The sequence below is a fragment of the Vanessa cardui genome, chromosome 2 (assembly GCF_905220365.1).
Source record: "Vanessa cardui chromosome 2, ilVanCard2.1, whole genome shotgun sequence".
NCBI classification, from domain to species: domain Eukaryota; kingdom Metazoa; phylum Arthropoda; class Insecta; order Lepidoptera; family Nymphalidae; genus Vanessa; species Vanessa cardui.
In genome coordinates, this window is record NC_061124.1 from 11,623,325 (window position 1) to 11,732,319 (window position 108,995).

Sequence of the window (108,995 nt, forward strand, 5' to 3'; positions counted from 1 at the left end):
ATTGTAACTTGTATTTACGATTGGTAACGTAGTATTACGTAGACGTAAATTGATTACCCTAAGGTAAGTAAACGCTCATGTAGATTGTCAATGGAATAAATGAACACCTATTTTTCATATAGCACGGCCCCCTCCCCTTCCAACTTTATTATAACTGTCAAACAATTTTTCCTAAAACATCTCTATATTGAAATGATACTGTTGAAGAAGATTTATGTCCCGGCTTCACTCTAGTAAAATAAGTACCACAACAACAACCACAACAGCCTGTAAATTCCCACTGCTGGGCTAAAGGCCTCCTCTCCCTTTAAGGAGAAGGTTTTGGATCATATTCCACCACGCTGTTCGAACGCGGGTTGGTGGAATACACATGTGGCAGAATTTCTATGAAATTTTGTCACATGCAGGTTTCCTCACGATAATAAGTACTCTTTGATGAAATAATAAACATAAAAAGAAAATATCCGGTTTTATTTCATGCAAATTGAAGTCCTCTTTTGCTTTTCTCTACTACAATATTAGCGACCTTTCACTTGAATCATTCTGGTTATTGATGAAACCACATTAAAATCCGTTGCGTAGTTAAAAGATGTGTACGTACAGACAGCGGAAGTGGAATTAATATTAAGGGAAATAATTAAAACGTAAAACTTAATCTTACAAATGATCACATAGTTCTGAATTTGCTAAATTACGAAGAATAGATGTTCTGTTCTTCGGAATGTCTGATAAGGGTTAAAACTTATAAAAGAGGTGCCAGTCCTATGTGCATTCGCAGACCAGCTGTGTTTATTATTAGATAGAAGCTAAACGAGTGGATGACCCCTCATACTCATAATAATATTCACCGGACTGCGCTCTAGAAAAGGCAATTAGAATTATATTAATATTACAGTATTTTACATGTGCATGTTTTGTTAAATTACTTCAAGTGAGTTGTGATAACACGTATCTATATCTATACACATAATAAAATTGGAGTGTCTGTTTGTAACATTAAAATAGCTCGTTTTTACTCATTGCATATTTCTCGGTACATATACCAAAATATCATTATTGACAATTTTTGTCTGTCTGTCTGTCTGCTTGTTCCGTCTAATCTCTGGAATGGCTGGGCCGATTTTGACGGGACTTTCACTGGCAGATAACTGAAATAATAAGTAGTAACTTACACTACAATATATATATTATTTTTGTTAAATTCAAACGCGTACAATTTCTAGCTAGTTATCCAATAAATAAAGCCTACAATTAACTTATAAGAACACTTCACGGACTAAGCATTAGCAGATTAAGAATAATCTGAATGAATCAAATTGCATGTCTTGGACAAATTTAAGCGTTCTCATATTAACAATAAACAGCTTACGTTGAGAATTCCTTTTTATATCCCAATAAAAAATTCCTGCACATCCTCCCATTCACAACTCAGGTAAAGGCGGATACTCACGACAGTGGGTACGTGTCCCGTTTAGTCTCAGAATAAATAGTACGTCAGAAATGGCATATGCTCCAAAATATCAGCCATAGCAGGCTCAATGGAGATCTACTGGCAATTTGCCACCGTTGCCCATTGACATTGACATTGTATAACATATATTTCATGGTTTATAACCAATCGCTGTTACCCCGATATTACCCGATTACCCGATATTACATATTAGTATTGCTGATCAGCGGTAGATTGATGAGATTAAGTATTGCTGATCGGCGGAAGAATAATTATGTTAGGTGTAGGTGCCGGTTCCCACTATTAATGCATTGTGTAAATGCTACCAAAACGCTTCCTATGAAATAGTCCAATATTCCTAAAAACCATATTAAACTCTAGCTGTTACCCGCGGTTTGCTCCCGTAGAATATGAATATATTTACAAATTAACTTAAAATATTACGTTGATGAATAGAATACTAAAATGTCTTACCACTCTGTTTCCATAAAAGTAGTCCTTTATCGTAGTAGTCCTTTGTCCTTTCTCAGGCCCTAGACTATTTGTGTACTAAATTTAGTAGTAGTAGTAGTAGTTATTAAGTAGTTTTGGCGTGAAAGCGAGACAGACAGAGTTACTTTCGCATTCATAATACTATGTATGGAAGTATAGATTGACAAACAAATAAGTGAATAACATCGATTAGTAGCAAATAACGTCCCGGGTTTTTCGAAACAAGGCTTCCAAATATGAACAACAACATACGTGTATTTGTGAACAGTAAATATTGCTCACTCATCTGTCAGTGATAGTTCAAAGAATAATATAACTTATTTATATGCTAATAATATTTATATTGGTTTGTACGAATTCTCAAAACAGTAGATCAAATATTGCGACTGTAAATATATATTTACTTGTACGATTAATTTGCAGTGCCGTGACTAAAATTGTTATTTTACTTTAAATACCAAAAGAACAATCTTTGCCAGAGAGTTAACAGGATTTAATAAAAAAACATGTTACAATTATTATAAATACATAAATATTGGACAACATCCCATACGTTAATTACTCTGATCCCTATGTAAATAGTAACAGCACTTTTGCTATGGGAAATCAAAAGTAAAAAAAAGTAAATGCGGTACCACAAAACCCAGACCCAAGACAACAGAAAACGAATGAACTTTTCTACATCGACTCGGCCGGGAATCGAACCCGGTACCTCGGAGTGGCGTACCCATGAAAACCAGGTCGAAATATGAATGTCGATTATGAATCAGCATTTAACATGTTATTAATACTTTGGGTTTTTTTTTAAATTATTTTGATGCCATTTCTAATAAAAATGAAGATCTAAGTCTAAAAAAAAATATGCGAAGCTCTTTATTTAAAGATAATAAACCCCGTTGAACTCTCGTCAGTTTCCCTTGGAAATGTTTCTATCATTTGCATTTATGATTCCAGAGGCATTAGATAAGATGGTTTCATGCATTAATTTCTAATCAAATGTACATTACTTTGCTGATATTTCTTTTGACGAACGATTTTAAAACAAAATATTGATACAACATTAAATATTATTGCATGTTTTAATTATTATTATAACTATACTGTTACTGCAATTATAAAATAACACATGTTTATTTTATAGTAATAAACGAATCAAACATTTTAAAATTCATTGTAATAAGCTACATTAAGCCAATCCTTGTAATGGATTTCATGAATGCCTGATACTTAAAGTAAAACGAAGTTATAGCAGTGTTGCCAGTCAAAATATAATCCAAGCCAAAGGAAGTTCATCCGATAACATGTGCCGTCACAGTCCAGTGCTCGCCCCACTTGTAAGAGCCACTTCCCTTAACCTTTCCACTTGAATCCGTGACACTTTCTTATTTTACACCAACATGCTATTATATGTACATGATAATAATAATATACATGTTTATATAAATAGTAAGAAGCAAGCGTTTGTATGACTTAGTGCATAATATCATTCATTGATCGGTTTTGTTACGGTGACATTTAAAATCTCTGGTATAAAAGAAATGAGTTGACTTGACATAGTCGTCTGTCCAAGTACCTATTATGTACCTGTTCAGCGATTAAATGATTACCTGCCTTGAATTCTGGTATTAAAGTTGAGTTAGTAAAACATACGTATCATTCAATGAATACTCGAAAACAAAAATAAAAGGGTAGAGATGAAGTTACAACGAACAATTAAATTATCTTAGTAATTTTGTTACCTGAGGACATATAAACTATCGCTATTGACAATAGATTCCTTTTCTTTCTAAGTCGATGTTTTGGTAACCACAGAATTTGAAGTGACATGTTATATTCAAACTGAAACAGAAATATTACTTTTTGGCGGCAGAATATTCCGTAATTAGGCAATACTTAAACAATCGTACCTTAACAAGTACCACAGTAAATGAAACCTACTTTATTTACATAATTTATTTCAGAATTAACATAATATTCGGACAGTGCAATTTAAGTGTGACAAAATAAGTTTTTATATTGAATATCCTTGAACAGCTTACAGTATTACTTTAAAAATATACATATATTCTTGACCAAAATCTAGCGAAATCAATATTATTTCTATGTAACATAATTAATAATACCTTGACACTGAGTGATATATCAACATACATTTTGAAATAATTAGCTTCGTCAGTATTTTTTAATAAATAATCACTTTTCGCTGAATCATGCCATTGCTAAAATAATGTCAATAGTGCAAAATAGAAAAGTAGATCGTATACTTATCAAGAAATTCTTGTAACTAAAATAAAAGCAGATACGATTTCTTAACAAAAACTTGTGATAATAAACAATAATAACAAAATTTGTCAGAAAACCTGTTAAAACACTGACACTATAAAGGTTGATCAACGAATATCCAAATATGTGAATCCACTATGATGACGGTAGGATATCCCATTGATGGCTTAGATTAACAGAGCCCACTAAGTAATGTGTAATTGGAAATCAGATCAGAAAGAATTCAGGCGCAAGCAAATACTACTTACTTACATTTTCCAAACCAAACCCTAAAACAGAACTAATGACAATATATCAGGCGAACCCAATAACTTTTATTTGTCTACCCGCGGTTTGATCCTAGGATCTCAGAATCTGCAATCTGATAATATCTAAAGATATATATGTTAGGTGCTTCCGTGATCATGGAACGGAGTCGGAGCATTCCTCGATGTTTCAATATTAGTGAAAGATAAAATAATCTATCTATCTCTGCCATACACAAAAGATTCCGATATACTAAAGAAGAGACTGACCTTATAAGCATAAGTTAAGACTATTGAAAGCGCAAACGTGTAACTTGTTGACATTATGAGGAAACCGACATTTTTCCGCGAATCTATAAATTATTCAATACAATACCATTAAAGGAATTATTCATCTCTCACGAACGCATTATGCATTGATTAATTCCAACAAAAGGGCCTTTTGTTCAACTAGACATACGAATGAATATTTTTAAACATATCTGAAAAATTTCGTTCGTAAACAAAAAATAATAACACATCGTATATTATGTAATCGACCTTGTGTCGGTACAAGGAATTTGATAATATACTATATTCAACTATCTGTTACATATGCACCTCAGAATAGTGATAAGGTTTATACACATCATGTGTCATAAAAAACACTCCCATAAATTCTTCAAAAAGCATCAAAATAAGTATAAATATAAACCTTCAAAAATATTTCATTTTCAATGAATCTCTCACAGAAATGCCTGCATCACATATGTGTATTTGAAGTTCAAAAAAATATGATCTCTGATCGATTTGTGAGCGTATCGCTACTTATATGAAGGATAGCATAGACTTGGACACAATACGTAACACAACACCTTATTAATTTTCTTATAAGATATCAAGGTAAGTGAGGTATGAACGTCAATTGAGGACAAAGGCCTCAAGTCGCTTGAATCAGAGCGTAACCTATCATGCCCTACTGTGTTAACGGACGAGTGCTTTTTAGGATCTTCAGATATAGGTTTCTATGTGAAGACTCTTTTCCCTGATATCTCGTTATTAAAAACGCTTGTGAGACAACTCTTTTAATAAATAGATAGGCAGTACAGATGGTCTAAAATTTATAACGAAGATAGATGTATATATAAGTCGAGATGGCCCAGTGGTTAGAACGCGTGCATCCAGCGGCGGCCTTACCGATTGCGAGGCTCCGGGCGATAGGTCTTTGCGAGGCCCTTTGTCCTACGAAAAAGTACCTACCTATGTGATGCGAAAGTTGGTCTGGTTGTATGATAGGTATTCGTTATGTTTGGTAAGAAATTCTGATATTATAAAAATAAATAAATGATGATTTTTAAAATATTTTACTTACATAGAGAGATTTACAAAATTAACAAATACAAAGATGTTAGCCACTGATAAATATTAAAATTGATGTTTGCGGCTTTTACTAAAACTAAAATCTTTAATTAGAGCACAATAATCTAACGAATGAGCTACGTCATTTTCGATAGACAGAATAGCAAGTGCTGAAAGTCGATCTTGTGTCATCGAATTTCTTAAATATGTTTTAATAATTTTGAGCCTCGAAAAACTCCTTTCAGCAGATGCAACCGTAACAGGTGTAGTGGCAATGATTCTAAGAACTATTTCAATAGTGGGGTAAACTTCAGTTAATTTGTTTTCTATTATGTATTTCAGCACCGAGATAATGTCATCGTTTCCTTCATACACACGGATAAACATATTCAGTTCTTCGTACAATTCATGTCCATCAATGTCACATGATTGTCCTACTGTCAGAGATATTTGTAAGTCACTGCATTGCTGCAAAAGTTCACGATCACTTATTTCCTTTAATCTTCCTATATTATATAGAAATCCAAATATGGTCTCATGATTCTTAAGTGCCTCAAACCTAGGATGGCAGCTTGCGCGCACATTGTCGACAATAACATAAAAGTAATTTATTTTGAAAATCTCTTCCGCATTCAATTCATGATCTTCATTTTCCCCTTCATAATCAAAATGTCTTTTTTTACGTCTTTTTCGGACTTCTTTAAACTGTCTGTCAATATCATTTTCCTCGGCTATTTCTCTCGCTGTTACGAGGGATGACTGAAAACCATTTTCTCGATAATTATCGAGCCAATTTGTGAATGCGTCTAGGTGTTGTATAGCCACATCTAAGTGCATGTTTTCGCTTTGCCACATTTTACTAATAACATTTATCTTTGTAAGAATGTCATACCATATGACAAGTGAAACTACAAATTCATAGGTAGTTATTTCTTTTTCTATAGAATGACATTCACTGACCAACTGACAATCTGTGGTATTTTCTGCTAAATCCTTTAAAGCATCACAAATATCGCTAAGTTGGTATTTAACGGCCTTTACCGATGCTACCCTACACTCCCATCTAGTTTCTGAAAGTGGTTTTAGCGATAAGGATTTTACATGAGCATTTAAAATAGCCCACCTTTGACTTGAGCCAGCGAACAGAGTATACAACCTTTGTAGCAAACCAAAAAAAGATTTTGCTTGGACACAAGATGATGCTGCATCTCCTAGGATGAGATTCCAGCTATGACTCCCACAAGGTAAAAAATAAGCAAGTGGATTAATTTCAATAATACGTTTTTGAACACCACTTTTTTCACCACGCATGTTGGCACCATTATCATATCCTTGGCCTCTGCAGTTTTGCAATGATATACCTAACTGTTCTAATTCAGTGATTATACAATTAGTCAAACTTTCAGCTGTGGTTCTTTCGACGGCTATGAAACCAATAAAATGTTCTTCAATTTCAGCCGTTTTTATATTAAAAAATCTTATAATAATTGATAGTTGCTCTACACGAGAAACATCGCGAGTGCAATCAAGGATAATAGAGTAATATTTATTATGAATTATTTTGCCAACAATTTCAGACTTCACGTGACTTGCCATTAGTTGTATGAGCTCATTTTGAATAGTTTTTCCAATGTAGTGGTCTTTAATCGTTTTATCTTTTACTTGTTGTAAGTGAAGTCTCAGCACTGGATCAAATCGGGCTATTAGCTTCACTAAATCTATAAAGTTGCCGCTTGTCTCACTCGAACCTAAGTCAGATGTTAACTTCTCTCTATGACCCCTGAAAGCCAAATTGTGAGATGCTAAAAAATTTACAATTGCGAGCAATCGTTCTAAAATATCTCTCCAACGTTGCCTTTCTTGTTCAATTTGTGTTTGTGCCAAAGAGTCAATAGTGGAACAGTTTTTTAAACCATTCTCTAAATTAATCCATTTAAGCATACAATCTTTGTGATGTCGACTAGTTTCGTGTGACTTTAGGTAATCACTCAAATGTTTCCAATTACACACTCCTTCACTTGATCCAATCTTCGTATTTTCTACCCCGAATATTCGACATGGAAAGCAGTAAACGGCATCTTTTGCCTGTGAATAAATCATCCAGCGCCTGTCGAGCTTTTCACCGTTCGTTAATATCTTATTATAATGATATTCACTGAATCGTCGTCCATCACCATTTACGGGAAATAACTCGATTTTAATCCGGATTGGACCTCTTAACACGATCTCAGTTCGGTATATATCAGTAATTATTCTGGGCCACATACCGGGGTCATTTTGAGGGTTCAGATTTTCCATTACGGCTTTCACGGATGTAGACATAGACTCTGGTTCAGATCCGTCATCTCGACAGGATAGAGTTGACGGCGGCACCGGTGATCTAAGAGGCAATGATGTAGTTAAATCATCATCTTCCTCGCTGTTTTTACTTGATGACGGTGGCGGCACCCATGATGATGTGGAAGGAATGTTTCCAGGCGTATAAGTTTCTTGATCGTCACTTTTTATAAATTTATATAAAGATCCACGTAGATTTTCTTGTACCTGCTTTCTTTTGATAGCTCGTTTCCTTTTTGAACTACCTGACTCAAATTTTCTACCCGAATCACGATCACGGGAGCTCATTTCGTAAATCTTGTTGTGATTCGCGCATACAGTCAAAAATATTTTTTAAATAGGTGTCACACAAATTTTTAACCCTTTATCAGCTTACTCAATACTTAAAATACTATAATTTACACTTTTCTAACTCACTTAATACTTAAAATACTATAATTTACACTTTTCTAACTCACTTAATACTTAAAACACTATAATTTACACTTTTCTAACTCAATACTTAAAACACTATAATTTACACTTTTCTAACTCACTTAATACTTAAAACACTATAAGAACGTATAATTAAATATAATTAAACGATATTTATGGTACAGCAATAACTTTGTAACTCATGCTGCAAGTGAAATAATTCCGAAGTAACGAAAGTTGACGAACGAAATGAAATAAGGGAATTCCCCGAGCGATAGACGAGCAGAACATTATGTCTTAAGTGTAGTCTACACTAGTCCCGAGTACTATGCGTTTAACAAACCGAATTAAAAGTGTTTCATTCAATAAATCAACTATGATTTAAATGAATAACTTTATTATAATTTATATAATTATTACTACTTAATAATAATCATTACTTATATAATTAACCGTTATTTTAAAATCTTAATAATAAATTATACTAGCGGCAAGATACGATGGCCGTTTTGACACATTAAAAAAGTGATGTGAAATGTAAATTTATTATCGATATAATATATTCAAATCTTTGTTTTTTTTTGCAAGTAATTTAATTCAAGTTTTTGTTGCAAGTAGAATCGAATTAAAAAGGTTTAATAAAAAATATAAAATAAGTTTAAGTAATATATTCGAACGAAATCAATTTAAATCAAAAATTGGGATTAGAATGAATAACTTTATAAACACATTACATACACTCTCACTCTCACTGCTATATATCTATCTGCTCGTTTACGCAAAAAAAAAGTTATCTATGCGGTACCCTAATATTTATAGTTTAGAAATCACATTCGATAAATTGTATGACTAATTGCACGTTACTATTGACAATAAAGAACAACAATTTGCTCCTTTGATGTAATTATTTATTAAATACGAAACTTCATGAGCGGGCAAACGTCAAAACGGCCATCATAGCGTGCCGCTACTATAGGAACAAAATCAAAAGTCTTAAATAAATAAAAATATAGTAAAAAAAAATTTATAAATGCTCGACGCGAGGCGAAGCCCCTTCAGGCGCGAGGCCCCTTCAAGCGCGAGGCCCCGGGCGATTGCCCGGTTCGCCACCCCCTAAGGCCGCCACTGCGTGCATCTTAACCGAGCAAGCACCGCTGATTCATGTACTTAATTTGTCTTTATAATTCATCTTGTGCTCAGCGGTGAAGGAAAACATCGTGAGGAAACCTGCATGTGACAAATTTCATAGAAATTCTGCCACATGTGTATTCCACCAACCCGCATTGGAACAGCGTGGTGGAATATGTTCCAAACCTTCTCCTCAAAGGGAGAGGAGACCTTTAGCAGAGCAGTGGGAATTTACAGGCTGTTGTTGTTGTTGTTGTATAGATGTATATATGAGTTTATATTGTCAATTTAACTATCAAAAAAATTATTTCCTAATTGTTTTTAACAACGATATGTCAGATAAAAGTCTTCGAATAGAAAACAAAGTCGTCTAAATTCTACATAAATATATGTTTATAAACTTTTCTATGTTTTGTTATAGTGACTCCTCCAAACTACATCACTATAGAAGCCACAACTTATACTTCGAGGATTTTGGTTCTCGAACGATATATCTTTTCATGTAAGATCGATCGGGGTCTATCAAAACTATATCGTAATAATTAAAGTTAGTTTTTATATAAAATATAAATAAATTCCAGATAAGGCGGCAGTAAAGGACTCTGGAGGTCAAATGGTAATTCATCTAAGGAATTAATCTGTGAAATATTTTTAATGATAAAATAGATTTATATCTAATCGTAGAATGATTCTGAATGAATGAACGCGCCTTGTACTTGAAATGGAACCTCAAGAATAAAATACTCTATACCTCAGTTGGACTAGAAATCCAGATGAATATTTTCCAGAATCTCCTGGTACTTACAAATATCAATAAAGGTCTTCCTAATATTGTACCCAATGCACTTTAGAATAGTCATGAGAAAGGATGTGGACTTATATTTCCTATACTAGGGCAAGACCAAATGTATAGTTTTAAGAGAAAACCTCAATACAGAAGTGACCTTTTAATTTTAAAACGTTACATGTAAAAAACTTTGCACCCAATTATAACCTTAATTTTTTTGATATATAGATTCTAAAGTCGACCCAAAAACCATTACTAAGTTTAAACTACCTAAACAAAATACTTTTATCAACTTCTTTACTAAAATCAACTACATCATTACATTTTCTTTCCACATTCGTAAATGCATCAATAAATTATACATTTTATATACTTGCCGGTTTATTGGAAAATATCTTCTTAAATCGTTTTATTTGCGAATCTTTTTATTTTACGTAACCATAAAATATTTTATTAAAACATGGTTTCTATTTTTATTTGTCAGCCAACACTTCAAAACATGTGTACACATGGCAACACACGTTCGCATTTTCATACAATGAGCATAAAGAAAAAATCGAACTAAACTTAGTGCTTCAACGTACATCAAGGGATCATAATCAGACGCAATTCCGAGTATCCAGCGATAACTGAGCTTACCTGCGCTTTGCCCTCTCTCGATATAACCCCGCCGAGTTGAAAAGCATGCGCTTTTGCAAAAACATTCCACTGCTCAATAAAAACTGAAATGAAGATTTTTTCTTTACCATGTCTAAACAAGACCCTTGTTATAAGTAATTGCTTCATATCTAATCTCTGATATTGGATATTTTCAAGCTGACAAAATGAGATACATTTCACAATATATATCAATTGTTTTGTTCCACTTTTATCAATTAAAACTCTTATGCCTTTTTTAAATGTACAAAAAAATAATATTTCGAACAAACATTCAATGTATTTCTCATTCATTCACTCACAGGTCATTTAGTTGTTCATTCTTTTATAACAGTTTAAATTATAATCTTAATTGAAATATAATTAAATTTACATCCAGTTCCAGTGCAGTTTTTTTATACCTACAATGTATGGTTCATTTTGATTGTTTTTTTTTTCGTGTCCGCTTACTAATGCGCTTACTAATACAGCCATTAAATACCCCGGTTAAAATTCTAATTAAATTTTCTTTGTTTCATTCAGTTAAAAAAATATATAAAAAAAACTTTGAATATATATATTTGTTAATTATTTCCACATAACATAAATATATTTAAACAAAATTTATATATGAATTGCGGAAAATCTATTGTTAGAATAGTTATTACTAATGCTTTTTCCGGAAAATAGTCATTAAACACAATGAAACAGAACAATCAGTTTATCTGACCTTGCTTTTGAAATAGATTTTAAAACAGTTCTTATTACATGAAATCACGTTACTATCACTGTCCTAAAACAATTATACCCTAACAAAAAACTCTAAATCGTATAATTACAAAACAAAAAGTATGACTGTATACATAAATAGGTATGTAGGTATAATTTAATTTTGCACTTTCTGAATGCATTGTTAAAAAAAAACAATTGTATATTATTAAATTGATTTGGATTGAATAATAAAAACATATATGAATTTATTTGTGAAATTATTGGTATTAAGTTTATAAACAAAATTCTTATTTAAATTAAACAATAGCAATTATTATTTTAGAAATAGGTAATTGTAAAATAGCTTAGAACCGTAGAATCAATGAAAAATATAATTATTTACTAATAATTGTAAAAACCCTTATGATCAATCTTACAGACAAAATGATTCAAACCTTAACGGAACACGAGACGCGGAAAAAGGTTAGTATCTCAATGACGCAGCGTACCTTCCCAACTCTGGCGGGTTACGACGCCGGTGGGCGGGCGCACGCGACCGGGCGCCACTCGCGCGCGCACCGCGGACCAAGCCGCTTCGAATTTCGAACGTTATAAACGTCAACGTCATTGCCATTTTATTTTTTTTATTTTTTGTGCCAGTGTATGGAACTTTAAGGATTTTTGTGCCAGTATTTGTGTTCCTTACTCAAACAGGTTAGTTTTATGTTAATTATGTCACTATTTTGTAATGTAGTCGCGGTTTTGTGTACGATAGGACGGAATTTTGAATTATAAAGGATTTTAAACGGTTTCGTCAGGTGTATAGAATTTATGTAAGCTTCGACATTCCACGTAAATATTTTTAGATTTAAATTATTATAAGTTTACTTACATCATTAACAATTAAGATTATGTTATTACTAAAGCGAAATTACATGAAAGTACTAGTTTTTTTTAGATTTATAAATTATTTTTCCTGTATTTTGTATATTATACTTATTTATTATTTAAAATTTCCATATCCAATGATATTAATAACGCATTTTAGACGTTTCGGTTTGTTATAAGGACAATTGTCTTAAGGAAAGACATCAACGAGTTCTTACATTCGGATGTTACATCATACCAACCGAAACTTATTTCTATAGCTTTATTTGTTACTTGCCAGTTTGAAGTATTGTTTTATCAGACAACTAGAAACTTTTTTAACTTTATATTTAATTTATTCAACAAATTTAAAGTTCGACACCAATACATTTTTATTATAATTATTGATAAATATCTGTTAATATTTCGTTTTATTTTGATTGTTTTTGTAATTCTTTGAATGTTTTAAAATTGTTTATGACATTATGAAACGGACGGGTCATTAGAGAATCTATAATATATTCCATATGGTGAGTTCAACCGACGTTCTCTTCTCGTATTGGTTATTTACTTAAAGTGCTTTAGAAAACGAGTTGTACATATACATCATATACATATAATGTATAAAGTAATCAGCCTGTAAATGTCCCACTGGAGGGAAAAGGCTCTCTCCAGGAGGTTTATAGCTAATTCTACCTCTTTGCCCCAGTGTGGGTGCATACTCAAATGTCAGAAATTCATTGGAATTTGACATGCAGGTTTTCTCACAATATTTTCCTTTACCGCCGTGGATATATCTATATATCTAGGTTTGAACTAACAATCAAATATAATGCAACCACTAATCAATCGACAAAAAATTATTAATCTCGCTAAGTCGTTAATAACATAAAAATACACTTCAGAATTATATGGAAAACGTTATTACTCGTTTTCAAATATCAAGGATTGTATTATATTACCTGTTTATTCATTTTTAAGAATATTTATTATTTTATTTATGGCAACAAAAGTAGCGAATTGATAACGAATGAGTTTCGAAATTTCTTTACTATATACATTATAAGCAATATTTAGTATTAATACGTCGTCGTTAAAATGCTTCGTGTATTCATTGCGTTCGTAGATATGCAACTATTGCCAACGTTGAATTAAATATTACTTAAAATAACCTTAAGTAACGGTTACACTTATTTTTTTATCATAAACTTACTTAATCCTGTACTTTATAGAACGTGTTATTGTTACTACAAAATGTACGATTCCTCGTTATATTTCAAGTTTTAAATTTAATATTTATATCATTTGGTACCATCCTCTCATCACATATTCGACCGTCAATAAATAATACCAATCATTGCTATATTTCAGTTTGCAGGTTAAGTGGGCCAGCGTAACCATTGACACAAAGTACATTCTAACTCAATAGATTGTGATATTTCTTATTAGTATCTATATAGGTATACATTTGAGTGGTGTTGCCCACTTAACATCAAATGACCAATTTTGCCGTATATCTATCTATTTTAAACACAATACAAAATATAGTTTACTTAATAAAACTATTACACAGTGCTCACACAATGTAATCATATCAAATATAATGATAAAAAAAATATCAACCTTTATAAATTCTCAGTATTATTAAAAAAAAATACAAGCATAAAAACCTCTTTCAATTCGTCGTTTGTCGGAATCACTGAAAGTAAACGTGTATACGATCTAAAATGAAACAAACTTACCCAAAAAAAATAGTTGAAGAACAAGAAATTAACTATCCCTCCCCTCCCCCTAGACCAATATACCTAGTATACAGTGATAGAGAACAGGAAGTCAAATGACTGACTCGTCTCGGCTCACAGAAATTTGGAAGCATTGACATTAAATTATAATCATATTATTATATTGTAAAAAACACCACTTGGAGATCATTATGTAATTTTGAAATGTACTTTTTATTATCACATGAACGTTAAAACAATTTCGTAACATCGATTAATTTAATTTTCGATTATGACTCGAATGTAACGTGACTTATCAGCATCTCATAAAAACTCTTACGTGATATCGCGTTTACGTGATTATTTAATAAAATAAACAAACTCATTAATATCCATTTCTATAGAACACTTACTGCTATTGTATACCATCTTATGCGTATAACACACAATGAAAGATAACAAATAATATTGCCATTATTTAATTGAAATCTCGGTCAATTTTTTATTTGACATTTCCAATTTTAAAAATAGTTTTTTGATTATATATTTCGTAAGAAGTAATTTTTCACATTATATGTATTTGAAAACTATAATATCTGCTTATGTGCATCCTGTCGTTGGAGTTGTTTTATGTCGGCCTTACGGACCCCTCTGTCAAATTAGTGTATAATATAACTTTGATTATGTGCAGTCCTTTATATCGAAAAAGGAATTTTATATATTTTAAATATCGAATCTAGAGTTAGAATGGTTATTTTAAAGATAACATAAATATGTCACAACTTCAAAAACTAATTTGTGAATTATTACTAGTTGCATTTCATTGCTCCTAATCGATTTATCACATTCACTAAATTATGCTGAATGCAGCTGCAGGTTAAATAAGCTTTAAACTTCCTTAAAGGTAGGCCTCCTTAATAAAATATCGTTAGTAAAACATAACAGACTACAAATATGTAATAATACAGATTAAATTCGAAAAAACTGAGTTTAAAAAAACCCAAAGCAAATCTTTAAAAAAAATCTTTCTTGGAACAACTTTAATGCTACACAATCTACAATTCAATCAAGAAAAATTTAACAATTTTTTTTTATTAGACAATGCAAGCCCATTCCCGCGTCTGCTAAAACATCGCTAATTCAAAACCGTTTTTTTACTTCCATTGTGTTATAACATATATAGATTATATTATTCGTTCTGTGTCAAAGCAAGATTTCCCATAAAAATAAGAACTGGTTTAGAGTTCAAGCTACTTCTGACCTTGCGTGATTCTTGGGGCCGAATTGGGATAAAATGAATATTAACATAAAATAAACGTAAAGGTGACAAGAATAATAATCCTATTTGAAAAAAAAAAAAAACTTCTGATAATCCCCTAGAGCTTAAAATGTCCGATTTTAATGATACCTAAAAAAAACTTACGTACAAAAATGATTCCTCTTCCTAAAATGACTCGTCAGACTCATTATTTCATAAAAAGAACTCGATTGCGTGCTTCAAGTATATATTTCACAAAAAGCTAACTGATTACAAATCGATAAACCGAATCGATTAAATTTGTCGATTTCAAAAAATAAATGACAAGCGAAAACGGACTTTTTAGGTATTTAAGTAATTGTAAAAAACTAAACTAACGTTAAGAATGAAACCTATTAACTACAATGTATTTTTAATCGTTTTCAAAGATATTACCGAAATGAAAGATGCCGGATTCGTTACAATACCGTGCGTCACCCCTCGAAAGGAATTTCCTGTATCGATAAAACAAAAAGCCAGCTTTGATACACTCACTGATAGCTAGAAACAATATTCAATTCGCAATTTTCATAATTCAAACAATTTTAAGATTAATTTATTATTACGTTTATCATAATCGTTCGCGCTGCGATTCAAGTCCAAAGTAGCCCAAGTACGTAACTCTTTCATACGAATTGCTGAAACAAATTAAACTGTAAAAAGAATATTAATACCTCGTTAATTATACGAAATTCGATTCATTTCGTCATTTACAGTGAAAGAGGTCGCTACGTTCTAAAAAGTTTTATTTACTAACATTGCAAATACATTTGTATAATGGAAACTTTCGTTGTGGGAAGAGGATGTGTATATAAATCTTTGCAATGTTAGAGCGAGACAGGGTATACGCATGTTTGGCTGGTAGGAGTGGTGCAGTATGCGTTTTTGCCGCGGCATTCTGCACCTTCAGTCTTGGTCTAAGTCATGGACTTGGAAATGATAAATACTTGGACATTATGCAACTAGACAATGAAATGAGAGGCGCAAATTGCAATCGTAACTTCTTGATATTTCTGTTCACCATTTACACTACGTGTGGTCAAAACCAACTGACTGAAGTTAGGCTCACAAGACGTTCGCGTACTTAAAACACTATGCAGAATATATAATTAACTGGTTTTGCACGTGACTTCGCTCGCGTTTTAAGGCAAAAAACATAGCCTATGTCCTTCCTTAGAATTCAAGTATGCTTCATAACAAATTTGATCAAATTCGGTTGATTCGTTTGGCAATGAAAAAACGTCAGACAGACAGACAGGCAGAGTTACTTTCACATTTATAATATTAAGTATAGAAGTATAGATTATGCGAAATTGTACTGTGTCAGTGTTTTTTTAAAACGATAGCACAATTACTGGTGACTACTGCCTTATCGGTCAACTAAAATCACGCCACGTGTATGTAGGTATATATATACATTACCTAGTGGTTAGTATTAATCGACGAATGTCTGCGCAGCGGGCAGTTTCCGAAGCCTTGGAAGGAAGGAAAATTGGTGCTGTTGCCGAAGGAAGGTCGGCCGATGGACTCTTCTTCGGCATACAGGCCAATTGTGCTGCTGAACGAGACGGGAAAACTCTTCGAGAAGATCCTCGCAGCCCGTCTCGTTCAACACCTCGAGGAAGTCGGTCCGGGTCTTTCAGAGGCTCAGTACGGATTCAGGGCAGGCCGGTCGACGGTCGATGCCCTGGACGCCCTGAAGACTCGGACGACGGAGGCGGTGGCTCGGGGACAAGTCGTCCTGGCAGTGTCGCTCGATGTGGCGAACGCCTTCAACAGTCTTCCCTTTGAGACAATACGGGAGGCACTCCGATATCATGGGGTGCCATCCTATCTCAGGAGACTGCTGGAGGCGTACCTCCAAGACAGGGAAATCCTCTGGGCGGGGGTCAATGGGAGGCTCGTCCGGTATCGGGTGGGCTGTGGCGTTCCACAGGGGTCGATTCTCGGCCCAATTCTGTGGAACGTCGGTTTCGACTGGCTCCTGCGGGCTCCCGTCCTTCCCGGGATGGGGGTGTTGTGTTACGCTGACGACACCCTCGTCACGGCGATTGGGCGGGACTTCCAGGAGGCGGCTCGCCTCGCCGAAGTCGGAACGGCTCTCACCGTGGACCGCATGGGAATGCTGGGCTTGAGGGTCTCCATATCCAAAACGGAGGCCCTCCTCTTCCACGGTCCACGGAAAGGACCCCCACGAGGGGCGAGAATCACCGTCCAGGGGACGGCGATCAAGGTGCAGGCCCAGATGAGGTATCTGGGCTTGATTCTGGACGGACGATGGAGTTTCGGGCAGCATTTTGTCCATCTCGGCCCGAGGCTCATCAACGCCGCTGCCGCTCTCGGTCGCCTCCTTCCGAATGTGGGGGGGCCGGGATCCCTATGTCGGCGTCTATATTCCGGCGTAGTGAGGTCGATGGCGCTGTACGGTGCCCCGATCTGGATAGACGCCCTCACCGCTAAAAATCGGGCCCTACTGCGAAAGCCGCAGAGGGTCATAGCGGTGAGAGGCATCAGAGGGTACCGTACGGTTTCGTGGACTGCGGCGACACTTCTCGCGGGCGATCCGCCCTGGGAGCTCCAGGCGGAGGTGCTCGCGGAAGTGTACCGGTTCCGGGTCGAGGTGAGGGACCGCGGCGACCGTCCAGGGTCAACGGAGATCGGGCGGATCAGGACTCTAGCCCAGCAAGCCCTGATCGTCCGATGGCAGGAGGATCTGGGGTCACCCACAGCAGGCCTGGCGACAGTGGAGGCGATCCGTCCCCACTTGAGTCGCTGGGTTGAAAGGAAGCACGGCACACTGTCGTACAGAATGACGCAGGTACTTACCGGGCACGGATGCTTCGGTAAGTACCTGCACGCGATAGCGCGGCGGGAGGAAACACCCTCCTGCCACGAGTGTGGTGCGCCAGTGGACACGGCGTACCACACCCTGTACGAGTGTGCTGCGTGGGGACCCCAGAGGCACATCCTTGCGGCGACTATGGGTGGAGACCTCTCGCTACCGAGCGTTATCAACGCCATGCTCAGTAGCGAGATGTGCTGGTCAGAGATGCGCTCCTTCTGCGAAAGTGTCATGTCGCAGAAGGAAGCCGCGGAGCGGGAGCGGGAAAATAATGCCGCCGCCGACTCGCTCCGCAGAAGACGACCGGGGAGGAGGAAAAGGCGCTACGCGCACCTTCTCCCCCCGCCTCAATAGGCGCCGCAGGGACCAGGGGGGGTCCCAGTACCCCGGGAATTCCCCGTAGGAGTTGGAGGCCCGCATAGGCGGGCCGACCGTCAGGGCGTCACGGTAGCATGCGTAAGCGATCCCGTGGCGTCCGCCGAAAGACGGAGAGGGTACCGCTGGTTTTTTAGTGGGTAAACCCGGCGTACTTGAGCGCACGAGGCGTCCAGGGCTCCGGGGAGTCCCACACACCCCCCCACTTTCCATCACGTGGGGTAAGCGCGTAAAGCGTTTTTCCAGCGAGAAAAAAAAAAAAAAAAAAAAGTGGTTAGTATTAATATGTTACAGTTGAATTATGATATATACATTAGAATGTTTCGTACCAAAATTACTCAAACTCGAAACGTAATAAAATGGTTCATAGGGTGCAATCCTTGGTATAACAAAAGAGATCCTATTCTTGTTAACATTAATTTAATTTTACAATTCACATTTAACAAAGCGGGCGTCTAAAAGAATAATGTGATTCATACGTCACTAATATATAATTATTACTATTTAATTATATGAGTTCATAATATGATTATTACTGAAAGTAACAATTTCACATTATTTAGTCTCTATTGGACGTGATATACAAACGGACAAGACAAAGAAAAACAGGTTAAGCGTAAATAAAGTGATCTCTTCCAGTCAAAATCTTGCATAACAATTAATTTATGGCAACATTACAATTAATTAAATTAAGGAATTCGTAATTCGAAACACTTCGAGAATTCCTTGATAAGTTACGTAAGTGAAACCGGAAAAGTGAATAACAATTTTTTTTTTCACAATCCGCTTCCGCCTTCATCTTGCGGACCAGCGTTAGACAAAAGCGTTCGCTCGTTGTCCTTCGCGGGACCGGTCCGCGCCGCTTACTTTCGCAGGCTAATTCGAACAACGCTCACTTCTGCAAGCACTATTAACTTCGCTAATGATTGATTGGTCAACGGAATGCTTATTAATTTTGAATACGAGAAAAAGTAAATTGAATGAAACTCTAATATTCCAGTTTTAATGACATATTATACGTATACACGTTATTGATTTGATCTGAATATAAAAGTATATTTATTTATCATTACACAGTATATAATGAAGAACCTCACCGTTGTCTGTCCCCTTTGTATGCTTACATCTCTAAAATTACGCAACGGATATTGATGCGGTTTTTTTAATAGGTAGTATGATTCGCGAGGTAGGTTTTTTGGATATGATACATGAAAAATATACTATATTGAACAAAAAAACAAGAAAAATTCTGTAGCATATTTAATATCAGCATTGCACACGTGTGAAGCCGTCGGATCGCTAGTAAATTATTATATTAAAATATACACTGAATTTTATTACACCTCAAAAAACAATTGTATAAATATTAACTTACAAAAGATGAAATGTCGATATAAGATTTTAAATTAACAAGGTTATTTTTATTGTTAAAGTTATTAATTTCGGAATATTTACCATGTTTTTTTATTTTTGTTCGTCACGTTCGTTACGGTCTGAAGTTCAGTCTCGTGAACAAGACATTCGTAGATAATGTCGAAATATCATGCTCCACCGAACAAAGATAAAAAACATGGTAAATATCCCGAAATTAATAACTTTAATAATGAAATATCGATATTGAAATTTCACATATACTTAGATTGGACGCTAAGTCGGATTAGCTCAATACATAATAAATAACTCGCAGGCATAAAGACTGATTTATAATCGATTCATAGTTAAAACACGTGTTGCCGTTACATAAGCATTCATAAGAGACTGGTCAAATCGTAAAGAACTCGATTAAGTATTGAACTCATACATAGAGTGCGCATCTTAACCACTTGTTTGCATGTTGATGACGGCCACAACTCACAGCACAAACGTTCGGTTTTGCGTCTTATAAATTACTATAGAATACAAGTTATAGTATTGAGACTTGGTTTTTCCTATGAACGGAACGTGATCAACAGGATCACTTGATTTCAAGTAACATAAAAAAATAAATAGTATAAAACAAAGTCGCTTACTGATGTCTGTCTACGTATGCTTAGATCATTAAAATTACTCAATGGATTTTAGTGTGTGTTTTTGTAATAGATAGAATGATTCGAGAGGAACGTTCGAAGAGGAGAGTCGAGATGGCCCAGTGGTTAGAAGGCGTGCATCTTAACCGATGATTGCGGGTTCAAACCCAGGCAAGCACCGCTGTTTCATGTGCTTAATTTGTCTTTATGATTCATCTCGTGCTCAGCGGTGAAGGAAAACATAGTGAGGAAACCTGCATGTGACAAATTTCATAGAAATTCTGCCACATGTGTATTCCACCAACCCGCATTGGAACAGCGTGGTGGAATATGTTCCAAACCTTCTCCTCAAAGAGAGAGGAGGCCTTTAGCCCAACAGTGGGAATTTACAGACTGTTGTTGTTGAGAGGAACGTTTTTGTACATAATATATGAACAATATAGTAAAGAATGACTGATAATTTAAGAAGTTTCTAATGTGATGTCGTAAATAAACAGATTATAAATACATTTCGCTTCTGTATTGCATCCATACGAAGCCGAGGCGGAACGCTAGTAAAAACTATAATCATATTTTTACAACATAAATAAATAGCTTGTATATTTATCGCCAGCATTATCGCATTCAATTATCATTAAAAATATTTCATACGCTTTTGGATTTGACCTGAACAAAATAGAAACTAAAAAAAAAAAACTATTTTTAAAATTTCATATTACATGCAATTTGATTACGAAAAGAGTGAATAAAAAAATACACTTCACTTTCCATCACGATATGTTTATTACATAAGCTCGGTCAGGTGGTACCACCGAGTATGCGATTATTGGAGGTCAGTGTGGATATGACATTTAGGCGAGCGATCAATTTGTCTCGTTACGTATAAATATATGGTTAGCTATATTTGTCGATACTTAAACAGTATTTCATCGCTTAATAACATTCGTAATTGAAATTCTATAGAAATTTCCAATTAAGTCCGCGTTGTCGATGATATAAAACGTAATGATGAACGATAATATAGATTCGATCAGATTAAAATATATCCTATCTAAACACACTTTAATCAAGTTTAGACTCCTACGAGTACTTTTAAATCGTATTTTATAAAATAAAATTATATTTAAAGCTTATAGTCTGTTCGAAGCGAAGCTACATGAATATTAATTGATTAATAATATAAATCATTTAATTAAAATTATGACAACTACATTATCATATAAGAATATTGAATATAATAGTTTAGACTTCACATTTGTTGGTTTTATAGTCCAACATAACCTAAAAAAAGAAATATCTTGTAATTTTTTTTTTTTTTTTTTATAATAAGGTATGATCCTCAATAAAGCAAAGGTAAAATAAACTACAGGTTACGACGGTTTCATAAATTTGCTAGATATGTTTAAAACGATTCGTAAAAAAAGTAGCACATCATTAAAACTACACAGTCGATAAACAGGTTTCGATTTTGATTAATCTAACATATATATGCATAAATCAGATGACGTTACGTAACAACCGGTATCGAAATATCGTTATAACATGTCATACAACACTAAGAACGTTATGAACTAGCAACGTGCGCCCGCTTTTAATAGATGAAATTGGTTAATAACGAAATGATATGATATAAATATATAATAGCCTTTAGCTCACAGGCATAATTTAAGCTATATCTATTTACCAATGAAATAAGGAATAATGTAATCTATCTTCGTTTTATCAACAAAAAAAAATAGAATTGGGTCATTAGTTTCTAAGATTATCTCCTACATAGGTACATACGAAGATATTCTCTTTATAATATTGTATTAGATCATTTGGACTAACTAGTCAGAGCTGTAGATCCCGAAGTCATGGTTGTTCTCAGGTCGGCCTAAAAATATGATTGAGGTTTCTCTCGAAAAATTCTCAGTAGTACCCCAGAGTCTGGAATTGAGGAAATATAACATGTCCTGTTGGTTCGTCTACCTTGACTGACGTGGCCAAAATCGTTGTGACGAATCGGTCATTACAACATCATAGGCTTTTTTTTTAGATAACATTTTAATAGTAAAATATAAGTAGAGTAGCTAGTATTAGTATAAGTGCTGAAATTGAATTTTTACTAATATGTTACCTTGGTCTTACTACGTTCTAACAATTTGGCATATTTAAATTGAATTTGTCACGGCAAATTATGTCAAGGGAAATAATACTAGTTACTTTTATAGTATCAAATGCTCGTTGCTAAAGTTTAACGATGCTCTCAGCGCGTGTTAACCTCAGCGATTCTTCAAAGTTCTCACGTGGAATGAGAATAATATAAGACATGATAATGGATCATAAATAAATGAAACAAATAATTACTTATGAAATTATATATGTATAAAAACCAATGGTCTACATTCATACTTTTTATTTGACGTAAATTGTGCACGTCTGTGGTATTAATTATCTATCTACATCTTAAGTAGTATCTGTAATTATATTTACGAAATAAAATGAACGAGAACAAAGAATTTCTAAAGACATAAGACCAGGTATTTTGTGTTTAAGTTGTACTTAATACTTTATTTCAATCGAAATTCCATATTGCTTGATTTCGTCAATAAAAATTACTTAAAATATATTGTAATCTTATGTGGCTTTATAGTTATTGTGTTAGAATATTCCAAATATATGTATACCTAAACCTATATATATGTATTTAAAACAGGATTCTAATAAGCGGAGAAAATTTGTTATAAATATTTTTCTACCTTACAAACAATAGTAATAAAACGATCAGATGTAGATTAAAAATATTTACAAAACTATTATAGAATAAAATTTAAATTTGAAATACGAATTAGATTCGTTCGATGTACTTAAACGACACTGAAAGCATACATCGAAAAAAAATATCAAGTGTATGATTTCAATATCTATTCAAATTAAATGGTGTGTGTGTGTCAATATACTTAACTTGTGTGCACAATCTATTGACAGTTTTTTGTTGATGGATGTGATCACAGTACGCTAATCCATTGAAAACATTGAAACAAGTAGCTGATCACGACTGTTTCATGCGCATAAGGTCACTCTGGTTGCTGTTTCGAATTTAGATTTTTCTTAGCAAAAGAAACATATTCAGTACTATCTGCTTATTTTTTTAAAATCTAGAAACAAATATAAAAATATGCAACCAGAAATATTTAGCCACAGGTTTTAGGTTACTAATAGCTTATAGGGACTTTATGTACGCTGAGGTATATATTATTATTTATTAGAAGTATCGAGTATTATGTATACACTTCGAACTAATGACAAACATGATTACATTCGATTAGCATTGGTCCCGGTCAACACAGGTCTCAATTAAAATTATTGCAAAATTTTGTTATTATTTGTGGAATGTTAATTTATTTTTTCTTGTTTGTTTCAGACAGTAGAGGTGCCATCAGTGTCAGTGAGCGTGACCTGTGATGTGCAACGAACATTTCGAACAATCGATTGACATAAATTAATCGATTAACTGTTAAACGAATAATTAATCGAGTTTTTAATTACAAAATGTGTTATTAGAGTTGGGAAATAAAACGCGTAGTGTACTTTGCGAGAAGCTAAAGTGACATTGACAAAGTGTGCAGTGAAGTGTTTATTATTGGGCAGCGCTCAACACTTGACCGTCTTATTCTTGGTAAGAATCACCTTTTATTGCTTATTTTAAAACGCTACATTATTATTCCATTTTTAAATATATGTAATGTTATTTTATTTATGCCTTTAATATAACAGTTTGTATTAACCTCCTTCGTTGAGTACAAACTTTTTTAACATAAAATTATTTGTTTAAATTAATTAAAAAGTTATTATACCTTAGTGAGAACACTAAAAATGACAAAAACGAAAGAGCCATTCCATGCATATCACAATAATTGCTTACAAATGCAAGTAAGTAATCCATTTAAAGATTAAAAGGATTATGTCAGTAAAGCTGAAATAATTTTCCTCTTTTGACATTTGTTATTTTTAATTTGTTAATAAATTGTCTTATGGTACATTTTTTTTTTAGATGACATAATAGGCAGACATTTGTAACTTTGCCGTTTCGTAAATTAAATAATAAAATTAAACCGCTTATAAAAAATACTTTGGTAAAAAAGGGATATCATTCGATACAAGATTTTGTAGATGATAAAAAAGCTTGGAATTAATACATATATTGTATTTAACTAATATGATTGTATTTTTTAAATGTTGAAAAAGAGTAACTACTGAGTTTCTTGCCGGTTCTTCTCGGTAGAATCTAATTTCTTAATTGTTAAATGACAATTCAAAAGTGCTTGTGAAAGCCCACTTGTATGAAGTTTATTTTGATTTCGATTTTTTTGATTTAATATCTCTTAAATAATGTATTGATTTCCAAACATTGAATGAGTACCAATTTTTTATATTAAACGACTACTTATTTCACTTTATAAAACTTTTTACTGTAAGAAATACTAATAGAATAATTCCTTCCTCGACAACTTAAATGCAGGTCACTGAATTTACCAAACTGTGACCAAAAAGAGAATTCAGAACTTAACAAAATATCATGTGATGCGGAAACTACGAACTAAAATCGTAGTTTAAAATTTCAAGTGACCGTGCAATATAATATTTATATATCTTATAATAGCGTACTAACTCCTACAGATATAAATGTGAGAAATTGTGAAGATTATGTTTGTTATTATTTCACGAAAACACTACACAACGGATTTGGATAAAATTTTACAGTAATATAGGATATATATCAGAATAACACATAGGCTACCATTTATAATGATTTTAAGTAAAAGTGCGAAGCCCGGGCGGGTTCGCTAGTTATCTGTAAATGCGAAACTCTTAGTATTTGTATAAATATTCAGTGTTCAGTGTTTCTTAATTATATTGACCGTGTATTATAGAAAAACCTTCCTCTCGAATCACTATCTATTTAAAACAACCGCATCAAAATCAGTTGCGTAATTTTAAAGACCTAAACATACATAGGACAGACAGCGGTAAGCGACTTTGTTTTATACTATGTAATGATTTCAGAACGCATCATAAGGAACTTATACCAATAATCCTTATAAGAAAAAAACTAAACTATTGTCTCAATTAGGTACTATCCGCATGTAATGTACATCTAGAAAATAACACAAAGCAATTTTAATACGACCTGTATTGAATGTCAGTGAAACAATTTCTAACAAATCAGTAAAACTAAGAGACATTGCAAACTCATTGCGAACAACCAATGTCGACACGAATACATTGAATTATTACGAACATAGGAAGTTGACCATTATAAAGGTAACATTCCAATGTACCTTATAATAAATAATTGTCAACAAAGCTTTTGTTATTATAAGCAAAGAATTTATTGTAATATATTTATGAATAACACTCTCACGGCTGCAAAGAAGTCTACACAAAACCTTTATATGATACACATATTATAATGATCTACACTTCTATTGGTCAGCATAATATTATCTGCCAAATTCACCAATCATCATATTTCAGCCAATTTACATAAAACCATTAAACTTTACACCTATATCTTCCTCGTGAATCACTTCGTCCAATAGTAAAAACTGTATAAAAACTATTTAATATTTTTTGATTTACCGCATACAATACCGATAAAAATACTTCTTGGTAGTGATACTAAAGTATATAAGTTGAAGTTAATCTTATGTAAGATAAGAATATTATTTTATTTCAAGAGTGTTTTTTTGAACGGCAACACTATTACCCCGTTGAACCGGAAATCCTATTCTACTTGAAAAAAAAAATAAACATATTTGAAAAATACCAGAACAGTATGCCTAACTTTATTGAATATGTGTACTTTTAATATACATACATATTATATTCTCATTCTTAAAGGTTGAATACTTTTTTCAATATTAGGCTGTGTATGTAATGTTTTGTACAATTATCTGATAAGTATTTTGAAAAAGATCGTTTGAACGGAATTAGTCATTGAGTAAGGTACTATGACAGCATGATTAAGTTTAAATTAACAACAGGTTTCTAAATGTAATAATTGGCCTGGTGATTATATCGAAATTATTACCAAAACTGTCATTTGTTAATTGGAAATTAGCTAATGTATTTTAGCGATATTAATTTTTGGAGTTAATAACCTAACTTGTATTGAAAAGTCGGAAATTATAAACTCGAGTTGTTACACTATTGTCAAATATATTATGGTTTATTTATAATGATATCATTAAAGTATGGTAAAAAAACGCAAAATTTTATCAATTTGTACGATTTACGAATCATTTCGTTGAATTGTGTCAAGATCTAAAAGTCATGCTGATAATAATGATTCATAGTAAAGGTATAAAAAGTATTTCGTATTATTGTAACAAAATAAATTGACTTTTTGTCAATATAGCACACTTTAGTGAATGGTACCTGAGTTAGATATTCTAGCGTTTGAGTAACTTTGGTTTCCCATAACACCATCATTGTGATATGGATGTTCCGGTCATTGCTGTCAGTGGTTCCTATCACGTAATTGTGAAGGTCATATTAAACCATTTGCTTTTTACGGACTTTGATTTACATAATCACTGAATGATTTACTAATGGACAAAATCATCTTTCTAATGATTTTGTGACATTTATAAACTAAACTACCTATTTATAAAAATATAGTTTTTATTTACATACATGTTGACGACCTTCATGGTCGTGTGTTCACCGGATTTCATAGGTACGCAGCTCCGAGGTCCCAGGTTTGATTTCCGGCCGAGTCGATGTAGAAAAAGTTTATTACTTCTCTATATTGTCTTGAGTATGGGTGTTTATGGTACCGTCGTTACTCCTGATTTTGCATACTCACAAGTGCTTTAGCTATCAGGGTAATGTATGTGATGTTGTCAAATATATTCTTTTACTGTAAGAAATCAAACTGGATTCATAATATTAATGTCGTTACGTTAAGATGAACAGACCGTTCCGGTCGACGTTGCTATGTCGCCCTTGTGGAAATTCATCAAGGCCAAGGACGCGAGAATTCGGCTCGGATCACTTGCGACGAAGAATCATCCGTAACGATTTTTTATATAACAATAATGTCATAATACGTTATTTAATACCGTTACTAATAACGTTATAGAAGTTTTATGTAAATCAACAAATAAAAATAACTAACTTTTCTGCTTATCATGACGTAAATAGGTAAGCTAATTCGGAACTGAGCACGTATATGCTTAGGGATGCACGAATGCTAGTTTTACTATTAAAATTTTATCGATAAGATCAGAAATTATTGTTGTATCGTATATGACATATACATTTAATATATAATCATAAACTTAGTACTTATGTTCCTCGAACTTGTAACTATCTGTCTTAACTCTTACCCCACAAAGTAGAGTAGTCGTATTTATTACTAAACCGTTTGGAGATTGTGCTGCCCAGAAACCCAACCGAAGCAGGTGCATGCAGGTGCAACTTACTCGGCAGAATTCGATTACATCTGGTCCTCACAGTATATATATATATATATATATATATATATATATCAATCGAAGATATAGGATTCGAAACTAGGCGAATACAATTTCCTGCCAAAATCTGCCTTTTACGTGGAACTCTTCCACTGTTTCTCGTAATATGTAATTTTCAAAACATTTCCATAACAGAAAAAGACTACCCTACTACTTTACTATACTACTACTTTGGTATATAAGTATACTTTTTGTGTCATCTATACCTAAATGACCCTTGTTCATTGTCAAGGTCAAACGTAAAAACAATTTTACTGTCACGCGGCGTGCATAGGAAAATGATTCCTATATAATTTGTCATGCGCCGCAGGTTGCGTTACGCGGCATTTTTTGCAAATAACGTCGGCCTAAAACTTATTAGGTAATTACCTATAATCTATCTAATGCCTTTTAGTTTTTAGAATTACAAATCGTTGCATAATTTGAGTCGAAGCTATAAGATTCTTAATTGTTTATCAAACACTCGGCGATTAGTAAATGATTTCGTAACTGTATCTAGTTAATTTATTTATTTGCACAAATTAGCAAAGGTACATATAATTGAAAAATACGTTCTCTTCCAGTATTCCTAGTATTCTCGTTTATCTGACAGAGAGTATAGTACATGGTGCAAAATTAATATATTAAAAAATATATAATATACATATACTTCTATACTAAGTTAGTAAATCTGTCTATCTATCTGTATATATTTAATCTATATGTATCATCTATCTGTCGGTCTTTCACTACCAAATCAAAGTACCGAATTTGACGAAATTTAGTATGCAGCAGACATAGGCTACTTTTTTCCTGACACATGATAATCATCCCCCTAAAATGTGAACGAAGCTGCGGGCAACAACTAGTAAAACATAATGGTATTTTATACTTATTTGTATGTTATGCAACGATCGTAAAGAAATGTACAATTTTTAGTATTCTCACTGATAAACGAGTCCTCAGAACATTACATAAAGTATGGGTATATTTGTACGTAATAAGACGATAAAATGTATGTCTCAACGAATTCCAATACGTAATTTGTCCATAATTCGGCAATGTCAGCGCAATCTTTAAACAAATAAAGTTAGAAAATTTATATTCTTGAGTCATTACTGTTGAGTGTGTGCAAATATTTGGTCAACTTGACTTTTCGTAGCTTTCATTTTTTCCCGTGTATCATTCAATTTTATGTATTACTAGCGACCCGCCCCGGCTTCGCTTGGGTGCAATGTTGATACTAAACATACTACAGTTTTTTTTAATTACGTAATTTCCTAAATTGTCTATGGATTATTCGAATCACTCTATCTATTAACAAAAACCGCATCAAAATCCGTTGACTAGCTTTAAAGATTTAAGCATACATAGGGACAGACAGCGCTAAGCCACTTAGTTATATACTATGTAAGGATATAAATAAGAGTACGGTACAAGATGAGTTTATTTTGGAAAGACGCAAGTTTTATCATTTACATCCCTGTAAGATTTTTTTGAATGAATGAATGAATATAAATACTTTTCATATCGAATAACAGATGATTGATCTGTTTAATGGTACCCGCCCAAATAGAGCCCTGTCGCATAAAAATTGTACCTATAAAAACAGTAACAACAATTTTAAAAGTACGCGCTGATCAACAGACTATCCTATCACTATTTGACATTGTACTCAAATACTTATAGCCTTGAAATTATAATCGATTTTAGAATATAGTCTCTGTGTTTTTATATATGTGTATCTTTATTAATTATATTTTAAAGTATAGGTTATGTAATGTATGCACTTTTTGTACCTAAACGTACTTATTATGCGATATTAATGCAAGTGGCCCTTCGTCACTTGAAGGGAAAGTGCAGGGTGTGGCGGCTGCTTAACTGGATTCCTTTAAAAAAAACTTGTTATGCAACAGAATTTATGGATATGGCGACTGAGGCATTAATCGCAAAAAAAAACTGAAATATTTGTATGTTTGTCTGTCAAATTATTAGAAATAAAGCTTAAACTCCAAGAAAGGACATAGGACATAACCCAGCCTAGCAGCTGACGACCTAAACCGCAGGCGACCATCTATAATAAAATTTTAAATGTGAAAGTAACTGTCTGTCTCTCTGTCACTCTTTCACAACCAAACCAATGAAGTGAATTTGAGGAATTTGGTCTGAAGAAAACTTGAAGTCCAGGAAGAGACATAGGCTACTTTTAATGCTCGGCACATAACAACCAACACCCTAAAACAGGAAACCACGGGCGACTACTTGTTATTGTATTAAGAAAGTATCCGTTACTGCCTAAACTGAAAATCGAAAAGCAATACTGAAATCTCATTGGCCACGCGATGCTTACTAGGATTATCCGTCTCGAGTGGAAAGCTCCGCGACCCAGTACTGTACCTGTTCTCCTTTACATAACACTTGCAACTTTCACTGCAATCACCTTGCATTTTTCTGCGTCACTGCATCTTACGTCAATTATTATTTAATTTAAAACAAAGCTTACGTAATATTGATTTTATTTTACATTTATATGAAAATAGTATCACCCACACATGTAAATACGTGTATATGTATCAAACACACGCGTGTAAATACTATTTTCAATCCGTGACCAGCGTTAACATTTTCCATATTGTTATTTAATAATTCTACCTATAATAATAATAATTTTATTAAATACTCGTTATACCCATTAAATGCAGTATAATGCTTATAATCGATGACTATCTCTAGTTATTACTTCAATTATTTATAATTAACGGCAAATGGTTTTATATGCATTTATTATATAGCCTTAAGTCGAGCTGTTATTATCGAACTAACATTTCTATTTTAAATAAACTTTGTGGAATCACTGCAATATTATAAAACAACAATAGTCTTCCAGCTGTGACTGCCTGTTTGTCTGTCAGAACGCAATAAAATCATAAACTATCAAACAGATTTTCATAAGGACTTTACCAATAGATGCAGTAATTCATTAGGAAAGTTTTGGTGAATAAATCAATAATTTCGCCTAAATTGGCTGATAGTGAGAATGATTGTTTTTTGATGTTGCATAAACATGTCCAATAGATTTATGTATGTGTTTTTTGATATAACTGTTTTATATAGTCCCGTATTGTACTTAATACTCAATATGAACTAAATACAGCTGGCAACTCGATCAAAATAGACTCACAAAAACGCTAGTGTCAATAGAAACTAAAAATAATTTCGTAACTTAAACAGAGTAATCGATTTGTCACAGACTGTAAACAAATCACTCCTCCATATTCATAATCTTTTCACACTTGACATGTAATTATATTGTTTCTATTTTGACTTTAAAATATGTCGAGTCAAAACTGTTCAATAAAGAAATTATCTATATATAAAGATAATTATCTCGCTCGAGAGATGTCAAAATAACTATGGCGAATATTTCACAGTAGTATGCGGATCCGTGGCTTAAAACGATTCGTTAAGCTTCAGGCAGACGTTGACCTCGTCGAGTAAAATATTAGCGATTACACTAAAAATACTTAAGCCGTTTCGAATTGGTGCTTTGCAATTTATTCGAATGGTCAGTACAAGAAATCTTCTCTTTAATTTTGACTAAGTAAGTGCTGATTAAATAGGAATGTAGTCTTTTTAATCTTTATCCAATTCGTTTAGAGATTTTGCAGTTATAGTGCTATATGAAAATCATTGTCAATTCAACTAATTCCTTTGAATACTTGCCGTCTGTGACCTTCTGAAATAATTAAGAAAATAAGTGATTTGAACTTAATTATAATACGCACGAGTTTAGTTGGCCGCCTTAGAATAGCCTCATAGATTTTGAATATGGATACCCGTAGTAACTGCAACGAGGGAACAATATTTTTCATACGTTGTAAAAAAAATGTAATTTTAATTGCTTATTTATAGTTATTCATTTACTTCGATATGTATCTATTTAACATTTATAATTATTGAAAGCAATAAAACCTTTGAACGCCATCGCTGTACAGACATTGGCAACATAAAAAGTTTCAACCATTCAGCAACACCAAAACCAACATGGAGAACTGAAATATACGTATTCCATTCCAATTACACTGGCTCACTCAACAACACACACCAAGTTATACTCTGTTTTACTCTGAACGAGAATTATAATTTTGAAACATAGTTAGTGCTTTAGATTATAAAACAAAAATGTATATCAAAGAACGTATGTATAAAACATCTTATAATACCAAATATGTTTTATCGGATAAAAACAACAACCGATCAACATCATTAGAGCAAATGACTCGACTTTCTTGTATACAAGTTCAGTTTCCCTTTCAACGTATAATGTCGTCTTATAGTCAACAAAGCCGTAGAACAAGTTCAGACAAATCAAAATGTAAACGGTAATAAACGAAACGACACCAGGACATCAGAAAGTGGAAGGTGGTTACGACCCTTTTACGGTGCGACGGCTTTCGGAGTCAGACACTCAAGCTTGGATGACATAGTTATTATAATTGCATTTTTAACATTCCTAGTTTATAGTAAAATGCAATAAAATATATTTAATAAAGTACGTCGAATCTTGCAATTTTTTTTCTAGATTCTACCGAAACGTACAAGAAATTAAACTTAATTGTCCTGTCGATCCAAAGATTTTTGAGAAAAATTCTAATTAAAACATCTACATAATATAAAATAAAGTCGCTTCCCGTAGTTTGTAAATTTTGATGCGGTTTTCATCTATAAATAAGCAGATTATAAAGACAAACGAAACATGTTAATTTTGCTAGCCCAAAAAAATAATTATTTTCATATTTATCCTTCGATTTAAATATTGTATAAAGTCTTTATTAGTCCCATGTGAATCCGAGGTGATAAGCTAGTATATTATGAAGGCATTATGCATAGCCGCGATCAGCGACGTTTTAGATATCGTAGAGCACAAAATCCGCAATTTATAATTTTACGGACCACTAACACACTTTTATTCTGTTTCACGGGGTTAAGAAAACGCTATTAAAATTAAGATGTTCAGCGACTCGGTGTTTTGCAACAAATCAATTTGCATTAAAATAATGTCATCCTATTTTAGGTATAATACGAGTACCGGAAGTCAAATCAGTAATAATTCTATTTTAATTTTCCATTAGGATACAAAAATCAATGGGATAAAAAAAATGAATGGGTTACAAATACAAATGTAAAAATAACTCGTCATTTATTTTTACATTTGTATATGTAACCCATTCATTTCAATATAACTGCCTCATTAGTCCAGTAGAGTTAGCTAGGCTTGGCAAAAGCTACTTTACTAACGAGGCAGCGAACTGATCCAGGGGTTCGGCGCACAAATCGTTAGCTAACCGGTTTTTCTTTGAAGAAAATTTTAGCAAAATATATTTTTTTATTAGATATAGGCATTGGCGTCTTAACATTCTGCCAAAAATTGAGAATATATCAAATACACCTGTCTTCGTCCACTATAATATTTCCTGTCTTAACGAGCAGTCTTCTATGAGAACATAATATATTTACCTACATATTCTAAGAATAGAGAACGAACGATACTATTGTACACCAAACCTTGGTTTAAAATTAGTTCATTTACGGGTTTTCTTCACGCGAATAATCTCTCTAATTTATCTATGACATAAATAACATCAAAAACTACTGTAAATATAATATATAGGAATACTTTCATTGGGTTTGTTTTCAATAATAGTAAGATACGAACATACCGATTACGTATAAAGTGCCATTATCGTTAACATGTGATTTTATGGCGTGACTGAGCCATCAAGACTTGACATTACATGCATGCTAACGCTTTAATAAATTACGTGGTGAAGGAAAACAGGATGGTGCAACCTTCATCGCACATCTTGGAGGAAATTTTGAAATAATTATATCTAATATTCCATATTCGAAGCCTAATGAAGTCTGCGTTTATCACGTAGCATGTCTTGGAGTCTGGCGGTTTTACTTTTGCATACATAGTAATCGTTAGTGATGTAAAAAATGTCAGCCATAGAAATCGTGATAGTTTAGAAAATGTAACATGGCAACACTAATTCCTCATAGCTCGTGATCTCCGTATTTATTTCGACATCACCTATGTAATAGTCGTCAATTACTTAGCCACTTTGAATGTTGTGTAAAGTAAACAACTGAGGCATTGCGAGTCTTGAATAAATTTTGATAGCAAACATAACCTATTCGGAAACTATAAATATCTCCGTTTCGCAAAAGGGAAACCTCAAACACCATTTACTTGTTTCCTTAAAAAACGTGCTAATTTCGACATGTAATAATCTATGGATTTCATAAGGCCTTTAAATTGAGTATTTATTTATCGTAAATTAATTAGAACCTAATTTAAACTCGAAAATGTAATAAATTAAACATATAAATCGAGTGACCTGTAAAATTATCACTTACGACACCTATTACATTAAAACCTTTTTGAAATATATGTATTTATTATCTGTACCCATCTGTTATGCATGTGAGATGAAAGTGAAACTATTCTATTAACTACTTTTACCCGCTACAAACCACGCCCATATCACTCAACCATGTATAGATTAACTAGTTTGATGTTATTAGTATCAATAATCCATTTGTTCTGTCAGATGTTAAACGAATGATAACATCGATAATTAGTTGCTTTTTATAATTAATTAAACTTATATTGGAGGTGGCAACAATTTAAGATACAACTATATATTGTTTGTATTTTTATATTTAAAATGCAAAATCGAAAATAAAATAATATTTTATTTATTTGCCCCAAAACCGTTATATTACCTTTGTTTGCTTGTATTGAAGAAAAAATAAGTTAAAATTAAAAAAAAAAAAAACGGAATAATAACTATTATTTTCTTATTTTTCTAAAAACTTACATAAATAAATGAATTATAACTAACGTATGAAAGTAAATAACTATAATTAAGCCAAATGGAAGATTGCATAAAGAATAGGAAGGATTCTATGTGGCTATATTTAGGGGGACTAATTGTTGACAGGACAACTAAAACGACGTTTATAATCTTTTTTAATCAATAAAATAGACATTAATTGTGAAAAAATCTTTAAATTGATATTACGGTTTATCAAAAATGCGGCATTTTACTACACTTGGGTAATAGATTGTAATGACGGATTACAGGTAGAATTGTAATTGAAATTCCGCTGCAATACATAAGAATATAAGAATGTTACCCACACATATGTACATACTACTTAGTGTTAATTCATTCCTTTTAAATAAGAATGAATGAATGATTGTCCTTTACGAGTTCCTAAACCGATTCTGAAATAAATAACCAGTTGTACTACGTACGTCAGCAATAGACCAAGGGCGAAAAAAAAGTTGTTCAATATAAACTTTTTGTGTATGTATCGTCAATCAATGACAACTTAATATCTTATAGAATACGTCTAAAATTTCCAAGGTTTTAACCATATACTTAAATGTTGAAAAAAACATTCCATATTGCATTATTCGCTTTATAGTTTATCATATTTAATTACGATTATTACAACAAACATTAGCTAATGGTAAGTAATAATTTATTTATATAATGGCACACTTGTTTAGTAAGACGTACCCAGTCGTTAGATCTGCGCTGACGCCGATATATTTTTATGAGTCTAGTGTAATTTACGCCTCGAAATCGTGATTATACTTAATGTCAATTTACGACGAATATTTTAATAACCAATCGAATTATTGTAGTTATATAAATACACTCAATTTACACTATTCTGTCTGTACCTAACAAAAGCTAAATTTGTACAGTTGATTACGTAATAATGAAACATGAAGATTATAATCTAGTCTAATTTTCTAAAGTCCGTTACTGTAAAACAATATTAGATGTGTAGCTTTTTTGTTGCGATTTAAATCGGTAATAAGATCAAAGTAAAAGCAATCACTAAATAATTACAGAACGTTCCGAGTCCGAGACATCAAAATAGAATAAAATCTTCAACACAGCCGCATTGTTCGACGTTACCCAATCGAAGATGCTCGCGAAATTACTTTTACTGAAACAAAGTAATGGAATTTTAAACCGTATCTTTTAAGAATAGAGTCTTAAATCCCTCAGCAGAGTTTGTACGAAAATCGCATAGCCTAGATAAAGTGCTAAAGGTGCTATTAAGCATCGATCACACGCTAACGGTAGAATAAATTTTCAATACACATTTGTGGTTTTACATTTTTTTTTATTAGGATTTGTTTTGTTACGAAACTTAATAAATATTTATTGAAAACAACAGAGTTTGTTTATAGAAATAAAACTGTCAAAGAACAATAATTTAAGGGTTATTTTTAATAAAAAGAGTTTAAACTCACGTTTTGATAAATATATATACAAAAACAGACGAAATATCTTAATAATTCATTAGGTAAAGAATAATAATAAAAGCAAAGTCTCAGTTTTGTCACAGTCGATATACCAAATTTATGGTTACGCATTTGATATTATTAGCTAATAGGGCTATTCAACAATAAACATTTAAAATACTTGTCTTCATTATTTTAGTATTATATAAGTCTTCATTAAATTAAAAAACACTTATAAATAACATTTATTTTTTGACGTCAAAGGAAAAAATCGCTGAATTTTATTTCAATAAGACTGTAATTGTTACATAACATTTTATGTATTTGCAAAAATAAGCCAAACAAAAACCCAACTACATAGAACGCTCGTTGAAACAAAACAATACTAAGAAAGTCGACTTCAACCGTTGAAGGATAAAATCTTTTGCAGATGAAAATCTATGGTTCACTGACCTTCTGACTGTTCCTTTAGCCGCTCGACGCTTCAATAGATAGTTGTATACTTAAAATTACTGTACAGATACATAATTTGAGTTAACATTAAGATAGTAGTACTATCATACAGGATGGACTTAATGTATTATATTAAAGATATGAAAATTTTTCGTCTTATTGTGGTAATATTACACTTCGAAATTCAGTAACCATCTTGTAACGGTTTATTTTTACAGTTACGACGTATTTTGTATATAGTAAGGTAATTTAATTTTAAATTTCGAATGACTATTATATTCCAATAATAACATATAGTTTTCGATGATATAAGAAAAGTAAATAAAGTCAACACACGGTACAATGTTTCCCAATAAATTAAAATCCAAATATCCTTTCTTACTCTACGTTACCAAACGAAAAACTTACGAATTCCAAAACTATATCATGTACAGTCCGAACCGGCTGATAGGACCTTTTAAATAATATAAAATAATTATTGATAGTAATTTTACATTCATTAGATTATAATATAATTTTATAAAAAGTTATAGGAATAAGGAAACACTAATTTACTTAGTATACATTTCCTTCATACCAAAGGAATATATTTAAAATAAAATTTGACGAAAACTGTTCATGAAAATGAATTAATTCATTGTTTAAATTTACATAAACGGTTATTCTACTAACCTCTATCTATAGAATAAATAATTATGATTGATTGCATTAAAAGTTATTCATTAGCCACGTTAATCGGTTTCGAAATCGATTGAAATATATTAAATAATAAAGCAGCCACTCGAAATTGTTATTATATATCGATTCATATTTATTCACAAAACGAGATATCGATGACATCATTTTATTCGATAATAAATCCGAGTTAGTCTTTTTTTCCCGTCAAAAATAATTTATTTCACAGCAATGACTAATTCGTATATTTTACATTATTTATCCAAGGAATACACGTTAGCCTTCAAAAGCGTCAGCCGGAAACCCGCATGGAATCGAATTCAAGGACATACCTAATTGTTATAAACCTACAGACAAACATTTACATACCGTCTTAATTGGTATTCAATCGTTATTAATATAATTCCTGTCTGATCTGGCAATTTGACGGAGCAGGTAGCTGTAATAGCCCACAATATGTGGCTGTGTTCAAAAATTCTCTGGAACATAATATCTCAATTTCCAAGATTAGGGCGCATTGGTGTTGTTAGGTATGGTTAATATGGTTAACGGTATAATGTCTGGCGATGGTGATCTTATTACCCTGATCGCCCATTGCTCGATCGGTTACCTGTATTGAAAAGCTTAAATGAATGCGTGCATCTTTAATTGATGATTGCGTGTCCAAAACCAAGCCAGCACTACCAACTCTAAGCCAGCACTACCAACTCTAAGCCAGCATTACCAACTCCAAGCCAGCACTACCACATCCAAGCCAGTTCTACCAATTTCAAGCCAGCACTACCAACTCTAAGCCTGCACTGCCAACTCCAAGCCACTAAATTTACAAGCGTTTTTGTACTTATAATTCTGCTCGGTGGTGAAGGAGAATATCGTTAGGAAATCTGCTTCTAATGTGAATAAAAATCTGACACACAAGTTTATAAAGAACTTAGAAAAGCATTTATAATTCATATAAATAATCGCCAGATCAAGGTCATCGACTTCCCTTCGTTAGGTAAAATCGTAATTAACAATTATCGACGTTTTAATTGAATACCTATGTTTGATTCTTTTAAGCGTGCAAAACACTAGTTTTAGTAGCTTAAAGTGTGTTTTTGCGTTAAAAAACGTTAATAGTTGACACGGTTAAGTGTTCGAAATGAAAAGGCAGACCACTAAATAAATCCACGTTTTGCAACGCGTTTAACATGCACACGTTTTTGGCTATTTGGTCAAGGCTTCGAAACGAGGCTTAACCAATTAAAGCCAATTACGGTAATACGTGATTATTTTCTCTATTTTATCTTTTGAAATTATGAAAAAAAAATTACTCGCCCAAAACTAACAACTCTTAATAAATTCGAACGGTCATTGCTCAATAATATTACGCCATTCAGCCTTATAATTGTGCTAGAATTATAGATCAAGCCCGTCTAAACTGCAGTCGCAAGTAATATTTTGGCCTCTGTCCAAAAAAGATATTTACGAGTCCTTGTGGCGCACCAGGCATAGAAATCACTACTTGTGCTCGCGCATGTTATGCTTAAGACATATATATAATACCTGCGTCAAACAGTCACACATACATTTGCTTTCCCCTATAAAATACCATCTATGTAAAGGAAAACGTTTATAGACTCTCACATGACGATCACGAGCTTATATAAGTCGTGTTTAGCTAATACATTTGTCGTACACACCAATCCGCAACCTCCCAACCGCAAAGTACTTGTTAAGGTCATATACTAAATAGCCAATATAATTTCGTAATCTAAAATAATGATAAAATGAAATGCTACTGAACCCTTCGCTCGGCGGTTTAAAAACCGCACCGTAATTTGTCGTTATAATATCTATTTAATATTAATAATACTTACGTCTTTGGCAAAGTATTACTAAATAGAATGATGTAGGCAAACCCACTTGATGCCTGCAGGCGGTGTTTCAGGGTCGATTAGCACCCACACCGATTCTGAACTCTCGATTTCTATTGACACACACGTCGAATGTAAGTGACACGTGCGTTGAGTGAGAGTGGATTTTTTATTCATCTTCATAATACATTAAAAGGGCCTTGACCTTCACGTAACGCAAAACTACTTGACAAAGAAAAAGATTCAATCTAAGTGCACGTATATTATGAACATTCGGGGTAAGAAAAGGTTCGTCACCTTAAGATCTATTTTCGTGTGCTCAGTACGATCGATATTCTGCTTCACCGATCGAGAATGACATATTGCAATTATCAAATGTTTAGATTCAAAAGGTACTAAGAGTTTGAGACTTGATAAAGGAATGAATTTAAAAACTGACGAAGGTTTTCTTACTCTGACTGTACAAGGAAATCATTAAAAAAATAAATAATACAATTAACAAACTATTATTTCAATAATGATGTAATACCGACTTGTATTATTTCCGAAATTAAACTTCTGTTCCAGCATACGGTCTAACAAAGCCCCATAAAAGTTTAGAATGCATAGTAAATGAATTGAACATTTCTCCTTGAGAGAATGAGCATTTTTTTGGTTATTGTTCATTGTATTACATACGGTTATTTAATGAAAATATTACGTGTATTATATAAAACAGAATAATAGTCAATTATTAAAAAAAACTTTCGTTAAAATCGCTATCCTCAAAAAAGTAATTCAAGATTAAACTTCGAAAACATCATTATTCCAAGGCTATTGAAATGATAAAAAAAGATTATATATGTTAAAAAAAAAACATATAGGAACTATAACTAAAAACTTTTTTCATAGCAGTATTATAAACAGTACCTTCTAATATCACAACAAAGTACAATCAGAGTAGCCTAGCCATAATTACGGCCAAGTTTTTGTTGTCCATATTACTAAAGCATCATTGGAGCGAAAAGTAACGCGATCGATGTTAAAACGATTCACATATTACAAAGCGATTACATCAAACGAATCAGTTACACAATATGATAAATACTTTCTTAGGTACATTCACATTTCGGCCTTGTATCCGGTTGCAGCGGAAGTAACGGTCAGAGACGTCGCGTGCTTTGTGCGAATATGGCATTCGATCTAACGATCGGCTAAGGTCTATGACACTATTATGTGATACGCTAAATGAATTTAATTTATTTTCATTACGTTTTAAGTATTCTTAAGAGTCAAGCTGATTATGACTGTGAAAAACGTCTAAGACCTCTTCTTCCTCTGAGGAGACAATTTAAAGCTTATCAACCACGATACTGCTGGTTGATTCACACGTGACAACATTTTGTTGAAATTTGACACTGCAGGTTTCCTCGGACTGTTTTAGACAGGTATCCTCACAGTTTTCCTCCGCCGCGAAAACTTATTTTTATGTATCAAATAAACAGTTCTCGTAGACCGTATTTGATATAAATTGAGTTTAAAACCAAACATAACCTAATTGCCAAATTAAGAGCGTACTCAGTTAATCAGCAAGCAACACTCATAACAATATAAATATAAATGTTTAAGGAAGAACACCAGCTCACATCATGACTTAATTAATTCCATTCAGTGGAAATTATTTTCGTGAAACACGGACACTAATATTATTAATAATATTACACTTTAAGCCTTGTACTTGAGAACGATACACTTATTTTAAACTTCCTATTTCGTTTTCCTTGAGTTGTATTTGCATATAATAGATATTATTTAAGCAACCTGATTTACAGAAATGGTTTTAAATATGCTTTAAACCCAATCCAATATAGCGATTGTAGCAACTTATTTAATTAATATTTCAGGATTTAATTTCCTGGATTGATGAAACTTAACTATTAACACATTTTAAACAAGTATTTAAAAAAAAAACATTTTGGTGGTGCAGTAATCCTTCGCATTGTTCTGTACTGGTTTGAAGGGTGGTGAGCCAGTATAACATCCTAGTAGCGCCAATGATATACAACGACGTACCACTTACCATCAAGCGGAAGCCTAATTCACGGAAGCCTATTTTATAAAAAAAAAAAACATAGAAACAGCGTTTTAAGGTCGTTCTTTTATTATTTTAATTACATATATCTAGAGGAAGTTATAAATGGACCACAGGATGATAAGTAATCATTACCGTCTAATACAAAGACATCTGGTAGTAATAGAAACATTAATAAGTGTTTATGATATTGGGTTTAATTTTGTTTGATCGGTGATTTTTTAAATAAAAGGACGTGTAGCTTGTACGCAGGTTTATTTGAAACTAAAGAAAACATTAATAATAAGTGGACTGTAAACATGTATGTAATCTGTTTGAACATTCCGCCCGCCAAAGAACATAGTTCTTTAAGTACATTTTAACAAAAAAATAACTCATAGATGTAAACACGCATTAACTTAACTCCTTAATAATTGTACATAAAACTAATGACAAATCTTAATGGAATAAATCTTACTGATATTCAAGATGTAAACACATTCAAGTATGTATCGAACACAGAACAGGTTGAATAACATTGATAAAGTTTCACAAATACAAATATCTATAGGTATAAACTAGAACTTTTACAGTAAATATAACAAATCAATCTTATTTAGTTAAAATACAAATTTTGCTCACTGGACGTTTCAGTACTCCGGTTTTACACTTTATAGATACGACACGAGTTACGTTATCAGGTCCAGGATATTTGTTGATAATCTTACCAAGTAACCATTTAGCTGGCGGTAAATTGTCTTCCTTTAAGACAACAATATCGCCTATTTCTGGTTCGTTACGTTTTGTGTTCCATTTATACCTTTGATTTAAATTAACTAGGTATTCCTTATACCACCTACGCCAAAAATCTGTTACAATCTTTTGCATTAATCGCCACCTATCCAAACCAACTACATTACAATTAGTGTAATCCTCATCTGCAATATTTAACAATGGTTCACCTACCAAAAAGTGACCTGGTGTCAAGGGTAGAAGGTCATGTGGATTATCGCTCATCAAAGAAATCGGTCTGGAATTTAAACACGCCTCCACTTGCGCCAGGACAGTGGACATTTCCTCGTAGGTAAGGGTATTATTTCCCACCACCTTTTTCAAATGGGTCTTAGTACTGCGTACCGATGATTCCCATAACCCACCAAAATTAGGTGAGTGAGGAGGGATATAGTGCCAGGTAGTTTTTTCTAAAGACAGTAATTCTGCTATTTCTCCCGGAAGAGAAGATTGGGCAGTATTAAACATGTTTCGCATTTGTTTATCCGCACCGACAAAATTAGTGCCATTGTCACTATATAAATCTTGACAATGGCCTCGTCGAGCTGTGAACCTCCTAAAGGCAGCAATAAAGCCTTTGGCAGTCATATCGGTCACTGCTTCTAAATGGACTGCTCGTGTCACCATGCATACGAAGATGCAAATATAACCTTTATAAGACTTTGCTCCTCGACCTGGTGAGAATCTGATAAAGACAGGGCCACAGTAGTCCACGCCAGTAGACTTGAATGGTTTACTAGGTTTTACTCTTGCCTCTGGGAGCAAACCCATAATCGGAGTAATTTTTTTTGTTGAATATCTTAAACAAATAGTGCATTCTCTGAAATATTTTTTAACACGCTCTTTAGCACGTAAGATCCAATACTTGGATCTTAAAAAGTTTAACATGACTTGTGGACCACCGTGCAACGTTTTTTCATGCGCATGCGCAATTAAAACCTTGGTAAATTGATGTTAACCAGGCATAATTATCGGATGTCTTGTATCATAGCATGCGTCTGATTGTGCTATGCGTCCACTGACTCTAAGTATCCCTTTCTGATCTAAAAAGGGGCAAAGAGATCGTAATTTACTCTTCTTAGGTACATATTCTCGAATCTTTAACTGTTTTATTTCGAATGAAAACTCACGCTCTTGTATTTGTTTAATGCATAATAATAATGTTTCGCTCATTTCTCTTGGTGTAATAAATTTAGGTAGTTTAGGTCTAATATCCTTGTTTAATTTAAAATTCAAAATTCGTCTACAATATGATACAATCTTTAATAGGTTATTTAACGATGAATATTTTAACCAAAATAAATCTTCATCAACATGAGATATAACAGTTAAAGATTGGATTCGTTCATCTTCATGGGTGTCTTCAATCAGTTTCATATTTATAGGCATGGTAGTTTCTGATAACCACTGCGGTCCTCTCCACCACAATGCATGCTCACTCAACTCTTTAGGCTGCAGACCACGTGAAGCACAGTCCGCAGGGTTTGTTTCCGATGAGACATGATTCCACTGATTATAGTCCATAATATTTAATATAGTGGATACTCTGTTACTAACGAATGTTACCCATCGACTTGAGCCTCCCTTCAGCCATGCTAACACTATGGTGGAGTCGGTCCATCCATAGAGATGTTCCTTGGGTATATCTAGAACTTGTGATACCTCACTAATAAGCTTGGCTGCTAAGGTGGCACCACACAATTCAAGCCGGGGAATGGAAACCTCCTTTACGATTGGGGCTACTCGAGTTTTCGCAGTCAGAAGATGTACATACGCTTTATTTGAACTATCAACTACCCGAATATAGACTGCTGCCGCATAAGCGGATTTTGAAGAGTCTGAAAATACGTGCAACTCTCTTTTACAATCTCGCGTGAAATTTATCCATCTAGGTATTTTGATATTTTGCAAATCTATTAACTTTTGTCTGTAACTTAGCCACTCACAAAGCAATTCAGTTGTCAAACACTCATCCCACTCAAGACCTGACTTCCACAACTTTTGAATTAAAATCTTAGCATTAACGACCACAGGGGCAATCCAACCTAAGGGGTCATACAATTTCGCGACTTCAGATAATATATGTCTCTTAGTGACTAAATCTTTATGTTCAGGTAAGTTTAACACGTATTCAAAATTATCATTCCTTCTGTTCCAACTCAACCCTAGTACTTTTATCAAATCATTTAACTTTATAGTTTGTCTTTCATTCAACTCAGTCCTACCAATACGCTCTAAAAACTCCTCATTGTTACTATTCCATTTTTGTAACTCAAAACAACCCCTCCTCATTAGCTCATTCATCTCCTCATAAACTTGCATTGCCTCAGGAACTGTGTCAACTCCCGTCATTAAATCATCCATATAGAAACACTGTTTTGTAATGCTCGCAGCTAATGGATACTTCTTCCCTTCCAACTCAGCTAGTCTATGCAATACCTTCACGGCTAAATATGGTGCGCATGCTGTACCGAACGTTAAACGTAATAATTTGTAACGTTGTATGGGCTCTGTTGGATTAAACCTCCAGACTAATCTCTGGAATTCAGTGTCTTCCTCAGCCACTCTCACCATCCGATACATTTTGACAATATCTGCTACGATACATATTTTAGGATGACGCCATCTCATCAATATGTGCCTCAAATCTTGTTGTAACCTTGGCCCAACAAGAAGCTCATCGTTTAGTGACACGCTATTGTCACCCTTGCTCGAAGCGTCAAAAACGACTCTTACTTTTGTAGTGTCTTTGTCTTCTCTCACTACAGCATGGTGAGGAAGATAGACAACTTTAGGATTCTGTAATTCACTCTCAGACACCACTCTCATATGATTCATACTCAAATACTCACTCATAACTTTATTATATTCTTCTCTCAACTTTGGATCTTTCAATAGCTTTCTCTCCAAATATTCTAACCTTTTTATTGCTCTCTCTTCTGTATTGCCATACATACATTTAGGATTTTCCGTTGCAAAGGGTAATCTCACTATGAATCTTCCTTCTTTATCTCTTATTGTAGTTAAATTAAACAAATCCTCACATACCTTCTCACTATCAGTCATCTCCTTCCTTACCAAGTTAGGCTCATCTTCCATCTCCCAAAATTTCTTAAGCAGCTCGTCCTCTTTTATCTGTAAATGCATGCTATTAAAATTATCTTTTACTAAAGCTTGAGGTCCTTTTGACATTTTTCCTGACAAAATCCATCCAAACAACGTATTTTGTGCTAATATATTACAATCAGGATGCTTAATAACACCATCAAGTAGTATTTCACTATAAATCTCTGCACCTAGTAATATGTCAATTTTACCTGGCACAGCGTATGTAGGATCTGCTAAAGAATGATTGTCCATTTCCACCCATTTGGGAATATTCAATTTGGTTGATGGTAGTAGTGACGTTAAAGAATGCAATACATAAGCTTTAACTATGATATAACTAGTAGGATTATGACGCGATTCCAAGTGAAGTAAAACTGTGTGTTTAATTTTCATACGACCATCTCCTAACCCTGACACCCAGCCACTCACTGGTTTACGTACAAGACCTAATAATTGCACAGTAGACTCGGATACAAAAGATGCCTGAGACCCTTGGTCAATTAAAGCACGAATAATATACTTAAGACCATTAGAATGAAATACCTTGACCTTAGCCGTCGCAAGTAGCACGCTGTTGGGTTGTAGCTCCCTTCTAGAAAATGTAGCAGTTATGTTTGTATCACCTCGTGATGTACTCGCTCTCTCATGATGTGTTTCACTCGATGGCACTACAGTTGCTTGCTCTCTGGTTGTTTCCTGGTTATCTCTCTCAAAATGTAACATCGTGTGATGTCTCCTTCCACATTTTTTACAACTGAATGGTTGACGACACTTTATGACCGCATGAGTTGGTACTAGACAATTAAAACATAGTTTAGCTGTTTGAACGAAAGCCTGTCTTTCTTTAGGTTTCATAAGACTAAAACGCTTGCATTGGTTGATATAATGACTTTCGTGGCACAACGGACACTCTTGTTTAGACTTAGCCTTGTCCTCTTTCTCCTTCTCTACTGATGCATGAAATGATTTTGATTTAATCGCAGGCTTAGCTTGCATATCACGTTTTCCGTTCGTATCTATCATTTCCAAGGAGCGGAATCTGTATTCTAAATAATCTCTCAATTGTATCCAAGTGGGCAACTCATCACCTCTCGTGTTTAAATGCTGCTCCCATTGTTTGATAGATTCCGTGTCCAATTTAGACACAACTAAGTAAACGACAATTGTGTCCCAAGTCTCAGTCTTAATGCCCAAATTCTCTAAACATTTAAGACAGGTAGACGTTGTATCCAATAAACTCCTAATTGCATTGGCTGACTCGTTATGAATTTTTTTTGTAGCGAATAAAGACCTCATAACAACATTGCAATTATAGCGCTTGTTATTATAACGCCGAACTAAGTGCTTCCATGCTTCCTCATAATTGGCATCAGTCGTTGTGAAATTACTCAGCAGATTTAACGCTTCTCCACTCAAATTACATTTAAGATAATGCAGTTTCTGTACCGATGAAATACTCTTATTATTGTGTATTAAAGAGGAAAACATATCGTAAAACGTTTGCCACTCTTCATAGTTACCCCCAAAAGTAGGTAGTTGTATGCGAGGTAGTTTAACATCACTGCAATTTTCTTTCGCTTTAACAGTAGCTGCTGTGTAAGATAAGTCGGAAACTGGCGGCAAAAACTGTTGCAAGGTTTCTAGTAAACTCGATTTATACTGCATATATAACTCCTCAAATGTCTCATATTTTCCTTCTGTAAAATATGCTTCTTTCTTATTTTTCCCTTTAACAACAATCTCCTTGTGTGTTTCTCTAAAATCTTTAAATAGTTGTTCTAACACCTCTAATCTCGTTTCTAAATACTGACGTTCTTTCTTTCCCAGTCTTCTTAAAATTTCTCTCCGCTTTTACTAAATTGTCGAACAACTCATCTTGTAATGAATAAAGTGCCTCCATAGTAGTAACAAATAAACTCACGCAGTAGTCTCGATAATATTCCGATCGATTACTTGTTTTGCGTAATACTCTCAAGTTCCGCAATAAAGTTTTTAACTTTTATTTTAATCACTCATAAAAATCACTGAATATCACATATATGTACGTAGGAAGCAAATATCGTTGATACTAAAGTTTATTTCTATTTTTTAATTTAAATCAATAACAACTCGTTCACTTATATTGTCTCATAACTAGCACGTCGCAATTTCTGTAAACAAGTCACCGGGCGTCTTCTATAACTCAGTAAAAAAATCTTTTGTTCTCGTGCGGCGGCCGGAGATAATAACCATTAAACACTATCCGGATCGATTATGGACCAAATGTTTATGATATTGGGTTTAATTTTGTTTGATCGGTGATTTTTTAAATAAAAGGACGTGTAGCTTGTACGCAGGTTTATTTGAAACTAAAGAAAACATTAATAATAAGTGGACTGTAAACATGTATGTAATCTGTTTGAACAATAAGAAATGTTTTATCGATCACATGTATAAACCCATAAAGGCACAAATACACGATAGAATTAAACACACTTTTCTAAAAATCAAGTCATAATTGCCCGCGTCAATATCTCTTTGTTTGGACTGGATTAAAATAGTCTCATGCGCTTTTAATTTTGTCTAAACGAAGGTCGTTCGTGACAAGACTGTCGCAGTTCATTGTCAAGTAAAAGTCGCTCAGCGTGCTTACGTAAATGTAGCCAACTAATTGACTAATCGAAAGCAAGACTCGCATCCATTACGGTTCGTTATTTATAAGATATATATCTAAGATTGATTGTGAAACACTTTCATTTACAACGATTGCTTCTATATCGCGTCGCATGCAATGTTAGACCGGAATCACATCTCATCATACGTATTACATTTTAATATCAAAGACGATTTATTTCAATTTACTTGAAATGAAAGAAATGGATCAGTGTTTAGAAAACGAAGATTGTGAGTCTCTCAGGAAAACGCTTCTGAATTTACAAGTGCTTATCCTTATTAATCATGTTATACTTAGGGTAAAGAGTGTCTTGGAATAAGCTTCTAACTTCAATAAAGATTGTCTTACCTCAGCAGTAACATTCAGCCTGTATGTGGAATGACTGCGGTCTGTCTTAACGTTTTTCGTACGAAAGTGCTTCATAAAATTACAGACATAAGCCTCAATTATTCTTATCATTCATCTCAATTATAATTCTCCGTCGACAAGTCATTATCTTCGAAGTCAATTCAATTGTGTCGTTCGAACAGGCGTGACGGCACTGGCGACGAAGCCGCACCCAAATTCTTCTCACTTGTAACTTGCTCGTGGCAGCATAGCTCTGCGCATGCGTGACATGATTTTCATACCTGCATAGATATTACCACCAGATATTACCTACGGCTATTAATTAAGCTCGTAATTTAAATGTATTAAAATATCTGGTAAATAATTACATAAAAAAATAGTGTCAAATTATTTGTGAAGAAATTGTTTACAGCCTTGTTTCTTGACCCATCGAACCTTGTTACTTGACATCGGCACTGCAAGAAATATACATCTGCAATAAGTAAACGACTATTTCCTCCTTCAATGCTAAGTATGGATCTAAGTTATAACATCCTTCGTAATGCAATACGAAAATTCATATTGCAGAATAAAATGCAGGCACATTAAAATTACATGATTTGATATAACATTTATACTAATGCATATTATAGATGTGAGTTTTACTCTTTTACGATCAAAACATAAACCAGGTATTTGATTAAATTCGCTGTTTAGAAAGCTTGAAAGTCCAAAAATTAATAATATATCAAGAATGAATTACGTATATTACTAATTTGTTGGAAAACTATGGAGTGTTTAGATTCGGTAATTATTATAAATTCAAATCAATCTTGTAAAACGCTTGATCGAATATCGAAGTGCTCGCAAGAATTTACTTAAATAATAAGAATATATTTAATTTTACATTGGCAAAATGAAAAATAATATCAGATCAATGTCACAAGTCCAGGGTTATATAAAAATATAAATATAAATTCGATAAAAGAACAGTGTTTAAACAGAGCACTCATCTCTTGTTATTCAATATTATGTAGCAAAAAAATTATCCTCACAAACAATACGGTTCTGCATAAACGCGGATATACATTATAAATAAGCCTACGAATATAATATCGTAAAACCTTAATCACTTCACAGCGCGTGATCAATGTTACCAATAAGGTTACGGACCGGTTGCATTCAATCCATTGCAAGAACTACGACAGTCTTTGTTACCGGCCTTGCGATCTGAAAGCATAACTTCCGACCGTAGTTACGGATTAACTAGTTATTGCCCGCGGATTCGTTCTCCTATTGGATTGTTCTATATAAAAGTGAAAAAGTAAAGTTACAGTCTGTAAATTTCCCACTGCTAGGCTAAGGCCTCCTCTTCTCCATTAAGGAGAGGGTTTGGAACATATTCCACTATGCTGTTCCAATGCGGGTTGGTGGAATGCACATGTGGCAGAATTTCGTTGAAATTAGACACATGTAGGTTTCCTCACGATGTTTTCCTTCACCGCCGAGCACGAGATGCATTATAAACAAAAATTACACATATATATAGTGGTGCTTGCCTAGGTTTGAATCCGGAATCATCGATTGAGATGCACGCGTTCTAACCACTGTATCCTCTCAAATAGCCATCTCAGCTCTTTATTCTATATCCTGGGGTCCAAGCTTGCGTCATATAAAATTTCATCATTTCTTACAATGGTTTAAAAATCCGACAGAATGTATTTTGCATTATAATAATATTAAGCCTTGATAATATAACGACGGAGAACACGTCATCTTAACCGGCTGAAGTTAAAATTCGCATCAAAATATTCCATGTCAATTAGAAGACTCGTCCGCAAGTATTTTAACGCTATTTATAGATAATATAAAAAGCAAAGAACAGAAATAGAGACCGTCTCAAACACGAGAGTTCCATCGTAATTAATTATGACTTTATACTGAAAGCGTCTATGTTTAAAACCTGCCATGTATTTTTTTAGGAGACACGAGTAAAACAATAACATGGTATTATTATACGATCATAAATTAAATCTACTTTCATTTCAATATTTAGGAAGTAGTGTGTGACACTTTTCTCTGGCCACCTTTTCAAATTTAAGCACCATTTCCTAAATTTAATGATTTTAGGAGACGGATATAAAAGTTGCATTTCTATCGATCGTTTCTAATTGAAGCAATTCTTTTTTTTTCAATCAAGATAAATTTTGCTGTAGTAAAAAGGTTGTATATAAAACGAAGTAGATTTTTGTTATCTTTTCATCTCTTCGTAACATTGCGAACTCGGACCGCTTTTAATTATTACTGTTGGCAAGACCATTACAAAAACAAATGTAAGAATTCATCAGTACGTTCTCTTTGCATTGCATTAAATTAAAAAAAAAAAAACTAGCCAGTGTTTGTTCCAGTGCCACTGTCTTTGGCCTCCTCTCTGTTTGAGGAGCAGGCTGGAGTTGCCAAAACTATTTCAATACTCATGTCAAATAATTATCAGATACTTAGTTTTCCTCACGATCCTTTTTTTTCAGCTGAACACGAAATGAATTAGAAATACAAATAGACTTAAACATGAAAATTAACCTCTTTAGTTTTAGGTCACGTGTTTAGGTAAACGACTTGACCATCTCGATTCTCCTGTTTCTCCATAACAATGAAAAACTTTTCAAAGTAATAAGTAAATAATAAGTCATTTATTATAACCAAACCACCAATTAGATAAACTATTAATAGTAGAACGCAGAAAAAAACGCTATAATAATCATCTATAAAAACCACTGACGCAGTCTATTAAATAGATACATAATTTTTTCTTAAAGTTTCCCGACTTCTTAAAATTCGCTCATCTTCATTACGGAGCGTGTGAAAAATTCCAACTCAGACATAATAGTGTCTAAGCATCTAGAATAAGAAACGAGTTACGGAAAACAGCTAGAACAATGTAAACCAGTTGTAATTGAAACAAGAGTTAGCTATTAAACCGGACTCGTAACGTCACTTAAATAGCAAGTTAATTAGTGTTACGGAATCCTGGACAACTCGGATCACATATAACGGGCAGAGAGGCTGTTAAATCAATTGTTATTTACATAGTAACAGCCCGCAAATTTCCCACTGCTGGCCCTCCTCTCCCTTTGAAGAAAAGATTAGGAACATATTGGACACTGCTCCGGTGCGGGTTGGTGTTATATGTGGCAGAATTTCGTTGAAATAAGACATGTGCAGGTTTCCTCACGATGTATTCCTTCACCGCCGAGATCGAGATTAATTATAAACACAAATTGAGCATATGAAAATTTAGTGGTGCTTTTAAGAGTTTGAAACCGCGATCGATTAATATGATTATCAAAATCATTTGTTATGAAACAAATATTAGATAAAACAATGATATGTAATGATAAAAATGAAAGCAACTAAACCGAATTCAAATTCAAAATCGAATGAAGCAGTAGACAAAATAAAGCTTTTTTTTTAATTCGCCAAAAATACTGTCTTTTAACACAAATTGACAGTCGCTATTTATTCAACGTATTGTGTTATAAATTACAAAAGAGTTTAATTTTATGGACGTTGCTTTCAATCACGGCGGATGAATAGTAGTATAATCTGTAATAGTTTATGTTATATGTATATTTTTTGTTTGTTGTTTATTAGGCCCTTGTATTTCGCGAAATAAAATGTTTGCAGGATTTTCAGTACAATTGCTATTAATAATATTTTTTCTATTATATTTTAATGTATGCCTAAGTAAGCTAAAGTAGACCATTTGACTTACAAATTAAGTTTCAAAATCATAACAACAATATACGATCACATACTACTATTTACTTCTAAATAATTAAAAATATAATTAAAAATAAGCATTTGAATATAAGTTTGTAAATGTAAAAAATGGCTACATTATAAACATAATTCAGCAAGCGTCTTAAATTATACGTTACTAACTAAAGTACAGTAGTGGCGAATATGCTCCCACGCGACTTGGTTCATTTACCTCCAATACCAAGTAGCTGGTCACTGACCATTATACAGTTACACACCAAACTTACTTCAGCTGATGTAAGGGCCGTTACAAATAGGGAAGCTATACATACAAAGATTTTATTTTGTAACGGTATTTGTGATGTCGCGATTCAAGTTATAATTAGGAATATTAAATAAATATCCTTTTATGATATGAAATTATATTTATTGTAAAATATATTTTATACATTTTTATCACTGAATAAGAACGTAATATTTCTATTTTCTAACGGAAAAGAACTACTAAAACAATTTATATAAAACCTCTAAGGTTTTTTTATGAAGGATTTAGTGATAAATATTATTATTTGAAAGAAAAGCGTGAATTTGATATCATGTATATAGAAACGTATAAATAAAAATAAATGATTTTTAATTAAATTTAGATATTTAAATTATGCAACTTGTACGTAAGAATACGAATATGGTAAACTTGTTTGCAAGATTCTTTGCACTTAGGCGTAATGGTGATCGTAATGTCGATAATCAATCTTCATTACACCAGCTATTACATATAGGTAATGTTTTTGAACCAAATTAGTGTGGTACCGTTGTATGTGATCAGATCACGCTATGTCACAAAAAATTTACCAAGAAAGCTTAATAAGTACCCAATCATTTGCTTCGCTTTTTTTTTCAAGCTTTTTTTTCCAAAAGGATTTAAATGCAACTATTGACCCGACCCGGCTTCGCACGCGGACAATGCTGATACTAAGTATAATATATAATGTCTAAATAGTTAGTAGTTTTTACTATATTCTCTACATATTATATACAAAACCTTCCTCTCGAATCACTGTCTATTAAAAAAAACTGCATCAAAATCCGTTTCGTCATTTAAAAGCATATAGAGCAACAGACAGCGGTTTTATACTATATAATGATAATGATAATAACGATGATAACAAATAAAGTAAGTAATAGAGATTGTTTTGATACATCTAGTCTAAAATTATTTTTGTATCAAAAATCTTTGACGAAAAACGTTTGAGTAATTCTTAATCAAAGTCGGAACGAGGTCGTTTAGTGTCACGACACTTGTTATGTGAGGGCGAAAGTTGCTTAACTTTGAACACTTAACACACTGCAACTTGAATACAAAGCCATAACTTTGTCAAAATTTCCAAGTAACAATATTACCTATAAAATTAATTTAACATTGAAATTTGATGAAAACAAAAGTAAAAATGAAAATGTCGAAATAAATACATATATCCGGTTTTAAATGGACCATTAAATGCGTGTATTTAATTTAGGATCCAATGATATCCCTTAATTTAGCAAAATAATTAATACAATTTCTGGTAATTTCAAGTTATCGTGTAATAGAACAAAATTGCATTAAACATCCGGCTTATCTAATTGGATTGAAATTTATTTACACGTGAGTAATGCACAAAACTTTCAATGTTTCGTATCACGAAACGTATTCAAGGTAAGGCTCGTTAAGAGAGAGGCTGTAAGCGAATACACATTCCACATGAGTTAAGATTAAAAGCACCCGCGTATATTGTTAGGACTTAATTTATTCCTCCATAACCGATTTGTATACTTTCAAGTAACATATTTTCTTCGTTAGAATATTAAATACTAGTTGTTGCCCGTGGATTCGCTCGCATTTATGGGCGGTTGATTGTTATGTGTCAGGCAAAAAAGCAGCCTGTCTTGGAGTAGATGTAGGATGTCTTCTTTCCTTGGAGTTAAATTTTTCTTCTTCTTCACACCAAATTTCATTTCAATACGGTTCATTGGTTTGGTCGTGAAAGACCGACAGACAGACAGAACTACTTTCACATTCATAATATTATATATAACAAACAAACCAAACAAAGTATAAGTAGATAGCAAACCTCTTTTCTGAAATCAATCAATGTATGATACCGTGTAAATGTACCCTAAATAACTTTTCCAAGTTGCACTTGTATACAAATATTATTAATTAATAAAACTAAGGCATATATGGTTAATGATCACACTTAATATAAAGTGTTTTATTAATTAATGAAGGTTGGAATTTTGATTGGCAACGCACGCTGAGTGGGTTTCATTGCTATTCATAATGTTCAAACAATCAAGCATTACTCCCACGTTTATATTAAGGTTCAGTGTAATGTAAGAATACAATTGCATATTTTGATAATGTGTGATGTAAAATCTATAATAATACTCTTACTTATTAACCAGACGAGAAATTTAAGGGAATTCTTGCTAACTAAATCTTACCATACATACGAGTACATTATTGCTGATTATTTAAAAGTAATGTTGCTAATGTATTGTCATATATTATGGGGTACTAGTTTATAAATATGTTCATCTTAGGTTTAAATATTGAATCCCCGTTTGGCTGATAGCTGTCCTGGAGTGTGGTCTTGTTAATCTGTAATAGTAAGGTCGTAGTCGTGCACTAGTTTTCGCACGCACTTGTACACAATAACTCTTTCGCAGTTAACTAATCTGTGTCTATTATTGTTAAGAATGGACGAACTGAAAAGAGTTTTTACTCCATCCTACCTCTGTTATATAAAAAAAACTGGATAGTGTTATTTTTATAAATATAAATACTTTTTTCTTTATAAAGATATAGTTTTTATTATTGTTGCTTGGTTGTAGAGTAGTCGTTGTAGAACCTTTAAAACTAGTCAGCATTTGCAATTGTATTCAGATCGGGTGACGTGTCGCAAGTAGTCATGATCAGAATTACCTAATATTGCCCACTGACTGCAACGCTCCGCTCTGAATCTTTGATCACTCATTTGGCTATTAGTATTTTGTACGATGTCTTAAACGAGGTCCATGCAAATCTGTACCTTACGGCCTTGAGGATACACCCATTGAATTACAATTATTGAGTACAAGGGCTTGAAATGTAGCTGTTTTGAGTATATAACCTTATGCATACAGAACATTTTAAGAAATGGCTTGTGAGTAAAATTTTAATTATATTTGAAACGACACTTTTAAAGGTTTTGTTTTTTGTTCTTAAATCAAATTTTATTTAAGCTATTGAACTAATATATAACTATATTTTGATCAATGAAAGGGGCTTCCCCGCTACATCAAAATTTGCCGCATATAAGACGACGAGCGCGTTATATTTGCCTATTCATAGATTTTGTTTAATAAACAAATAATAGACACCGTATATTATTTATAGAGTCGAGATAGCTCAGTGTTAAAACATAACCGAAGATAGTGAATTCAAACCAGAGCAAACACGACTGAATTTTCATGAACCTAATTTGCATTTGTAATAAATCGGGTGCTAAGCGACGAAGGGAAATATCGTGAAAATGTACCATGTTTGCATCCCTAAACCCATTGGAGATTCCAACAAGCAATCTTCAATGAACGAATAGAACGCTTCTAAAACTTCTCCTTAAAGAAGAAAGGAAGCTTTAGGAGTTTTCGAGCTGGGGAACATTTAGAGGCAGTTACTTTTTACATATAATAACGCATTATTATTATAGCTCAGCTAAATCCTGTTATAAAATATATATAATGTGAAATAAATGTACAGAATATTAGTATGCATAACACGAGCTTAGCAGAAAAACCTTTCGGACGAAATTGAGACAAAGTGTTGATATAACGCGTCGATTTCCTTCCTTAATTAGTTACATATTCCGTATATCACTCAACTATTTTCCTGATACCTTGACGTGTAACTTGATTACCTCATTTTACGTTTCTGTGGTATTACAAACTTGAAATCGCATTTTAAAGACCTTTTATAAGATATGTGTCCTTTGACTGTGTGAGCTACCACCTATTCGTAATTTAAATTCGACCAACCGACAGGAATCTCAGTGATTCCTTATTCCCACTATTTAAAGAACAATTGAATAGTTGTCGCTCACGCCTTCACTTGCGTTTTTGTGGTTGGTTATCATGTGAGGAAAGAAGCCTGTGTCCTTTCTTTTAGTTCAAGTTTGCTATAAACCAAATTTCATCAAATTCTGTTCATTTCTTCGCTCGTGAAAGAGCGACAGACAGACAGAGTTACTTCCACATTTATAATATTAGTGTATATATAATGTTAGAGTTATTTTTTTACACATTGTATAACTATAATTTATTGGAATAATTTAGTTAAGAATATGTCGATTGACTATTAAAGAATATGTTGTAATGTAATATTTTAATTTTTCGCAATTAATACTGGCCGAATGTCTGATACTGGCCAGTAAGAAAGAGAATGTCAAGAAATCGAATGCGGCGGCAATGTTTGGTGGTATTTATATTATTAATTTGGAAATAATGAGAATGAGAGGCGAAAATAGTGCTAATAAATGAATCTGGAAGAATATCGTTGTTTATACTCGTGACCATGCTAAAAATAATATTATATTTGAGCAAATTTATAATAATAATGAACCTTTAGTAACGTTAGTGAAATGTCAGGACAGGTAAATTTATGTTTGAAAGAACCAAAGTATGATAAGTTAGCCTTGTTATACCGTGCAAGTACGGCCATTAATCAATAATCCTACACGACTGGAGACAGGTCAGGCGCAGGAACTATGAATTGCTACTAGGGCTACTGCAGACAAGCGGCTTACAGGAACGGCTACTGAGGAATTCTTGACAAAACTGACTTGTATAAATGGCCCGGCTATTCAACCCTGCGACCTCACAATCCCGATTGAACTATACGATTAAGCGTAAACGCTTTCTAGGACAGTAAACGCCTACAGATGTCGTAACAATCGCTTACCTATTGTGTCTATTACACCGCCCCTCAAAGTGTTAACAAGGAAACTATTGGATACTTTAACAAATTTTTTGATATTTCGTTTGAATAAAGTAAATTGAGAGGTGAATAACAAAATAATTTAAGTTTACTATTATCAAAACACATACTATTACAAAAACATATATATATTATACGAGTATACGAATTTGTTTTATTTTAATCGGGATTTTTTTAATTAAACAAACCGTCCACTCACAGGTTGTTTAAATACACAGCGGTTTAAATTAAACTTGTCAAAACTGTTCGACAAAAAATCTATAGATGCAAAGGGTTTAGTTAACCCAAAAAGGAATTTAGGTACCTTTTTAAGTTTAAGTACCAAAGGTAATTTACATTTGACACACTAATATTTATATTAAAATACTCGTACCTGTCGTATAACCTTTTTGAGAATATTACACTTTATAATTTAATATTGTTTTTACGTGTTAATTTAATAATAACAACCTATATAGGGTTTTTTTATGTAGCCGACGTTTCTTTAGTATTTTTTTAATGACGAAGTATGCAGTCATTTTTTTTTCCATTTTCCTCTATTTATTAAATAAAGAGTGGTTCACATTTCGAACAATAACTTAGCTTAGTATATTTACAAGATAGCAATGTATTACAAACTTTAATACGAACGAAATAAATGTGAAAATACTGTCACATGAGCCAATGAATTTAGTAAACAATTATTATCGTGATGTCATCTTTATAATGACACACCCGGATCACCGATTCATATTCGAAACTTTAAAAAAACAGAGAACATCTTAAGTTATGGTTGCTTTTTTATTTTTAGTATTTCTTGCTAAACTGTGTTTCGTACAAGTATGAAATTTATATTAAACTTTATCTGGTTTATCTTCCGTACATAATAGTACAATTAATATACAATAAATGATTACAAAAACTTCATTGTACGGCCAATAATTAATGAATAAAAATCGACATAAATATAGATTTTTGTTCAAGAGTTTAAGCAAAGGTTATTGGATGCCTAATGTTAGAGCATATTTTTCATTGTCTCTAATTAATTGAAATCCATTATAATTTTCTTCCATTTTGACGTGTCGGTAACGAGTTTTGACTGCAATTCTTAAGATTACATAACAGTTCTTAAGACGGATAACGTTCCGGTGTAATATCCGCGTTAAAACTATTAAATTTTAATGAAATCTTCGCCGTCTCGGAAGGCCAGACGTTCAATACCTTGATAAGATCATTGTTGAAATATAACAATGAATAATATTAATAAATTAAATGAATTTTAAAAATTTATTTAACCTATTCCAAAAACTATAGAAGTAAATATAAATGAACACAATTTTCGCCTTAAATTGACATAATATTAATATGGATGGTATTTATTGTGGAATCTTGAAAATTAGGTTTGTAAATATGAAAAAAATTAAGTTGTTAGCAATCAGAACTTACATGACTTTTTCTAAAGATATATTGACAGAAACCATGATTAATAATAAACTTAATTAAAATATTCTATAATTTTATAAATAGTAATAGAAATAAATGATAATTGTATTGTTAAAAATTTAATCAATGAGTTGTGTTTTGTTACCGCTAAAACAAAAAAGTCATTTATAAAAGAATCGCAAAACTTGAATATAAGAATAATTTAATATAATTATTGAACTAAAACACAATGAAAAACATAAAAAATGAAACAAACTGTTTTATTTTCATTTTTGAATTAACCTAAAAGTAGAACTTTTAATATAAACACGGATGTTATTGAAAATCTTTAAGACAATAATTATAGCTTTAACTAAATTAAACACAGGTCTTAATACTCCAATAAACAACTAGTAGGCATGGAATAACTTTGGAGATTATTCCAGCGTCCTACTGCAGTGCAGTTTGTAGGGTATATATGTTAGAAATTCATCTGACACTTACAAGTTTCATCTAGATTTTACCGTTAAGCACAAGACGAATAAAGTTTATGAATCATGTTGTAAAACAATCCTTTACCCAATCTATCCGCTGGGCCATCTCGCCTCTGATAACAGATATTCTCTTGAATTTACGAGTCAAGACGTTGTCGTGACTCACATGGCCTGAAGCTTACTTTCACATGTGCAGATTAGACGCGGGCGTGAACACATCTTTGCAAATGAGCGTTAAGAATTCGTAATCTATCCCCACACTAATGTACCACAGCCTTACAGTAAATACCGTTTGGAGGTATAAAAGAAGGCCACATACATATCTTCTTTAATTTAAAGTCTATAACCTGAATTTAATTTCTGGGACAGTAATGGCGTCATAAGAATAACTTATATCTCTAGTGTACTGCCCTTCATTAAGATATCAAAGCTACAGAAAATGGAGAAAAGGTTCAATATATTCAGTTAATGATAGATATAAATAAATTGGTATTCAAATCGACCGCCTGATAGTAAGTGATCACCAACGCTCATTACTGCTCATAGTCATTGGTGATATAAGTTAAGAATGTTAACCATTCCTTACATCAAGAATTTGCGACGAACCTCATTCACTAAGATGTTATGTCCCTTGTGTCTATAGTTACACTAACTCTTCGAATTATTTATATTTAACGACAAAATATCTATGATGTGGTTTGTACCTACCAAGGACATGACTCCAGACGAAGGAACTTTTCAACAATCAACAGCGTAGACAGGCATGTTGTATATAAAACCTCAGTATTAAAAATAATATTTAATATTGCAATGATTAAAACGTCTATGTCAAAGGTATTATTTTATAAAAACAAGCATAAAACTTATACCTTAACTGTGAGGTCTATTTACAAAGGTTTTGCACCAGCTCGCAGCAAAAACTTAAATCTAATGCTAGCGTAAAATGCAGTTAGTCTAGTATGCGACCAGTACGGCAAGCCTTTCACGACTAGATGTCTGACATTCCTTCCCTAAAGAATATTATCAATACGCCACAGCCGAGGGATCGCATCGTCGAGTTGTCATTTGTTTTCTGTTATTTAGTATTTTTAGAACAATCTATTTCTTTGAATGGCGGTGACAATTCTGCTTGTATAATATACTTTTAGCATGAAGTCATTCTTGTTGAAAATATTTTATACAGCGTGTTCACAAAAATATTTATAACAGATAAATGTAAGTAGTCTGCAATTACATTGTTAATTCGTTATACGTATAATATAATAGCTATTAAATTAATTTCAACATTATTAATTTATAATGGATAGTACGTAAGAAAATTACAAAGAACATTAAATACTATTAAGAGATATCGAAGATTATTGTCGTTAAAAATCCTAAATATACGAATATGTTTGTAGTGAAATGTATGCCCCTGTATAAAACAATAACAATTATTGTTTACGTGATTGTTGTCTTCGTCGTCCGACTGCGCTGTGCGCGGTCGATACTCCGAGCGAAACCATTGCCTCACGTTAAAAAATAAAAAAATGTCAAATCGGGCGTCCTTATCTAAACGGTAGAATGTGAGTGAACAAAATGCCAGGTGGCGGGAATTTAGTAAGGTGCGAAAGGTATAGGAAGACGCCTCGGACACCAAGGTCAGCGCGTGCGCGTTACTACTATGCTAGATCCATGGTGGAGACACCGAATACGCGGAAACCTAGCACACCGAGGTCAAGGTTAGACATGACAACCATCATCTTTCCTTGTATATATAATTTTCACTTAATTATTGAAAAAAAAAAAAAAAAAACATATTAATCTTAAAAATATGGCAACAATTTGTTTCATTAAATACCTAATTCATCTAATGGAATTATTTCAAGCTTACTTTTTATGAATCAAGAAAAATTGAAAAATGATCAATAAAATGAAGCATTCACCGATATTCAATGGATAAATTCGTGCTACTTTAATCGCGAGCGTTTATCATAGAACAAATAAACGAACGCTTCATTGAGAAGCGTATCGGTCCGGAAACGAATTAATGGGCTTCAGTCGCCTCAATAAGAACCTCACATCACCTGCCCCAGAAGGACAACTGGCCGACAGTTGTTTTGCTTTGTATAAATCAATTATTATTTCTCTATTTCTTATCTGTTTCGCTAAGACTTGCAACCGCAATTGAGGTTGCATTACTTTGTTTTGTGTTTACTTGCTGGTCGGAATCTAGATTTATCAACAGCTGAGTAATTTCAGCTCTAGAGTGGAAAATTTGAATACTGGCACATTCCATACAAATATTAAGATCATATGAAATTGGAAAAGATTTGTGGACATCATTGTACAACACTATTTCGATATCTCCATAAATAAGATTAGTAAAAAATATTTTTAATGCAATCTGCAATGTTTTAATAGGATAAGTAGGTGGAAATGCACTACTGATCTTGGAAACTAATATTTGAAATCCCTTGTGCCTATATTTACACTGGCTTACTCATTTTTCAAAGCGAAACACAACATACAAGTATTACTGTTTGGTGGTAGAATATCTGATGAGCGAGTGATACCTATTACCTACCCAGGCCGACTTGCACAAAGCCCTAGCGCCAAATAATTTATATATTGAATATGATTATTCTCTATATTTTTATAAAATATGAAAAAACCTTATATTAGGTTCTTGGTACTGTGTGTTATATAAAAATTGAACAGCCTATACTTGAAATTGTGTTACGTCGACAATAGTCAAACATATTGCTAGTCCTAACGCCTATTTGTATCGATCGCTCTCAAAACACTCTCACAATTTTTCAATATTTATAAATCTTCTCTGTATCTGAATAATAATGTTTCTTATAACTAATCTCTCGAATTCCTAGACACTAACCTGTTACAGCAATTACTTGATATCCGGTTAGTTATATATTCGAGTATCATTTGAGTATATTGGAAGTAACCGTCAAAGTTATATTGATATTAGTGAACGTAAGGTCGTAAATATTTTCTTACAAACAACAAATTTTAAATTTTATTCATAGATAGTTTTTTTTTATATAGTGACAGAATAAACGGACATGAAAAAACCGTAACCGAAAAATGAATGCATAAATACAGAAAAAGGTATATTATTAAAAAAAAAAAAATTGTATGCAGCTTAAGCTTCCTAAATTTTTAATTTGCATCAGGGTAGTAGACAAAGGCAAAAGTGTGACGTCATACAAAGACAGCATGTGTACCACTGGATTTAGTTGGTCTGGTAAGCGGCGAAGAGTTGTTACATTTAGTTAAGAAATTTCCATCAGGTTAACCTTAAAAATATGTTTTTTTTTCATAAATTTCATTTCATCCATGATTCAATCATGATTATTATTTACTATTAATAAAAAAACCTAAAAAAAATCAAAGTGATTAAACACTGGCAACATTTATCGTAAAAATCATTTTATTATTCTGACTTCCCGCCACGAGTGTAACTTACTACTGCCATTCATTCGGCTTTGTAACACTGCTTGCATGTTGAAAATAGTTTTTTTTGTGCCTGAGTGATTAGTCAATTGAATCCATAAACGATACGCGCTGAATAATAATGTTCTTATATTCGAACAGTATCATATAAATAAATAATAATATAAAAATAAATAAATAATAATAATATAAAATTAAATATGAAGATAAACACTCTTAATTTAAAGATAAAAATACACACTCAATTTAAATCATAATATTTTTTTTCTATACAGATAAAAAAACTTGCTTTTTCATAATTTTATATCGTATATTATTTTTAATTGAAATAAAAGCTTGTAAATGATTAAATAAATTTGATATAATGATACAGATAATTAATCAATAAAACTTTATTAAAATATCCTTGACACTATTACGAATTAAAAAAATGCAATTATTGACAATCGTTCAATAACGACAAATCTTAAAAAAAAAAACTTACAAAAAATTAAGTTGTCAATGCTAAATGTGATTCTCAAACGGCTTTAACTTTGTATTATAAAATATTAATACCTTACAGCTCAATTTTTTTAATTTTTTTTTTCAATGTTAATATGAATTTCTTCCTTTAAACAATTATAGTAAATCTAAGTTAAGAATGACAGGAATCTTTAAAAAAATAGCAGTAAATCCAGACCATAACTTCACATCAAGTAAGAGGTGGTTAGCCTCGCTGCCTTTGTATTGAGACTAAGGACAGCAACACATTACACGCATTTTTACCAGACTACACCGAATAAAACACATATATTCACAAATATCACTGGGTTTCATAATCGTAATTTATTAATTAATCAAATTATTCTGACAGCCATAACGGGTTTTAATTTAATTCATTAATTGATTTACTTGATAACCTAAAATTCAATATGGCTGACAAATGTTAAAAAAATACAATGACATATCTACGTGTTTAAAAAGTAGGATACAGTGTATTAAAAATTTAATTAAATTTTGCAAAGAGCGCAATGTTTAACGTGTAGTAGGTATGTTGAGGTCAACGGACGTCCGTGTTTGAGATAAGTTGACCGACTATCGCCGAATCTTTAATGCGTTTACATGTTGCCGCAGATTTACCTGTTTAACTTAATGGCTATAGTTATTGTCTTGTTTTGCCGAGACAATGTTTTTTTTTTTTATGGTATAGGTTGGCGGACGAGCATATGGGCCACCTGATGGTAAGTGGTCACCATCACCTATAGACAATGACGCTGTGAGAAATATTAACTATTCCTTACATCGTCACTGCGCCACTAACCTTGGAAACTAAGATGTTATGTCCCTTGTGCCTGTAGTTACACTGGCTCACTCACCCTTCAAACCGGAACACAACAATACTGACTACTGTTATTTGGCGGTAGAATAACTGATGAGTGGGTGGTACCTACCCAGACGGGCTCACACAAAGCCCTACCACCAAGTAAAACCAGTAGTCCAAGAACTACGAGTTCTACTCCTGGAAAAACAGTACTTTTAAGTAGATTAAAAATTCAAAAATATATTTAAAAGTACGACAAAAACGAATGACTTTTCTACACCGTTGATTAACTATTTCTCAATATACTTACTTTCATACTAATTTGATATTTCACAAATAATAAACCAGTTTCTATGTTTTTTATTTTTGCTTAATTGCGAAGTAGGTTAAAATATTTAACTGCAATAGATTTTTTGCAATTAAAGAAACAAGACTTAATCTTACGCAAAATTCGCTAATTATTGAGATAATTTACAGCACATATCAAACGTAATAGTTAAAACCAAATGTCTTCAACCTACCGGCAGAAAAAAATAAATGTTTCAACTTTTCTTAAAACTTATGTTTAACGGGCGTTTAATTAAACATTGTGACTTCTTCTTCCTAATGACAAATGACGGAAACAGAAAGAGACAAATCTATATTAACGTTCAGAGCTAAACAATTTCTTAAAAAAATTCGATCCTACTTAGTAACCAAAGGTAATTCCCGGCATACCTAAATGTATGAAATATATGACGTAACGTTTCGGTTTAAGAATAAACAGATTTACAATTCAAATAGAAACAAAACTGACATAAAGCCTCTTTTGTAAGAGATATTGTTCGAGTCCAAAAACTGAAACAGTTTGAGACGTGACCAATGCATTTCGTGCTATGCCATTTGCAATAAGTCGCTCCAGCACTCCAATATTATTATAATAATACCTCAAAAGCATCAGTATTGTTTCCTGCATCAAATTATAAATTTATAGCCGTAATTTTATTTCTAAAGCGATTAGCATTTTCCACTTGGCTGCCACTTCCTAGCCTTATAAATAATATGTATTCACAAATCAAATTGAAGTCGACTGAGAGTCCATTGCCTTCGCGCAAGACAATTCTAATTAACTTATTTCAATTTAAAGTATTGCTTGGCATTACAATTGATACAAAACTTGATCAAACAAAATCAATAACATATATTTGTTGGTTAAATCGACTTTAATTGCCTTTTCTCTTTTCAGATGTCAGTCCGCTCCAAAAATAATGGATAGCCACAGTAGATCGGCGTCCCCGAGGGACCAAATGCGGCCGCAACACCGCCCCCCTTCCCCGCCCTCGTCGCCCGCTGCATTCGACAACCGAGCTTACCAACATGATGAATCGGATCCGAATCACAACGATTCGTTCACTTCCAATGGACCACACCAAAATGGACACAGTAAAGAGCCCAATGGCGACACGAAAACACTAGAAGCAGTTAACTTAGAACTGATAAACCTTACGCCTAAGAATGGATCGAAGAAGAAGGATGTGGAGGTCGACATGAATTCTACAAATCCGTACGACGAATACTTCGTCCCAGTCAACGAACACAGGAAATATATGAGGTTTGTGGCTTTTCAGTTTCTTCATTTTTGTACCTTTGAGAAGACTTATAGAATCAATACCGTAAACTTAAAATTTAAAAAAAATTTGTTCGAAAAAAAATTCAACAAAACATTCCGCGCTTTAAAATATTAGTACACTAAAAATTTGTTAGACAATTCCATAAACGTTAAATAAAAAAATTAGCGCGCGCAATAAAGTTAATAAAAATTAAATTTTTAGTTCGTAAATTTGTATTTATTATTCAAAATTTTGAGTATAGAGTAGCGTTTAATTTCTGAAAGACTTCGTTTACTAATAGCTGCCGAACTATACGACACAACGTTGCAAGTTACATTCGAAAAAGACCCGTTATTTTACTATCGTACTGTAACCAATCACTGTAGTATCGAAGCAAGCCTTTGATCAGCCTGATTTATTTATCTTTTATCGATACCGTTCTAAACGGTATAAATATAATAGAAGGTCTTAGTCATCCTGGTAATTACTGATATGTAGAATAATATTAATCTACAATTAATTAGTTACGACCGTTACTTTTTTTAGGCGTTATAAATGTGTATTTGACTTAAAAACAGTGCTTCTAATTCTTTAAAGTTTTCGAAGTACAAAATAAACGATAGTTTTGTTTTACAGAAAAAATAATTAATAGATCGTGTTCCATTTGTTTATTTAAAAGCGTTCTTCAATTCTTCGGATCTTAATTGTTTTTTTATACTAACCAATAAATGGCAAAAACATTCACGATGTAATCTTTTAAAATAAAAACCGTTTAAATCGGCAAAGATAATATGTATAACAAAAAAAGCTAAATTAAAAATAATTGTAATTTCATTTTGTAATCGACGGTTAAGTTTATTTATTTGTAATGTATCACAGGTAATTCAAAACGAAATCATAATATGCCATAATACGATATCATACTGCAAACCAATATTATTTCCATTTGAATTATTCAATGCAACGGCATTCATTACTATCTAACAAATTGCTTAAAAATACAAACCGTAATAGTATTAACTGAACAATGTAAAATTGAAATAATATCGATAAATTTTCATAGGCAAATTGAAATTCGCGTCAGTCTTTGCAAATCTGGTTTCTCTCGAGAATGTGGTTATAGATGTTACGCAACCGCTCAACAGACTGTGATATTGTATTTATAAAACACTATCGACACGACCAGGCTTCACACGGGTGCAATACTGATGCTAAATAATCTACAGAATTTGTTTATTTACGACATCATATTAGACACTTCTAAAATTATCAGTATTTCTTGACTATATTATCCATGTATTATATACAAAAACTTTCATTTCAAATTACTCTATCATTTAAAAAAACCGCATCAAAATCCATTGCGTAATTTCAAAGATACAAACATACAAAGGAACAGGCTGCAGTAAGCGACTTTGTTTTATACTATGTAATGATTATTGATACGACAATAGATATTAGCAATACGTTAACATTTAATTATTTTAATCTCTCAAAGATCTAACAAAAATCGTTCATATAAACCACTAGTTGCATAACTATTAATCTGAAAACTAAATTAGCTCTCTATTTATCATTATATGTATTACTTTTAAGCTTCCTATTAAATATTACAATCCATAATAAAGTATTACTTGATATTCTTACTTGTGATAAGTTATATACACATTTCACAAATTGATTTTAAAAATAGTGTCAGTTAAATTATCTAAATTTATATCTGAAACCAGTTCGAAGCTTATTAATTACGTTATTACGTATTCAAAACGATACAGTCACAAGCAAACCGCAAGCGACACCAACCTCATCACACGTCCTTGTTCTAATAACGATTATATTAAAAGACCTACAAATGTTATTTAACGTGCGAGCTGACCTTGGCCGGTTAAATAAAGTCAGTTGACACCCGCGAATTGCGTCAAGGAATCCACAAACTCGATGCCTGGCATGAATTATAAATGAGCGTGCTTTCAAACTTTTGCGAATTTTGCTAATTCTTATGTAGAGAAGCGTTCGGAGTTTGAATGTCTCACTTACGGCTCAGAGGCTGTGTATGTTACGTCGTAATATTGCAATCCGTTGCGTTAAAATGTCACAATGTATTAAGTTTGTCAGGCGATATACCAAGCGCAGCTGTAAACAAATCCGACGGTACTAAAACTAGCTATGTGTTATTATTAATATTTAGCTGTACCCCTGTTACAATTGTGTTAAAATTTGATTTCCTCATACGATTATGTAGATGTTTTTTTTCTTTCGACTGCGTGAAATTTGGATCATATGTAATTATGGATCTGTTTCATACAGTTTGTCATATTGATTGACGTTTACGGTCACTGCTCCGCCCCTTATTCATGACGTAAAATAAATCGACTGCATAACTCGAAAAAAAAATGACTTAAAAATGCCATGGTCCTAATTTTATGAATATATTGATAGTTCAAATATTATAATCGCTGCCGTTCAACCGTTTTCTTATCCTGCAAACGCAATGAAAGAACTTTGACCGAGCTACAAGTGGATACTTGATGTTCGGTCAAAGTTAGACTTTCTATTATAAATAATATTTATATAAAATATACTAATAAAAATAATAAAATATAAGTAAATCTGATTTATTCGGTAGTCAAGCGATTGGTTACAGTATAATAGTAAAATAAAGAGTCTCTTTCAAATGGTTGTATTTGTGTTTACTTGGTGGTAGGGCTTTGTGCAAGCCCGCCTGGGTAGGTGCCACCCACACATCATATATTCTAACCCTAAACAACAGTACGCAGTATTGTTGTGTTCCGGTTTGAAGGGTGAGTGGGCCAGTGTAACTACAGGCACAAGGGACAATAGCATCTTAGGTCCCAAGGTTGGTGGCGTATTGACGATGTAAGGAATAGTTAATATTTCTTACAGCGTCATTGTCTATGGGTGATGGTGACCACTTACCATCAGGTGGCCCACATGCTCGTCCGCCAACCTCTGCCATAAAAAAAATGTAACTTGCAACGTAATTGTGTAGTACGAAACGAACTCTGACTAAACCATGAGCGAATACTTTTGGATCAGTCAAAGTTAGATCGGAATATAATTCTGATCGTTTCACAAACGTAAATAATTAGAATTGGCCTTCACTTACGGTTAAGCTCGTCGATTCGTCGTTAAATCTAAATAGAGTTGGAGCCGTATTATTACCGTCTTAAGTTAGTTGTACTGGCCCTTAGCTCGTGCCTGAGATTAAAGCGTTCAATTATACGAACTTGTCAAGATATCCTTATAGAAGTTATAGAAGCAAGTCTTCCATATTATGGGAATCATGTAGATATTTTATATAAAATAGTTTATGTAACTAAGTGATTTTAGTCACTTAATGTATATTTAAATTATAATTTGAAAAAGAAGTCGTGACGTGTCTGCTTGTAAAGTAGATTATTCCATCTACAGTCATAAACAGAACGAACCTTTGAGATTATTCTAAACGCTTATCGAACATTTAACTTGTAATTAGTAGATAAGGACTAATTAAGTTAAAAATACTATTAAAGGATACATTTGTTACTTAACACTAATTGCATGGCCCACTTAAGTTACCGGCTATTATGAAAAGCATTTCGAAGGAAAGTAGATAAGTTATAAGTTGTTACATGATTATATAATATACTACCTGATCATCTGGCTTTACCCGCTTGTATGAAAGACAACATACAACCCCGGTTTTACCCCCTAAGGGGTGGCGTTAAAATCTTATCGTTTATAAATCATTCTTAATGGATAAGTCACTCTATATGAAACCCAACTGCCAAATTTTAAGTTGAGGTTTTATAGTTTCAGACATTTCGTTTTTAATCAGTGAGTATTTCGCTAATATGATCATCATTAATGGCTAACTATAATTCCAGATAGAAATCCTGAAGTACCCCCAAAAAGGTATTGGGGCTTTTTTTAAGATTTGTAAATTTTCACTTACGTGACCCTTCAATGCAAATCAAGCTATTGATCCTGTGTCCTGAAGTCTTTCCATTAGATTTTGTGACAGCCACTGCAATCTGTCAAATTATTAACTCATTAATTTGAGTTAGGAAATTACATCTTTTGAGACATTCAAAAATAAATACATGTAGTTAGTTTATAAAACTAAATACTAAAGATAAGTTGTAATAGGTATCGGAAATGGTGCTTAAAGGTTAAATGCAATATCGTTTTCTAGGAAATATTAAATTACATAACACATCATCATAAGATACGACCGTCGAACTGACGCCTCTGTATTATTTCATCTATTGTATATTTATAACGATCTTATATCCGTTATTTAGTTTAATAGACGTATTTTATTTAAAATTAATGTTTTATCTTTTGACTGGCAATAATGAGACTTCAAACTAATATGACGATTTGATTTTTGTGTTGGTTGATCGTCTTATTTAAGATAAAGGTAGCCGAGGGCCTGAATAATAACATACAAACATAACTGTATCTACAGTAAAATATTAATCAGTTAGAGTATCGATTAACAAATAACAACGAATTTCTTCCTTTTCTTTTATATAAATAGATACGCTTAAATATGTATAACAGCTATTAAGTACAATGTTAGTAATTATGTTAGCGACCAAATATATGAACAGTAGAAATAATTGAGTTATTATTTTAGACATTTTTAAACATTACATTTAGTCGAGGAAACCCATATAAGCACAAACGAAATTCATGTGTATTATTTTTTTTTAGTTAACGTCCTTATATACGTATTTTGGTGCATTTAAAAATAGAACCCAGATTCCGTAAATGGTTTTTCTTTCTTCCATTTGAACAATTCGATCTCAGTAGAAGACAGTTTCATGTGTCACTTGCTATTGTTTTAAAATTCGTCAGAATGTTTTTAAACTGTAAACAGATAAACAGAAATAGCTGTAAACATAATGACTCGATACTAAGGCGAACGACACATCAGGTAGCTGAAGGCTAAACATACAACTATTACAAGTGTATAACGACCGTTTTATAGCTTGTTAAACTAATACAATTAAACTTTAACGGTACCGTGTAAGACAAGTCATATTTCTCGACCTAATTAGTTACAGTACAATTATTAATAGATCGTTCTGGAAAATACTTTTTCGATATGAAAATTTAAATTTATTAACGTGTTAATAATACGATACTCTATAGGGAAGATTTATTGATCTTTCTTGTCAGATGTCAGGACCTATAAGTGTTACACGTAAACCTTTCGGTGCTTCCCTTGCTCAATTAATTGCAGTTATTCCTTTGAAAAAGATCTATATTATCGTGAATATACAAAAGATTGAAGACATACTGTGACGCAATTGAAAATGTATCTCTTAAAAAGCATCGCGAAGACCGTTTTACTCGAGATTGATTATTGAGATTGACAATGTTGTATGAGGGTCGCCTAAATAAGTCTGTTTGAGAAAGCGGTTGCATATTCATAGCAATGGTCAGAAAGAAAACAAAGACAACGACGACCTGAAAGAAATCCAAAACAATGCGACTAGACCACAATGCGGGCGACGCGTTGAAATCTTTACAGAACATTCCGACCTCCTTCAGTTAATCATATAATACTTGTCGGCTCGTCTGCTTGTGGAAAGTAGTTGAAATTGAAATTCTTTGGAATATTAGTGGAATATTTCAAGGCCATATTTGAGTAAAACTTCTATATGTAACATAACACCCTTGGTTGCGTTCGCTCATTTAACAAAACATTTTTAAAAATAAAAGTTCATATTTGCAGTCCATGGTAGGAAAACGGTCGTTGTAAGAAATCGTTCGTGAAATATTCAGCAATACAATGCGATTTTTGTTACAATGTTTTCCTTCATTATAAACCTCTTGTACCCTTTTCCTACCCATGCTAATTCGGAACGGATACTGTAACATAACTAATAGGTACATTTTAAGCAAACTATATTGTGTACTTTACGTGCATCCGAATCTCGGAATAAGTTTGGTTTTGTCAAAAATTATTAGCATTTGTTACAGCACTAATTTTTTTAGGCAGATGTTACCACTAAACATCAGGCCCATTTGCCAATTAACCTAAACTGCTAACTATATATGACATAAAAGTGGTATACTCATCTTATAAATATAAGGATGCAATTTGTCATTTTACCAAATGAAGTTTCTCCATGTAAACCGATAACATCTAAGACGAGCTAATAAACAGGACAGACTATCATTTGATTTAAGATTCAAACGAACAAACACCGTAACTAATGGGTAATGACACTATGGCGGTTAGTGTGACTATCCATTGTGATATTACGCAAGTGAAAACGCGTTTGTATTTGGTCCCATTCATGAATGTCGGATGCGCTTGCTCAATACATCTTCAATAGCGAACGAAGCTTTTGATTGATTTAAAAATAACTGACATGTACATAACATTTATTGTACTGACGTTGTGAGTTTGGTGACACGGAAATATATTTGGAGTCGTCTACAATAATAAAACATCTACGGAATTTGATCACACAAATGTAATTAATAACTTCCATGCAAAGAATGAACAAATAATTAATCTTTTAAAATATATGTAAGATTGATGATAATGTTAAATATTTATTAAATAAAGAAAAGAAAAAAATGATCGATTAGACTAATTATAAGCAAAAAGTCCGGATATTTTCACTTCATATCGTGTCATAAATTGATGATAATTATGAAATCTTCAATCATCAGCCAATTGATCAATTAAAGGTACTCGTCTAAGGAAGGATGCGCTTTAAGCATTAACTAAATTACTTTTATTAAATAGAAACTGACAGAGGAAATTGACCAAATTTAAAAATAGATAACGAACTAACGCAATTAATATCGGTGTGAAGGTCCTCTTCATAATTAACAAAAAATTTAATCGATAGTGTTGCCACACTAGGATCTAATCGATTCATAAAAAGGAATAATCGATTTAAAATGACAATAACAATTATATATTTTTTTATATATAATCTGTGCTCACGACTTTGTGCGCATTTGAATTTAAGAAAAAAGTTATCGTTTAGTTCGCAGCTTTTACTATAACTTATTAATTCTGTATAAGCAGCGCTTGTTGATATTACGTCCTTGGTAAGAAGCAACAGACGTGTGACGTGATTCTATACATAATTTAAAATTAAAGTAGTCTAAGTTAGTTATTACATCAGCTATCTGCTAGTGATCGTCCCGTTAAAATCGGTCCAGTCGTTCCAGATTAAAAGATTCCAATTATGTAGGTTACGGTTTTCCTCGGATCATGAGTTCAATGAACACTGGTAAAATATACTATCATTTAGGAATACATCAATACAGCCGGTCTATATGACCATTGTGGTTCACTGATGTAATCCTAGACGGATCTACAATAAAAATCTAATATTATAAATACCAATAATCTCGTTTATAAATTAGCGCACAGGTAAAAAAAAGTAAAAGTAAAAAGTAAAGTAACAGCCTGTAAATTTCCCACTGCTGAGATAAGGCCTCCTCTTCCATTAAGGAGAGGGCTTGGAACATATTCCACCACGCTGTTCCAATGCGGTTGGTGAAATGCACATGTGGCAGAATTTCCATGAAATTAGACCCATGCAAGTTTCCTCACGATGTTTTCCTTCACCGCCGAGCACGAGATGAATTATAACACAAATTAAGCACATATATAAAGTGGTGCTTGCCTGGGTTTGAACCCGCAATCATCGGTTAAGAACCACTGGGCCATCTCAGCTAGTATATAAAAATATAAATGAAATTGAGTATAAAATGTTATAAATGTATTCATTTTTAAATTATTTTTGTCAGTAAGTTTAAATATTTAATGAAACAAAAATTCGCTTCCTTAGTCCTTATTATTACACATTAGTATACAAGTAGCAAACAGCCACCTACGAAGATCTAAATAGAGGCTCACGTCAAAACACCCGAGGTGTGTTCCAGGCCCTTTGTAAGTAACCGTATGAAAGGGCCGCAGGAACAAAGCGGAGGGCAACGACCTCCGCGCACCATACCTGGTCGCAAACGGACTTATAATAACACAAGTGTTTTCGTAGGGTTTAATATAACTACACTACGAAGTCCTTGCCTGACGATTCATCAAAAAAAAATTTTTAATAGTATTTTTTTTTTAATAGCTTGAGCTAGAGATTTATCTGATCACCCATTTGTGATTCATATCTGTGTAATCTCTTAATAAGACACATAGAATAAAAATTTTTTTTGTATATTTTGTATAATATCACTATTTTATCGAACAGACTACCTACGTACATATATTTGTCATGTCCTTATTTTCGTACAAGAAATAAAATACATATTAGGAATATATTCCTTAAGTAATTAGTAAAATTAAAGTTAATATGAATCTTAAAGATTAATTATAAGTAAATTTCTATTTATCTATAAAACAAGCATAACTAACAGCCTGTAAATATCCCAATGCAACTTTGGCCAGCAATGATAATTTTACAGGCTGAGAAGATTATTTTCTTGTGAGGAAAAGGTTTGGGTTTTACTCCGCCAAGCTACTATAATGCAGATTGGTGACACATTTTATCATTCGACACATGCAACTGTCTTCACGATATTTTACATAACCGTTGATCACTAGATGAATTATAAACACAGATTAAGTACTCAAGTTTAGTTTAGTTTAAGACTAAGATTCACACGTTATTACCATTGGGCCACGGTTTAAAATAAATCCTGTACGTAAGTTATATTTTAAGGAATAAATATTTTGACGCAACTTAGAAAACATGCTTAATATTAAGTGTATGAAAACTCAACGGTATTTCAACAAACAAATCGTATTAAATAACTTAATATTTTATGCAAATAAAAAACCGCTGAAACATATTATTGTTTTTTTTTTTTTTTTTTTTCTATCTGCTTGAAATATTTTTGGTGTAAAATAGTTAGGTTATACATATTGTATAAAAATGTAGCAAGTATCACCAAATGTCGATTTATACCTAAGCTAAGTTTGAATGGAAAATAAGTATTAAAATGATTAGATATACCTTCGATATCCTTAGTTGTTGTGTTCGTTAAACCTCTAAAACGGGTTATAGTATAAAAATATATATAAAAGAAAATTAAAACACCCGTCTGATCGCTCTCGTGTTCATTTTATTGTTTAAAAATGTCTTTTTAACCTCCAAACATTCGTGGCATGTATTTATTTGCTTAGGTGTATTTAATACTATACTCAGCGACATGTATATTCGACAAACATACACAGGCACCTTAGCAAACAGATTGTATGCATTTTGTACCTTAATGCGTTTATATTACAATATATTTTACGCATTCATTATATGCAGCAACTGTAAGTTACGCGACTATTACAACACAAGAAATTTGATACTATACGTAGACAGAAAATTGTGTAAAGACTTAGTTATAAAAATTATTTTATGAGTGAACGTGGTCTATTTATTTTGGTACAATATTATTTTATTAATATTTTTATTTATATCGTGTGACTAAATTTAGTCATGGATAAGACTAAACCTCTTCCTGAAGTCCATCAACTCCTCAATAACACTCCAAAAGGTGAAACGGTGTTAGATCAGGAGAAGTACGTATTGATTTATGAATCACAAAGTGCTAGTAATAGTTGCTACATTTTCATTCCGGGTACATATTATGTTATACTAGCGACCCGACCCGTCTTCGCACTGGTGCAATGCTGATACTAAATATACTACAGATTTTAACTTGTTTCTTTACTATATTATCCATACATACAAAAACCTACCTCTCGAAACTATTAAAAAAACTCATAAAAATCCGTTGCGGAATGTTGAAGATCTAATCATACATTTTTTATACTATGTAATGATAATGTAATTATAATTTACACTTTCGAATATATTATAGTCATGTTTGTAAGTTGTATTTGTACCATGTTTTAATAATGAATTTCTTGTTCTTTCCAGAGGCGAGAAACTGTATGTAACGGCTGATAAGCGCGGCGAGAAGGGAGGCTGCAAGCGGCCCCTTTGCTGGACGTTGCTCGCACTCGTTGTCGTCGCTATAGTTGCACTCATCGTTCTCGCAGCGAGTAAGTTCAAATCTATATTAATATAATATGTGAAAGTAACTCTGTCAGTCTGTAGCTCTTTCACGACCAAACGAATTTGATGAAATTTGTTATGAAGATACTTTAAACTCCAAGAAAGAACATAGACATCTTTTTCGCCTTACACATGAAGAAGACCTTATAATGCAAGCGAAGACGCGGGCTAATAGTAGTATTATATAAATAACTTGATTGTCAAGTTATATGTACGACGAGATACAATTATTGGTTAATTCTTTAACTAGAGCGTCGCCGAATGTCTATATTCAATTACATATTATCTATAGCTTGTCAGAGTATTTCTGGAAATTAAATATCTTATATTCATCATATTATGTCTAGTCAACAGCGGGTTTTTAAAGGAACAAATTCCGATGTCCGTGGTTCAAATCTAAGATTAGCTCAGCAGCAAAATATTGTTTTTTTTTTAATCTCAGTTGTCACAAATGCGATTTGTTCAATTCACTCGTTCGAAATGACGCCCGAAATGGGTTAGAAATACATCATCAATGTAGCAATTATAAAGGACATGGATGGAGGAAAGTAAATCACAGACAAAATAACAGCTAGTACGTGTCACTTCTCCATGTCACGTGTTGAATAATGACATCATTAATAGACTGGTTCCTTTCTTTCTAAATCTGACCCGTAATTTCGGACTGACATGCAAGTCCTCGGTAGTATAGTGGTAAGTATCCCCGCCTGTCACGCGGGAGACCGGGGTTCGATTCCCCGCCGTGGAGTTATCTTTTTTTATTAGAATTCTATGTTAAGTAAATCCAAAAAATATTTTTCTTTTAATTTTACTTTATAATTTGTAAGATGACAATTACGGTAACATCCTATACGTTGCCCATAAAAACGGAAATTCTACAAGAATTTAGGAATGTGCCTACTTGTTTATAAATGAAACCCAAAAGAATAATATATTTAGAAATGATTTAAAATATAATAACTCAAACAGAATCAAACATGATTTAAATCTCAGATAAAACCTAGTGGGATACGCTCCGATAACGCACAGATATTTTAACATGCAATCTGGCATAGTTAAGCTTTTGCATAAGTTTCATACGTTCGTATTCTTGTACTGAGAAAAAAAAATGTACCTTTTAAAAGAATCTTGATTTATGTTACTGATTGTTAATTAATTATTGTAAAATCTTACAGTGGCGAAAAGTATGTATCATATTAATTCGACAAAAAAAAAAAAAAAAAAACAAAAAAAAAAGACCCGCTGAGTTTCTTTCGCCGGTTCTTCTCAGGTCAGGGTGTTCCTTTTTCCGAACCGGTGGTAGTGTTTATTTGACAATCAATAAGTAAGTGTAATGCTTCTATATTGAATAAAGGAATTTGAGTTTGAGTATTGAAATATCTACAGTAAGAATAATCACCTAATATACCTAATATTATCTACAAAGTCCATGATGCTTATCCTATTTTAACGTAGAATTAACTAACGATTAAATATAACTTTTATTTACAGCTGGCATACTCTTTACCAACTCGCCAACACCCCTCGAGCAGTACAACGCATCGGTCAGTTCCGCGCGTGCGTTTGGCGGCATCACAAGCGATCACAGCCACGATCACGACCATAGCGGCCACCATCACGACCACAGCAACCATAATCATGACCACAGCGAACACGATCATAGCCATGAACAAGAAACAGGCACTTCGACTCCAACTCCACAAGTTACGGAGACACAGAGTGATGAAGCACCAGATCTCTCTATTATGTCTGATGAATCTAACGACATGTCTTTGTACGGTAAGTAAATGTATGAATCAAACATAGGTCACAAAATATGGAATGATCTTCCATCCTAGGTGTTCCCTCTGTGGTACAATATGTCCTAATTAAATAAGGTTTAAAAAAGTATTTTTAGCTAGGTGTCTTGACTGTGCCCCAGGCATTATTGACACTCATGGACAAAGGTCTATCTGTCTTAATAGCCAATAAATAAATATAGTATGTACATATGATTTTTTTTAAATCGAGCATTCTAGTGCAATTGTTTCACTCAATTGGCAAAGTTAAAGACATTAAATGCTAGCGCTAAGTGCTTTATTTCATGAATATACTAACATTGTTCTGTATTCAATTTCAGTACCAAGAACAGTAGAAGGAGAATTAAAGATCGACAATGAGATTTTCTTGCCAGCTTTCGAAGATACGGACAGCGAAGAATATAAGGAATTTACGCAAACGTTCAGCGACGCCCTGAAACACGCTCTTTTCGATAGAAACAGTTTGGAAAATGGAGACAACGAGATATTGGTGGAAGTCGTCAAATTAAGGTAAATAGATATCTTCTATGTCATGCTCATACATTATTTTTTATTCGTGTAACGATGAATGACCTTATTTTAAAAGCTGGTTCCAAATCAGCCCAGTAATAGTTTCCATTTGTTAAATTAATGTATTTCATTCATCCCCTGCTTGGTATGAAGGAGAACGAACGAAATAATGAACTTGTGTTTCACTTAACCGCACAATAAAACCGTGATAGATACAACCTATAAATTATCATATTGGAATAAGTTCTTTCAAAATTATATATATAAAAAAAAATTACTGGCTGTAAGTTTGCCTTGAAAGCTATATTTTACATTTTGCAGCTAATTGCGAAGGATGAGACCATATGTTATATCAGTGGGACTATCCCAATTCATTTTAAAACTAAATTAATCTTTGTTAATTCCTTTCAATAATTCGTTTTGTATATGTCAAGTTTCTATAAATAAATACTGAAAATATTAGTTTACTGTTCAAATCTTATGTAAAAACTCAATTATTTTTTTCTTAATTGCAGGAAGGGATCTGTCATTGTAACGTATCGAATTCACTGGGTACCAAAATACAACACTGAACCGACCGAAGATCTTCTAACCGCGAAAACTTTGAAGACCAACCTTAACAATTACCTGAACACATACAATCGAATGATAAGTATATACCACGTCGCAGAAGACCAAGAGATACAAACCAAGCCTGTTCTTGATATATGCAAAATTAATAACAATGACTGTGAACATAGGTGCGAATTTGACGAATCCACACTCGACTTTACGTGCGTTTGTCCACATGGACAGATAATGGATACTAGTTCACCCAAGAAATGTATGCCTATTTTAGACAATTCCGTAACAAAAGAAGGTCCCAAGACTACTACTCAAAGGCAACTAGAGGACACAACTAGAACTGTTTCTGAAGAAGAAAAATCGAATGGTGAAACTGCAAATGAAACTACCGGTGAGAATGTGTTCGACTGGAAAAAGACACGTCAATATATGCCAGAAACGACTACAGAAACAGAAGCAGATTTGAAATTTTCTCACATATTTGGTCACACTGATACAGAGACGCAAAAACCCGAACCGAGTCCAGAACATGAGATTTACTCAACGGTTGAACCACTTTCTTCAAAGGAATCGGCTGAAGATGTTCAACCGGAACCTGAACCTACGGCTGAACCAAAACCTGAGCCAGAACCCGAACCTACAGCAGAACCAGAACCTGAACCTACAGCAGAACCGAAAGCCGAACCAGAACCCGAACCTACAGCAGAACCGAATGCTAGGCCAGAACCTGAACCTACAGCAGAACCGAAGTCCGAACCAGAAGCTGAACCTCAACCTGAACCAAACTCCTTGCCAGAACCTGAACCTACTGCAGAACCTAAGTCTGAGCCTGAACCAACAGCTGAACCAAAGGCTGAGCCCGAACCCGAACCTAAAGCAGAACCAAAACCAGAACTCGAGTCTACAGTTGAACCGAATGCTGAGCCAGAACCTGAACCTACCTCTGAACCGAAGGCCGAGCCAGAACCTGAAACCACAGAAGAACCTAAAGCAGAACCAGAGACAAAGTCGGAACCAACAGAATATAAAGAAAGTTCGCCAGAAATATTGCTGTCGCGTAATCCCATGACGGAATCGCCGGATAATTCTGAGTCGGTAACCCGTTCTAACTTTAAATCAGTAGCAGACTACCAGTTTCCAGAAAAATCAACTGATAGACCAGACATAACAACAATTTTGATCCCTAACTCCGATGATACTGATGAGAGCAAACAAAATGAAGCATCAGAATCTAAAACTTCTCCTAGACCAATGTTTGATCACCCTACGTTTGATTTAGATAGTTTAATGGGTATTCATACTACTGCAGAGCCAATGGAAACAGAAATTGAATCTGGTGAACTTACAAATATTGAAGAAGAAAATAAGGAAAGGAACGAAAATAACATGAGTAATCCAATGACAACGACAACAACAAGGATTTCTATTTCCGAACCTAATAGTATTAACGAACCTTCGTACGAACCGAAACCTGAAATTATTTCTATTTTACAACAAAATGAAAACCCAATGGATTTAAAAGATACTTCTAGCAACGACTCATCAGTAGACAATGATTGGCTTGAAGCTGAAGAAATTACTACTAGCGCAGTTCCCCAAAGCACTACTGTAATGACAAATAATGAAGATATTATTAAAGCAACAAATGAAAGCAATATGAATGATGAGCGTAAGACAGAACCGAGATCATCCAAGACCTTAGAAGATTTTATAACAGAAACAATGACAGAACAAACAAGTGGAATTACAAACGATGATATTACGTTTGATCTGATAAGAAAACATAATGAAATGTCTTTAGAATCAACTACTTCTAGAATGGATATGGAAATGACTACATCAAACTCGCAAGAAATGGACGATAATGTTAATGAAGATGAGTCAAATAAAAATAAAGTAGATACAACAACACATAGTTTTAACAATGAAAGAAATGATCAAAATATGGATAACTCGATGAATTTCGATCGCAATTATGTGATAACAAGTACCCAAAGTAGCAATGACAATAAAATGATTATGTCTCAATCGCCAGGAACACAAAGTATTTCAATGAATGAAAATACTGAAATGGAAACGACTACAGCTGGATTAGATACAATTGTTCCGAGTACATTGAACGAACAAAATAAAGAGGATCGCAAACCGCTACTAGAAACTTTAGAAAAAACCACCCAATCTAGTCAAATATCTAATGACACACCTTCAGATAATGGAAGTAAAGACATTACTTTTGATGCTATCAATATGCTATACAATCGTTCATCCAAAGCAATCATGGATAAAGAAAATAACATTCAAGACACAACAGAATCTAATGAAATATCAAAAGACTCGGCCGAAACATCAACTGATTCAGATTGGTTATCTGAATCAGTAACTGAGGTTAATTATGACGATATTATGAAAATTACTGAAAGCGGTGAAGTCACCGAGACACCTGCGATTAAGGTAGATGAATTATTGGGTCGTGGAGTTGTAAAGGATGATTTCGAACCTGATTACCTGAATAATATGGGGTCTAACAATAGCAAAATATCAGATCAAGATGAGATGTTGTATGGGATAACTCATGATTACTTAAATGACGATTCCAGAGTAAAAAGAGTAAATACACAAAAAGATAGTTCTGATGGTACTGATGAAACATTACATGTTACCGAAGCCATGTTACCAAACAAAGAGATCGAATCAAATACATTTGAAACTACAACGATTGGCCAATATATTTACAAAATGTCGGAAAAAAAAATAGATGAGGCTGTAAATAATCCAGAAACAACAATGACAACTTCACATCCAGCCCCAGTGTGGGAAGACACAGAGAAAGATATTACGACCGATGAAGGTGTCAAATCTGAAATGACCGAAAGCAATGAAACAAAGGACAACATAAACATAATGGCATCAACAGTCATGCCGACCACAACCGACGCATTTAAAACTGATGATCAACAAACCGTAAATCAACATAATGTCCCTGATATGAGTTCCCAAAATATGTCACAAGTAAGTAACTTGAACGTTACAATTTATGAAATACCCAATCCAAATGACAACCAATCAACTATTACCACAAAACCTACAAACGTTCAATCTTCTGAATTCATAGATCACGACACAGACATGAATCCTTTCTTGCCAGAAGTTGAGAACAATAAAAGCCTTGTAAAGAAACTACAAGAAGGTCATGACATTGAACCTGCTAACTTAAATGAAACGCAAAACGAGAACGTAGAAGAGCATATGAATAATTCAAATACTGTTAGCGATATGAACGAAAACACTAACTCAAATGATTTATCAGTTATACCGCAAACAGTTCAGGAAACTACAACAACCGAGATCAACAATCCCGAAGGAATGTTCAATCAACTTTTTACGAATAGCAATTCTCGAGTTGAAGAACCAGCCGCTACCGAAGCAAATAAAACACCAATTAATTCAATTACCTCGTCCAGCGAAGAACAAACGAATGATAATTCTTACAACGAAGAAGTTTTACCTATTTCAACGTTTTTATTAGACACTGATGATTTAGACACGACAAAGAAACCAACCACGACACCTGAAAATGATTTAGCTAATGAAGCGGATAAGACAACACCGAGGCCCGTAAATAATGACACTGAATTTCTAAGTGTAGTACCAATTAGTGAGGAAAATAATGAGCAACTGAAAAAAGATTACAGCAGTGAAAACATTCAAGAACTTAATTTTATTAGTGATTCACCTGAAAAGAGTGACAAAAGGACAGATGTAACCAACTTCGATTCTATCTTAAACAACGAAGCGTAGTTTATCCTGTAGTTATGAAGGGAAGATATTGTACATTATTGTTACTCCATTTCCTGTGATTTTAAATGCTATAAAATACCAATGTAAATTGATATACCGTTACATCTATTCTCTCGCTAAGATTCCAAATGGTTCTAAGTTTATTAATAATACTAAAGATATTTTACCTATATTGATAAATAATAACTTGTTTTATTAGACTAGTCAAATTAGAAAAAATAAATCAACATGAGGATTTTAGATTATTTATTGCTTCAAGTACGTGAACAAACGCGGCCAAAAAATTAATCATTTAATTATTATCTTCAATGACGAAGAATTAATTTCTTCTTTTTAAATTGTTACCATAGATAAATGTATATTTTATTATAATAACATTGTTTATTTCAATAATCAGTTAATGATGACATCTGATTGGGTTCCTTATTATTTTATCTGAATTGTATTAAATTGATGTTTATTACAAACATCTCGTAATATCTAAAATGTATATTCCATGCCGTTATGTGATAATTCCGAATGATAAAGTGGCATTCCATTTGTCGATTAAATAATTTTTAACTTAGTTATACTTTTAGAAGTGAGGTCTGATTGTAAAATAATAATTTTTATTACTGTAGTAATTGTTAACTAAGATATATTTTGTATAATATGGTTAAAAATGTAAAGAAGTGTTGTAAATAAATATAAAGTTAATATTAATAAATAATATTTTTATTTTATTTAGTCCTAATATAATCGCAACATCTTAAAATAGTAAGAATTTATAAATATATGAATCTATGTAGATTATAAACTAAAAAATCACAGATAATAAATTATTATGTTGTCATTATTGGTTGTGGTGTGATCTCATCAATTTCTTGAGCTGTCATTTGATCATCTATTGACATCTTAGCACACAAGCAATTCTCACTTATGGTACCACTACCACTCACTATACATTTACCTAACACTGCTTTACAACTATTAAAAGGCACTTGATTCATTATATTCAATAATTTTTCCGTTTCAGTCACTTCACTTTCTGCTTTAATGTTGATATCTATGTCAATTGTATCTTTGAGTTTTATTGCACCATCGTTTCTTAATTCAAATTTTGGTAAATTGTCATTTGTATTTTGTAATAAAGGTTCCTTTAAAGAGTTTGTATTCTGGAGATTAGATTTGGTACTGGAACAATCACAGCTTTCGCATGCATTGTTCATAACACTGACATTCTCATAGTAACTATTCGGTGTTTGTTTATTATCTATCTCAACTTTAAGAGGATCAAAGTTTTCGTTTGGAAGTAGCTCATCATAAAAATTGTTCGCATCTTTTATTTGCGCACACAAACAACTATTTGGTGAATTTTCATCTGCAATACATTTACCTAATATTGTTTTGCAGTTGCTAAAAACTTCTATATTATTATAATTATTATTTAATTCGATTTCAATCTTTGGTTTCGTATTTGTATCTTCAGGCGTTTCTGGTATTGGCATACATTCTCTTTCGTGATTTGCATATGAAGTTGGTGTTACCATATTTCCGCATTTGGCACAGAGCACTGCTGCATCTGCTGACAATAGACAATTTAAAATGAGCAAGAGTTTGTTTGAACACAGCAGAACATAGAAAGTAAAATCTATAATCCAGTAAGGTCAAACTTATTTAATTATTGGAAAAAAGTAGTTACTGAATTACATAATGCCAATTATTTTAAATACATATAATCTACATTCTCGAACTTGATAAGATTTTGAATCATTACATGATCATTGCAAAATGCTTCCTAAACCTATTAAAATAAATTACACTTTGCTTTTTAATTGTTAATGTCATGTGAAAAGAAGGCTAAATTACAAAGAAAAAGATGGTTGGACCATATTCTACTAGTATTAATGGACATCAAGGAGTGAGTCAATAAATCACATCGAATACCCAATAAATTTGATAAGAGATGGCGATATATTATGTTCATAAGTGACTTATTCACATTTTAGAAACAATTTCAGCAATAAACTTCACAATAAATTCATGAAAAAATTATAAAAAATAAACTATTTTGTATTGATGTTACCTTTTAATGAATCCTGAGAAATATCACAGTTTGAATCTGATGATATGCCACTATCAATGGTAGTCCCTGGAAAAAACGTAATACATGTTTGAAATTTCAGGCATATTGATTTAACTTGGCAAACACAATTGCTAAAACTATTTAATGCGAATGGCAATAGGTAGGTCAACTAATAATCCATCAGAGGTGATTTTTCCATTTCCTAAAGTAAGCCTTAGTTTCAGATAGCCTCTTTCACGAAATGTGTGATCAACCCGTAATGAATGTTTAAAAAGTATCCCTTTTCTAAGACACATTAATCTGGAAATATTTAAATAGTATAACATTACCAGAATATTTCAAACCAAGACATATTTTAGACTTGAACCAATTGCACTTTAACATTGTCTTCTGTATTAACACACCTTTATGTTAATAAAACAAAATCTAGTACTTACTATGACTTGTGAGATGTTTTTTCCTTGCATATTCTGTAACAAATCTCTTGTTACAATCTGGAATGGTACAATACAACCAATTCTCAGGCTCATGGGTTTTAATATGAGACTTCAAATGATGAGCTTGAATAAAACCTAAAACAAAAATATTAAATGAAATATAATATACAATTCTACAATAATTGATAGATATAATTTGGAGGATGAAAAATTACTTTACACAGGATTTACTGTGACAAACAAACAGCCCAGTAATACAAATATAATGACAAGACATGTACATCAAAGGTTCTGGCTACGATATCTCCCAGATTAAAAGCAATCATTTACAGTTCCATTAAAATGAGGTATTATATAATATTTCAAAATTATACTGTAATTAAAAACAATTCCAAAATTATTATTTATATATAATCATTGACTGTCACATAAGAAACTAGATGATAAATTATTATGATCATAGAGTTTCATTTTATTGTTCAAATGCTACAAAGTATGCCTATGATGCATATGAATGCATGTGCAAAAAATTTTCATTATTATTATTTTATAATGACTAATTCAAAATAGCAGCTTCTTATATATTATTCAATGCAATGAATCAGTCTTAGTATATATGTACTTATGCATATGAAAACATCTTTATCAATAAAACCACATTCGAACTATTGACACACAACTCGTATTTGTCATACAAAATAATTAGTCATACAATATGTAATTGGAGTTACCTTTTCCACAAGTTTTACAATAAAACTGTTTTGCGTTAGTGTGTGTTAGCTCATGATGTTTGAGGTGGTGTGCAAAGTTAAAAGATTTTTTACAGTCTTCAAAACTACACTGGTATCTTCTTTCAGCTTTAGGCTTATGAGTCTTCATATGCGACATTAATGCCAGATCACTTTTGAATTTGGAGCTGCATTTAGAACATTCATATGTACCTGAAATATTTAAACAATTTTTATATTAATAATTAAATTTCATTCATTTATAAATAAGATACATCAGTATTAAATTTATGATAATCAATTTGAAAGTCTAAATTTAAAGCAGATTAAATGTTACATACAGAAACTTTTAGTAAAAAATATATATTCTAAATCATTCTTTGAAATATTTTGCAAACTTTTTATTAGTTTTGTATTCAATAGTTTATTAGTTAGCAAAACAAGAAAACATCTGTCATATACATATATTACTCTAATAGCTTCATACTTTACACAACAAATCATTGGTGAAATTATTACTAATTTAGAAAAGATACTTTAAAAGCATTGATATTTATCTTATGTGTAATAAAAAAATGTGTGTCATATCGTTGAGTTCAAAGTATTGGATAAGGAGATTAATATGAAGCTCTGCTAAGCTCATTATGGATTTTGAATTAAAGTAAATAAGCAAAATTTAATTTTCAAACGCATCCATAATAATAAAGTGTCACATTTACCCATAGACATGATAATTAAGTTGCAAAGAGAAACATGGATATTTCTGTTATGTATAATAGCTCTGACTCAACTATCAATATTGCATTTATATACTTTTATAATTGAATCAATTACATTAGAAAATAATTAAAATTAAGGTTGCTAAAAAAAAATTATGTCACTGGCTGTATATTTCCTTTTTTCTAAAAGTTAAAAACTTTTTACTAATATGTTATGGTTTTAAAGATGATTCAGCCAGTAATATAATTAGGCACATGAGGCATAACAGCCTACGGTTCATATTACAATGTAATGTAAGCTTGCAATAATAGTCTTTGTATAAAATAAAATTACTTTACAATAGGTAGAACATCTGTTTATGTCTTCTTAAATAGGATTAAAAGATTTTTTAACTAACATCCAAGAATTTTCTGAATCATGTTTGAAAAGGTAATGTTTAAATACTATTTCCAATTTCACCAATTATTATAAAAATAAAAATATTTACATTTGGTATTATGACATAATATAAATAATATAAGTATCTAATTTTTTTAGCAAATTGGCAGGAAAAAATAACTTGAACAAAATGTTACTGTAATTAAAATCTTGTATAATAACAATTATAAATTGCTTGTATTCATACACTTGAATAATGGATATTTTCATTTAGGTTTATTTGATGATAAAATTATTATTTCTAACTATGTTTATGATTACCATTAATAATGCATATGTTTTAGTAGTTAATGAAAACAATTAAAAAACATGCATTTCTCTCATTCTAGTTAAAATAGCTATAGTATATTACTTGTATAGTATATACTTTTTGTTAATTTCGTTTACTGTACTTTATTTCAACATAAATCCTTGACTTGAAATAATTCATCGGAAAGTTTTGTGAGTAATGTTAAAGATCTTACCTTTGTGCGCATATTTTATGTGACGCTTAAGAAGAATATCATCGCGAAAGTTACGTCCACAATCAAGGCACTGAACACTTCCAGTTCTTTCATGCTGCTTTTGGTGCCTTCTTAAGGCTGATCTATAAATAATTGATAACAATTTATTAAAAAAATATTGAGTATTAATTTAATCTTATTGTTAGTTAAAACAGATTCATAATGTTTTTGTATTCAATTATATTTTGAATACATTTATTGAAAACTTACAGAAAACTAAACTTTTTAAAACATTGGTTGCACTCAAATTGTGGAAAATGACTTTGTTCATGTCTCTTTTTCTCGCTTTCATATTTAAATTCTTTAGAACAGTAACAGCACTGCAACATTATAGACGGATGTGCTGATCGGAAAATTCACTGCTTTCAATTTTCATATTTATTGGATTCTTGTTATTATCTTATCATCTTATCACAACGAAGTACAAACTAAAGCCCGTTGAACACTCAATCACTACGGGTGTCAGCAGTCGAAAGTTCGACACATAAAACGTAAATATTGTAAAATATAAATTGTAAATGTGACAGACGACAGTCGACAGAGGTCAGAGACACTAGACTCTAGAAACCAACTACAGACAATAAAAAACTTATATATTAATAAAATAAAACATATAAATTCGAATAATGAAGAGCAGGTGAAATAGCAAAAATGCCCTGCAAGCTTAAAATCACTTCGAAGTTCCTACATCTATGCAACTATTTTTACTAATACAAAAATCGATAAATGTATGTACTACCCTTTTTTGTGATTTCTATCAACACATTGCAATGTATTACATCATTAACATGGTTTATTAACGTATTTTGTAATAATTATTGCAACTATTAGAACGTCAATATAAAACATTTGACATAAAATAGTAACAATATAAATAGATTTAGAAAATTAATCATATTAAGATTTAAAACAAATATATGTTTATATTATTTGTACGTTACAGTCCGTGATTGAAATCTCTGTTTAAATCGCTCTAGCTCAGAAGCCTATAGAATAGGGAAGATGCAATATTTTTATTTTAAAGAACTCCATATAGAATAGACCACTCAAATTTATTGCAAAAAAATTGGTTTCAAACTGTCTATTTAATTTTTCGCCCGAAAACAGGTCTATATTTCTTATGACGTCACTCCTGTCTGTCACTGGCCCATTGATCATACTTATCCTCACTGGCTTTCGGACTTTTTCTCGACTTCTGTGATACTTTTTTGTAAAAATTTCAAACGGACTATTCGATACTCCGAAAAAAACCGTATTGACGTATTATTGTGCCAATGTGTTCATCTACTTCAACAAAGTTTTCAAATAAATGGTTTTTGAATGGACCTTCTGACACAAAACTGAGAAAAAGTGAAGCTGAAAAGAGGAATCTGGAGTCTGCTTTCACAAACCCTACTTCCATTTTTATTCAAAATACGAGGTTAATTTTCGTTTCAATATTCACTTTTTTTTACAAATAAAACCTCAAATAAGTAGTTATAACAGGAGTGACGTCCTGAACGTTGAAAACGTCCTGAGTGTTGTGAAATACGTGCCGTTTCAAGTTACCTTAATTTGGAATTATTGTTAAAAAAACAACATTTTATCAAATATAAACCTTGCAATGGCCCTTCTTTTATACTTTTTTAACATTTTAATAGCAAAATTTTCATAAATATTATTTTTTCATATTCCCTATGGTGCTGTTTCTCTGGCAGATTTACATTTTAACTAACTTTATTTTTAAAAACTAAACTGTAATTGTTACAATAATAGCAATAATTAATTGGTCAGAATAATACATATGTAAGTATAGTACGACACAACTTAGATGTAGCATCGGCAAAATTCGTAAAACCGATCACATCTGAATTAAGAACGCTATCCCATAAACATTTATTTATTTTGTGATTATCAACATTTAGTTCTTTAGACAAACGTGTAATGTGAAATGATCTTGTAATATCAAATGATCATTATGAAATATATTCGTCAATTTGACTCGTCGATTTACGTGCACTTGCTTTCTCGGGTTGAATTGACACGAGAATCTATAGCAATTAATAACGTCGAATGGCGCGATATGGAGCTATTTTTATTGGTTGTATAAATAGGCAATAATCGGTTTTATTGAATTTGCTGTACTACACCCAATAGGCTAACACTACCCAATCATACATACCATTAATTGGAATATATGGTGAGTGGTACCCACCCAGACTTATTTAATATTTAATTATACCAGACAAATTATACTACATTCTATGTGCATGAAAAAAAAATATAAGAAAATCGTTTGAAAAAATGGTTACTATTTTTTATTATAGTAACACGTCAATGCAAAAATGCAATACAAAATATTTTATATTATCTTGATGTTGTATCACATTTTGTATGTCACAGTTTTTACAGGTTAAAATGTCATTGTCATAAATTCATAATAATCAAATAATGTTATGTCATATGGCTTAATTTGAACTTTAATAATATTATACTCGTTGTGCCAGAGGCTTATAAAACGATAAAACATAATGAGATACATGGAAAGTAACATTATTTCTTTACATTTTGTAACGGACAAACGAAACTTATTCGTACACAAACAAAAACAGATTCCGGCATCAATACACAAAGAAAATAATAATCGCTAAATACTATAGGTTTTCACTCTTAATATAATCTAAAATCTAAATTTAAAAGGAGATTGAAACGAAATAAGGAAAGACTTTTGCACGATGCATGACAAACTATTGCACATGTTGGTTACAAACGCATTTCAGAAACATTCGTGTGGTGGGAATAATATAAACAGCACGTCGCACGTGCTATTCTTATGTAAACTTTTTATTTTGTGACATAAAATTTATTAAAAATGGAAAACTGGATAAAAATTACCCTCGTCCTGTGTTTATTTGGAACTTTGCGTGAGATCCGGCCCTCAGAGCCTTTTGTTACTGAATTTCTTCTCGGCGAGTGGCGTAATATTACTGAAGATCAATTAAATCGCGAAGTCTATCCGGTTGGAACTTATTCATATTTAGCCCTTCTTGTTGTAATATTTTTGATCACCGACTTCCTTAGGTTCAAGCCAGTTATTATTTTATCAGGTGAGTTGATGTAAATATTTCTCTTTTTTACACAATATTGAATTTTCAACAGAAGTCTTAATTAAAATCACATTCTAAATTAATATAAGTATCATATTTAAATAATACAATTGATAAATAATACAATTGATAAATTGAAAAAGAATTTCAAATCCCTTTTTGGGTATTAATCTTTATTTTAATTAAAATATATATTATGCCCATTAGTTTCAAAGCTATAATGTTAAATTAACCAATCATATTAACCTTATCTTAAATGATTATCATCTTATCATTATCAATATTGAGTAAATATTTAGTTAATTTTTATCATAGTTTGGATTTGGAAAAACATTAATCCCATAATTAAAATCTCTTATTTTATAAAATAAATAAATAGGTGAAAAGTAGAAATTTAAAAAATCAAAAAGGAAATATAATTTTTGTTACGTAATACTCCCTAATATAAACTAAATAAAACAATTTAAAGTTTATCCTTAACTGTAACTAGTGTGTATTGTCAGGGTAACATTAAATTATAGAAAATAATTCTATTTACTGCTCTTGCTCTTTTAAAAACACTTAGGAACAAGTAATTCAAAATTTTCTACATAGAATTAAAATTCAACAAAAGACGATTTTATGCAATTCATCAACATTTATGATGCAAAAGTCTTAAATATACTTGCTGCACAAATTGTCTTTTGATAAATAAACTTATCAGTATCTATCTTATCAAAGTTATTTTACGTGAGGCAAGCTGTGTCTCACTAATACTATCTTATTTGCATCATTATACTACTTTTATCATTTTAATGATAAAAATCATATTTAATTAGCTCTTATCTCTAGATTAACCCTAATCCAGTATGATTAAATTAAAAAAAGTCATTATTTCCCTGTAAATGACATATACGGTTTTCAACTTTATGATTATTGTGGTAAGCATTAAAATAATATATTTTTTTAATTGAATGGGTTTCAAGACCAAAACATTAAACAGCAACAGTTATCTTTAAATGATTTATCATCTAAATATATTACAATAATAAAGTGGTTACTATAAACATTTAGAATAGAACTATCCCAATTAATGAAATTAACTGAAATAAAATTAAATTTAGTATTATTTAATCATATTTAATTATCACGGGTCTAACATATTTTCTAACATATTTTACTCTGTCTGTCTGTACATCAGTCCTTCACAACCAAACCACTAAACCGAATTTCATGAAATTTACATACGGTATGGTAAACAAAACATGAACTCCAAGTAGGCCATATGCTTCTTTTTTGCCTAACACATGACAATCAACGCCCTTAAACGTGAGTGAAGCCACGGGGCACTACTAGTTTTTATATAATTATAATTCTTATCAAGCATTTACCATTGTTCTTAAAAAGTATGAAAATATATATTTTTTAATTTCAATCTAGGTCTAAGTGGTATCTCAGTCTATGCTGTACTACTATGGACTTCCAGCATAGAATGGCTCCAAGTCTCTCAATTTCTGTACGGACTGTACATGGCTACAGAAGTTGCTTATTTGACTTACATATATGCGAAGGTAAGTTTCATATTACAAATAGGAATTTCATAGTATTGAATCATAATTGAGAATTGAATCATGTAAGGAAGTTATTTTAAGGTTATTTCATTAGACATACCAATGAGGTTTTATATTCTATTTACATAAATTATTAAGATAAGTATGATGAACTATTTCAGTCGAGGCGTGTATTCTCAAGGGCTCTAGCCCCGTGTAGGATATAACACACAAATGTGAGTAAAAAATTGAACTCCATTCTTTCACTCTGATAATTTAATGGAACAGATAATCCAATGCGTTCAATAATACTTAAGGCAACGGCTATACACTATATGCTTTTTGTAGCACGATCTTATCTACACCGTGTCCAAACTACAGGCCGCTATTGGGGATTTGTCAACTGGTAACAGTTTCTTAGTATACCTAGGAACTAGACTAATGAGAAATTCAAGCATATATCGAATTACAATCAGGATAGATCTTACTACTGCAAAGTGATCTCTTCGACGTATTCTACTTCGATGTCATTAAAACAATATTCAGATATCTTATAATTTCTCCGAAAGTATCCGAAAACTTAGTACGTCTTCAATTATCTAAACTGAAGTTATTTTTGTAATTAAAACCTATAATTGATTCTTTATTACCTACCAATGATAAACGACTTATTTTTAAAAGATAAATACTTAAGTGTTAAGAAGTTGCGTGTTCTTTGTAGATCTTTAAATATCTTTGTGTCGTTCAAAATTTGACGTAACGAACTTTATTTAAAAAATAGAAAATTTTACTGCTTTGGCGTAACAAACATGCTGTATAGTATACCTTTTATGAAAAGAAAAAAATCTTTCTAATTACGCAGTACATATTAAAGCACGCAAACACAGCTTCCCTCTCTCTCTCATAATCTGATCAAATCCGACATTATCCTAAAGAGTTCAGATGTTTGAGAAATTGAGAAGAGCGTTGGTGACGCTCTTACGTGCTTTCCGAGACATAGGGGTACAATCATTTTCAACTTCAAGACCCCGATTGCTTACTGAGAATTTTTCGACAGAAAACTCCATTACATGTTATCGGTCTGACATGGGGTTTGAACCTTGATCCTTCGTGTCCGTGGCCAAATATCCAGCCACCGATACAATACCATACCGATACCCATACCATGATACAAAAATCATACCATCCTATGGGTCTTAGATCTTCACTATGTTAACATTTAATCTTATTACGATTGCATTGATGATATGGCTAAACGCATTCCTGTGTAGGTAAGGACTAGGTCATTACCACATAGCTCTCATTGAAACAGCAATAGCTTAGCAGCTTAGTGTACAATAATAATATTAGCATTACTTTGTTATTTTTCAGTCAGGGTAAAAGAGCCAGTGTGTCATAGGTACAAGAGATGTAACATCTTAGTTTTCATTAGGTTGAATGGAAACTATGAAAGATAATTTCATTCAGTGTCAAATTTTATGCGCGGTAGTCATCACTATTTTAACTAATTTACAAATAGCAGAAACCGAATTACGTCATGATTGGGCACAAGTGTTCCATTGGATTAATCAAAGAAGTTAAAATAATTTTTGCGACTCAATATTGTACGAAAACTAGATTGTGGAAAATAATTTTATCTTCGATAGTTTAGTACAGAGGTCGGCAACCTTTTGGTAGACAAGGGCCAGGAGGTGGCAAAATAAAGTATAGGCGAGCCGCAGTCATGATATTAACCTTAGAAGCCCAATATACCTACGCATAATTAGTGTTAATTAGTCATATTTCATAGAACAGATACAAACGACTTAAACAGGAAACAGACTTTTTTATACTAGCGGCAAGATACGATGGCCGTTTTGACACATTAAAAAAGTGATGTGAAATGTAAATTTATTATCAATATAATATATTCAAATCTTTGTTTTTTTGCAAGTAATTTAATTCAAGTTTTTGTTGCAAGTAGTATCTGATTAAAAAGGTTTAAGAAAAAAATATATAAAATAAGTTTAAGTAATATATTCGAACGAAATCAATTTAAATCAAAAATTGGAATTAGAATGAATAACTTTATAAACACATTACATACAAATAAATTGATACAAAAAAAAACAAAAACACTAGTGGCTATATTTTATCGAAGTCGTCCATACTGCTGCTTTCACTCTCACTGCTATCGTCACATTAATTATAAGTTCATTTTCTAAAATATTATCTATTTTCACATTTATGTTGCCGACCGCTTAGTACAATATCTGTGCTAAATTTCATGACGTTAACCCCTAAGAAAAATAAGTTGAAATTTATTGACTTATTTCGTTTATTTTCAGGTGGATTCAGCGAAGTACCCTCTCGTTTCGTCTTGTACTCGGATAGCAGCACTGACGGGTCGTTTCCTGTCTGGAGCAAGTTCCCAGCTCCTGACTCATTACGGACTGATGAACTATCGTGATTTGAATTACATCACCTTTGCTGGTATGTTCTCCTGGTACGTTAAATTGATACGCGTGGTTACTGTAGCTAAATTTTATATCATTTTCGAATTACTTTTTTATTTTATTTGGAAAAGTTACATAATTACACTCAATTAAGACTTAACATTTCGTTTAAAATTAATTAATAACCGAAAACAATGTCATTAAATTAATAATTGTGGCAATAGCCGTTGTAAAACAAATAAATCATTGAATTGAAATGATTTGATAACCCCTAAGATTTATTTCTTATTCTCTCATATCATCTCTATCTTCTGTTTGATTTATTTGCGGTTTGATGGACGTATTTATTTTAATTAACAGCATTCCGACGTAGTTGCAATATATATCACAATTGTCTTGAGCCTGTCTCGGTATCCTTTATACCCTTTTTATTAAAGCCAACAGGTTGAATCTAAGATTAGGGTGCGTTCACACGAGCAAACTACCTTCAATTGTAATAATTATTTTACTAAGTATTAGGTATTAGCACTGAGTCTCAATGCAAAATTTTGGGAGTGATTTAGTAAAATTTTGAATAAAACGATATTTTTTATTCGATTATTGAAAGAACGTTAATATTCCAAAGAACTGTCATTGCATCTACTTACCATCCCATGGTGGAGTTGTACCCTTTTATTTTCACGCCTGATACTCAATAATTAAATAAACATATAAATAGATACTAGATAATTAGCGGAAAACAGTAACTACTATAGAATATATATTTTAAATATGTGAGAACTTTTAATTTAATTTAAAATTAATTAGTTACTCGTGACAACGAACCCGTCGTTGTCACGAGTCAGGTAAAAAAGTATCGTATGTCCTTCCTTGGATGTCAAGCTTGCTTCACAACAAATTTCAACGAATTCGGTTCACTGGTTTGGCCGTAAAAGAGCGTCAGACAGACTGACGGAGGTATACTATGGTATTTACTACGGTATTTATAATAATAGTATAGACTGTAAAATAATAAAATTACACAACTTGCTCACAAAATTTCGAGCCATTTGCAATTGCATAATAGGAATAAAATTTTAAGTGTAGTTCTGACTTGAAATAAATATCTGCAAGCATAAAAAAAAACAACTTTCAGGCACGTAAACACATCTATTCAGATACAAGATACAATTTTACTAAAATATAAATATATGTGTATCCGAAAGTTTGGATCGATGGATGGATGTTTGTTACCCAATCACTCCAGAACCAGTGCCGTAATTAGCCTTTTCTGCGCCCTGTGCGAGCTTCTATAACTGCGCTCTATTTAAGCAGACCCTTTGCCTATTTTAATGTCTCACTCACTAAAACTTAAACGCAGGTTCACTACTGAAAATGCGCTGCCCATTAACGATAAGCACTAAACACAAATACGCTCTGCGCTGCCAAAAAAATGAGCGCGATGTGTGTTTTTAATGATACTAGCATGTAAGCGTATTGCCTACAAACGTATTGTATTGGAATCGAGTACTAGGGGCTCAGCGGAATCTTAACAAGAGCAAAACGAAAAAACAATAGTCCTGCAAAGTCTGTCTATTCTTGCGCCCCAGAGAGTCTACGCTCTGTGCCTGGGTACCGGTGGCACCGCCCTATTTACAACACTGTCCAGAACGGCTAGTCTACAACAACAACAACAACAGCCTGTAAATTCCCACTGCTGGGCTAAAGGCTTCCTCTCCCTTTGAGGAGAAGGTTTGGAACAAATTCCACCACGCTGTTCCAATGCGGGTTGGTGGAATACACATGTGGCAGAATTTATATGAAGTTTTTCACATGCAGGTTTCCTCACGATGTTTTTCTTCACCGCTGAGCTCGAGATGAATTATAAAGACAAATTAAGCACATGAATCAGCGGTGCTTGCCTGGGTTTGAACCCGCAATCATCGGTTAAGATGCACGCGTTCTAACTACTGGGCCATCTCGACTCTTGGCTAGTCTAGCTGTGTGTGAAATTTAATTCAGATTCGAATTAAATTTGACACACAGCTAGACTAAAGTCTGTGAATCCATGCATGTTTTTTATCCCTAATACCGGCACTCCTTGGAGTGAGGAGCGAGGGGGTAAGAAACTAATGAATAATGACTTAGATAAAGTCAATCACGCAAATGTATTCTCTCGTTTCACAATACATGAATGATTAGATAATAAAGCAAATAACGAGAACAATAGCGATGATGTATCTTTAATTGACTCGTATACCGAGTTACCTACCTCAACGACTAATTATAAATGATCTAAAAATAAATATTTATATGCGTAGACATTTCTCGCTGTAAAATATCGTTTCTTTCTTACGAAATTGCCTATCAACAATAATTGTTTTCAAGTTGAAAAATCTATATCACTATCACTACATAGTATAAAGCAAAGTCGCTTTCTCTGTCCCTACACCCCTATGTATGCTTAAATCATTAAAACTACGCAACAGATCTTGATACATTATTTTTAATAGATAGAATGATTCAAGTAGGTTTAAATGTTTAATACATGCACAATAAAGTAGAGAATGACTGAAAAACTGTGAACATTGCAAGATACAATATTTTTAGTATCAGCATTGCAACCGTGCGAAGCCGGGGCGGGTCGCTAGTATGTGTATAAAAGCGAAATATCACTATCTGATATTGCGAAATGTCAGAAACTATAAAACCTGCAATCTAGAACCGTAGATGTCGGAACAGATTTGATGAAATTCCACCCCTTAAGGGGGTAAAACGGAAATTGGAATCTCAGGATCTACTAGTACCTTATGCGTCATAGGATTCGATGTATTCAATCCACTTAAATTCAATCTTATTTCTTAGTATGAATAAAAAAACGATGGGTTAGGTTGTATTTGGACGTTTCGAAAACACTATATGTATTTATATCATATGTAGCGTTTTTATTAATTAATGGTATCCGTGCTAAGTCAGAACGGGTCAGTTTTATTGTTATTAATAAAATATTATAAGCAATTCAAAAATATAAAGTTTATTTTTAAATAAGACACGAGCATAAGGCACAATTTATCGCTTATTCCTTCAATAGTCTTAAACATTTCGTATAATAATAACTCACCTATTATCAGTAATGTAAAACAGACGATTCGTTTTCTTAAATAAGTCTGTTATTTTAATCAATTTCGTTGCTTTGATAACAATTTTAAATACAGACTTCATTGTAGGTTAAAAAAAGATAACTGTTGTAATTAAGATTGAATACAGTATTACTATGAAAGGAATTCTTATTACGTATGTTTTTATAATTACAGTTAATTATATGTAGATCTTAACGAGTAATTTCTTCCGTCAATGTACTATACAAGCACACATACTCATATATATACAATATACATATATGACACTGTATGCAAGTCCATTCATTTTGTATTTAATAGGATAAGTCTTTGAATATTAAATTGGCCACTAGTCGGTACTGCAGCACAATCTTGGGTTCAATTGCACTTTTACACAGGTTTTGCTAAAGAGGGGAAACCGTCACAATATGCCTTTTAATAAAAATCAATAATAGTTTAAATTAATTGGGAAGGGTTTGGAATAAAACAATGTAATACATCATCATCCTCCTGCCGTTATCCCAATTTAATTTGTATTCGGCGCAGCATGTTTTCTTCTTCCATACTTCTCTGTCTGACGTCATTTCACAATCAACATCCTTTAAAGACATAGCATGTTATATTGAATTAACGTGCTTGTATCCCTGGGTACAACACTGACCATTGTACAACAGGCCTCAATTTCAGGATCCGATGGGACGTCAATGATACTATCAGAAAGAGTTACCCAAGATTAAATTTTTTTCCAAGTGAGAGTAAAAACAAGCTGTGCTAACAACTTAAAATTGCCACCCAGCCTCCTTTCTACGACAAATTTAATTTTTTTATGCTAATACTAGCTGTGCCCGCAACTTCATGCATGATTGAATTAACAAAAAAGTTATTGTCGTATGAAAATCCAAACCATCGAAAGTCCCGTCAAAATCGGTCCAGTCGTTCCAGAAATTATCAGGAACAAACATTGAAAAAAAAATATTTTTGAAGTACATTTACCGTACCGCTTTTTACTTAATGCATATTAACTACTACATAATATATGTAACAAACAATTTATTTTACAGCTCAAATTTTGGCAACGTTCTGGGCATTTTGGCTGCCACCTGTTCCTTATGGAATATACTTTCACAGACGCTCAATAGCCACTACCATTCAAATAGACATAGGAACTATGAACATGGAAAAGCAGAATCCACAGCAATCCGAGAAGGTAAACAATTTTAGTGTCTGATATTTGATCTTTGTAATTGTGCACGGTAACGCAAATATAGACTTGTTGGTGATAAGTGATCACCTACAAATACGGACATTCATATTTGCAGTGGCGGATTTACCAATAGGCTAAGTAGGCTGGAGCCTAGGTCGGCAGATTTAGAGGGGCGGCAAATTTAGCCCAAGTTTGTTATTATCTTACAGAAATAAAAAAAAAAACTTATAAGTATGTGCGTCTGTTATCCGTATACTCGTCACTACGTAGCGGGTTGGAAAACTAGTCTACTGTCTAGTAACTGACTGAAATATCACTAGTTTATAATCATACTAATAACGGAAAAAAACCGATGTAATGAGGACGATAGAACACAAATCATAAATGTTGCAAAAAGAAGTAGGGGCGGCAAAAATTGAATAGCCTACTATCCTACTATATTTTTCACATCTAGTATCATAAGGTATAATTATACCTCGTCACGGTAGTATGCGAAAGCGATCTCGTGGCGCCCACTGAAAAGACGTAGAGAGTATCGCTGGTTTTCTAGTGGGTATTACGGTGTACCGGAGCGCACTCGGCGTCCAGAACACCTAAGAGTCCCACATACCCCTCCACTTATATATATATATATATATTATAATAAACAAGCAACATCTGCGTCAAGTCACACAACTTCCCTTAAAAAAAAAAAAAGGCTGGAGACGGGAGATTCGTGGTTGACACATTGAGAATTGAGATCGCGAATATAATTATTACGGTGTAATGTGATTATTGATGGTTATTTGTGTTGTAGACTAAAAGTTTTCTTTTGTGGTAGATTGATTGTTATTTTAAATTAAAGATAATTGTTATAGAGGTTAACCTACTTTCTACTTCTGGTTCTAAAAATATATATCATATAAATAAAAAGTAGTAAATTATTCACTATCTTTAAGTAGGCACATATAAAGTTCGACAGTACGTCAAATGACTCTGAGCAGGGTTTGATGTGTATGGTAATAATCAGTACTCATATCTTTATATGAGTAATCAGTTGTACAGAGTATTATAAATGAGATAAGACCAAGTCATTATAGCCGTCTTCATAAATTCATGAAACAAAATATTTTCTAAGAAAAGTTTTAGAATTTATTTGCCAACACAATATGCAGGTTTCCTGGCAATGTTATTATTCTATCTTAGCATTTGTCTTGACTTTTATAGTCGAGTAGTGTATATACCGGGTTTCAAGCGAACGCCACTCCGAAGTCCCGGGTTCGATTACCGACTGAGTCGATGTAGAAAAGGTTTATTAGTTTTCTACGTTATCTTGGGTCTGGGTGTTTGTGGTACCGTCGTTACTTCTGATTGTTCATAACACGGGTGATTTAGCTACTTACATTGGGATCCAATATTATATATTTATTATTAGATATTATTTAAGTAACTTATTAAGCACGTTCAAGCAAACTCTGATTTGACATTTTTTCAAAAAGAGGTCTTTGGTTAAGATAATAAAACATGTTCTGTCCATTAGAGGTTTCTTCTATCCATTACGTCATCTCAAGCAATTAAAATAATATCAACTGATTGCAGCCAGTGACGTAGCTAGATGAGGAAGGGCCCCGGTACATAGAAAAAGAACCGGGCCCTCACCCCCTCTATCCCATCCCTCTTTAACTAATAATTACCCTTTAAAATTATAGATACCAATAAAGAAATCTTGTGAGCAATGTCGTGTTTTACTAGCTTCAGAAGCTAAAGGTTTAGTTTAGAGGGCCCCCTGAACTCGGGGGCCCTGGTGCACTGCACTGCCTGGCCCTACGATAGCTACGCTACTGATTGCAGCGTTCGTTCCGTAAGGACATAACGGATGCGGCGTACCTCATCGCGCGGCACGCCCGCTCCGCCTACACTCGGCCGAAGGTTCTCGCGTGGTCTGCGCTGTACGCGGCCGCCATGGCGCTGTTCGTACAGGCGCAGACCTACGTGCAACTACTCTGGAACCAGATACAGAAGGACGATGAAGCACCGGTTAGTATCTTTATAATATTATCTCCTCATTTGGTCACAGAGGCCAATCTCTCCAGTTTAAATCCACTGCAAAATTGGCATAATTCTGCATGGCGTGTAGAATGTAGATAATCTGAGTTTCTATTCGTCCATATTTATAGTACACTTTGCTAGCTTCCATTGATGAGTAGAAATGTCTACCAAATCACATTATTTATATTAATATTATAAATGTGAAAGTCACTCAGTCTGTCTGTCTGTCGCTCTTTCCCTACCAAACCGTTGTACTGAATTTGATGAAATTTGTTATGAAGCAAACTTGAACTCCAAGAAAAGACAGCTTCTATTTTGCCGAACACATGACTTCTTATAATGTTGGCTTAAATTTTCGCGATTATTACACATCGAAATAAAACTAGTTATAACGGATTTGAATCGCGTATATATATTTATACCCTTATTTATACAGTCTACCCGTGACCACGAACGCTTTAAAGTGCTCTAAATAATTAATATACGCGATTCAAATCCGTTATAACTAGTTTCATTTCAACATGACTTCTTAATAAACACGTGAGGTGTAAGTGATGATGTAGCTGATGACGTCTACGTCTCCGTGACCACGAACGCTGTAAAGTGCTCGAAACGTCAGGATGTTAAAAATAATTAATATACGCGTTTCAAATCCGTTATAACTAGTTTCATTTCAACATGACTTCTTAAACACGTGAGGTGTAAGGGATGATGTAGCTGATGACGTCAACGTCTTCCAGGTGGTGTATAACGGCGCGGTGGAGGCCGTGCAGACGCTGCTGGGCGCGGGGGGCGCGCTGGCGGCGTCGTACTGCGCGCGCGCCGCGCTGCCCGCGCCCGCGGCCGCCGCGCAGGGCGCCGCCGTGTTCGCGGGCACCCACGTGCCCAACGTGTTCGCGTCCTACGCGGGATACATCGTCATGGGACTGCTCTACCACTACACCATCACGTTAGCCAGGTGAGTCAAAGCTAGTAGACTAGATACATGTATAGTACGACACAACTTAGATGTCGCATCGGCAAAATTCGTAAAACCGATCACATCCGAATTGCGTACGCTATCCTAAATTATCAATATTTATTTGTCATGCGAATATGATCTTTACACAAACGTAATAACGTATAATATCATATGACCTAATATATTCGTCAATTTGACGCGTCGATTTACATGCACTTGCTTCCTCTGACGCGTGAATCTATAGCGACGAATAGCGTCGAATGGCGCGATAGGGAGCTATTTCTATTGGTTGTGTAAATCGGCAGCAATCGGTTTTATTTTCATTCCATTGCATTTTCCGATGCTCTCCGATCTAATTTGTGTCATACTATACTGGCCGAATGGTCTTGTATGAGTTCATATGATAAATATATATATGAGACAACATCACATACATTACTCTGATCCCAATGTAAGTAGCTGAAGCACTTGTATTATGGAAATCAGAAGTAACGACGGTACCACAAACACCCAGACCCAAGACAACATAGAAAACTAATGGTAATCTACATCGACTCGGCCAGGAATCGAACCCGCGACCTCAGAGTGGCGTACCCATGAAAACCGGTGTACACACCACTCGACCATGGAGGGTGTAGAGGTTGTGGAGGTTGTGCAAGTACCACTGACGCGCCAGTTAGCCAAATAACAGTATGCAGTATTGTTGTGTTCCGGTTTGAAGGGTGAGTGAGCCAGTGTAACTACAGGCACAAGGGACATAACAACTTAGTTCCCAAGGTTGGTGGCACATTGACGTGTAAGGAATAGTTAATATTTCTTACAGCGTCATTGTCTATGGGTGATGGTGACAACTTACCATCAGGTGGCCCATGTGCTCGTCCACCAACCTATACCATTAAAAAAAAAAAGTTATTTTACTGTCAGTCAGCAATATAAATCTAAATATAAATGACAATGAGAGTTACAATAAGACCTTTAACCATAATGTGATATACTCTGTTCATATTTCCTGATTATTATTGTATAGATAGATTCCATTCTATTAATATTTTCGAGTAACTTTTTTAATGTCAATTGTCCTGACACTCAGCTTTTAAATTTATAAAATAGCACTTATTTTTTTTTTTTTTATACCTTTTAGTGCAAAAATTGCTGGTCAGCTCAGTGATGACAGCTGTTTCGGTCTCATATTCGGTATCAACACCTTGCTGGGTACGGGTCTACAGTCTCTCCTCACACTAATTCTCATACAAACGCTCACATTGCCAATCGCAGCACAGTACTTCACTCTCAGCGGCTTGTTCTTAGTCCTAGCGTCAATTTGGATGCTTGGCTGGATAGTAAATGTATGTAGACAAACAAAAAGTATTAGTGTTACAAATCAGTATTAAGTAGACGTAGAAGATTGTTCCTAACTTAGTTTCGTATTGAGGGATCTGATTGTATTGTTTTTTTTTCGGTGTAGAAATTAGTTAGGAAAGGTGCTTTTGCGTTGTCTTTTTATATATTTTATAATGTTGTGAGTATGACTCTAAAAGTAGATTTAATGTTATTTTAGTTTTATATATGTTGATAAAAGACAATCTGTAATTCCTGAACTGTGAAGTATATTTTTTAAATTGCAAATATATTTATTAACTTAGGCTGAATTTTTTTTCTTTTATTATGACCTAAAATATCACCCTTTTATATATTATCAAATGTTTGTAAAAAATAGATTATATATTTATAAATTGTTTAGAAATTACTATTGTTTAAACTTTTATAAAAAAAAATTGGTTACATAATGTTTTATGATTGACTAGTACCATGTCATGATACCGATAATCATAATAAAATATATCCAGTAGTACTTTAATATCAGATTAATGAACAAACAGTACTACTATTTGAAAAGATATGTAAATGGAAGTCACATTATTTAATACTGAATAATAATTTGTTTTCAAAATAATGCATAATTTTTATACAAATTGATGTCATACATTCCTATTTGGAAAATTAAAGGATAACTATTAATACTTAATAAAGAATTAGTAATAAAAAAAATAATTTAAGAATGCTTTTAGTAAGAAAAAATAAATTTATACTTTTTTAGTGTTAATTTATATGTCATATATGTTTAAAATTGAACTGCAAATTATGATAAATATTAACTAATAAGTACTTAATAAAATTGGTTGGCAATTTTTTTCACTAAGTACAATGTGATGTTAATGAAAAACTTTTAAAAGTTAAATATTTTATTACTAGATAAATTCATATTTTATAAATCTGTATAATATTTATGTAATGATAGATCTTAAATAAATATATGTTTGAAAAATATATTGTTTTAATACCTTGATACACCCTTAATACTGAAACAAGACAGTTTAATTTATTTAAATAAAATATTATGATAAATATAGTGTTTAACAATTTTTCTCTTGCAATTGAAGTTAATCTAATATGTACAATGATATGTTTTGTTTTTGGAATGTTATAGAACATGTTCTTTTTTTATAAAATGCCAGTATTTTATAAATTTCAAATATATAACAGTCACCATACAACTCACAACCATGGTATTATACATTTACGTCATAATCTGGACACTAATAATTTACTATGTACAATTTTATTATAGATATTCGTAGTCCTTTAAGCGTACTGCATCGAAGAGGGTCGTGTTTTAAAGTATACGTAGACACATATCAATAGGAAGATAACCGCAAACGTCGGCAAGACTATTGTGTTTATTTGTTGACGCATCTTAGCAAATTCTTGCTTCCTCTCGCGTTTCTGCTTAGCGGTTTCTTTAACTACTCCCTTGAGCTTCCTCATTGTTAAACTAAAACAAAAATTAATAAAATAAAATTAGAATAACATCAGGCTCTTTCGTCCGGTTAAACTACCTACTTATAATATAAAAGATTTTTTAAATATATTTAATTAAAAATAACAAACAATATAAACTAAACACTTACGATAAATTAAAATTGAATATAAGTTACTTTTATTTAATAATTATTATGTAAAAAAATAATAACACTATCGTGTTTATAAATTACTGTATACGTATAATACACGTCACCACGAACTTTTCTTATGTCTAATATGACAGTGACAATCTATCATGTGACAGTACAATTTTTTAAACCATTTTTCATTTAGAAAGGACTTGAGTAGAGCAGCATACAGTAATTGTAGAATGAGAATTATAAATATATAATTTTTTTATTACTACCGAAAGAAAAAAAAAGCGAAATAAGAGATGAATGATGTTTGAATAATGCAAATTAAATTATGATAATGGTTTTATTCATTAACACATTTATTATACTAATGCGTAGATATCATTAAATTACTCGAAGTTCTTAAAATGCAGTCTGCTTCTTATTTATCTTTTGACCCATTTATTTATATATATATACTAAACTATATATTAGTATCTGCCCTTTGGCAGAGAGAGATGTTATAAGCTTGAACCCTCCACGTAGATAAAAAGAGTGTAGTGATGATAATATGTTACATGTGTGACTGACAACGACTGAGAACTGTGTTCGGTAGCAAATAGAATAATACATAATACAGACCAAAAATAGGGGCAGGAAATTTAGTTTTTACCTTCCTCTAATGTTGAATTTCGTAGTCAGACCTAATCTATACATATAATAAAATTGCAGTGTCTGTTTGTAATATTAAAATAGCCCTTTTTCGGTACATATACCAAAATAACATTTTTTACAATTTTTATCTAACTGTTTGTTTGTTCCAGCTAATCTCTGGAACGACTGGATCAATTTTGACAGGACTTTCTTAATAATACAAACAGACACTCCAATTTTATTGTATGTATAGATTATTTTTAAAACTATTTGTATATAAAATAAATATTGTGCCATAGCAAAAAAAGATCAGTTATTCTTTCAACTTTATTTAATTGTTATAAGTTCACAGCAAATCACATAACATTTTCAATCTACAGAATCACAAGTTGAATTATGAAATCTACATAATTATAAATGTCACTTAAGTGTTTTATAACTTTTTTTTTTAATAAACAATTCAACACACAAGAAATATAATAAGTTAATATAAAAATATTTATATATAATAATATTCATATTTTATGAAAATAAATTTAAGATTAGACTTAGAATTTAGACATGATATTCTCCACCATCTTTCTTTTCATCAGCCAAAGATGTAATAACACTGACAGCGGTGCTTTGAGAAAACCAAATAAGTGACATAAATAATCCTTCCAGGACTCCAATACCCAGACCAGCAAACACATCCAAGAAATAGTGCCTCTCCGCAAGAACCCTCGATATAGCTACAGCTCCAGCCCAAGCAAGCAGGGGTGGATAGAATATAAAATAGATAGGATCTATACAAATCAAAATGAAAGCAACTAAAACTGCTCTACTTGTATGGCCTGAAGGAAAGGAATATTTGTCCGGGTTGCCAGGCAACAATTTGTTCATTGGTAGGGGGCGACGTCTCCTCACAAAAGCCTTCAATACAGCTATTACTATTATATCTAGAATGAGCGCTAAAAACAGAAATTATTATCAGTATTTTTCCAAGAAATAAAAATATTTACAAATATATTGCATTCTGATAAAATTGACGGTTAAATGTTATCTCTTATGATAATGCATTATTCAACATAAAGTATAATTATTATAAGGAAAGTTTTAAAGATATTTATAAGTTTCATTGTACAAGTATTAAAATTACGTACCAAATAACATATTGACTTGTAGTTGATACAGTTCCCTGTTGTTAAAAAACCAAATGAAGGAGAGCCAGCCCGCCAGCCATACTATGCCATGACATGATACCTGGAAAACAAAACAAAATATTATCAATTTGTACATTGTATACTAAAGAATAATTGTAAATAACTAAAATTTATCTGATTTCTATGTCAACACCAATGATTTTCCATAAAAAAGACATGGGAGTCATCTTTTAAGAAAACCAAGATCCAAGAGCACCTGGGGACACCATAGAGTGCATCAAATAAATGGAACTTTTAAATACTTGCTGATTACTTAATTTGCATAAACAAAGCAATTGTCTTATTTGTAATTAGTTTTGCTTAAAATATCATCGGTTGGTGTGTTCTTGAACACCAATTTTACTTTAAATGCAGCTAACAAAAGAATGTTAATAAAGTTGACTCATAGCAATTGTGAATCACGTAATTATATATGCAAGTTATAAGCCCACTTTCAATGTAACTATTTAAAGCAATTACATCACTGACATTGCATACCATAGCAGACAATTTAGACAATATAAACAAAAAAAAGAATAATAGCCACCTCTAAAAACTTTGAATGTATACGAAGTGATCTTAATGCTGTTATATTTTGAGACATTTCAACAAATTTTTTAGTGACTTGAATGTCATATCTTAGTATTCGCTGCAACATGTCTGGAACTTTTCTCTTGTCTTCTATTTCTCCTAACTGAAAATATAAATTAAATACGGTAAAGTACTCCTTACTTATAAAACTTCTTATCATACAATATAAAAAAAATACATAGCTAATTTAATGATCTTTTTAAATGAGAAGAAGCAACGAATTAATAAAATATGTCTCAAATTATCTTACCATGTTGGTTTAAAACAAATAATGGAAAACAATGAAAATTATTGGAACTGCCACTTGAGTAAACTATATTAATCTTTAGTGTTATGTGAAATTGTCAATATAAAAGGAAAAAAGGAAAATACATGCAATGAAAGCTATATTACTACAATGTTTGGATGTAAAAAGTTAGTAAATTTGTATTTTACTTTGAACGATTGAGAATAATAGTAAAAGACTTAATCTTTAGGATATTCTATTCGTATTTCGTTACTAATCGACAAATATCCAACAAAATGTCATCTTGACTTGTCAAATTTTCAGAATTCTTTGTGTTACAAGTAAATAACGTTATATTGTAATTTACAATATAAGTTTACAAGTAAGGTTTTTTTGAAAACTCAATAATATAAGGTTCATGCGCATTTTTATTTATATAAGAATTAACAACATTAAATACTTAAATATATATATACAAATATGAACTAAAACTAGTTACTGTATAAATCTTGACCGCGTGGAATGGTGGCAAGAATGCTAGCAGCATTTCCCCGTTGAATCGCAATTCCGATCCTCTGGGCAAAAAACGAACCAGCCCTCCTGTCACCAGTGGAGGCAATGAGGCGAGGTGTTATACTTTTGATGAAGCTTTTTGCACCACTACTCCAAGGGCCAAGCGTTTCGACAGCAAATGGAACAAAAAAGTAATTAGACATAATACACGAATATTTAGTTATTTTTTTGGCTTCAGCTTTTTCCGCAGCGGCACCGGCTCTTAACATTGTTTCTCGAATATGAGATGGGGCCAACGTGTCAACACATGTAGCGTCCCACACAAGGGCCCGACCTCGTTCCCAGGGAACCAATGTTAATCCATCAGGTCTCTTACCATCATCACGACTAATTCCACGAGGCTCAGTAAGAGCAGGAACGTCGATGGTGGCAAGAGCCCTTTTTATTATGTCATTAAGAGAACCGTGGCGGAAAAGCCTACCTGAACTCCTTGGGCAAGAGAGACCATGTAAACCGAAAGAGTCTACCTCCTTTCCACACGGGCATCTGTGTTCAGAACACAGAGGTGTTCCCAGTCGGAGACCAATCGATATGCGAAAACATTCATTATCTAAAAGTGTCCCAAGATTTTTAGAGGGTAATGAATTCAACCAGTGACTAGACTCTTTAGATGATAACGCTAGAAGCCTGGCACGGTCTTGAGCACTTGTTAAATTTTGTGTCAAACTGTGTAGTGTAGCGTGAACCAATGAAGAATCCCAAAGTTTTGTAACTTCCTTAGGGATATCATCATTAGGGCACTTTACCTTCCAGGTCTCTATCGCCTCAGTAACATTCATGATTTTTACAGATTTTGATTTTAAAATTTCTGAACAAAGGTCTGAAATGCTATGTACAGAAGAGAGAAAGGCCGGGAGGGCAACACTTGATATTTTTCTCACGCCGATGCCACCAAAAGGAATGGGAAGTGTAGCTTGAGTCCAAGAATATTCATCAAGAGATAAATTTAGAATTTTTTCTAAAGCTTTTTCAAGGGTGGCATCGATTTGATTGGTAAGACTGGGATATTTCCAGATTGGGCTCGCACGTAGAATGTACATTAATTTTGGAACGAAAAGGCAATGTTTTAAGATTGTATAAGCTATATGAGAATTTAAAATGCCCAGTCTGTCAAAATTGTCCGAAAATATTTTAATTTTTTCGTTAAGAGAAGGCTCTATGCCCTCATCAAATAGTG

General features: G+C 32.7%; 6 protein-coding genes, 1 long non-coding RNA gene and 1 other non-coding gene across 11 annotated transcripts; 3 read left to right on the top strand and 5 right to left on the bottom strand.

The window, feature by feature from the left end:
- Nucleotides 1–12,374: 12,374 nt before the first annotated feature.
- On the top strand, nucleotides 12,375–83,134 carry LOC124536528 (putative uncharacterized protein DDB_G0282133). Of its 2 annotated transcripts, XM_047113090.1 has the most exons (7): nucleotides 12,375–12,535; nucleotides 24,336–24,590; nucleotides 65,324–65,689; nucleotides 75,617–75,741; nucleotides 77,246–77,533; nucleotides 77,874–78,063; nucleotides 78,579–83,134. In XM_047113090.1, the coding sequence occupies exons 3-7, from the start codon at nucleotides 65,346–65,348 to the stop codon at nucleotides 82,423–82,425; spliced, it is 4,794 nt and encodes a 1,597-aa protein (XP_046969046.1). In that variant the 5' UTR covers nucleotides 12,375–12,535; nucleotides 24,336–24,590; nucleotides 65,324–65,345; the 3' UTR covers nucleotides 82,426–83,134. The 2 variants fall into 2 exon arrangements, with proteins under 2 accessions (XP_046969046.1, XP_046969055.1); XM_047113099.1 differs by lacking the exons at nucleotides 12,375–12,535; nucleotides 24,336–24,590; nucleotides 65,324–65,689 and adding an exon at nucleotides 75,105–75,255.
- Nucleotides 44,383–46,993, bottom strand: LOC124541006. Its single transcript, XM_047118781.1, has 2 exons — nucleotides 44,906–46,993; nucleotides 44,383–44,427 (listed from the first exon to the last, which is right to left on the bottom strand). Exons 1-2 carry the CDS (start codon nucleotides 46,991–46,993, stop codon nucleotides 44,383–44,385), a joined length of 2,133 nt encoding a protein of 710 aa, XP_046974737.1.
- On the bottom strand, nucleotides 48,892–74,787 carry LOC124536584. Its single transcript, XR_006966893.1, has 3 exons — nucleotides 74,696–74,787; nucleotides 69,643–69,721; nucleotides 48,892–48,979 (listed from the first exon to the last, which is right to left on the bottom strand). It is a non-coding gene; the product is annotated as an uncharacterized LOC124536584 (long non-coding RNA).
- Nucleotides 76,431–76,502, top strand: Trnad-guc. The gene has a single exon. It is a non-coding gene; the product is annotated as a tRNA-Asp (tRNA).
- A 91-nt stretch (nucleotides 83,135–83,225) lies between the features above and the next one.
- Nucleotides 83,226–87,851, bottom strand: LOC124536540 (zinc finger protein 14-like). Of its 2 annotated transcripts, none has more exons than XM_047113119.1 (6): nucleotides 87,527–87,851; nucleotides 87,278–87,399; nucleotides 85,659–85,868; nucleotides 84,928–85,062; nucleotides 84,491–84,556; nucleotides 83,226–83,986 (listed from the first exon to the last, which is right to left on the bottom strand). In XM_047113119.1, the coding sequence occupies exons 1-6, from the start codon at nucleotides 87,643–87,645 to the stop codon at nucleotides 83,247–83,249; spliced, it is 1,392 nt and encodes a 463-aa protein (XP_046969075.1). In that variant the 5' UTR covers nucleotides 87,646–87,851; the 3' UTR covers nucleotides 83,226–83,246. The 2 variants fall into 2 exon arrangements, with proteins under 2 accessions (XP_046969075.1, XP_046969068.1); XM_047113112.1 differs by having other exon boundaries at nucleotides 83,226–83,989.
- A 1,860-nt stretch (nucleotides 87,852–89,711) lies between these two features.
- On the top strand, nucleotides 89,712–103,306 carry LOC124536552 (reduced folate transporter-like). Its single transcript, XM_047113126.1, has 7 exons — nucleotides 89,712–90,402; nucleotides 91,822–91,952; nucleotides 94,259–94,403; nucleotides 98,526–98,671; nucleotides 100,499–100,684; nucleotides 101,437–101,654; nucleotides 102,799–103,306. The coding sequence occupies exons 1-7, from the start codon at nucleotides 90,168–90,170 to the stop codon at nucleotides 103,046–103,048; spliced, it is 1,311 nt and encodes a 436-aa protein (XP_046969082.1). The 5' UTR covers nucleotides 89,712–90,167; the 3' UTR covers nucleotides 103,049–103,306.
- A 664-nt stretch (nucleotides 103,307–103,970) lies between these two features.
- Nucleotides 103,971–104,490, bottom strand: LOC124536568 (single-pass membrane and coiled-coil domain-containing protein 4). The gene has a single exon (XM_047113127.1). The coding sequence runs from the start codon at nucleotides 104,481–104,483 to the stop codon at nucleotides 104,301–104,303; it is 183 nt and encodes a 60-aa protein (XP_046969083.1). The 5' UTR covers nucleotides 104,484–104,490; the 3' UTR covers nucleotides 103,971–104,300.
- Nucleotides 104,491–105,560: 1,070 nt separating this feature from the next.
- On the bottom strand, nucleotides 105,561–107,563 carry LOC124541073 (polyisoprenoid diphosphate/phosphate phosphohydrolase PLPP6). Of its 2 annotated transcripts, none has more exons than XM_047118906.1 (4): nucleotides 107,455–107,563; nucleotides 106,976–107,122; nucleotides 106,390–106,489; nucleotides 105,561–106,197 (listed from the first exon to the last, which is right to left on the bottom strand). In XM_047118906.1, the coding sequence occupies exons 2-4, from the start codon at nucleotides 107,084–107,086 to the stop codon at nucleotides 105,803–105,805; spliced, it is 606 nt and encodes a 201-aa protein (XP_046974862.1). In that variant the 5' UTR covers nucleotides 107,087–107,122; nucleotides 107,455–107,563; the 3' UTR covers nucleotides 105,561–105,802. The 2 variants fall into 2 exon arrangements, with proteins under 2 accessions (XP_046974862.1, XP_046974854.1); XM_047118898.1 differs by having other exon boundaries at nucleotides 107,270–107,561.
- Nucleotides 107,564–108,995: the final 1,432 nt, after the last annotated feature.

Bases quoted from the DNA above. Each gene is read 5' to 3' on its own strand.
- LOC124541006 (XM_047118781.1), bottom strand. From the start codon at position 46,993: ATGAGGTCTTTATTCGCTACAAAAAAAATTCATAACGAGTCAGCCAAT. The intron at 44,428-44,905 runs GTTTATGAGGAG...ACGTATTTTCAG, and splicing joins CAGTTCCTGAGGCAATGCAA to ACTCTTCAAAATCCGCTTAT.
- LOC124536528 (XM_047113090.1), top strand. From the start codon at position 65,346: ATGGATAGCCACAGTAGATCGGCGTCCCCGAGGGACCAAATGCGGCCG. The intron at 65,690-75,616 runs GTTTGTGGCTTT...TGTTCTTTCCAG, and splicing joins GAACACAGGAAATATATGAG to AGGCGAGAAACTGTATGTAA. The intron at 75,742-77,245 runs GTAAGTTCAAAT...TTTTATTTACAG, and splicing joins ACTCATCGTTCTCGCAGCGA to CTGGCATACTCTTTACCAAC.
- LOC124536540 (XM_047113112.1), bottom strand. From the start codon at position 87,645: ATGTTGCAGTGCTGTTACTGTTCTAAAGAATTTAAATATGAAAGCGAG. The intron at 84,557-84,927 runs GTAAGTACTAGA...CGTTTTTTCCAG, and splicing joins AAAACATCTCACAAGTCATA to GGACTACCATTGATAGTGGC. The intron at 83,990-84,490 runs GTAACATCAATA...GTCTATTGTCAG, and splicing joins TTCTCAGGATTCATTAAAAG to CAGATGCAGCAGTGCTCTGT.
- LOC124536552 (XM_047113126.1), top strand. From the start codon at position 90,168: ATGGAAAACTGGATAAAAATTACCCTCGTCCTGTGTTTATTTGGAACT. The intron at 94,404-98,525 runs GTATGTTCTCCT...TTTATTTTACAG, and splicing joins GAATTACATCACCTTTGCTG to CTCAAATTTTGGCAACGTTC. The intron at 98,672-100,498 runs GTAAACAATTTT...TACTGATTGCAG, and splicing joins ATCCACAGCAATCCGAGAAG to CGTTCGTTCCGTAAGGACAT.
- LOC124536568 (XM_047113127.1), bottom strand. From the start codon at position 104,483: ATGAGGAAGCTCAAGGGAGTAGTTAAAGAAACCGCTAAGCAGAAACGC.
- LOC124541073 (XM_047118898.1), bottom strand. The intron at 106,490-106,975 runs GTGGCTATTATT...TTTGTTTTCCAG, and splicing joins TACATTCAAAGTTTTTAGAG to GTATCATGTCATGGCATAGT. The intron at 106,198-106,389 runs GTACGTAATTTT...TTCTGTTTTTAG, and splicing joins ACAAGTCAATATGTTATTTG to CGCTCATTCTAGATATAATA.